We start from the raw sequence: 144,179 nt of genomic DNA, 5'->3' as shown, positions 1-144,179 counted from the left end.
CCAATACACATGTGCGACACAATTCGCACACGCGACCGCGCAGGTGTGGGAAAAGCGGTAGGAAAAGAAGAAGAAGAAGAAGAAGAAGAAGAAGAATGTTATTGGCTTACGCCCTACTAACTACTTTCATTATGGTTTACGGAGATGTCGAGGTGTCGGAAATGCTGTCCCGCGCGTGTTCTAATGAATGCCGGTAAATCTATCGATACAAGACTGGCGGTTTTGAGTTATTTGAAATACCATGAGATTGAGCCAGGACCGGACCCCTCACCTTCGGCTCAGTAAACCGGCGTTCCACCAACTGGGCCACTCAGACCATTTTTCAATTTCTCTTGTTCTGACTGTGTGAAATTACATTATTATTATTATTATTATTATTATTATTATTATTATTATTATTATTATTATTACCTCCTCCAGAGAGTGACCGATCCCACCGATACAATAAAACATATATTTCTTCATACCAGATGGAGCAGCTGTGCTTATTTATTTTTAAACTTATGCAACCTGCTAGAAATTAAATGTCTCTTAGTCGTATCTTACGCAAAATCCTACATCAATTTTATGTATCTGTAGCTTGTTATAGCCTTCTCCCTGCAATGTGAATTCCATACAAGAGGCAATAAGTGAGGCACATTTCATAAACACTGCACTCTTTTGGTATGTAGAGCGGAATCCAATACCCTAATCAAGCTTACGAAATGTTGCTGTACTCTACAAACCATATCACCGCTCTAGCTGCCACTAGAGGAATGCATAGTTGATTGGTCCAAAAGGCCATTTTTATGTTGATAGGGAAGGGCAGTCGCGGTATCGTCATTATCTTATAATCTAAGACACGTAAATGCTGTACGGCAGATGAGATAGATTACGCCATGTAATTACTACCATTAGATCCTTCAATAAACCGGGCCATAAGGCCATAAGGCTGTAACCTGTCAATAATTTTTTGAAGCGAGAACTTTCACTCTTCTTATGAATACAGAGTAATGCTTATATGTTTGAAGTAACTGCGTGGACTTAACCGTATATATACCAGGTATCTCGGAGCAGTGGGTGTTCAAGCCATCTTTCACTCGCACCTTCTTATTTTCATTTCGTACTCGGATGGGCATCCTTTACGAAGACTTGGCTTTTCTGTAGTCTCAGGTGTCCTAATAACGAAGTTATAACACATAATGTAAACACAACAAATATCGCCACGTAAACACCGACTACGGAAAAACGCATTATGAATATCACTCTCATTACTATATTAGACTCAGTCAACCACGTAATACTCAACGCGTAGGGAATGGTTGCAACTATGTGAGCATAAGAGAGACATGATTTTTCACTATGCATTCGAGTGATGAGTTCATGGATATAAAATTACTCCACGGAGAAGGAAGACTAATGCATGGGAAGCATGACGCTTTTACCAAGACTGATTTCCTACGACCAACTGCGGATACATTTCCAAGAGCTGAAGGACGTCTCAATGGAACGATGGGAATTGGAAGGGGAACTACCTGTTCGGGGCACTCCTGTGACTTGCTTACAAGCCATTCGCATAATTTGAACAAGCAAACATAGAAGGGTACGTCGAATGTAATATGTCATCAAAATTACCATGGATCTATGTTTTATGACTCTCACGGATTGAAATGAATGCATAAAAAGATTATGCTAGCACCGGGTTTGAACCTCCGAACAAATAATTCAGGGCCGGTCATTAACCACCGCTGCCACGGGGAAGTCTTGCGTGATTGTTCGTATACCGACACATTTCAGTGCAAACCTAGTTTTTGATCAGCACGGGGAGTTCCTTTTATATGCAAAACACAGTTCTATGCCTTCATTCATCCATAAATAACCTCCTTATTGTGGTTTATCAGCGACGAATACAAGCCATGTACCCACACGATAGCTTAGTTTCAGATGACAGGGGAGATGTTTCCACGTTAGGTTACAAACAGCGGGTTGTATAAGCCCGAATAAATAGGGCAGCTGATCCATCCGGTGTATAGTTTTTAAAAATTCATTAGTCCCAATACATTTAAGTTGTAATATCTTAGGAAATTGTGAAATACAGTTCTCACTCTGTTTTTATGAAAACAGAGATAGAACAGGACATAAGATTAATATCTCGAACCTTACTTTATATATTATTTTTAAGTAGACTAAATGCGTCTTGGATAAGAAGTCGTGCATTCTTCATAAAGTTCTTTTGTATTGTTATCGCATAAAGTCCGGTAGTTAAGAGCAAAGTTTTCGTGTTAATTGCTGCTCACTGGCTGGATCACAGAAAGCATGCGAGAACGATAAATGTACAACACGTTTGTAGTTTCATAAAATAACTTTAGAACTTTGTTTTATGGTTGGCAGACTGGTTGCAGTCTTATTTACTAGGTCACGTTTAAGTTAAAGAAATGTTACACAGTATGAATAGTGTGCAAGCCAGAGTCGTCCATAAAAGCATATGGGAAACAATCCTTAAAAGTAATTTGTTCATTTTCTAATTTAGATTGAACTTACTAGTTCATTTATTTAGTTACTTATGTACATAGTCGGTCGTACCCAGGTACCAGCTGAATTGTCCGACTCGTTCGCTGAATGGTCAGCGTACTGGCCTTCGGTTCAGAGGGTCCCGGGTTCGATTCCCGGCCGGGTCGGGGATTTTAACCTTAATTGGTTAATTCCAATGGCTCGGGGACTGGGTGTGTGCTCGGGGCTGGGTGTGTGTGGCGTATTCAACATTATAAATCATCCTAGGTAGGGCCCTCATCTTCACAGACATGCAGGTCGCCTAATAGGCCGTCTACTAGAAAAAGACCTGCACCAGACCTCTCCGGAGGCCATACGCCATTATTACAAGCTGAATGCATCAATACTTCTGACTAGCGTCTCTTACTTGCAATATTCTTTCGAAAAAAATATAGAATGAGTTACAAAAGTGGCTGGCAGGGGCTGTTGTTATGACGTTGAGGTGGGAAGTGTGTGTGTGTGTGTAACAGAGCGAGCGGTGGAATCGCATTACTGCAAACACGAACGGGCGCAATTGCGGTCGGTGCAGCAATACAAGGGAAATCGTTCCATTCCAGTCTGGGCCTTAATATCCCTAACAAACGTTCTGGACTGGGCATTTTTAAGGATCTTTAAAATATTATATCTCTGTACCTGTAGGAGATATTGACATGATTCTTTTTTCTTTGTGCTTGTTTGAGCATCTAATTTTCAAAAGCGCTCTTTGTATCATGTCAACTATCACTTGAGATTTTAAAATTGTTTATATATTATACCATGTTTTGCGAATGGAGGAAAGGTCTGACGGATAACGAAGCAAGTACATTTTTCTGAAATACAGTAATATTTACCCTATTTCGCTAATATAAAATGTACATTGCAATTACAAAACAACAACGATAATAAGTACGATATAAAAATAATAATTTTTCAATAATAATAATAGTAGGGCCTAATAATTACAATAACGAAAATGGGTGCTCTTACGAAATTTTATTTTAATTGATAAATATTGTTAAAAGTTAGTCAAATGTAAAAATATTGTTCCACTTACCACAAAAAACTACTCAGAAAGATAAAATACAGTCTTCTAAACAGACAACTTTACGAATATGTAGACAATCTTACGTATTCACGCAAATATGAAATACGCGGGAACATGAGCTAGGCCGTAAAACGAACTCCAATCATAATGAAATGCAAAAAGTTGTTTCGAATTCATATGTCAATAATATGTTTATTTGCGCATAAACTTATAATATATCATAAAATATCGAAAATATCACTTTCGTCAAGCACATGTTTGCCGCGAGAAGAGCTTACTGAGTGATAACATCTACTGATGCATGCTGTTCAAATATATCGTAAATTCTCTGACTTGAGACATATAATACTACCATCTGCTTAAATACTCTCGTAACTAATACATTAGGAAACACGATGTAACCACCAGAATGCGTGCATAGCTCGTTGTCGATTTTTAGCGAATTGTCAAACCTTACTACGGGCTATGCCCACAGCGCGTCCTGAACGTAATTTCGGCCGCTGCAAGCTCGCAGTTAGACCGGAAAGAGTTAAGTTGAGCAATGACATTATTCCGAAGTACGTGTATTAACCATGAAAGAGATACGTGAGCGTATTAATTAAAGAATATCAACCCACAAAACTCTATATCTGCGTGGGAAAACTTATTGCCAAGGGGGAATGGAAAAGTGTTTTGTGTCAAGTTGCTTCAGCATAATACCAATATAGTTGGTCCGTTATTGGACATTATACATTTTCCAGTTAAATTAAATAAATAAAAGTAAACCCCCGTTTAACTGTATTTTATAAGAAAGTATTTTTGTCGTCTCTGTTGTCCTCCATTCTCCAGTACCAGTCCTAGGATCTCTTTGAGAATTATTCTGACTTCCAGTTTTTCAAGGAGCACTTTTGGGTTTGTAAGAACAATATTTGTAAAGATATACTCGATTTATCTCTATTGTATTATTCGGACAATTTTTAAATTCCATCCATATAGTAATGAGCAGGTTTGATACGAATTGTTGCGGGAAGAATTACGAAGAAGATTCACTGAATATGATAAATCTTATTCTTGTTCCGAATAGGCCTACTTGGAACCACACTTGTTCAACTGTCGATCTTTGGTCTTTGCCCAGTATTGTCGCATCTTCTCCTGGTGCAGTGTAGCTCCTTTCATTCCTCCGACCCAGGCGATACCTTTCTTCTTCGGAGGTTTTTCATGAAAACCAAGTAGGCCTACTTTCTTCAGGATCTGTGACACAGCATGTCTGTTTTGTAAATCTGCCAGCGTCAGTTCATTTCTCAGTCTCCCTCAGTTATGTGATACGGACTTTGTTTCGTCAGAAGCTAACAGCCGGTTGGTCAGTGTGTCGGGAGACGATCTTACCACATGACCATACAAAGCTACCTTCGTTTTTCCGGTACAGTCAAAGAGTAGTGGGAGTAGAGCTCTGAACTGTGACGTCTCTGGTGTCTCCCATCCTCCAATACTGGTCCTAGGATCACTGTGAGAATTGTTCTGACTTCCAGTTTTTCAACCAAGCCTTCTATACACTGACTGACAGTGACAATGCAACACCAAGGAGGAGTGGTTCGAAAGGGATGAAAGTTGGGGGAAAAACAGAGTCGGCACGGAAGAATAATTGATGTTTATTTCAAACCGATATGCAGGTTACACAATGCGCACGGCATCGACTCAGTAGGATGTAAGACCACCGCGAGCGGCGATGCACGCAGAAACACGTCGAGGTACAGAGTCAATAAGAGTGCGGATGGTGTCCTGAGGGATGGTTCTCCATTCTCTGTCAACCATTTGCCACAGTTGGTCGTCCGTACGAGGCTGGGGCAGAGTTTGCAAATGGCGTCCAATGAGATCCCACACGTGTTCGATTGGTGAGAGATCCGGAGAGTACGCTGGCCACGGAAGCATCTGTACACCTCGTAGAGCCTGTTGGGAGATGCGAGCAGTGTGTGGGCGCGCATTATCCTGCTGAAACAGAGCATTGGGCAGCCCCTGAAGGTACGGGAGTGCCACTGGCCGCAGCACATGCTGCACGTAGCGGTGGGCATTTAACGTGCCTTGAATACGCACTAGAGGTGACGTGGAATCATACGCAATAGCGCCCCAAACCATGACGCCGCGTTGTCTTGCGGTAGGGCGCTCTACAGTTACTGCCGGATTTGACCTTTCTCCACGCCGACGCCACACTCGTCTGCGGTGACTATCACTGACAGAACAGAAGCGTGCCTCATCGGAGAACACGACGTTCCGCCATTCCCTCATCCAAGTCGCTCTAGCCCGGCACCTTGCCAGGCGTGCACGTCTATGCTGTGGAGTCAATGGTAGTCTTCTGAGCGGTCGCCGGGAGTGCAGGCCTCCTTCAACCAATCGACGGGAAATTGTTCTGGTCGATATTGGAACAGCCAGGGTGTCTTGCACATGCTGAAGAATGGCGGTTGACGTGGCGTGCGGGGCTGCCACCGCTTGGCGGCGGATGCGCCGATCCTCGCGTGCTGACGTCACTCGGGCTGCGCCTGGACCCCTCGCACGTGCCACATGTCCCTGCGCCAACCATCTTCGCCACAGGCGCTGCACCGTGGACACATCCCTATGGGTATCGGCTGCGATTTGACGAAGCGACCAACCTGCCCTTCTCAGCCCGATCACCATACCCCCCGTAAAGTCGTCTGTCTGCTGGAAATGCCTCCGTTGACGGCGGCCTGGCATTCTTAGCTATACACGTGTCCTGTGGCACACGACAACACGTTCTACAATGACTGCCGGCTGAGAAATCACGGTACGAAGTGGGCCATTCGCCAACGCCGTGTCCCATTTATCGTTCGCTACGTGCGCAGCACAGCGGCGCATTTCACATCATGAGCATACCTCAGTGACGTCAGTCTACCCTGCAATTGGCATAAAGTTCTGACCACTCCTTCTTGGTGTTGCATTTGCTCTGTCAGTCAGTGTATTTAGAGGCAGACAATCTATGGCATGCAAGGGTTCCGGGAATATTACTCTTCTGCAGTGTTTCAGTTCCACTATTCAACTTTATTTGACTACTATACTTATGTTTAATTGAGAAGAATACTTTTTTCTACCGAGGTCGATAGCTGCAGTCGCTTAAGTACGGCCAGTATCCAGTATTCGGGAGATAGTAGGTTCGAACCCCACTATCGGCAGCCCTGAAGATGGTTTTCCGTAGTTTCCCATTTTCACACCAGGCGAATGCTGGGGCTGTACCTTGATTAAGGCCACAGCCGCTTCCTTCCCATTCCTAGGCCTTTCCTATCCCATCGTCGCCATAACACCTATCTGTGTCGGTGCGACGTAAAACAACTTGTAAAAAAGAAATTGTTGACACCTGTAGCTCCCGGTTCCCTGCGGATCATATTCCGATGACGCCGTTGTTTTTTTCTTCGGTAGATTTGAACTTCAGGTAGAGAAATTAAGCTCAGTAAGTGATATAAAACAAAGCAATCTTCGTACAGACCTTGAAGGTCCTTGGAGGAGTAGAATATAAAGGCTTCCACTATCCGTAACTTCAGCACTAACAATGGAATATTGAGGGTAGATGGGTCACGGAATTCTTTTCATGTTTCTAGTTCGTGAAAATGATCCCTCTATTATGAATGTCCCAAAGTCATTAGGCCAGATATCCAGGCATTCTCGAGGAAATCGGCATTGTGTAGTTCTGAGTGTCTTATAGGAACTGAACGTTAAGGTAGTGCTAAACGAGCGCGTAGCTCAGCGAGTATCGCCCGAGTCTATTAATTGAGCGAACGTTGGTTCAAGATCGGCTGCGTGGCCTTCCTATGTTTCAGTCTGCATTCATTGTAGGCAAGGTTACACTACCTGATCAAAAGTATCCGGACACCTGTACACCAATAATTATTATTAATTTTATTTTTTTGCTAGCTGCTTTACGTCGCACCGACACAGATAGGTTTTATGGCGACGATGGGACAGGGAAGGGCTAGGAGTGGTAAGGAAACGGCCGTGGCCTTAATTAAGGTACAGCCCCAGCATTTGCCTGGTGTGAAAATGGGAAACCATGGAAAACCATTTTCAGTGCTGCCGACAGTGGGGTTCGAACCTACTATCTCCCGAATACTGGATACTGGCCGCACTTAAGCGACTGCAGCTATCGAGCTCGGTGTGTACACCAATAAACAATCGTTGAAGGATGGAACACACTCCATGTTGTCCGGTGTCGAAATGTAAAACCTCTTTAGTTACACATTCGATGTTTACACAAAGAAATTAATTATAACTCAACAGTAAGACGCTCAATGGAGTTCCAAGTGGAAAGTCAAAACTGACATTCAAACATCTTAAAAGTCGTCAAAATGAAATGCTTTTGCACAGTTGCTGAGGTCATAGGATTATTAATATTATTATTGTTCCGAGGTATCTGTGGAACAGCAGGGGTGAAAGAAGGTGCTGGGATGAACAGGTCTCAACCTACGAAATTAAAGTTAATTTAAAATTTCACCAAGGTTATATTTTCTTTTTGAGATCAAGAAATAACAAGTACAACAGGAACTTAGTTATATAGCAACAAAATAAGAATGTACAATTACAGTTCTTCAGAGGTGCCATCTAGAAGAGAATGTTCACACTTCTTACTACAGAGCAAACAAATACACATCGAAACTGACATAGTTCAGAACACTTCAAAATTTACCGTAGGGACATCTTCTGAGAAACTTTAGAATTAACATGGTTGTTAAAGTTCAGGGTTCCTCCAGTAGAGGAGTTTCAACTGGCGCAATGTTTGAATTAGCGGCGCGGAGGTGTACCGCCCGGTACAATTATTATTGTTATTATTATTATTATTATTATTATTATTATTATTATTATTATTATTATTATTATTATTATTATTATTATTATTACGAGGGTGAGTCAAAAAATAAGTCGCAAAACTGAATTGAGGCAAAAATAATCAAAGTAACTTTCTGACATTTATTTCACTTTTCAACACATATTCACCATGTACATTTAGGCACTTATCCATCTCTTTACAAGTCCTTGAAAGCCAGCAGCAAAGAAGTCCTTTGGTTGCTGTCGCAGCTAACGTGTAACCTCATAGACTACGGCATCATCTGTTTCAAAATGACGCCCTCCCCCCCCCCCAATGATCTTTTGCGGCCCAAACAGATGAAAATCACTGGCGGCTAAGTCAGGACTGTACGGTGGATGTTCCAAGAGTTCCCCGCAGGACGACCAGGACGCTCCCCATCTCTGATGCTTTTCCTTCCATGGATAAACTTCTGGATCCAATTGAACACAGCTTTCCGTGAGAAACAATTTTCATCTAAGACGGGAAGCATTTCGCGATGCACTTCTTCTGTGGACAGTCCTTTGGCCCCAAAAAATCGCACAACTGCACGCTGTTCTTCTCGTGTACAGTCATGCAACACATGTGCCATCGTGCACTAACAGCCTCTGACTGAGTGCCTGTGAGATGTCGTACAACAAGCATACATATGCTACCATCTGCTGGCAAAACTTGCCCGCGTAATTTCAAATGGTATAAGGCACACTCATGTTTGCGACTTATTTATTGACTCACCCTCGTATTACATAAACCAGCTGCTCTTAGTGTTGAAATCTTTTAAGTTATTCTCCATCCAAGGAATTCTGAAAACTGATAGAAGTGTACGCAAGTCGTTGCAATATCTGGTAAATGTGATGGGTGAAAGAAGATATTCTTGCAAATTGTATACAATTTCCGTAGGAGGCCAAAGACAAGTTTCGCGTCACTTTTGTGAAATGAAGCGTTCCTCCTTCTTACTAATTCTCTTTTTTTATTTTTATTTTTCTTACAATTTGCTTTAGGTCACACCAACACAGATAGGTCTTATGGTTACGGTGGGATAGGAAAGATCTAGGGGTGGGAAACGTCCGTGGCTTTGAATAATGTATAGTCTCAGCATTTGTCTGGTGTGAAAGTGAGAAACCACGGAAAACCATCTTCAGTCCTCGCGACAGTGGTGGTGAAACCTACTATCTCCTGAATCCAAGTCACTAGTTCTGGTCCCCTCAGAATTTTATTATTAGGTTCGTTACGACCCCTGAGGATCACGAGTGACTTGTTCGGTACGTCTTCTTTCTTCCCAATACCTCTTCATTCTCTCACTCCTCCTCTTTCTCACGGCTTCCGTGATCTGAATCTGGATCCTGGTGTCTGTCCATCTGTGACCTTCCACGAGCTTTTTGTATTTGGACCTATCCTGTACTGTCATCAGTGGATATTTTTCCTTTATGCCAATAGTCTCCCAATCTTCTCTGACTTCCTTCATCCACTTATTTCCAGTTAAGCAGGTTGCATTCCATATCTTCTTCGTCAGCCTACTGTCATCCATCCTCATGAGATATCCAACAAATCCTAACCTTCTCTTTCTTATCACACTCGAGATTGGTTCTATACTCGCGTATAGTTCCTGCCTTGATCTGTGTACCCAAATTTCACCTTGCTTTTTGGTGCCCCATATATGTCTCAAGATTTTTCTTTCCTCCTTCTCCAATTGTATGCAAGCTCTCTTGCCTAATGTCAGCGTTTCAGTTGCATATAATGCAGCATTCCTGATGGTTATCATGTAGTGTCCCAGTTTGGCGTTCCTCGAGAGGTTCTTCTTTCCATATGTAGTCATGGCTACATATCGTAGTTTCAGCAGCAGTTGAGCTCTGTCTGTGGTACTTTTGTTGCTTTGTACTTTACCCGTGATGTTCTCACCTAGGTACCGGAAGCTGTCGACTCTCTCTACCACTTGGCCTTTTACATTCAGTACCTTCGTCTTGTTGTAGGCTATTTTCAGACCAACCTTTGCTGCAGTTTCTGCTAGATTTGCTAGTGCCAACTTTGCTTCTTCTTCCTTCTCATGTAACAACACCATATCATCTGCGAAGGCAAGGCAATCCACTATGACATTGTTTTTGATCTTATATCCAATATGTACACCTTCAATTCCCATGGTTCTATTCAACTGTCTCCACTGCTTCACCACTTCATCCAAAACTAGGTTAAATAATATTGGCGACAGCCCATCCCCTTGTCGGACTCCTGTCTTAATTTCAAAGCTGTCTGACAACATACTCCGGTATCTTACTCTAGCAGTTGTATCCTTCAATATTTCCCCCACCAATCCATGTGTCGTAGAATCCAATCCTCTGTCGCGTAGGATGTTCAGTTGTGTGTTCCTGTCTATTGAATCGTAGGCTTTTGCGAAGTCTACAAATGTAACTATTGTGTCTTTTCCTTTCCTGTGTCTGTGTTCTATGATTCTCTTTAGTCCAAAGCTCTGTTCTACGCAGTTTCTCCCTTTCCGGAAACCACCCTGGTATTCTCCTATGGTCGATTCAAGCTGTGCTTCCACTCTGTTCAGCAATAATCTCGAGAGTATCTTGTACCCAATATTTAGCAGTGAGATACCTCTGTAGTTATCCAGTATTCTTTTGTCTCCTGTCTTATGTACTGGTATAATTATGGCTTCTTTCCAGTCGCTAGGTATCTTCTTATTTATCCAGATGTCCATTATTATTCTGTACATGCTTTCTTCCATTGCAGGACCACCCCATTTGATCTCCTCGGCGCATATACCATCATTACCTGCCGCTTTGTTGTTCTTGAGATTCTTGATTGCCTTCACAACTTCTGTTTTGGTGGGTGCTCGTCCTTGGTTGATGTCTCTGCTATACTGTAGAGTAATGCTCCCTGTGGGTGCTTCTGTGTTCAGTAGATCTTTGAAATATCTTGCCATTTCTTCGCATACATCTTTTTCTCCTATTTTCAACTCGCCATCTTGTCCTTTCACAAAAGGTTCTCTCGCCTCATAACCCTTTATCCTGCTCTTCATCTCCTTAAAGAAGGATCGTGATTTGTTTTTTCTTAAACGCATGATCAGCTTCTTCCAGCCTCTCATTCCACCTTTTCCTTCTGGCATTCCTGATCGTCTTGGCAGCCATCTTTCTCGCTGTCTCCAAAGTTGACAGGTCCTCTTCCTTCTTGGTAGTCTGCCACCTTACCCACATCTTCCTCCTGTACTCTACCGCCTCTTCACATTCTTCTGTCCACCACTCATGCTTCCTTCCCTTGTTGTTAGTGGCCAGTCGTTTGGATTCTTCTCTAACTTTATCCATTAAGTTTTCCCATTTACTCTCCACTGTCAGGTTCTTCATGTACTGATCTTGGTTTTTGTTCAGCAGTTCTCTGTCGATTTGGTGTGAGTTTGTGTTCGTGTTTCTCCTAGTTCTGTTTGGTATCCATCTACATTTGATTTCAGTAAGATAGTGGTCAGACTCCATCCTGCTGTTTTTCCTGACTTTGGTGTTCATTGTTGTAACCAAGGTTGAAGTTTACAGAACACAACTTTATTTGCTTCACTTTATAATATTTACACAAATAACTGAAATTTATTTTGAAGCAAAAGGAATATTGAATCTTGAGAAAAGTTTGTCTTTATACAATATGTACAGGTTTGCAGTCTTTATATACACTTCTATCTTGAAAAGATAGTCTTTGTGAATTGACACGTTGATAGTCGAGAACTATCTGGCACACTAACATAAATGTTCATGAGAGTCCTTGTTTGTTGAAGTGCCTGAATTCCTAAAAAGCAAGTTCAATTGATTGAAGAAATTCCACCTAGCGAAACTAAGGGAGCTTGCATAAGTTAGGGAATGAAAATGGCTTGTAAAAGAATTACGGAAAATAGGCAGTGGAAACAGGTAAGGGAGCGGTGACCAGAGGTGAAACCTCGTACTGCCAGAAATTCAGTCCACCTGGTCGAAGCACATTTTCAAGAGGAGTAGCCTCCGTGCTCGACGTAGGGTGTATTCTGGAGCTGGACACCGGGGCAAGTGGGCAAGTGAGCAGGCCGGGAGCTCCTATTTATAGTACACTCGATGGTCAGGCACGCGCACTGAGGGCTGCGCGTCGAAGCTAGCAGAATGATACACAGGCGCGCGTGCAGCTGGCTGGCGGAACGAGAAGGGGGCGCCGGACATACAACACCCTCCCCTCCTAAATACGCCGGTACGGCGTGAAACGGCGGCGGCGCTGGCGGCGACTGCGATGCTGGGGCGGAGCTGCTGATATCTCTGTTGTATTGTCCGGAGCTGGAACTGGGCGGAGTGGCGCTGTCTCGTCCTGAAAGGAACCCATTGTTATTAAATGATCTAAAGCGCGTTCAGCAATAGATTTATCTAGTTTAGCAATAGCATCAATGGCTGGACAGGGGCGGTAGCGCAGACGTATCTGATCTTGATGGCGGCAGATACGTTTCTCCGTAGTCTGTATCTCGTAGAGACGATGACCCAAAGATCTGCAGATGACTCCAGGTATCCAGAGTGGGTTGGATTTGAATGTCCTGGTGTAGACCTTGTCGTTGAGGGAGAACTTCGTTGGTGAGGTCTTATGCTGGGCCTGAAGAGGCTGTAACAGAGAAAGTAAAGTTCTGTGAGGTCGTCCATGGAGCTTCTGTGCAGGAGTGATATTATCAGCGCCGGGTAGAGTTCTGTAGTTGTTTAAGAGTTGGAGCAAGGCTTGGTCTTTAGTTAAGCCTGAAGAGACAGCTTTCTTCATACTTCTTTTAAATGTTTGTACGAAGCGTTCAGCTTCACCATTAGATTGAGGGTGAAAAGGTGGTGCTAGGATATGACGAATGCCATTATGTGTACAAAAGTTCTGAAAAGCAGTAGCTGTAAATTGAGGTCCGTTGTCCGAAATGAGTACTTGCGGTAAACCTTCTGTAGTAAAGATTTTCTGGAGAGCACGAATGGTAGCTTCGGTTGTAGTAGTCGAATGCATATCCACTACATATGGAAAGTTTGACAGTGAATCGATGACTATTAACCACATGGAATTGAGGAAAGGACCTGCGAAATCGATGTGAACTCGTTCCCATGGAGTAGTAGCAGGAGGCCATGAAGCAAGATCAGAAGACGGGGCGTTCTGATTCGTTTGACATTGCTCACAATGACGTATTAGCTTTTCGATGGCGGCATCAATACCTGGCCAGTAGCAGTGTTGACGGGCGAGTTGCTTTGTTCTGGAGATACCCCAATGGCTTTGGTGTAATATTTCGAGAACTTGTTTTTGTAGGCTAAGTGGGATAACCACTCGGAAGATGGTGCCTGCTTCTAGTAGTACAACTCCGGCACGAGTCGTGAGACGATGCTGCATACGATGATAAGGTGCCAGGGGGGCAGGAAGTGTGCTCTGAAGAGGCCAACCGTTGCGGATGTAAGTACGTACAGTAGCAAGTGTACTGTCCTTATCCGTAGCTTTAGCTATGCAGGTAGCATCAATAGGAAAACTGGATACAGTATCTTCAAGTTCTATGTCCAACTGAAGACATTCAGAGTCTTGAGAATCGAAGGCAGTATCAGGACCAACGGGTAAGCGGGAGAGGGCATCAGCATTACAATGCTGGGATGTGGCTCGATATACAATCTGATAGGAATAATCAGAAAGGAACATGGACCATCTTTGAAGTTTTCTGAGGGAATTCTCTGGGATCTTATTACCAGGATGGAATAAGTGTACGAGAGGCTTATGATCGGTAATGATCAGGAAATGGTTGCCATAAAGATATTCATTGAAACGGCGAATACCAAAGATGATGGCTAAAGCTTCTTTCTCTATCTGTGATTATCGACGTTGATGGTCATTAAGTGTTTTCGAAGCGAAGGCGATGGGGCGTTCTTGTCCATGACGATCTTTCTGGGAGAGAACGGCACCGACACCATAGTCTGAAGCGTCAGTAGCTAGCGTGATGATCTTGTCGGGCTGAAAATGAGTGAGTTGTATAGCTTGAATTAAGGCGTTGTTGATTGTTTTCCAGGCCTGTTGGCATTGCGGAGTCCACTGAAACTTAACACCTTTTTTACGTAGAGCGTTTAATGGAGCTGCTACTGTAGCGAAGCGTGGAATGAACTTATTATAATAGTTCGCTTTGCCTATGAAGGACTGAAGCTGCTTGAGGTTCTGAGGTGCTGGCATGTTTACTATCGCGGAGACATTCTGTATACTAGGACGAATTCCATTCTTATCAAGTATATGTCCGAGGTAGTGAACTTGAGGCTGAAAGAAGGTACATTTAGCGAGATTCGCTCGTAGGCCATTGTCTTTCAATTTCTGGAGAAGAAGGCGGAGATTGGTTAGATGTTCCTGATGATCTTTTCCAGTAACAATAATATCATCCAGGTAGTTAGCACAACCGGGAATGGAGGCGGTGAGTTGAGCCAAATAGCGCTGAAAAATAGCCGCTGAGGATGAAATACCGAATGGGAGCCGCTGGAGCTGGAGCAGTCCGAGAGGAGTGTTGAGTGTGAGAAATTTCTTAGATTCTTCGTCTAAAAGTAGCTGGAGATATGCTTCTTTAAGATCAACTCGAGAGAAGAATTGTCCACCAGAGAGACGACGGAATAAGTCTTCTGGACGTGGAATAGGAAAGATATCGGTTTCGAGTTGTGCGTTGACTGTAGATCGAAAATCGCCACAAAGTCGAACATTACCATCAGGTTTCTTGATTACCACGAGTGGAGTAGCCCATTGACTAGAAGTAACTGGTACTACAATGCCAGTTTGTATCCATCCTTCTAATTCTTTCGTGACCTGGTCTTGAAGTGCTAGGGGTACTGGACGTGCTTTGAGGAAGCGAGGCTTAGCTCCGGATTTCAGCTGTATGTGAGCTGTATAGTCTTTTGCTGTTCCGAGCTGAGAGTCGAAGACTTCAGGAAACTGCGCTAAGAGAGCGGTAACGTCAGAAGTAGGATGCAATGTAGATACGACGTTAATGTTGTCATGTATCTGGAAACCAAATAAGTTAAATAGATCCATGCCCATAATGTTTGATGCAGTGTAGTTGTTAACTACGAGAAGAGGAATGGCCTTCTGAATTCCTTTATAACTAGCCTGAAGCTTAATTTGACCTTTGATGTCAATTTTCTTCTTGTTAAATGTCACGAGCTGGATGTCAGCTGGAGAGCATGAAGGTGAACCTAAGTCGTGGTAGGTAGTCAGGTTAATAATAGAGACAGGTGATCCAGTGTCTAATTGAAAATCGACAGATCGATCAGAGAATGATAGAGGAATGATGATTTTGTGAGAATCCTTTGTGGGAAGAATAAGATTGATCTGATCAACTTCCATGTCTTGGCGGGGCTGTAGATGCTTCCGGCGCGCTGCAGTAGTCTTAGCAGGGCGGAGCGAACTTTGACAGACAGTCTGAATGTGTCCAAGTTTATTACATCGTTCACAAGTAGCTTTGAAAAAACGACAGTCACGACGTTCATGATGCTTGAAACAACCTCGGCAGGAAGGCAGGAGTTTCGAGGTGCTTTTAGAATGGGGCTTCCGTGTAGCATTACGAGAGGGAACCTGGCGAGAATGCTTGGTGGAGAGCGCCTTATCCGTACGGTTCACTGTAGCAGAGGACTTGCGGGCCTGAGGTGAGACTTGTGCAACTTCGTGTGGAGAAGCTATGGCTGCGGCAGTCTTGGTAGTAAGCTCATAAACCGTAGCAATACGCTGGACGTCTTCTAAAGAAGGGTTACTCTGCTTGACAGCGTCAAAACGTATTTTGTCTTCAGGAGTATGTAAAATTATCATGTCCCGAATGAGAGAATCAGTGTAGGATGAACCACAACCGTCCTTGGAGCAGATGAACTGGCAGGGTTTAGCTAGACCACGCAATTCAGTTATCCATTCAGTATGTGTCTGATGGGGTTGCTTTCTGCTCTGAAAAAATTTATAGCGAGCAGCCACTATGTGAGGAGCTTTGGCATAGTGTTCCGTGAGACGGGCCAAGAGCTGCGTGAAGGGTACCTCAGATAAGTGTTCTTCTGGACTTAATTTACGTAGTAATTCACACGTAGCATTGCCAACCGAACTAAGAAATAGTGCGCGGCGGCGTTGATCATCTGTGACAGAATGGCAGATGAAATGCTGTTGCAAGCGGGCTAAATAAACTGACCATTCTTCCTTAGCCGGATCAAAAGCAGAGAACGGAGGAATAGCTGATGGCTGTGTAGAGACAGAAATAGCTTGAAGAGCCTGAATTAATGCTGCCTGTTGTTGTTGCATAAACTGTTGTTGTTGCTGCTGTAAGGCTTGGAAGACCGTAGCAAGTTGTTCCGCAGTAGCCATTGCGTGATGCGTGCAAGAAAGAGTAAGGGAAGCTGTGTGTCAGAAGGGGTTGGAGTGTCGTTGTTGTTTAGCACGTCGCCGTAGAGTTGACAACTGGGCCCGTTGAATTGTAGTGTTGGTTTCGTGTGTACCTCGTCACTATAGAGTTGGCAACTGGGGCCGAAGAATTGTAGTGTGTTGCTTTTTTACCTCGTCGCCATAGAGTTGTGTTGTAACCAAGGTTGAAGTTTACAGAACACAACTTTATTTGCTTCACTTTATAATATTTACACAAATAACTGAAATTTATTTTGAAGCAAAAGGAATATTGAATCTTGAGAAAAGTTTGTCTTTATACAATATGTACAGGTTTGCAGTCTTTATATACACTTCTATCTTGAAAAGATAGTCTTTGTGAATTGACACGTTGATAGTCGAGAACTATCTGGCACACTAACATAAATGTTCATGAGAGTCCTTGTTTGTTGAAGTGCCTGAATTCCTAAAAAGCAAGTTCAATTGATTGAAGAAATTCCACCTAGCGAAACTAAGGGAGCTTGCATAAGTTAGGGAATGAAAATGGCTTGTAAAAGAATTACGGAACATAGGCAGTGGAAACAGGTAAGGGAGCGGTGACCAGAGGTGAAACCTCGTACTGCCAGAAATTCAGTCCACCTGGTCGAAGCACATTTTCAAGAGGAGTAGCCTCCGTGCTCGACGTAGGGTGTATTCTGGAGCTGGACACCGGGGCAAGTGGGCAAGTGAGCAGGCCGGGAGCTCCTATTTATAGTACACTCGATGGTCAGGCACGCGCACTGAGGGCTGCGCGTCGAAGCTAGCAGAATGATACACAGGCGCGCGTGCAGCTGGCTGGCGGAACGAGAAGGGGGCGCCGGACATACAACATTCATGATCTCTGCATGGTTCTTGTCTCGGATCGCTACGTGGTCTATCTGCCTTTCACCAATTCTATTGCCCGGACTTACCCAGGTTGTCTTTTTACTCGCCTTGGCTTTGTAGTGTGTGGTCATGATTCTCATCTTGTGTCTTTTGCACAAGTTTGCAAGCCTTTCTCCATTCTTATTTGTTCTCTTGTGTGCAGGGTAGTCCCCTACAGGGCCTTTGAATCTCCTTTCAGTGCCTAGCTATGCATTGAAATCCCCCAGCAAGATCGTGACACCTCTCTTGCTTGCTTCCGTTACTACCTTATCCAGTGTGTTCCAGAAGTTCTCTGTCCCTGCCTTGTCTGTTTTGTTCTTATCATTTGTGGGGGCATGTGCATTGACAAGTGTATAAGTTTTATTGCCAATTTTCATCATCAAGTATGACAGTCTCTCATTCACACCCTTCCAGTCAATGACACTACTCAAGAAGCTTCGGTCTACTATAAACGCCGTACCAAACATAAACGGCTGTTGCTTCATCTTGATACTCGGTTTTCCCTTCAAAATTACATATCCTTCTGATTCCACCGTATCTTCATCTCTGAATCTCGTTTCCTGTAGAGCCAGTATGCCGATTCCATGTTCTCTCATTGCATCTAGGACTTGTTTCAGTTTCCCCACTCTGATCATGGTCTGTATGTTGATGGTTCCCAATTTAAAAGTTCTCTTGGGTATGATCTTTTGTGACCGGCGTATTGAGGATGTTGAGGTATTGGGGAGCTCCGACTCTCCCTCCGCACACGATACAGGTTCCCCAGAATCCGACAACCTGCTTGCGTCGACTGAGGTCGACGGGAGATTAACCCCCTGGGGTAAAGTAGTGATTATCATGTGCTCCATGGTTACTTCACAAGCCGAAGTATTAAGCTGGGCTACCGCAATATCGGTAGCGTTGTTACAACTGAGGTAATGAGCCCCAGAGGGCATTTTATACCTTCTGCGAGGATAATGTTCACCCTAGTTGGTCAGGGCTGGGAGTAGGCATTTCCTCCATACCCCCCCCCCGAATAGCTATGGTTTTCCCGCCAGCATTTATTTGTATAATTTCTCCAGATAGCTGCAGGTCATACATCTGATTTGGTCACGTGGTTACGTTGGTTCATGGAGCGTAGAAATTGCAACTTCTGTTCATTGTCATAACTCAGTACGATAATGGAGTTTGTAATAAATGCACCCCAGCTGACAGAGACACGCCGTTTAATTTCTCCATTTCTTGCAATTTCTAACAGTAAGACTTCGTATGTACACAAGTTAACAAACTCAGAACTTCCTTACATAAGTCGTCAAGACGAACGTTTGCCACAGAAGTCCTTAATGGACACTATCGATGAGGACAATTAAAATCCACAATCTGTTTCAAGTTTCAACCGGGTCAGAAATGGAATGAATGAAGCCCCCTTCTAGACGCGAGGATAGGAACTGTGCCGGCTGCCGAAGCCTGTCGCACTCCTCTTTGGCAATGATTAATGACTGATAGATGAAATTGTATTTGGTGATTTTTGCTGGAATGAAATATGACAGGAAATACCGGAGTACCGGGAGAAAATCTTGTCCCGCCTCCACTTTGTCCAGCACAAATCTCGCATGAAGTGAACGGGATCTGAACCACTGAACCCAGCTGTGAGAAGCTGACGCACTGCCGCCTGAGCCACGGTGGCTTTACCGTATCGAAGAGGAACTAAACTTTATTGACGATTTATCTCATAACTGCAATGAGCAATCCGGTTAAGAATATAAGGAATTTCAAGCAAGCATCTGTCTATCGCCACAATTTCATTACGTTCATTTCATCGCCATCTACGTGCACTTGATTTGGCATAAATTCATCAGAATTGCGCACTGAAACGTCTTTAATAATACACTTGACCACGGACTATTCATTAAAAAGGACGTAACTGTGTTGTTCTGATAAAGCAGACTGCCGAACATGTTGGGAGACTGTGACCCAAAGAGTTCTAATGCGAAATTACAGTACAACAGTATATTTCAGTGCTTGCATTTCTTTCTCTGTATTGGTTGTGAATACCTGCGTACTTGATTTGTTTTATATATTTAAGCAGTTATATAATCAAGGTTAATATCACTCATCCCTGGTTAAAAAAGGCAACTTTTTTCTGTACCGGGCGAGTTGGCCGTGCGGTTAGAAGCGTGCAGTTGTGAGCTCGTATTCGGGAGATAGTGGGTTCGAACTCCACTGTCGGTAGCCCTGAAAATGGTTTTCCGTGGTTTCCCATTTTCACACCAGGCAAATGCTGGGGCTGTACCTTAATTAAGGCCACGGCCGCTTCCTTCCCATTCCTAGGCCTTTCCTGTCCCATCGTCGCCATAAGACCTATCTGAGTCGGTGCGACGTAAAGCAACTAGCAAAAAACGTCATGTTTTTTTTAAATTTTTGCAATAACATACTAAGGTCAATGCTCTCTATCCTTTAACACTTACAAGATAAGTCATTTCGTAATAATATTGAAGAAATAGACAAATTTCACTTCCATATTATTCAAGTATACTAAACAGTCCCCGGTAAGAACCAGATAAGTTGAGTTATCTTGTAATTTTCTGAATATTGTCAAAAATGAGGCTTCAACCAGGTAAGACAGTTTGTCTTACGTTTAATAAATTTTCTGTGGTTATTGTTGACGTGAGCATTATTATCTTCTAGATGTATTAATGGCAGTGAATGTACACAGCTGCTTCTGTTCAAGAGAACTGTTAAGTCTTACTAGCTAACAGTAGGCTACACAAATGTGACTTACACGCTTTAATTTTGAATCGTCCACATAAAAATTTAATGCCTGCTCAATATAGGACGTCAGTTTCATTGGCCTATCAAAGCAGATACTTCATTTATTTTTTAAATTAAACAAAATCCAACCAAAATCCTTATTTTAAAAGTTGTTTCATACAGCGCAGAATGGTTTGACAGCACTTGGTGAATCGGTCATTCTGAAAACTACAGATTTTTGACTCATCTTCTTATTCCCTGGGATGAGTGATATAAGGAATGTTCTTCATCTTGTCAATAATTTCACGCGGGCGTAGCGCGATGGAATTTATCTGAATAAGATGAATCCACGAGTTGTGTTTGGTAACACAGTTTACTCAATGAAGTGTTGGTAATATTATTTAATTTAATTTTACGCATACCAATGTGATTACGTCACTCTGCTAACATTTTTGCAATTACAGCCATATTTCATTAATTCACTGTCTTGTAAGTACTACACATTAGGTTACAAATCGAAAAGATCATTGCGAATCACCTACGATAATTTCCAAACACTTACCTATCACCTGCGATAATCTCATTTCGATAAAATTTCAGCGAAGTCTTCCGTGATTAGTGATTAATCAGACGTAAATATAGTAATTTTAATTATCGTTTACTGAAATCTAACGTGGCACGTAGACCTACAAATTTCCGGCGACTCTTGAATGCAAAACGACATACTGTGTTAACTTGCTTCCTCCTCAACATAGGAGGATGTTCGAGCACAATACCTTGAAATCAGAGCTACTGTATGCAGGAGGACGGGGCAATCCCATAACCTGCTCTAAGAACAGAACACAGAGTCCTGTTACATTACATGCGTTTTGATTGTAATAGCACAATTAGCATTCATTACAGAACCCAAGAGAGCAGCTTCTTAATAAAACTGCCCTTAAAGAACTCTCTCTGCAAGTAGCCTACAGGTGTCAATAAAATCCCGTGTCATGCCAATCATGTGTGTCAATTATTACCTCTCTACCTCCAATATTCCATGAAGTATTGCCTCGTCAAATGTTAACGGACTTGTGGGTCATTCTGTATATACTGGAATAAGCATCTACACTTAGCATTCCTTGAATCTAACAGGATGAGGAAAAGTATTTTCTAATAGCACACAGTCATTTGTTTAAAGTAATGGAGTTCTATTATTGTATATTTTAAAGAAAATTAATAATAATAATAATAATAATAATAATAATTTTTCCGCGATTTCTGTGGTTCATAGAGGAATACGAAGCGCCTGGTTTGAATAGCCGTACAGGGGATTACTTAAAGCAACTTTTAGTATAACAAACTTGGAAAGTTTAATTCTTTCTTTTCTTAAAATTGAGTGATAGAACATTTAAAAGAATAACAAAGAACAATTGGAAAGGCTAACAACGAGCTCGTCAGCTCTAAAAATGCCTTGGACTTAGAAGTCCTAAATCAGGTACAAAACATATTGGAAGAAAGACCCAGTCGTTAAGTTGCATATCACATTGCTCCTGACAGGTACAATATAGTGAGGTACACTGCATAGGAGTCTAAGCTCCGAAATACAAGAGTCTAGTCTCGAACAGGCAACCAGTTGCTTTTGACACACTTAAATTACATTAGGCAACCCATAGGATGACCCCAGTTCAAAGTGTTCATACACAGTTGCCCCATGGTGGGCTTAACAATTGCAACGCTCCACAATAAGTCCAATTACAGTCTCGAAAGGGAACCACAATTAAAACACAGTTATCCTAAATAATAATGATGGGCATAATTACCCATACTACCGGGCCTTAAATATATAAAAAAAAAAAAGATTGTCCATAACAGGCCATCAACAAAAGGCAAGGAAGCGAAACACCAGCACTCCTCATAGCAATTTCTGGAAGAACAAGAACTTATGTGCGCTTAAGGCCCAGTGACCCAGAGGCTAATCCCGTACTACAAAGGATGACTAAAGGAGGAACATTTAAAGCCGAGAAAAGATTTTCAAAATTTAGAGGTTAAAAACATTAGTCACCCAATTCAAAAGTTGAAGGAGAGACGACTGAGGGTCACCACTCACGTTCCCTTACATTACATATTTCCCAGTAGAGGAAAGAGCTACAGTCGAAGACTCCGCATGAACGACCAAAATAACGAATTACATTCAGAAACGGCTGAAAGATTCCCCTCGAACTACCCGCAGGCACGATCACATGTTTAGGTAAATTCTGCCATTACCTTATATCACTGGATCTTCTTCAAGCAGGCCGCACTCCTGCCTCCCTAGCGCTCAGTGGCATCCGTCAAGTAGCACTCTCAAACATTGAAGCAATTCAGACCAGACGGCCCTACAGTGCTCTGCTTATATAGTTCGGTAACGGAAAGTTCCAGATTAAATTTAACTACATTATGCTGATAAGCTGAATTTCCATTCAAACCCCCGGGTTTGATTGGCTAGAGAACATATTTACAAGCCTATGATGGGTACATTACAATAGAGGAGGAACCAGCTGAAGTGTTCACAACTTCGGTACATTAAGAAATCCTCAAAAAAGGGTTTAACAACTCCCAAAATAAACATTTCTCTGTTAATTAGTTTGTGTCTAGTTATAAGGGTGCGCTAACAAATCTATGGTAGAGCCATCTAACCGTAGATGAAGAAAGTTTTGGACGGTTTTAAAGTTCAAGTCTGTTGGCATAGATGGCGTTAGAGAAGGTGCGCAATTTAAATAGCCGGGGAAGGTGTACCCCTGGTGCAATAAGGAGGAGTGGTTCGAAAGGGATGAAAGTTGGGGAAAAAACAGAGACGGCACGGATGAATAATTGATGTTTATTTCAAACCGATATGCAGGTTACACAATGCGCACGACATCGACTCAGTAGGATGTAGGACCACCGCGAGCGGCGATGCACGCAGAAACACGTCGAGGTACAGAGTCAATAAGAGTGCGGATGGTGTCCTGAGGGATGGTTCTCCATTCTCTGTCAACCATTTGCCACAGTTGGTCGTCCGTACGAGGCTGGGGCAGAGTTTGCAAACGGCGTCCAATGAGATCCCACACGTGTTCGATTGGTGAGAGATCCGGAGAGTACGCTGGCCACGGAAGTATCTGTACACCTCGTAGAGCCTGTTGGGAGATGCGAGCAGTGAGTGGGCGGGCATTATCCTGCTGAAACAGAGCATTGGGCAGCCCCTGAAGGTACGGGAGTGCCACCGGCCGCAGCACATGCTGCACGTAGCGGTGGGCATTTAACGTGCCTTGAATACGCACTAGAGGTGACGTGGAATCATACGCAATAGCGCCCCAAACCATGATGCCGCGTTGTCTAGCGGTAGGGCGCTCCACAGTTACTGCCCGATTTGACCTTTCTCCATGCCGACGCCACACTCGTCTGCGGTGACTATCACTGACAGAACAGAAGCGTGACTCATCGGAGAACACGACGTTCCGCCATTCCCTCATCCAAGTCGCTCTAGCCCGGCACCATGCCAGGCGTGCACGTCTATGCTGTGGAGTCAATGGTAGTCTTCTGAGCGGTCGCCGGGAGTGCAGGCCTCCTTCAACCAATCGACGGGAAATTGTTCTGGTCGATATTGGAACAGCCAGGGTGTCTTGCACATGCTGAAGAATGGCGGTTGACGTGGCGTGCGGGGCTGCGACCGCTTGGCGGCGGATGCGCCGATCCTCGCGTGCTGGTGCTGACGTCACTCGGGCTGCGCCTGGACCCCTCGCACGTGCCACATGTCCCTGCGCCAACCATCTTCGCCACAGGCGCTGCACCGTGGACACATCCCTATGGGTATCGACTGCGATTTGACGAAGCGACCAACCTGCCCTTCTCAGCCCGATCACCATACCCCTCGTAAAGTCTTCTGTCTGGAAATGCCTCCGTTGACGGCGGCCTGGCATTCTTAGCTATACACGTGTCCTGTGGCACACGACAACACGTTCTACAATGACTGTCGGCTGAGAAATCACGGCACGAAGTGGGCCATTCGCCAACGCCGTGTCCCATTTATCGTTCGCAACGTGCGCAGCACAGCGGCGCATTTCACATCATGAGCATACCTCAGTGACGTCAGTCTACCCTGCAATTGGCATAAAGTTCTGACCACTCCTTCTTGGTGTTGCATTTGTTCTGTCAGTCAGTGTAATAATAATAATAATAATAATAATAATAATAATTTCTACAGCAGCATTGGTGAGTAGACAATATCCATATTTTATCTCGTTTTTTGGTAGAGCGTAAACATTTTAATTTCCATCCTCTCAAATCCTTACTGCAGGGGCATGGTATCCGAGTGGTATTACCACAGGCTTCGCATTAAGGCGACCGTTTTTCGGATACCGGCCAATCCATATGGGATTTTTGAATTAAAAGTTACGTTCCTGTCGTTCAAATAAAACATAAAATTAGAGATCCCGTTGTTATAACGACTGTATTCACGTTAGCCCAATTGGTAGGTGAATAAAATGAAATGGTGTATAGCCTACCTCCTTATAATTGTGGCAATTAACTCTAATTCTCTATAACGATCTCGTAAATCTGTTTACGATGACAACGACAATATGATTTAAGTGAGCCGAAGTGATGACCCGGTCAGCTCCATGACATTACGAGTCGATTGATGCCGCGAATGCTCGACTCTGTTATGGTGTGAGGAACCGAAGGGAGGTTTACAACAATTCAGGAACAATCTGTTCTGAAATGTAGGCGGGATCAGTCGAGGATTCGCCATGCTGACCATGGGACAACATGCTATTACGGATACTCCGTTGTTTGCTATTTTCACACAAGAAAAATGTTCGGGCTGTACCGTACTGAATGCCACGGTTGCTTCTTTCTCACTCCTAGCTCTTTGCTATCCCATCGTTGCCATAAGACCTATCTGTGTCGGTGCGACGCAAAGCAAGTTATAAAAATGAAATGAGTGGGTGTGCTCCTTGTTGCTTCGTTGGAGTAATCAATCCCTTGAGCAGTTTCTAGTTTCTGTCTGTTAACATGCGTTGTTCTGTTGAAAGAATCTCAGCCCAGGAAATTCGTCTGCGACGTTATGAAATATAGCACTCCCTGAATCCCTGTTATATTGTCAGGCTTACTCACTGACTTGTGATAATTTTGACCAAAATCAAGCATGAAATTCTCTGCTATCTACGATAGGTACTATTTGACTTACATTCATTTTTTTATTCCTTGCGACCCCACCAATGCCTCTCTATTTTGACTTAGTTAAGTACAACTTAGGAGTAAGTAAAGCTGATATTGATGTGACGTTAAAAACAGTAACCAGAAACGTCAATTTATCAGCTTCCTCGACGACGAAGGAACAATCCAGCAGGTTACTTTCTTGAGTGACGTAAACAATCTTACCACTATTATTTATGGACCAGGAAGATTGGTCCAAGAACTGTATGATGTAGTACGACTCGTTCGAGCTAACTAAAATCTCTTTATCCAAGACTTGAAGGGGGAAATAATGAATTTTCTCAAACTTCATTCGTTCATTCGGTATATTAAGAAATCCTCAAAAAAAGGGTTTACCAACTCCCAAAATGAACATTTCTCTGTTAATTAGTTTGTGTCTAGTTATGAGGGTGCGCTAACAAATCGATGGTAGAGCCATCTAACCGTAGATGAAGAAAGTTTTGGAGGTTTGAAAGTTCAAGTCTGTTGGCATAGATGGCCGTAGAGAAGGTGCGCAGTTTAAATAGCCGGGGAAGGTGTACCCCTTATAGCGAAGATTTCGAATTTTTTGGAGTTTAGAGCATGAACCTCTATTTTTTCTGTCATCTGTGGTTCCACATTTCAATTGCTTTGGTGCACCATTCTCCTATCGAGGATCAGTGAAAAAGGGTTTCATCACACAACCTGAAATATGTCCTCCAAATTGTGGAACTGCATGAATCGGTCATCAAGCTCTCCTTTCATTTGATACAAAAAGAATGACAAATTTCCGCAAGAAATCTGAGTTGACAATACTGAGGTTGACGTATGTGTGTACAAGTATGATTTCCAAAATGAGATTTGTGAAAAACATTTTCAGATCCAGAATATCGAATGAATAATTGAGATCCTGCTTATTCATTGCTAGAATTTCGTACACTCCAGACAATGAATAGATTTTAGAAAATAAGACATGCCATTTCGCTTACTGATAAGGCTGTGTGGGTGAATTGTACATTTGAACCGTACATATCGTCTTTGGAATTAAAATATCATTGATCTAAAATTTTGATTATATGTGAACGTAATGAAGGGGCTGCCTGGCCGAGGCGGTAAAGGCGCGCTTGGTTCACCGGGCAGTACGTGGGTTCGATTCCCCGTCCAGAAGTCGAAGAGTTTCAAAAACGAACCTTTAACTTCTGAAGGTGCACAAGGTCCTGAAGTTCACTCAGTCTGCACTATAAATGAGTACCAGGTTAATTCTTTGGGGCAAGGGTGGCTGGGCGTAGAGCTAACCACTCTACCTCATCAGGTGCCGAGGTTACGGATAATGGAAGCCTTTGACTTCCACCCGTCCAAGGGCCTTCACGGCCTGTACGGAGATGACTTTGCTTTGTGAATGTATTGAATGTAAACACTTCACGGGTTGAAATGTTAAAAATGCATGTAAATACACTGCGAACTGATTTCCAACATGAAATTTGTGAAAACATTTTCAGATCCAGAATAACTAAGGAATACTTTAGAACCTGTTTAAAAATGTTCAAACTTGGTACACTCCAGACTTTGAAAGGATTTCCGAAAACAGGACATGCCATTTCTCTCATTGATATGACTGGGTGCGTGAATTTAACTTTAAAACGTGTGTTTTGTATTTGAATTTAAAATATCATACCTGTCTTACCCAACTAAATATTTGGACCACAGAGCCACCTTTATTGCAATATCGACATCAATCCGGATCCCAGGGAAAAGTAATTGCAGACCCTTGTCCTCTGGTCGATCAGACTCAACATCAGGAGCAGTCTGTATTCAATTAGCGCCTTAGCGACGTTGCTATGACAACGACCGAGGAAAAGTATCACTCCTTCTTCTACTCACCAAATATATGCAAAGCTTGACTTAAGTTATACGCACTTCCACTCACTTTCTTGAATTTTACAGGCACTTAATAGCCATACACGACAGTCCCACGCTAAAACAATATTTTGTGTCGAGTAAGTGATTGACGGTTTGTTTATTGGATATATCAGTGTAAAATTAGACAAAATGCCTGTTTCTTACGGTCGACATGTTTGTTTGTTTGTTAGTGAGCAAGTGGCCGTGCGGTTAGGGGTGCGCATCTGTGAGCTTGCGTTCGGGAGATAGTCGGTTCAAACCCAACTCTCGGCAGCTCCGAAGATGGTTTTCCGTGGTTTCCGCTTTTCACACCAGCCAGATGCTGGGGCTGTACCTTAATTAAGGCCAAGGCTGCTTCCTTCCCACTCTTTGCCCTTTCCTTTCACATCGTCGCCCTGAGACCTATCTGTATCGGTGCGACGGAAAGCACATTGTAAAGAAAAATGTTTGTTTGTTTGTTTGTTTGTTTGTTTGTAACGAACTCTGGAGATTGACGCTTGAATATTTAGTTCATAAATATGTCCGGATATTTTACTGAATGCTGAGCTTCGTGGCGTTCGGTTCACAGCGTCTAGCGTTCGATTCCAGGCTCTAATGGAGGTTATAACGCGTTTCTGTGCTTGTGGGTTAAGTGCTCAGTTTGACTCAATAGTGTACACATCTCTTCATATATACCGCACACTACCAACCACTACAGAAAAACGCAGTAATGAATACATCCCTTCACATACAGTAGAAAGGGCATCCCGCCATAAAAGGGGACTAAATCTACACGTGGCCTAGCGTAGAGCTAACCACTCTACCCCAATTTGTGCCTAGGTTATGGATAGTGGAAGCCTTTACCTTCCATCCCTCCATGGGTCTTCATGGCCTGTACAGAGATGACTTTGGTTTGCTCTGCTTTGTAAATGTATTTGATGTAAACACTGGCTGGAATGTTAAAAATGCATTTAAGTACACTGCCGAACGATTTCCAACATGAAATTTGTGAAAAACCTTTTCATATCCAGAATTATTAAGGCATACTTGAGAGCCTGCTTAACCTTGTTAGAACTTCGTACACTGCAAACTTTGAAAGGATTGCCAAAAAAAAGACATGCCATTTCTCTCACTGAATGTAGTACAAATGATTGAAGAGTTGCCAACTGAGCTGAGTGACTTAGATCTAGGTGATACAAGAGCTCAAGTTGAAGCGGTGGTAGGCCTGATGTACGCCAGCCTCGTGTCAGTAGATTTACCGACACGAAAATGAACTCCTGCGGGGCAAACATTCCAGCACCTCGGAGTCCCCGAAAACCGTGTGAGTAGATAGTGAGACGTAAAGCAAATATCCTTCTTCTTTTTCTTATTCTTCTACCTGGTCACATTCCCAATTTGCTTGGTCGGCACTTGATATGTATTTGTCCCAGTTTTACGCCCGTGTGCCCTTCCTGACACGGCCCCAACCTGGAGGGATTTATCCACTCTTGCGTGCTTCTGTGGTAATTAGTAGTAGTAGTGTGTATTGTGTGCATATTAAAATGTGTATAAGGATGAACACAAACATTCACCTCGAATCATAGGAATTAACTATACGCAGTTAAATTCATCGGCCCAGTCGGGGATCGAATCTGGACCGAAGACCAGTACACTGACCATTCAGTTGTGAAGCAGGAAAGTGAAACAAAAATCGTTGCTATATTTATTATTTTACAAGTAGACGGCGTTAGATCATATTGGGGGCCGATGACCTTAGATCTTAGTACCCTTTAAACAACAAGCATCATCATCATCATAGATCATGTTGATTATATAACAATTAATTTTTTAAATAAATGCTATTTGTTCGGGGCGTCGACCTTTAGAGATCTTTTGCCCCTGAATTAAATATTAATCAGTAATGTATTATAGCGATTGATACATTCTTATAATGTAAACAAGACGTAGAGTTGCATAAATGTTGATATCGTGATCCTAGTCTGGGTATCTTCAGTTTCATTAGGAATCCATGGCATCGAACGGACAGTTTCCATTTCAAAATTTCCATACGCCTATGCATTTTAATTGGCATTGAAGCACGCTGCTTTTGTGAGAGGCCAGGGAGGACCTATAATTTGTATTTAAATCATTGGAAGTTATTCAATTATAACATAAATATATAGGCTATCTTATATTGATGGATTATCTTAATTTATTTAACTTTTATTATCTCGACTTACTTCTAAATATAAAGCGTATTTTGGTCATGATCGTACTGTCATATTATGTTGCATTATTCATGAATCTTGATTATAAGGGGTCGATGAATAACATCGTAGCAATTAAAGAGAAAATTTAATTATTTTTCTCAGCGCTAGACTTAATTAAAACAGTAATCTGCCTGTCCTATCTAGCTTACCAAGTTATTTTCTTAATAAGAATGTTCCCAAGATCTGTCACGCATCTCCTCAACAAAACAACGTTAATATCCTTCAGATCTTTTGCGATCACGAGCTCTTATTCAATAAGCATTGCAAGTACGAAATGCATTTGCTCGTTACATTATGAGATCGCATATCTTAATCATAATTTCAATCTCACAGATATAATTTCATAACTCGTCCGTTGCTAATTTTCTTTCCTCGTTTCCTGGCATTTCTCCCAATTATCTGGGCTTGGCGCTAACATGGATTAAATCCATTTATAAGCCCGGATGCTTTTTATGATGCACCGAGTGAGCTGGTCGTGTGGTTACGGTCGTGCAGCTGTCAGCTTGCATTCGGGAGATGGTGGGTTCGAATCCAAATGTCGGCAACCCCAAAGATGATTTTAGCTGGGTTCCCATTTTCGCAACAGGCAAACCTTTGAGCCATGGAGCTAGGTAGCAGTGACATAGGCAATTCACAAATACTGTATTGTGATCAGCTTCCTTGAATATAGTGATATGCAAATGCATATTTTAAGGGTTATTGACGTTATTGCATATTCCAAAAGTAAAAATATAAGTTTGAAATTAATGACAATTTCAATACTTTTCAACAAAAACACGTTTCGCCTGTGGTTTTTACATCCATATCGGTCTATCAAAATGTGAATTTCATGAATGCACATTTTTCTTTACTTTCAAATGCTTAGAATCTAGTGGCGCTCTCCTCCATGACTCGAAACTAGCTCAAACGTATTTTATTTTCCATTGAATTCCGCTTCAGGTGAAACTGCAGGGAAAGTTAAGTGCAAGTTAGAAAAAAAGTTAAATCCGAATGCAGGACTAAAGAAGATCCAGCCAGTTAACCAGTACACCCGAGGTACTAGGGCCTTTGCCTCCTAAGACGACTGTTGCCCACTCGCATGACTTTCAGATATTGTATGTCACGTGGTCTGCGTGACGACGCCCTTAGACGTATTTTTGGCTTTCGTGACCTGGTCTGCTACCTCTCACATCAGGCAGCTCGTCAATTGGTCTTACAAGGCTGAGTCAACGATGTTACAGCCCTTTTGGACTCAAATTCGTGGACGAACCGACAATCGAATCCATAATCTCCGGCTAAGAGACTGGCACGCTACCGCCATACCATAAAACGAGTTACTTACCTGCCAGAAAAATTTTCTAGTAAAGGAAATTTATAAAATGTAGGCAAGTGTTAATGTCAGTAAATCATACTTCCATTTCCATCTTAAGGTAAGTTGAGGATTTTAAACGATTATTACTAAAACCAAGCTATTCATAACTAAAAACACTTATGCAAGTTTACTTCGATAGCCGTTGACTAGTTACTGGCATGGAAATTTTATTATGAAAATAAATAGTACCTTCGAAGAGAAACATGCAAAGTTGTCCCGCTCTCAGTGATGCAATTCCTCTGGCATGTTCCAAGAAGCATGCCATAAAATTACGATAAATTTCTTTCAACTTCACGCTTTCTCCGTAGCTTGAAGTCATATGAGAGGTCTAGAGTGCTACATATTAAGCATTAATAAAACAATTATAGACTCTCTTAATCTTTAGAGACCGGTTGCGTAGCTCAGTTGATTGAAGCACGCTCTCATTTACAAGGCTGTGGTACCGAAAACCAGCCCTCTCGGTTGGTAACTAAGCCTCTTGCATGGAAGAGTCTTGTGTAAGTTTTCTCGTACGTTAAGGAATCACATTTCAGGGTTAAATTCCACCGTCGCTCCGGTGACTTTTCAACTTCTTTGGCAATAGAAGTGACGTTAAACACACATACACAGTATTCCCAAAAATGTGGGAAGTAATAGGGGGGATTGGATATGATACAGCCTGAAAAAACACAAAATCCACAGTTCTAGTCCTTCAGGAAAACAACTCAGTGTCGAAAACATCCTAGGGATATAAGCTACAAATTTTAAGTAAATAAAATGTAATAAAGTACAAGAAATATTCCTTAATTATTCCTATTAATTCTAATCCTTTTCTTAATCATCGTTATCCGGCCGATTAGATTAGCAGTTCGCCTTTTATACCACTTCGAGCGCTAATGTGAGTCAATGCAGAGTTTCACTTAAGCCCTTATAACTACATTCGGTGCACAAATTTTTCAAAATTAAATTTAAAAATCCTGAAGGTATTCAACCAAGGAACACATTACAGAAAGATTTACGTAAATATATTAATTTAGCTAGGATTTTAATCAAAACAAAAACGAGTAAAGACAGAGGCGATTTTAGTCTGTTTTTCCGGAAATGCATTTAGGCCGCAAGTGATTTTCGAAATGTGTTTCTTTTTTTAGTTTGATAGAGCTATTTAAGACTCGCAATTTGAAACCTTTTCGGGCCCTTTATCCCGTCAACTTTCGGCACAATTGTGGAAATTACTTAATTTGACGTTTTTCGTAGTATGGGGACTCCACTTTGTTTTCAACATTAAACTGTCCCTATGATCATATCCCCTACCGTTCGATCGTTTACGAATTACAAGATTTTCCAACTTTACATGGGAACTATTGGTATTACCCTTGTCTGCCACATCCCGTGCCGAGTAGCTGTCGCCATGCTGGTGTACCAACAGGGAAACGGCATTTTAAAGTCCATAAAATATCCATCATGCCTCTTAATGCACGCTTGAACACGCCACCCCTCTGATTGTAGGACACGTTCTATCACGTATTCGATGGCAACCTTTCAGTCAAGGTGAAAATTTGATAACCTGTATCGATGAGTAGTTTGCACTTTCGTGTAATTAATTGTAATTAATTGGGAGTAGGATTGAAAAGGAAGCAACATTTACCTATACATCAAATACTATCCTGGCATTCATCTCGCGTTGAAAAGGGAAAGCACAGCAGAGCACTTCTGGGATAGTAGAGAATGGTATTTTTACCCACTGTAATGCAAAAGTATGCTCTGTCTGACTCCTTGGCTCTATGGTCAGCATAGAGGCTTTCAATCAGTCAATACTGATCTGCATTTAGGGCAGTCGCCCAGGTGAAAGATCCCTTATCTGTTGTTTTCCTAGCCTTTTCTTAAATGATTTCAAAGAAATTGGAAATTTATCGAACATCTCCCTTGGTAAGTTATTCCAATTCCTGACTCCCCTTCCTATAAATGAATGCTTGCCCCAGTTTGTTCTCTTAAATTCCAACCTTATCTTCATATTGTGATCTTTCCTACTTTTAAAGACTCCACGCAAACTTATTCGTCTACTAATGTCATTCCACGCCATCTCTCCGCTGACAGCTTGGAACATACCACTTATAGTCGAGCAGCTCGTCTTCTTTCTCCCAATTCTACCCAGCCCAAACTTTGCAACATTTTTGTAACGCTACTCCTTTGTCGGAAATCACCCAGAACAAATCGAGCTGTTTTTCTTTGGATATTTTTACAGTTCTTGAATCAGATAATCCTGGTGAGGGTCAGATACACTGGAACCATACGCTAGCTGGGATCTTACCAGATATTTATATGCCTTCTCCTTTACATCCTTACTACAACCCTTAAACACCCTCATAACCATGTGCAGAGATCTGCACCCTTCATTTACAATCCCATTTATGTGGTTACCCCAATAATCTTTCCTTATATTAACACCTAGAAACTTACAATGATCCCCAAAGGGAACTTTCACCCCATCAACGCAGTAATTAAAACTGACCGGGCGAGTTGGCCGTGCGGTTAGGAGCGCGCGGCTCACGGCTGTGAGCTTGCATCCGGGAGATCGTAGGTTCGAATCCCACTATCGGCAGCCCTGAAGATGGTTTTCCGTGGTTTCCCATTTTCACACAAGGCAAATGCTGGGGCTGTACCTTAATTAAGGCCACGGCAGCTTCCTTCCAACACCTAGGCCTTTCCTATCCCATCGTCGCCATAAGACCTATCTGTGACGGTGCGACGTAAAGCAACTAGCAAAAAAAAAAATTAAAACTGACAGGACTTTTCCTATTTGTGAAACTCACAACCTAACTTTTAACCACGTTTATCAACATACTATTGCCTGCCGCCCATCTCACAACTTTATCGAGGTCGCGTTGCAGTTGCTCACAATCTTGTAATTTATTATTTACTAGCAAGATACCCGGGCTTCGCTACGGTATTATAATGAAATTTACACTATAATCGAATGCTTAACGTTTTGTATATAATCCGCCGAAATTCGCGATCTAACTCGTTTTCTGAGGGAATCCACCAAAATTCGTGATCTGACTCGTTTTCTGAGAGATTACGGCAAAGTTCCTCCCATATCTTTCTTTCCAGCAATCGATTTCGTACTTCTCGGGCTAGGTCCAGGTATTCCACCGGGCAAGTTGGGTCCCTAAATCTTAGTCATCTTTTCCTATGAGCATTTTAATATGGATCAAATCCTTGAGGAGATCCGGCGTGGTGTCGTCTTGGGTGCCTTGGCGGTAGTGAACCCGCGGCCGGACTGCAATCGTAGTCATTACCAGGCCAGGGCCCGTTTCCAGCCCGGTCCGCACATTTTGATGACGGTCCAGAACATTATTATTATTAAGATTATTATTATTATTATTATTATTATTATTATTATTATTATTGATGGTCTGGAACCCACAGCAAGATGCAAGACCGTTACTTGTCGGTAAATTACATCCTCTGCCGTTGACATTGCTGACAATGTGACCAGCACCATCGCCGCACGTAGGCAAGGGCGCAAGATTTCTGGCGACACAAATGATATACTTCCGTGAATTATTGACCTTATTATAGAGGTGAACAATTGCACGGTCAGTATCATTCATATCGTTTATTTCAAATGTGTTTAAATTTTTATTTACATACCAGGAGAATCTACTGTAATCTAACTTTATGTACTCCAAAGGAAAAGATGGTTCTTGAAAACGAACCCAGGAAAGATCAAAAATGATTAGTTTATGATCAGAATTACATTATGAACAGTAAAATCAATTGGTCTCAACTCCTTTCTGACCCTACTGCCGTTAAGTTGATTTATGTATGATTCCTTATATATAAAGGAGATCCAAATATCAATGTTCACATCTATTACCTTCATTTCTGAGATATAAGTATCGCCATAGAGAGAATTCACTTTTTTCACTTCCTTTCACACTCCCCCCTAGGGGAATTTCCCGTTAAAAATACAAGTAGTTAATAGTAGAGGATCTTTTAATACCAATTATCACGACTCTAACATCTTCAGTTTTGAGATATGTGTCCACATAAAGGAATTCAACTCCTTTTTACCCCCGCCTCCCAAAATGATTTCGGCCAAAAACGCTTTTTTCATTCTTTTTAAAGGAGACCCAAATATCAATTTTTACGTCTGTAACAACTTTACTTTTTATTAGATGTAAGTATCCTCACACAATTAATTCGATTATTTTTTCAATTTTTCAACCCCCCCCCCCCTTCATTGGATATTCCAAGAATACGTGTTTGTTTAATTTTAAAGGAGATTCCAAATACCAATTTTCACGTCTGCAAAATCTTTCGTTTTGGGGATAATAGTATCCTCATAGAAATAATTCAACTAATTTTTCAATTTCTCTACCCTTTAGGTGGACTTCCGAAAAAAAAAAAAAAACACGTATTCCTTCATTAAAGGAAATTTCAAATACCAAATTTCACGTCTGTAATATCTTCAGCTTTTGCGATATCAGTATCCTAATTAAAAGAATTCAACCCCATTTTTAGTCACTTTTACTCCTTCACCCAAGTGGTTTTTCAGAAAACAAAAAGTACATGTTTCTTTATTTTCAATAGAGATAAAAAATACTATTCTTTTTTACTTCGGTAACATGTTAAGTTTTTGAGATATACTGTAGAAATGCTCATTTTAAAATTTCACCCCCCTTTTTTTTTGCTATTTGCTTTACGCCGCACCGACACAGATATGTCTTATGGCGACGATGGGAGAGGAAAGGCCTAGGAATTGGAAGGAAGCGGCTGTGGCCTTAATTAAGGTACAGCCCCGACATTTGCCTGGTGTGAAAATGGGAAACCACGGAAAACCATCTTCAGGGCTGCCGACAGTGGGGCTTGAACCCACGATCTCCCGGATGCAAGCTTACCAGATACTGGCCGCACTTAAGCGACTGCAGCTATCGAGCACCATCACCCTCTTTTTAGTTCCCCTTAAGTGGAGTTTCCAAAAACAAATCACATATGTTTCTTTACATTTACAGAAGATTCCAAATACCAATTTTTACGTCTGTAATATTTTACGTTTCTGAGATATACTGTAGATATAGTCTTTCTAAAAATTCACCCCAATTTGTCACTCCTGTTTTCAATTTCACCACATTTTCACACTTTTTCACCCTTCCTTTTGGGATTTTCCGAAAACAAAAATACGTGTTTCTTTATTTTAAAGGAGATTCTAAATACCAAATTTTACATCTGTAAACTTTAAAAGTTTTGAGATTTAGGTACACTCATTTGAAAAATTCACCCCCTTTTCACCCCCATTAATTGGATTTTCCAAAAACAAAAATGCGTGTTTCTTTATTTTTAAAGGAGATTTCTTATAGGAGATTCTAAATACCAATTTTTACATCTGTTAACTTTTAAAGTTTTGAAATATACATACACTCTTCTTAAAATTTCACCTCTTTTTCACCCCCTTAGCGACGGAATATCCAAAAATACTCACTTAGCGAGCTCCTACATGTTAATATGAACGTATCCCCTAAATTTCATTCCTTTATGTCCAGTATTCTTGGCTCGGCGATGATGAATCAGTCAGTCAGGACAAGTTTTTTTTTATATATCAATGATTACTCTATACAGAATAGCATCATCCGCAAAAAGCCTTACCTCTGATTCCACTCCTTTACTCATATCATTTATATATATAAGTAAACATAAAAGTCCAATAATACTGCCTTGAGGAATTCCTCTCTTAATTATTACAGGGTTAGATAAAGCTTCGCCTACTCTAATTCTCTGAGATCTATTTTCTAGAAATATAGCAACCCATTCAGTCACTCTTTTGTCTAGTCCAGTTGCACTCATTTTAGCTAGTAGTCTCTTATGATCCACCCTATCAAATTCTTTAGACTGTTGGTCAATCGAGATACAGTCCATTTGACCTCCTGAATCCAAGATATATGCTATATCTTGCTGGAATCCTACAAGTTGACCTTCAGTGGAATAACCTTCCCTAAAACCGAACTGCCTTCTATCGAACCAGTTATTAATTTCGCAAACATGTCTAATATAATCAGAAAAAATGCCTTCCCAAAGCTTACATGCAACGCATGTCAAACTTACTGACCTGTAATTTTCAGCTTTGTGTCCATCACCCTTTCCTTTATGCACAGGGCCTACCATAGCAACTCTCCATTCATTTGGTATAGCTCCTTCGACCAAACAATAATCAAATAAGTACTTCAGATATGGTATTATATCCCAGCCCATTGTCTTTAGTACATCCCCAGAAATCTTATCAATTCCAGCCGCTTTTCTAGTTTTCAACTTTTCTATCTTCTTGTAAATTTCATTGTTATCATATGTAAAAATTAATACTTCTTTTGCATTAGTCTCCTCCTCTATCTGGACATTATACTTGTAACCAACAATCTTTACATACTGCTGACTGCATACTTCTGCCTTTTGATGATCCTCACATACACACTCCCCTTGTTCATTAATTGTTCCTGGAATGTCCTTCTTGGAACCTGTTTCTGCCTTTAAATACCTATACATACCCTCCCAATTTCACTAAAATTTGTATGACTGCCAATTAAGCTTGCCATCATGTTATACTTAGCTGACTTCTTTGCTAGATTCAATTTCCTAGTACGTTTCATCAGTTTCTCCTTACTTCCACAGCCATTTATAACTTCTTTCCGGTCTGCACCTCCTTCTTAGTCTGTTTTCGGTTCAGAGGGTCACAGGTTCAATTCCCGGCCAGGTCTGCGATTTTAATCGAGTGTGATTAATTCTTCTGGCACGGGGACTGGTTGTTTGTGTTTATCCCAACGCTCTCCTCTTCATATTCAGACAAAACACCACACTGTCAATGACCATAGATACACGCGTTAGTGATTGCATATCTCAACATACGGTTGGCGTCAGGAAGGGCATCCGGCCGTAAAACAGGGCTAAATCCACATGTGCGGCACAGTTCGCATCACCGACTCCACAGGTGTGAGGGAAAGCAATAGAAGAAGTAGTAGAAGAAAAAGGAGTGGAATTGCAAAAGTATTCTCTGATCTCAATGGTAAAACTGTTTCGTAGCTTCCTTTTCGTTCTCAGGGTAAGGGACTCGATCTTCACTTAAGACGGTTTGAGAGTGTTAAAATGAACAGTTCGTTGCCTTGGTTTTCTTAATGTTAAAGAACTGCCGTGGACCAAATTGCTAACGCCCTCGCTACTAGTTGTAAGCTATTTCCTGTTTCTAGCACTCAGCTATAAACTACTACAGAACGATATACGTTGTACTATGTATCACCGAGCAAGTTGGTCGTGGGGTTAGGGGAGCGCATCTGTGAGATTGCATTCGCGAGAGAGTGGATTCGAATCCCAGGCAAATGCTGCGGCTGTACCTTATTTAAGTCCAACGCCGCTTCCTTCCCAATCCTCACCCTTTCCTATTTCATCGTCATGAGACTTATTTGTGTCGGTGCGACGTAAAGTAACTTGTGAAGAAAAAAGAAGTACAGTACTACATATCCGCAAGAAAGCGAGATGATGTTATCCAATAATAGGAAATGTTTAAAACGTACGGGGAATTTGAACTTTGGAGACGTTTTTGGCCTGGGTGACGTTATTTAAGTGCCGGGTGATGAGTGGTCATGTTTGGAATATTAAGTGGCTATAAGACCACGTGAGTACATGGTGATATTTCAAGCTAGGCAGTAGCTGCCTATAACCCGTGGGGAGCTTGTATCTTTTATAGCCCCAGTGAATACGTCACTCCAATGACAGATATGATACATGCATGTATATTACACGTAATCACTTGTGCTTTCACATCCTCGCTGTCATTTCTGAACTACCTGCCATAAAATACTGGAGAACATTATTGGCACTGGTCTTCTATTCTGCTAGCTTTTGCTTTTGGCTATATTCCTCGCAGTATAGCGGGAATTAAGTAGAAAAATGAAATCATACTCTCGGCCCTCCTAGAAGAAAGTTATTGGAATTTTCCATTTCAGCTTCAAACATAGACCATTGCTACTTCCTTCCATTATTCTACTCTGGATTGATTATAAAAACGTATACATATAGGAGGGTAGTAGCCGAGTAACATCGTCACTGATTTCTCGCTAAGGTAGACATGGTTCGCATCCCGGTCAGTTTGTTGGGTTTTATATGAAAAGTCACCTGTATATGGTTCGAATTCCATGTAAAACTTAACAAAAATCACCTTGGTAGTCTTACGTTACTCTTGTTATTAAGATTGAAGTCACGGTGTCTCCAGTTCTGCATGAAATCCGTGCCTCTTCATTTCAGTAATAAATAAAGTTGAAAGCATCGTGGGTATGATCACCGGTGGTGGTGGTGATCAACTATAATTACGTAACATTGTATTGGACATATTGACATAATAATAATAATAATAATAATAATAATAATAATAATAATAATAATAATAATAATAATGTCGTATATCCTCAGCTATCGATTTATTTCCCCACATTTAGGTTGTCTGCTTGTCAATTTAATAATTCTTGTTTACTCCGTCAATTTATAGAGAATCCGTTACGTAACTTAATGCTGAGCTTTAATTATTTTTACCACCTAATCTCCGAATATGACATCAGAGATTGTTTTACGTGCTGACTTCGTACACAACATTGGATGCCGAGGAGACTTTAATATTATTATTATTATTATTATTATTATTATTATTATTATTATTATTATTATTATCTTCAAAGATCCTTTTTTGGATTTGAAGCCGCAATCTCGGTATCTTGATGTCGACAGTACGAGTCATAATGGGCATTAGAGTAAGGAAAAATTAGAGCACTTTACAGGGGTCAGTGTGGGATGAGTAGGGTTCAGCTGCACTGACGATAGCCTATTTAACTATCGAAATATCAACCACATGTCTTGAAACGACGTATCATTTCTATACTAATGTGAAACGTTATTTAACGCATCAAGGTGGGCTGCGATTGTACTCTGATGAGGATTAGACTTTCGAATTCTTCACAGACTATACAATATCCCTTGAATACATGACAATGATTCAGCAATTTAGCTACCAAGTTGATTATTGTCGCGCGTTATGACAACATTCCAGAGACTACCAACAGAAGAAACCAATTTGATGTTTCATCAGCTTTGCTATCGGCAGCTTATACACGACGGCAATATTCAACTTAATCGTTTCCTACATAAAATTCCAGATTCCTTTTTCTTGAGTGTTCAAGGTACCTCTTTGGATTATTATCAGGAGTTCCTTGGGCACCTTGCTGTATGGCACAAAATTCTTTGTTTATCTGATCTTATCAACTACTAAAATCTTAAGCTCTAATGCACCATCTCGAAAGCATTAGCACTAATCAATCCCTTCGTTAACTTGAAACGATTCTTAACATGAATAATTCTACATAGTAACAAGACGGTCCAGGTTCTAGTCCCGACCAATGCATGTGGAATTTTTGAAATGAAAAGTCGTTGCACTGCAGTGTCTGGTTCCACGCAAAACTGTAAGTCCTCTTGCATGTGCACACTCGCATGGATTAGAGAAAAACGTAACTTTATTTTCCTTCTTTTACCATATTATTTTTCACACACGCTGGTGGGTTTGAGGGTTTTAACTGCGTCCCACATGTGAACTTGGCCCCGTTTTATGGCCGGATGCACTTCCTCACAGCAACTCTTTACGGAGAGATGTATTCACTATTGTCTGTTTCTGTGGTGGCTGTTTGATTGCTACGCATTGAGTGTGTATCAAGAGGTGTACAGTAATTGAAACACAAGCACCCAGTCCATGAATCAGAATAATAAACAGACTCAGCTAAAATTCCCTACCCGGTCAGGAATCGAAGTGAACAGAGAGCCGCGATGACGACCATTCAGACAACGACATGGAGAGAAAATTGTAACTTTCACTGATTTAAATTAATGACTTGTGGACACATAACTGTAAAAACCAGTTTCCGACTCATTCCAGACATACCAGCAAGACATTAAATACCGGACAAGCAATAGAGCTTATCATTAAGGATTAACGTTTCAATGTTAATACTGTAACTGAAAATCGATAATTCACAAAGCTTAAATATATACATATACTGCCTATAATACCCGTCGTCAGGTCCAAATTCATTAATATATCTGTTATCATAACTGGTACGATGAAATATATATGACCAGGCTCGATAGCTGCAGTCGCTTAAGTGTGGCCAGTATCCAGTATTCGGGAGATAGTAGGTTCGAACCCCACTGTCGGCAGCCCTGAAAATGGTTTTCCGTGGTTTCCCATTTTCACTCCAGGCAAATGTTGGGGCTGTACCTTAATTAAGCCCACGGCCGCTTCCTTCCCACTCCTAGCCCTTTCCTGTCCCATTGTCGCCGTAAGACCTATCTGTGTCGGTGCGACGTAAAACAACTAGCAAAAAAAGAAAAAGAAATATATATGACATAAATGATCAGTGTAAATCATATAGCATGCGCAAAGTTATCTAACTCCCCAGCTACTTTCCGCCAATATTCAGACAGGCTGTTTTACTCGGGACGCAGCAGTAATCCCATCTATCGGAGATGAGTGGCAGCAGAAGGGACAGATTAACCATTGTTGATCAGTTTTATTCTTCAAGTGATCGTTTCTTTACGATTTTTATAATCATCTTCACAATTTTCCTTGCCGATATGGATAGATGTCCACGTGGTTTTTACAACTTAAGAGCATCATGATAAAAACCGTGCCAGTTAATACCATTGGACAATATTTCAATGTTAGTAATGCTCGGCGTTGATATGGACTAAGCAACAAACGTTTAAATTCAGAACTTCTGTTATCACAGTCGGAACGGTAAAATTGTATAAAACATAAATGATTGGACATTTTATTCAGTATAGATTTAATATGTAATAATTTTCGATAGGATCAATAACATATTTAAACATGAAATTTTAGGCACCTTCCCATAAACTGCCATTTTATTCATCGTAAATATATTTATGGCCTAGAATGTAGTACCTTATTTCCTGCTACCGATTTTAATAAAATTCTGTTCACCCATTTTCCCGCGGTTCGGTGTTGATATGTACTTAGCAACAAAAATCGAAATTCATGAATATCTCTGCTATCATAACCGATACGATGAAATATACAAGACATGAATGATGAGAAATGTATATAACTTTCGTTATGTAGTATTTATCGATAGGACCACTAATAACATATGTACTTGAGAATTAATTTTAGGCCTTCCTCCTAAACTACTCAGCGTGAATAGAATTAGCCTAGATTGTAGTGCCTCATTTTTCCCGACTTTAGATACAGATTTTCATCAAATTCTCTTCAGCCATTTTCTTGTGATGCGCGTAAAGACAGACAGACGGACGGACAGACGGATAGACGGACGGACAGATAGACAGACAGACAATTAAAAAGTGCATTTCCTTGTTATTGTGGACACGAGCGATACAGAAATACCATTCTTTTTAAATTCTGAACAATTTACAGACAAAACTGTTATATAAATCACGAATAGTATTTCCTAGACCAGGGATGGCGAACCTTTTCTAACTAGTGTGCCATTTTAGGTCTGGATTATTATTCTCAACTTCTACTGTGCCACTTGTTATTTTCGTTTGTAATAGATACAACCCCCGCCCCCACTCACCACCGCCACCACCGACTTCCATCCCTAATTCCAAATTATGTTTCATAATATGTTATTACATATATATAGTCCGGCTCCGTGGCTGAATGGTTAGGGTGCTGGCCTTTGTCACAGGGATTCCAGGTTCGATTCCCAGCAGGGTCGGGAATTTTAACCATCATTGGTTAATTTCCGTGGCACGAGAGCTGGGTGTATCTGTTGTCTTCATCATCATTTCACCCTCATCACGACGCGCAGGTCGCCTACGGGAGTCTAATCAAAAGACCTGCACCTGGTGAACCGAACCCGTCCTGGGATCTCCCGGCACTAAAAGCCATACGCCATTTCATTTTTACATATATATATATATTGTAAAATACCAAATACATGCGATTGCATGTTTCATGGTCGTATTTTGCGAATACCGCAAAAATACTTAGTAGCTTTGTAATTTATCTTAGGTTCATAACTTGTCTTCACAACGTTCTTTGTAGAAAATAGCTGCTTGCAGGCGTATGGTGACCCAAACAAAGTAGGCTAAATAGCGCTGTAGCAAGATTCTTCATGATCGAAAACTTTTGTGGGAGGCTGTTCCACTGTTCATGTATTAAGTTCTCTGGCTTCTGGAGAGAGTATTCTCCATCAACAGCACACTCGATTTTCACTAACGCTCCATAAAGTTGTACGAAATTTTTCACCCATATATGCTTGCTTAAAATTCAGTAAACTCCATTTCTAAACTGTCAATATAACCACTCAAAAGAAGAAAAAGAAATACTCATTTGTGCAATATGAGGTTTTGAAATAAAATACGATAATTTCTCCAAATTTCGAAATTGGGATAATTTATTAGCAATTATTTGTCTTACAAAATTCACAACAATAAAATGTTACTCACTAAGAATAATTACGCGATGCTGGCATTTACACACAAGCCAAACTTCACTAATTCACTGATGTGGGTGAGCGAATGGCTCGTCGGCCGTATCTATCATTTATTTCACTTGACTTCCGGACCTATCAGTGTTGTAGTGTTGCCGTAATGCACGTTCGAATGGAATAGAATTTAGATTTTCGGTATTTATTTCTTAAACCTGAAACACTATGACTGTACGATGCATGAGATATGTATAGTCTATAGTACAAAACGTACATAAAAATTTTAATATGTGCATGTGGTGTGCCACCGAAATCATGTTCGCGTGTCACCTAACGACACGCGTGGCATAGGTTCGCCATCCCTGTCCTAGACCATCTTTTTTTTTTGCTAGTTGTTTTACGTCGCACCGACACAGATAGGTCTTACGGCGACGATGAGATAGGAAAGGGCTAGGAGTGGGAAGGAAGCGGCCGTGGCCTTAATTAAGGTACAGCCCCAGCATTTGCCTGGTGTGAAAATGGGAAACCACGGAAAACCATTTTCAGGGCTGCCGACAGTGGGATTCGAACCTACTATCTCCCGAATACTGGATACTGGCCGCACTTAAGTGACTGCAGCTATCAAGCTCGGTAGTATGACAGGTATGGCCGGGTCTGTTTATATTCCACTCTTTCTGTCCGAGTCAAATGTGTCCCTTCAGGCAATTCCCTTGTTAGCCGAAGAAACATACTGCTAACAACAAAAAATCTGATTGATTGATTGATTGATTGATTGATTGATTGATTGATTGATTGATTGATTGATTGATTGATTGATTGATTGATTGATTGATTGATTGATTGATTGTCATAAAGATCTAAAGATCTAAAGATTTAAAAACAACTAACGCAATGATCAGTCAAAAGAGTAAAAAAGAACACCACTATTTCGTGCCGAAACAAATGCAGTTGAAGTTCATAAGCAGGTCTAGTGCGATCCTATTATGCTGCATTCACATATGAAGACGTATGAAGATGCTGTATTTGAGATCGATCATCATCATCATCATCTGTTTACCCTCCAGGTTCGGCTTTTCCCTCGGACTCAGCGAGGGATCCCACCTCTACCGCCTCATGGGCAGTGTCCTGGAGCTTCAGACTCTTGGTCGGGGGATACAACTGGGGAGTATGACCAGTACCTCGCCCAGGCATCCTCACCTGTTATGGTGAACAGGGGCCTTGTAGGGGGATGGGAAGATTGGAAGGGATAGACAAGGAAGAGGGAAGGAAGCGGCCGTGGCCTTAAGTTAGGTACCATCCCGGCATTCGCCTGGAGGTGAAGTGGGAAACCACGGAAAACCACTTCGAGGATGGCTGAGGTGGAAATCGAACCCACCTCTACTGAGTTGACCTCCCGAGGCTGAGTGGACCCCGTTCCAGCCCTCGTACCACTTTTCAAATTTCGTGGCAGAGCCGGGAATCGAACCCGGACCTCCGGGGGTGGCAGCTAATCACGCTAACCACTACACAACAGAGGCGGACATTTGAGATCGATAACGAGTTAAAAGATTTGTGCTAATATGCAGCAACTATACATAACTGCATATCACAAGTTCAATTTCATAACGAGTTATCCTTATGATCTTTATGTCTTAATTTTTGCACTGCTTTGCTAATTGGATGATGATGACACTTCATATGTGTTGAAATCGGTCCCAGATGAAGGGGTTGTAACTTCTATTTGGTTCAACTTAACAACGGAGTATTGAAAGGTGGATCCTTCCTTCTATTTAATATTGTATATTTCTCTATTCAATACGAAACAATCATGATTTTTTTTTTTTCCAATTTTTGCACCAGACAAATTCTACAAAGGCCACGGCATCTTCCTATCTCATCATCGTCATAAGACCTCCTTGTGTCGGTGCGACGTAAAACAAATAGTAAAGAAAGAAGGCAAAACTGAAATATAATAATAATAATAATAATAATAATAATAATAATAATAATAATAATAATAATAATAATAATAATAATAATAATAATAATAATTTAATTTTTAATTTCGTGTGGCTATTTCTAGCCGAGTGCAGCCCTTGTAAGGCAGACCCCCCGATGAGGGTGGGCGGCATCTGCCATGTGTAGGTAACTACGTGTTATTGTGGTGAAGGATAGTGTTATGTGTGGTGTGTGAGTTACAGGGATGTTGAGGACAGCAGAAACGCCCAGCCCCCGGGCCACTAGAATCAACCAATGAAGGTTAAAATCCCCGACCCGGCCGGGAATCGAACCCGGGACCCTCTGAACCGAAGGTCAGTATGCTGACCATTCAGCCAACGAGTCGGACAATAATAATAATAATAATAATGATACTAATAATAATAACAATAATAATAAGTAGTAGTAGTAGTTTATTGCTCATACAAATACCTTGGTATATTCTTCCGTTGGAAAGAAAAAGTAAAACGGAGAGGGAATGGAATTTAGTGGTCTACGACAACCAAAATAATGAATGTAGTTAAAGCTATAAACTACAGGCTAACAAATTATTATAATTATGTCGACTTCAGAAGTTCAGCCAGTATTCAATATTGGCTGGAACCCATCTGAACTTAGCGGCATTTCAGTGTCTTCAAATTCAGCTCCGTATGTTTAGGATCTAGCATGTTAAAGAACTATTCTGCAGTAACCATAGAGTCTGTTAAAACCATGAACAGTTACAACAAATAAAATTATTTACTATCTATATACATAAAATAAGAGTTTTGTCTGTGCATTGCTTAGAATTTGAAAAGAATGGTATTTCTGTATCGGTCATGTCCATAGTAACAAGGAAATGCACTTTTTTCTTTTCCGTAATGTCTGTCTGTCTGTCTGTCTGTCTGTCTGTCTGTCTGTCTGTCTGTCTGTCTGTCTGTCTGTCTGTCTGTCTGTCTGTCTGTCTGTCTGTCTGTACACGCATCACGAGAAAACGGCTGAAGAGAATTTAATGAAAATTGGTATGTGAAGTCGGGGGGTGGTCTACAATCTAGGCTATAAATCATTTTACGTTGAGTGAAATGGTAGTTTAGGGGAAGGCCTAAAATTTAATTCTGAAATATTTATGTTATTAGTCGTCCTATCGATAAATACTACATAACTGAAGTTATATAGAATTCAATTTCCGATAATTTATGTCATACATTGTTACAGTACCGGCTTTGATAACACAGATATTCATGAATTTGCATTTTTGTTGCCAAGTCCATATCAATGCCGAGCCACGAGAAAATGGTTTAACAGAATTTAATGAAAGTCGGTATATTGAGTCAGAGAATAAGAAACTACAGTCTAAGTTATAAACAATTGTATTCGCCCTGTATGAAATTGTAGTTTAGGGGAAGGCGGCTAAAATTTACTTTTTAAATACCGGTACCTATGTTATTGGTCCTATCAAAAAGTACCTACTACATAACAAAAGTTATTGAGAATACAAATTCCGACCATTTATGTTTTATTCAATTTTACCGTATCGACTATGATAAGAGTGGTATTTCAGAGTCGGAAGAAAACTAAATATGAAGGCCTACAATATTGAAAGTGCGTAACATTGATCAACAATAACATTATATTGACCATTGTTTGTGGTGATGTTCTTTCTCTTATGCTGCCGCTCAACTCCGATAGATGGGATTACTGATGTGTACCGGGTATAATAGCCTGACTGAATATTGGCGGGAAAGAGGTGGGGAGTTAGAAAACTTTCGTCTGTCGCATGTCATTTCTCTGGTTCATACATTTTCTGATACTGCTGGTACGTAACACACTGGTTCATCATAGTATACCAGCTATTCGATCCCTACTCTGACGTGCTGTTTTGAATGAGCAGTGTGCACTCTTAAGGCAGAGGGTCACTTAGTAGTAGTATTATGACCTGGTCAAGAATTACAACTGAGGCATATTCCAAATTATAGCACCACAGTTTACTAAATAACTCAAAATTCAACTCTGAAAAGAGCCGTTTCTTAAAAAAGAGCTTTTTCCACTTCACTTTTATTAAATTCTACATTCATTTTATTCCATATTAGCAGTGCAGAGGGGGTTTCTCCTCTGGCTTGGAGGAAATAATTGCTTCCAAGTCAGATAGATATTTCCACCGCCAGTGCAGTGAATTGAGATTTTCCGACTCATCGGGTACTCCTAGGAAACAGATTAGGATAAAGGGCAAAATTTATGCCCTGGGACTCTTCATTATTCGACCCCCCCCCCCCGCCCACGAAGAAAGACTAAGAGTGTTCACGGTTAATCGCTGTCTGCGGCCTGGTCATTTCAGCTCTGCAACTTTGGACTGTTAGATCGGCAACGTTGTACTGTTCGTTAAAAGTGAGAAAATGAGTGGTTTTTTCATTTGATCAAATATTTGCTTTACTCGAGCCATTCCTACTGACGTCATTGTAATGACCTATATTCATTTCATTTTGGAAAACCACTAAAACAGTCTTTCTGAGGATGTAAAAAGGCAGGTGGAGAGTGAGTGTCTGCCATTATAATGCAATTCCCCAACCTGATTGTGACTGATGGTAGGCAAGTGGGCTTACCATTACAATGAAAACTCTCTAATGCAGTCTTTATATGAGAAAAGACGTTTGGATTTCTCCGTCACGTTTCTAGGGTAACGTTATGAGCTATGCAATTCAATACAATCTTGCTGACAACGTGTACTCTACCTAACCTACAATTCTGTATACAGTGTAGAGTTCCGTAGCGAAGCACGGGTACATCAGCTAGTCTGTTTATAAAGTCGTTCTGACTTTGATAGAATTTCAGCGACGCTAGGCTAGGAATAGGCTAGGATTGGCAACATAGTGACCGTTGCCTGTGTTGGGGTATTGCCCCGTCATTTGCTTGGTTTTTATTCGTGTGAGAAGCATTTAAATTATTGAAGTTAGTATGGTAATAATGCATAATATTTACATGATACATGAACAATATAACATTGAATTGACTGTTCGTTTACACTTTTGGCGCTCAGAAGTTAACAACATCGATTGCATTTGGTATAGCACAAATCAGGTCTTCCAGAGTACATGATGTTGGACACTGACTACACTGAAGCAGGTGGGAGGACGTCTGCACTTCGCCACATTCACACAGCAGCGACTCCGTACGGAAATCCGATTTCATTAGGTTATTCTTGCATTTAGTAACACCTGACCGTAATCTATTGAGCGATCTCCATGAGCTCCATTTCTCTGTGTATCGAGCGGGAAGTTTTTCACTGGGTATGAGCCATCCCTCAGGGCTGTTAAACCTTGCACGCCAGAGATCAGTTCGGGAATGCTGTGGTGTTCCGATAAGAGCCTCTGTTGTTCTGAGGAAGCTGTTCCTTGACTTTAGTCATGGGGTTTGAGAAGTTTGCACCTTGTACATCTCACGTTTTTCCGATACCCCTCTACGGATGTCAGGAGGTGCAACACCAGCCCGCTTGTCAAGCAGATGACTAGATCGAGACCACACTGGGTTTGCATATTCCCCGGGAGAGTAACAGAGTGCAAGGGAAGATGTCCTTACAGTGGTAGGGTTAGCTCCCCATGTTGTTTCTGGTTGCAACTTTTTGTTTTGTTTGGTATTCAGGCAATGCCTCCTGTAAGTTAGAGAACGATCGAGAGAGATTCCTAGATATTTTGGAGTTGTGCAGTGTTCTAGTGTAATTCCTTCCCAGGTAATAGTAAGGGTTCTTGCAACCTGTCTCTTTTTTAAGCCGGACAGCGCAAGTCTGAGTTTTACTGGGATCTGGTCTCGGGTGGTTCTCCCTGTTACAGTCAAACAATTCTGTCCATGCCTCAGTAAGTGTCTGTTCAACATTTTCAAAATAATGAGCTTGGGCAAGTATGGTACAATCATCTGCATAGATGAAACTCTGGGTTCCCTCAGGTAATGGTTGATCGTTGAACAGCGCTGGAGCAAGCAAACTGCCCTGGGGTAATCCGTTCGTGTGTCATCTCCATCTGCTTGTTTGTCCTTGATATTCAACAAAGAATCTTCTATTTGCAAGGATATTCCTTATGAAGCAAGTTAGTTGATAATCCTTCTTAGCATTATAAAGTTTCATAAGAAGTAGTCTGTGATTTATTGTATGATAAGCATTTGTGAGCTCAAGATGCGATTTTCTAGGTGTAAAATGGGAAACCATAAAAAATTATATTCAGGGCTGCTGTTAGTGGTGTCTGAACCCATCACATCCCGAATGCAATACACGATCACAACTGCGTAGCCAACTCGTTCGGCATTAGTACTATTGCAGTGCAATTTGATATTGCAGGCGGTCGTGGAAGGCTACAATGCCGTCACAGCGGTGAAATGTGTATGGGGCCACAAGCGAGCAAACAAACCGGCGAGCTGATGAAGCTTTCTATAATGAAGCTCCTTAGAACGAGCTCGAAAGTGACTAACAATTGAGAAGGTGCCCAGAAAAGACTACGGATGTCGAAACTCCGAGAATCTTCCAGGAGCCTACATAAAGAGCGGAGCATGCAATAGCGCATCAATCTTCAGTCAATCGCGAATGAACATGAGCTTGTTACGAGTCGATCGCGAGTCAGTGCGTCTGCGAAGATTAAGACGGTCTTGTTTTTTAAAAATTTTGGCTTTCAGTCATAACGACCATTTAGCCAGCTACAATTTTGTACGTTTCTGATTATTTATTAATTATGAATTGACAATGTTTTGTATGTTTCTGATTATTAATATTATGAATCGACTTTGATGTATTGAACTTACACATTTAAGACGAACACAAACACCCAGCCCCCAAGCTGGAGAAATTAACCAGACAAAGTTAAAATCCTCGAACCGGACGGGAATGGAGCCCGGGAACCCAGTGACGAAAGGCCAGCACGCTAACCATTTAGTCATGGAGCCGCTCTAACATACGGCGGTCTTGATTACGTGAAGTGTGAAGAGTTGCGAAGTGAACTGCTCTTGGAACGACTCTGCGCTGTGAGAGGCCGTGTGGAACAGCGGGAGTTCGACGTGTTCGATTTCGATCGTGAGTTCAAGCTGTGCTGAGTATAAAACTCAAACCCATGTGAACTTGTAAATAATTGTAAATAGTAGTCCAATAAATTAAAACGGTAGTGAACCACCCTACCACTCCGAATAGGTACCCTGATAACTTGCCTCAATATAATAACGAAAAATGCTCAGCCTATTTTCAGTCATTCGACCGGGTCAGGAAGGGAGAGAGGGTGAAGCCCGCATCTAGCGGCGAAGATAGGAGCTATGCGGGTTGCCGAAGCTGTCGCATTCCTCTGGGGCAATGATAAGTGAGTGGCAGATGAAATGAAATGATATTGGAGAGTGTTACTGGAATGAAAGGTGACAAAGAAAACCTAATTACCCTGCCTGTGCCTGTCCCACCTCTGCTCGTCCAGCACAAATCTCACATGGAGTGACCGGGATTTTAACCAGGGAACCCAACGGTGGGAGGACGTCGCGCTACAGCCTGAGCCACGGAGGCACCACAGTATAATAATAATAATAATAATAATAATAATAATAATAATAATAATAATAATAATAATAATAATAATAATAATAATAATCATAATAATAAAAATATACGCGAGTGAAACACTGGATCTCCACAGGAAAACAGTACTCGAAGACATCCTGAAAGAGGGACGTAAAATCATCAGAAAAATTCTCGGCCCAGAACTAATTGAAGAAGGATACTGACTGCAATCTCGTACAAAAACCGAGGAGCTCTCAAACCTTGCGGCCGACATCAGGAAAAGACGCCTGAAATTTTGCGGACACATCAAACGCCTTCCAGAAAACAGACTGACAAGAATCTTACTTGAGGCAACAGAAAACATCAAAACAAATAGGTGGACAACGGAAATCCGCCAAGACCTGGAAAAATCAGGAATCAAAGTGGCCGACATCGCTGACCGAACCTAACACAGAACGAAAATCATCAAGTGGGAAGTAGAGTCAGAGAGAAACCACAAGAAGAAGACAGGAGCTAAGTGGACAGAAGAACGAAGAACCACGATGAGAGAAAAATTGAAGGCTGCCTGGCAAAGAAGGAAATGCACAACTTCTAAGTGAACTTTGCGTGATCAGTTTTCTGATCTTTTTCGCATCTAATAATAATAATAATAATAATAATAATAATAATAATAATAATAATAATAATAATAATAATAATAATAAAACAGAATTTCTGACAAACATCAGAGAAGCACCCAACTTCATTTCTTTGGGGGACAAAATAATACACAAGGCCAACTCATTCAAATATCTTGGAGAGTGGATAACCCCAAATGTTAATGAGGATCTTGCAATGAAGAGTAGATGCACTAAATTAGAAAGAGCTTATCATCTTTGTAAGAACATATACAAGTCTAAATTCCTCTCCTTGAATCTTAAACTTAGACACTACAACACCGTAGTAAGACCATCTGTACTGTACGCCTCAGAATGCCTAAACATGACCCGGAAAGGACAACTCAGAAAACTAGAACTGAAAGAGCGAAAGATCCTCAGAAGGATTATGGGTACCATTAAAGAAGGAGATGGCTACAGAATCAGGCACAACAAGGAACTGTACAGTAAAATAGAGAGCATTACAACAGCTATGAGGAAGAGAAGACTAATCTTCTATGGTCATGTAGTCAGGATGGACAGCCAGAGACTCACTTCAAGAATCTTCAACACTGTATCTAGAGGGAAAGCAACAAATGCCAAATGGACGAATTTAGTACGGAAAGACCTACAATACCTAAACATTGATCACATTGACATTTACAACCGAGATAAATTCAGAAAGTTAGTCAAGACATCTGACTCTCTCCAGTCACTAACAACTAAATCACTGCGTCCAGGAGTAGGAGTGAAATGGACTCAAGAAAGAAAAGACATCCATAGCGCTAGAATGAAAGAATACTGGGCTAAGAGGAAGAAAAGAGCTCACCAGAGTTAAGAACCACGTGGTCCATCGTAGGCCTAAACGAATAATAATAATAATAATAATAATAATAATAATAATAATAATAATAATAATAATAATAATATATTAAAGCTGGAAGAATTGCAAATATTCCTAAAGAATATCGTTTAAAAGAAGCGCTAGAAAAAGCAATTCATGAATGGAATTTCACTAAAATATACGTATATCATTTCACTGATGTCGCAGTTATTTAGGAGCAGTGTCAGCTAGAATACGAAATACCGGGCGAGTTGGCCGTGCGGGTAGGGGTGCTCAGCTGTAAGCTTGCATCTGGGAGATAATGGGCTCGAGCCCCACTGCCAGCAGCCCTAAAGATGGTTTTCCGCGGTTTCCCATTTTCACGCCAGACAGTTGCTTGGGTTGTACCTTAATTAAAGCCACGGTCGAATCCTTCCCACTCCTAGGCCTTTTCTATTCCATCGTCGCCATAAGACATATCTGTGTCGGTGCGACGTAAAGCAACTTGTAATAGTAATAAAATAATACGAAATAATGAGAAACATGTTGGAAAGTTTATTCAGTTACCTACCACCAATGATATAGCTATATTGTCTCAAAGGACGGCCCTAAACGGTGTGTACTGATTGTCGGTCTGTTAATTTGGCATTATGAGGAGCATTACGTGCTCTACCTACGAAAACATAACTTGATGTGTTGTTTATAATGGTCAAACGACACGATAGTTGATGTACTTCAGGAAATTAATATGAATTATTTTAGTGTGTAACTTGTGCTCAACTTTATACAATGCTTACCGCCATTTTACCAAGAAAACTTGGTTACTCTCCAGGTTCGGTTTTTCCCTCGGACTTAGCGAGGGATCCCACCTCTACCGCCTCAAGGGCAGTGTCCTGGAGCTTCAGACTCTTGGTCGGGGGATACAACTGGGGAGTATGACCAGTACCTCGCCCAGGCGGCCTCACCTGCTATGCTGAACAGGGGCTTTGTGGAGGGATGGGAAGATTGGAATGGATAGACAAGGAAGAGGGAAGGAAGCGGCCGTGGCCTTAAGTTAGGTACCATCTCGGCATTCGCCTGGAGGAGAAGTGGGAAACCACGGAAAACCACTTCCAGGATGTCTGAGGTGGGAATCAAACCCACCTCTACTCAGTTGACCTCCCGAGGCTGAGTGGACCCCGTTCAAGCCCTCGTACCACTTTTCAAATTTCGTGGCAGAGCCGGGAATCGAACCCGGGCCTCCGGTGGTGGCAGCTAATCACGCTAACCACTAAACCACGGAGGCGGACAGAAAACTTGGTTCTTGAATATTAACAACGTTCTAGATGTGTTCCAGACCACGAACCCTGCAATATAGCTGTGGAAAAAGCACATCATACCCTCATTCTTTTTGTTATGTATCTCGGCCCTCTTCTTCTGTAGCATACACAACAGCAATCTTTACGATCCCAGAGAGGATGTCTAAACTAAGCTTACGTTATAAACCTCCTTGCGTTTGTTCTCCTTTAAAGTGACAGGAATTGCATGTTTACCGTTGGATAGCGGCGCGCTGCCAGAGTGAAGTTGAGCTGGGAGGCTGAGGACGTGGGTGACAGCTGATTGAAGACGCCTGAACAGCGTAGGCTTGTTCGGTTAATTGCGCTTTCTGCTACCTATGTGCTTCCCGTAGCCAAGTACTGGTCCTGACAGCAAAGTCTATTAGAATGACAGGGAAGTTACATACCCACCATGGCAAGAAATGATGTCTCGTTTAACGTAATGTTCCTGACGGACGTGTGTGTCTGGGTCTGCCGTGCCTATGACTCATATCGTATACCAATCACTTCATTCCAACGTAACTAACATTTAAACAATAATATTACTTAACATTTCGGAATTTTACTCCACACAGTTTTTTCAGTGAAGCCTCCGTGGCTCAGGCGGCACCGCGTCGGCCTCTCACCGCTGGGTTCTGTGGTTCAAATCCCGGTCACTTCATGTGAGATTTGTGCTGGCTTTTCTCTGGGTACTCCGGTTTTCCCTGTCATCTTTCATTTCATTTCATTTCATTTCATTTCATTTCATCTGTCAGTCATTAATCATTTGCCCCAGAGGAGTGCGACAGGCAGACAGACAGAAATAACAATCTTTCCGGATGATATTATATTCCTGCGAGTCTTGCAACTGTGTCCGAATTCATATATCTCTACTCAACTAAAACTTTTACAAAGAACAAGTGTGGAATCGTAATGGTGAAGAAGGCAATGTCGCAGCTTAATCCTATTTGGAAAAATCATTCAGTTTCTAAGGTGGAAGCATGTACTTGCTAAAACGAGCTAAATATTCTTTATGTCTAAATTTGCTGGTTGAAAACCATTCCTAAAATTGAATTACTTAAGCAGTTCTGAAAAGACCTTTCCGCATTTCTTGAAAACTCCCTCCGTTTTCTAGTCTCTTGTAAGTAGCCCGTGGCTACAATCTCGCACAGCATGCGGTATTCAAAACGGGGAAGCAATGTACTGTAGTTGTGAATGTAAAGAATCAGTGCAGAATACCAAGTCAAAATTCCTTGATTGTTGGAGGAAGAGTTACCAATTAGACAATAATAATAATAATAATAATAATAATAATAATAATAATAATAATAATAATAATAATAATAATAATAATAATAATAATAACTGGATGATGAAGTAAGTAAATGTTGACATACCATAATTTGCAGTGAAAAAATAGTGAATATTTTGAAAAAGATATTCTTGAAAATATTCTTGATAAATTATTTCATCCAAAGAAATCACTTAAATATTCAATGATTCTTAGTATTTCTAGTGCAAATCCCGTAAGCTGAAAAATATTTGAAAATGTCAGCTAATTATTAATAATCAAACGAAACCCCATGGAGCAACAGCCCCGAAGGGCCATGGCCTAACAAGCGACCGTCAATCAGCCCAAAGATCTACAGTTTACGCGGTCTCATGTGGTCAGCACGACGACTGGCCGTTATTCTTGGCTTTCTATACCGGGTCTGCCATCTTACTGACAGTTAACTCCTCAATTGTAATCACGTAGGCTGAGTGGACCTCGAACCAGCCCTCAGATGCAGGTAAAAAAACCTGACCTGGCCGGGAATCGAACCCGGAGCCTCCGGTAAGAGGCAGGCACACTACCCCTACACCGCGGGGCCGGAATGTTAACTAATTACTATGTTCTTTTAATTTTTGACTATTCTTTCATAAATAATTATAGATGAATTTAAGCTTGCAAATTTTTGTTTAAATAGCAAACAATTTTATTTTTGCTATAAGAATTTAAATTTTAATAAATTCATACTAGTGACATGTATAAGTTGACTTTAGAAACTACTACTTCAAGGAAATGGCACATCGAGATGTGCGAGTTACGATGTAGTATTTAAAAAATGAAAATGAAAACCTACAACCTGTTTTCCAGTCAATAACCGGGTCAGTGATGTAATGAATGAAGCAGATATAGGCTATTGGTACGATGGGGTCGCCACTCCCAAAGTGATTTATTAATGAGTGATGGATGCTATCTTTGTCCAGCACAAATCTCACATGGAGTGACCGGGATTTGATCCACGGTATCCAGCGGTGAGACGCCGACGCGCTGCCGTCTGAGCCGCGGAGGCTCTCTATTTAATATCAGGTATTAATAATATTGAGCCTAATACGAATTGAAAAGAAATTTATTTTTTAAGAAGCTTGATTTAGAAAATTATTCTACTAAATTACAGACGTTTGTATCACTTATGGGATTTTCCATGGTAAAAATTCTTGTTTCCAGTGTTAATTTGTGATGAAGTTTCTTGATGTAAATTAATTGCTTTAGTCTAGTGGTTCTCAAACTGTGTATTCGCGTATCCATAGGGGTACGCCTTAGAATTTAAGTGCGGTATGCCAGCAGTCTTCAGGGAAAAGAATGAAGAAAAATTGAAATATGGAAATAAATAAGAAGAAGGTTAAATATGTATATATGGAGCCACGCTTCGCTTGAATGTTTCATCTGTACTACGAGACATCAGAGGATAGTGTCAAGCACACCCATCCTATTGAAATTTTGATGGTTCGCAATGTCTGAATTCCAGAATTATGATCTAATTATTTTCATTCTTATTTATTAATGTGATACTGAGGCTAAAATTTAGCGTTTTGTTAAACTTTCATACAAACAGGGTATCTTGTGTTGCTTTATTGTCATTGTATTGTACTCGATACAGACACAAACTCTTACATTTCATGTGATGTGTTATAAAATTTATTTCATTTAACAATCTCGTCTTCTTTACGATGTGTAGTTAAAAATCGTCAAAAATCAATTAAAAAGCCTTAATAATTAGCCAGGAACTTAAAACTATCGTTTAGAGATTTTTCGTGGGGGTACATTGAACTTTCAGACGGGAGTGAGGTATACAATCTCATAATAGTTTGAGAACCTCTGGTTTACACGATTTTGTAGCTCTTAGTAGGTATAGCCAGACGGTGTACGTGATAGTCACGCAGATTTCGTGTTGATCACCAATCCGTAAACTGATCTAACATGTGCTCACTTCCTGCATGGCGATGAAGAGTGAGAAGAGTATATTTTCCGCCGACTCCCGAGGCGTGATGAAGAAGCACCACGCATGCGGAAACACCTCAGCCTATTCTGTATATCCTTCCCGGTCTAGCGGGGGCAAAGATCAACTCCACAGGTCATTACTTACCGCCTCGCCGCTGTGTGGAGGGGAGAAAACATCTTGGAGAAAGCTGGGAGGGACCGGGACGTTCAGCAGAAAACTTGTCATTGAAGATACTTCCTCTTCCCTATAATCCTATAGAGCAACACTTTATGATGGTGGAAAGACATCTTTACAAAGACGTCTGATTTATAACAGCCGGTAACATATATGCATTCTCAGTCATATAACCGACTTCAATTAAGGAAGTATGGAAGAGGAAAGTAGTGAAATATTTTCTTATGAAGGTGATTACATAATTGACATAAGGCTGCGAATCAGGATTACAGAGATTGTGTATTATTAGTTAAGAATGCTTATTTATATTCCCGCATAAAACAACTCTCTAATACATTTTACTTTATGCAGCACGTGCTAAACTGAAAACTTCAGCGGTCGAATCCAGTAAAATTGTTTGCGTACGTTGTAAATGCAATTTTTTTGGTAAAAGTTCTCCAAATTATATTAAAATTTAATACTTTTGAAAGTAAAAGAAAATGTCATATTATGTCTATTTTCATCATATTCGATGCGCTTTTAAAATGAAGCACGTGTCTGTGCAACGATACATGGCATTCGGTTTAATGTTCAAATGTATTTGTTGTTTTATGATGCCGTATTATGTTCAAAATAATAATGTTATTGGTTTTTCATCCCACTAACTACTTTTCCGGTTTTCGAGTACGCTAAGCTGTCTTAATTTCGTCTACCAGAAGTTCTTGTACATTCTAGTAAGTCTACTGGCATGAGGCTGTTTCTCTCTGAGCACCACAATCACAGTGTGGGCAGCACACCTTGTTCCACTGCAGTGAGTCAGCACAAACACACATTGGCTAGTCCGAATTCTGTTCTGCTTGGACCAAACCTCTCAGGTCAGATGAAACCCAAGTACTTGCATGGCGATAGATGACATGTTACGGAATTTTGAACGAATGGATGACTTCCAGTCAGATGACCTTTGTGTTCCTTTATGAAACAATAACATCTCCGTTACCAGACACTTTGAAATTTTATTAAATAACTCATTTCGCAACGCGTTTCGGAGTCTGTGCTCTACCTTCAGGCGGTGAAATGGAGACGAACATTGTTATTATTCTGAAATACAGCTGTTTCCATAGAGTTTTATATTATTACATTTAAGAGTAGCAGCTAAATATGCTGTATTACATCTGTGTCGAGTCAACTATAAGTGTATATCCTTTTAGAAATATAGTTTTTGCCAAAGTTGAAGATTTTTAAAATATAAATTTTCTAATTTATCATTGAGCATGAGCTGTGGAACTAAAATGTCCGGTGTTTATAAAATGTTTACTTTTTCTCTTTTTTATGTTTATATAAAATATCTGTGTATCTGGTACTTCATGTTCTGTCGGTTTATCCAACGTAAAAACTCACACAGAGAATTTACAGGTGAGTTTACATACACCAAAAAGCAAAAGTCATCTGCACACAGGCCATGAAGGCCCTAGGAAGGGTGGAAGGTATTAGCTTCCGCTATCCCTAACCTCGGCACTTGGTGGGGCAGATTGGTTAACTGTATGCCCGGCCGCCTTTGCTCCCAGGAATTAACCTGGTACTCATTTCTGCTGTAGGCTGAGTGAACCTGAGAGCCATGTGCACCTCCCGAAGTTGAAATTTCGTTTCTTAAATTTATAACTTACTGACGGGGGTTATATACACAAATCTGCTTTAATTTATCTGGTGTATTGACTGAGTGTGGTAGAATCAGGTCCAGTTCCTTTGTGGTAAGAAACTGAAGACTACTGTAGCCTATATTTTGCTTCTTGTTCCTACTGTAGCATTTCGGATCTCGGCTTAGTACTGAATGCAAATGTACCCGAATCATATAAATTTGTTTCTGACACTACAGGTACTTCGTCTCAGCTACTAGTTTCTGGACTGTGCAAATAGGTCGGTGGCTTGACCGGAGCCTGGTAGAATGTAAGTCAACAAGATTGGTATATACCGAGTTCAAAGTGATGAGAACGGTACATAGTCCATACAATACCTACTTTACATGACTCACTGGAAGTCATAAAGACCTGGCTGTGACTTACATAGAAGGAAATAATCATAACGCACTACAGATTTCCTGCTTCTTGGCAATGGCCGCATCCGCAAGCTTGGTATAATTCGGTATAATTCTCAAGTGCTGCTAATTAGAATGTGATTAGCTCTGATCAGGTTACTGCACTTACAAGACACCTATGGCTGACACCTACGAATACCTCTGAAAACATAATTAATGTAATATAATTTAACCCACACTGTCAATATTTTTATCCAAACCAATATGCTCCTTCTTGCTACCATGTGCGATTTAGTGGATTTTAAGACATTGTTTGCTTATGACCAGCGAAGTCTGTTCATAAGGCATGATTAGGTTAATGCAGTAGTCGAAGTAAGACAAGCAACTTTGATTATTGGCTGACATTTTATTGTTTGTAAGATCACCTTCCTGAGGGTAAGTCAAATACAGGAAACCGAAATTTATGGCTGATCTGTAACTAGACCTAGGCATCAATATTTTAGATTCTAAAAAGCAAGTAAGTAATTTTTTCTGCAGATATCGTGCTCACAGCCATAGAATCTGAACCACAGGGACATTAATCTTTCTCTAGCATACAGTTATCGACTCGTTAGGGATTAGACCTCAAATCCACAAGGTTACTAGTCGGGCATATAGATCAAACACAAGGTAAAATGAAAGAGGTAATTTTCAAGCTGTTTGTTGAAACGAGTGCGCACACATCGGTGATAGAGGTTAGGGTACACTGAACATTAAATCATGATGGTCAAAAAGCCTGATAGTTACCAGAAAATTGAGTGAGTTGGCCACGCGGGTAGTGCCGCGTAGCTGTGAGCTTGCATTCGCGCAATAGTGGGTTGGATGGTATTCCGTGGTTTCCCATTTTCACACCAGGCAAATGCTTGTACTTGCTCCGCCGAAAACCCTTCGATGTGCTGGTGCGACGTTAAACAAATAGAAAAAAAGCCACAAACTTTTATCAGAAACTATTTATTCTACAATGACAATACTTTGCTACTTGCTTTACGTCGCACCGATACAGATATGTCTTATGGCGACGATGGGACAGGGAAGGGCTGGGAGTGGGAAGGAAGCGGCCGTGGCCTTAATTAAGGTACAGCCCCATTTGCCTGGTGTGAAAATAGGAAACCACGGAAAAAACTTCTTCAGGGCTGTCGACAATGGGGTTAGAACCCACTATCTCCCGAATACTGGATACTGGCCGCACCCAAGTCACTGCAGCTATCGAGATCGGTACAATGACAATAAAGTATAATAATTCATTTAAGTTCGTTTCAGATAGTTGTGATCTGCCATTACATTTACCGTCCCTCACTTTTCCCTCTCGTAAGTAATCCTTCTTTCTCCGACTATACATGCTCGTTCCTCTTGCAAGAGTACCCCTTTCGTCCTCAGGTTTTTCTTGGGTCAGATTATCTACCACTTCAGTATCGTTCTGAACTCTGTTTCATATATACCCGTCTGGATCCTATATACTGACGGACTTGCACGACACATGCGACTTACATCCTTGTATTCTCTTGGAAAATAACGATATAATTGATTATGATTTCTGGTTCTATTCTTCTGACATTTCCGTAGAAAATCATTCTCCTTTCCTTTCGTGGTGGATGTATTTATTTTCTTGAGACTCCGAATTTGGTTTCAGGTGGAATGTAAATTTGTTTGATGATACTTTAAAATATAATATAATATAATATAATATAATATAATATAATATAATATAATATAATATAATATAATATAATATAATATAATATAATATAATATTAACCATGCTTCTGTTATGAATTAGCTTTGTGCAATATAAAAGTGATACGTACTCGCTCCAATGTTCATACACAGTATTAGACCACAGCCGCCTCTGTGGTATAGTGGTTAGTGTAATTATCTGTCACCCCCGTGGGCCCGGGTTCGATTCCCGGCTCTGACACGAAATTTGAAAAGTGGTACGACGGCTGGAACGGGGTCCATTTAGACTCAGGAGGTCAACTGAGTAGAGGTGGGTTCGATTCCCACCTCATCCATCCTGGAAGTTGTTTTTCCATGGTTTCCCACTTCTCCTCAAAGCAAATGCTGGGTTGGTACCTAACTTAAAGCAACGGCCGCTTCCTGACCTCTTCCTTGTCTATCGTTTCCAATCTTCCCATCCCCTACCAAGCCCCTGTTCAGCATAGCAAGTGAGGCCACCTGGGCGGGTTACTAGTCATCCTCCCCAGTTGTATCTCCAACCCAGAGTCTGAAGCTCCAGGACACTGCCCTTGAGGCGATAGATGTGGGATCCCTCGCTGAGTCCGAGGGAAAAACAGACCCTGGAGGGTAAACATAAGAAGAAGAAGAAGTAGACCAGAATAAATAATAATAATAATAATAATAATAATAATAATAATAATAATTTTACGTCGTACTAACTAATCTTACGGTTTTCGGAGACATCTAGTCGCGGAATTTTGTCGCTCATGAGTTTTTATACTTTATTTCTTTCTTTCTTAATCTGTTCACGCTCCAGGGTTGGTTTCTCCCTCGGACTTAGCAAGGGATCCCACCTCTACCACCTCAAGGCCAGTGTCCTGGAGCGTGAGACTTTGGATCGGGGAGATAAACTAGGGAGGAGGATCAGTACCTCGCCCAGGCGGCCTCATCTGCTATGCTGAATGGGGGCCTTACGTGGGGATGGGAAGATCGGAAGGGATAGACAATGAAAAGGGAAGGGATCGGCCATGGACTTAAGTTAGGTTCCATCCCGGCATAGGCCTATGCCTAGAGAAGTGGGAAACAATGAAAAACCACTTCGAGGATGGCTGAGGTGGGAATCGAACCCACCTCTACTCAGTTGAGTGGACCACATTCCAGCCCTCATACCAGTTTTCAAATTTCATGACAGAGCCAGGAATCGAACCCGGGCCTCCGGGAGCGGCAGCTAATCACGCTAACCACTACACCACGGGGGCGAACAATTTTTTATACACGCCTGGAAATCTAGTGACATGAGGCTGGTGTATCTGAGTACCTTCTAATGCCACCAGACTGACCAGGCATTGAACCCACCAACTTAGACTCAAGTCTACCGTCCGAGCTACTCAGAATGAGTTGCTTATAACCTGCAACACTTTCATCACAGTGAAAATGAAATGTTCCAACTAGTTTCCTTTTCCGTCGCCAGGGTCTCAATAACTATTTGGGTGGTCTTACTGGTATCAGAGTGATGTAACAGTTGTAACAGGCAAGTGAGAGTCTATTCATAAAATAGTTAAAGAACTGTTTTCAAAAATAATATTCTTACATTTAAAAACTTTTGCGAGCAAAGAGTGCTCTTATTTCGTATTCACGGCATGTCTCCCTGGTTTGAACTTTCTTCCCAATTCATCCTTCTTTACCTCCTCGCCTGTTATTTGAGTCCGTGGAGGTCTATTGCTTTAAATGATTGCTCCGTCTAAGCTGTGCATTCTCCAGCATGTCACGAACTCGTTCTCATTTAACAGGCTTCGTTTGTTCGGTTTAATTCTGTGCCAAGTTCCGCAATTGCGAATAAATACAACCAGTTACATAGCATATCAATGAAGAAACTAGAACTCCCTAAAATCTGAACGCATTATTGATTTCATAATGAGTTGTTTCTCAGATCACAATACTACTATTGGTTGGATGAATATGACGTAAATATTAGTTATGGAATGGACTCCTTCTTCCATCTAAATGAATCTAGAGGTCTATTTCCCCTTCAAGGTATTTTTTTTTTTTTGCTAGGGGCTTTACGTCGCACCGACACAGATAGGTCTTATGGCGACGATGGGAGAGGAAAGGCCTAGGAGTTGGAAGGAAGCGGCCGTGGCCTTAATTAAGGTACAGCCCCAGCATTTGCCTGGTGTGAAAATGGGAAACCACGGAAAACCCTCTTCAGGGCTGCCGATAGTGGGATTCGAACCTACTATCTCCCGGATGCAAGCTCACAGCCGCGCGCCTCTACGAGCTCGGCCAACTCGCCCGGTCTTCAAGGTATTTAAAGGCAGGAAGAAGATGAATGAGATATGCGGTCTGAGCCCGAATCTGTTTACCTTCCAGGGTTGGCTTTTCCCTCGGATTCAGCGAGTGATCCCACCTCTACTGCCTCAAGGGCAGTGTCTTGGAGCGTGAGTACCCGGGCATCTAGGGGTGGCAGCTAATCACACTAACCACTGCACCACTGAGGCGGGGTATGTTTGTCATAATAACCTAAATTAGTGTGGTGCAGGGTGAAGGTGTGTGTGGTATGCGATTTGGAGGAATCTTGGGCACAGCACGAACACCCAGTCCCCAAGCCAATGAAACTGACTGCTTAAGATGAAAATCCCGCGATTTGCCCAGGAACCGAATCCAGTGCCTTGAGGATCGACAGCTACCACTCAGCCAACGGCAGAAACTACATTATGACAAAGATTGTTATCATACATTACATTTTGATTGCGAACATCGTTTATACGAAATATAGTGGATCGGAGAGAAAAAGAAAATCAGTAATATTAGAAAGGAAGCTCCCCTAAGCGCATTGTTATTCGAAGCCCAAATCTTAGTTTTACTAGGTATCTACGAAAGCGGGATAATGTAAATCCTGCTTGGCACCGTGTTAAGTCTTCTGAATTCTCTAGGTAACGAAAAGGTCACCCGAGATATCGCTCCAATCGATTTTTGATCGCGAATGTCGATCACGTCACGTTTTAGGTCCGTAAACATTAAAGCTATAGCGAAAGCGGGAGGATTTTACGAGCTGCAAACGTGAGCAGCATGATGTGCATCAACAAGATCCTGTTTTAAAGGTATTTGGCATAGTGCGTCAGCTTTGCTAGTGAACTCTATAGTAAAATGCAAAAGGAATGTGGGATATCATTCCTAGCGGTAATGAAACTTAATGTTCCGCAAAATTTTAACACATGTAGGTATTTTTCCAAAATTTGGTCGATTTAACTCGAAGAGAAATAATGTGAAGTCTGTAATTACTGGAACAGTAACCAAACTTTCACTCAAAAGGGACAGTACATAATACACTAGTAAAAAATGTTTGCATATTGCAAGATTTTATATTTCTGAACACGTCCGGTAAATTATGTTGCATTTATTTGTTTTACATGAGCTTTGGAACGCGTTACATTTGTTTTTCTGATAATGTGCTCATACATGCTCTGCTTAGTAAAGATTCTGATCAGTTGAGAAGTTAGGCTGATGAAGTGCAGTTGAAAAGAGAGTGATAAATACTATTTTACCGTGTAATTTACTGCACCACAGTAACAGCAATGCCACAGCACGTGATTTCAGCAAAAGATATAATTCGAATAGTGACTTTAATGCAACATGCTACAGTGACACAAGGCGATGTAGCTCAAGTGATGCGATGAAATCAAAGTGACGTTTCCAGACTGTGGCGGAAATTCCAACAGGCACAATCCATAGCTTTAAGCCTAGGACAGGTCGACCACGCCAAACAACCACTGCTCAAGAGCGATAAATCCGTATTTCCGCGAGGAGACAACCTAGAAGCATAGCAACCACCTTACGGAGGGAACTTTGAGTGGCTACAGGAGTCATTGTCAACACAAACTGTTTGAAATCGACTCCACAACGTAGGACTGCGTTCTCCAAGGCCATTAAGTGGACCACGCCTCGAGTATCGCCGCAGACGTTAGCGTGTAGAATGGATAAGGAGATATTTTACAGATGAGATACGCATTTCGTTGCATCCAGATTACAAAAGTATTCATGTCTGGAGGGCAAATGATCAACGTTTAAATGAAGCTTTCAATGCTGAACGCCATCAGCAAGGTGGTGGTTCAGCACTCTTCTGGGGAGGGATAATGATGGGCCGCCGCACACCACTAGATAATATCCAAGGCAATATGACGACACAAAAATTCGAGGAGAACATCCTTGAACCCATTGTTTGTGGATTTACAGCTGGCAATGGAGCAGATTTCACTTTAATGGACGACAATGATCGTGCCCACCACGCACATTCTGTGAACAGGTTCTTTGAGAGACATGGTATTCAAAGGTTGGTCTGGTCACCAATTTCCAACCGTCCCCAACCACCTTGAGCCCTACAAGTCCTTATCTCTCCTGCCATAGAGGAATGTAACAATCTTCCGGAACATGTGCTAGATACCCTGTTATACACCGCCTCCGAGAATGTCGCAGGGCACACTTACTCATTACACAGAAAATTGACTTTAATTGTGGTTTAAGGATTACGTGAGTTTTTGTTTACATTGCTGTTTGACGAAATATTTTTTGCACGTTAGATACTGTGCTATCATTATGTTTGTTTGTACTATACACTATTATAGGATAAACAACGTTATATTGGACGGCGTAGGGAAGTGGCGACTCCATCGCCCACTGCAGTCAGCCCCCCCCCCCCCCGAGTATTGGCGGGTAAACCATAGCTAGTAGGGTTGGGAGGAAGTGACAACCCAAAACCGTGAACATCTTCGGTCACAATGGGATAATGTGGAAAGTGACGGGATACTACCACATTATATTTCCCAGGAAACACATGGCATGGCTCTTTGTGTAAATGATTCCAGAAGTAAAACTTCTCCTCAATCGGATCTCCGGGAGGGGATAACAATGAGACAAACCAAAGGTAAGTTGAAGGAAGATGAGAAAGGAAGGTCAAACCAGGTTAGGAAGAAGGAAGAGAAGATAAGGTTTGGAACAAGGAATGTCCTCAGACTGCTACAAGGTGGCAAGCTGGAAAATGCGAAACAGGAGATGAAGAAAAATCGACTGGACGCCTTAAGAATGTGTGAAGTAAGATGGAGATGCTGTGGCTAGGAAGTAAATGGAGACTACAGGTTGTTTTATTCAGGAAATGAAACTGGTGGTAGTAATGGCGTAGCAATTATGGTAGGAGAACGATTCTAGAATAAAGAATTGAAGGTGGACTATATAGTTGATATATTGATGATGATTACATTAAAGGGTGACAGGAAGTATGCTGTTCTAATACAAGTTTACATGCCAACAAACCAACACAAGAATGAGGAAGTAGAAGAGTACTATGAAAAGATTGAATAACTTATGGTAGAAAAAAGTGAGAAAGGGTAAACCAAGAGCAAATTTTGATCTAGAAATTCTAAAGTGAAAAGGTAAAAACATATTTATGTCAAAATTGAATAGAGGTTCTAATAAAGTGCAGATGAGATATGTAAGAGTATGAGAGAAAACCTCACAAATTCTGCAGAAGAAGTAGTTGGGAAAAGGACATCTGCAAGTATAAGGAAAGAATGAGTCACAAATGCAATGCTGAGCAAGATGGAGGAAAGAAGGAAATGGAAGAATGTAGGATCAGAGGAAGGGAAGCGAATGTACAGGAAACTGAACAAAGAATTAAGGAGAGAAACAGCTCATGTAAGGAAGACATGGATGAAAGAGAGATGTGAGGAGTTAGAGAAACTAGAAAAGGAAGGGAACTAGGAAATGATGTATAAATTAGCTTCAAAACTGGTATTTGTAGTGCACCCAATACCGACAAAAGGGTGCAGTAGGGAGGAAAAGAAGGACCAGTATGGAAATAGAAATAAATGATGGCACATTGGTGTATAAACCTGAAGAAGTAAGGGAAAGGTGGAACTAGTATGTAGAGTGCCTATATGAGTATGATCAAAGAACAAACGATATAGAAATAGAACATGAGACAAGAGTAATAGAAGATGAAAGAAGATACAGCATTTAGAAAGGGGAGGTAAAAAAAGCTCAGAAAGAAATGAAGAATCGTAAACCAAGTGGGATTGATGGATTACCGATAGAGCTTTTTATGTCTCTTGGAAATAAAGGAGTGAAAGAGCTAACATTTCTCTGTAATAAGTTATATGAAAGCGGCGAATGGCCAGATGATTTTCTTTCAGTAGTAATGGTACCGACTGTAAAGAAAAAGAATTCAAAGAAATGTGAAGATTTTAGAACCATCAGTCTGATCACAAATGCAGCCAAAGTATTACTGAGAGTACTGAGCAGAAGACTTCATGAAAGGCTAGACAACTGTATCTCTGAGGAACAGTATGGCTTCATGAGAGGTTAAGGAACAAGGGATGCATCTGAACTATTAAGAACATTAGGTGAGAGAAACATTGAAAGAGGAAGAGAAATGTATATATATATGTAATATATATGACCTTGAAAAAGCTTTTGACAGAGTACAGTGGAAAAATTAATGGACCTTCTAAGCAGGAACGGAGTCGACTTGAATGAAAGAAGGTTGTTTAAGAATCTGATCAGCAGAAGATAGGGGTGCAAATAGGGAATGAGATGACAGAGGAAACCACAATTGGAAGGGGAGTAAGACAAGGCTGCTGTCTCTTCCCCATACATTTTAACATCTCTTTGGAAGAGATTATCCAGAAATGCATGAATGGAAAAGGAGGAGTGAAGTTTGGTGGTAGGAGAATAGAATGTATTCAATTTACTAATGACATGGTCCTACTGGCAGAGAGTGAACGAGCTCTGATGGCGATGCTAACAGATCTAAATGCTGTCTGTGAAGAATTTGGAATGAGAATGAATAAGAAAAAGACAAAATGTATGGTGGTAAGCACAAGAAAAGTGAAGATAACCATAAAGTTAGGGCAGGAAATAATAGAACAGGTGGATGCTTTCAAACACTTGGGAAGTGTAATAACAGAGGGCATGAGGTGCAATCGAGGGGTGAAAACTTATATTGCGACTGCGAATGAAGTATTTAATGAGAAGAGTAGACTTTTGGGAGGGGGGGGGGGGAGGGCATGGATAGAGACTTGAGGAAGTGATTCGTGAAGTGCTTTGTATGAAACGTGGCAATGTATGGAGCTGAGACATAGACATTGATAAAAGAGGACGAAAGTTGACTGGAAGCATTTGAGATGTGGATTTGGAGGAGAATGGAAATTATACAATGGATAGAAAAAGTAAAGAATGAAGAAGTCTTAAGAAGAGTTGGGATAGAGAGAAATATATTAAAAGTAATCAAGAAGCCAAAGCACTGTTAGATTAGTCATTGGATGAGGAGAAATTGCTTGCTAGTAGATGCTATAGAAGGAACGGTAAATGGAACACTGATGACGATGATTGTATTTGGTCCTTAAATACAGAATCTTGAAATATGCAAAACGTTTTTGACCAGTGTATTAAGTACAAATGGATTAAAATCTCATTCTCGCAGAGCGAATTTCTGTGATTTACTACTGGAAATACCGGTATCAGGCATTGGCATCTACAGTAATATAAAAACCTAAAGCCACTTCTTCTCCACTCCATTGTATTACTAGTCAGCCAGAGTGACTAAGACTCCAGAGTGCTTGTCTTCTGTACCCAAGTTGACAGGTTCGATGATAATAATAATAATAATAATAATAATAATAATAATAATAATAAAATAATAATTTTATTATTATTATTATTATTATTATTATTATTATTATTATTATTATTATGATTAGTAGTAGTAGTAGTATTTCAGCACTAAATTCATAACCGTGCAGGTTACTAGAAAGCTTCCCTAGTGCTACGTACACGTAGATATTGACCACGCTATTTCAACTCTTTCTTTTTTCTTTTGTTAGTAGTTTAACGTCACACGAACACATCGAAGGTTTTCGGCGACGCAAGGATGGGAAAGGGATATGATTTTGAAGGTAGTAGTCATGGGCTTAATTAAGGAATGAGCAAGGTTGAGTAGCTCAGACGGGTAAGGCACTGGCTTTCTGAGCCCAAGTTGGCAGGTTCGATCCTGGCTCATTGCGGTGGTATTTGAAGGTGTTCAAATACGTCAATCCTGTGTCGGTAGATTTAGTGGCACGTAAAAGAACTCCAGCGGGTCAAAATTCAGGAACGTAGGCGTCTTCGAAAACCGTAAAAGTATTTAGGCCTAGTGGGACGTAAAACCAATAACATTATTAATGAAGGGAAAGCTTGCTTGCCTGGTCAGAGAGTGGGAAGACGCGGGAAACGTTCTTTAAAGCGGCCGATCATCGGTGGAATTCGGCGCACCTTTTCCCGACTGTAAGCTCAGATTTACGTAACCCGCACTATGGAGTCAACTATCTCGATCCTTACTTTCTTACAAGAAGCAGCAGAATTGTCAACACTAAGAAAATATATTTATTTTCGGATTGTGATTGTGGAGTAGGATTGTCACTGGCTTTTAATCAAAGCGGGCGTGGTTCGAATCCTGATCAAATGAAGTGAAATTTTAAAACTTATAGTCACGTTTCTATAGTTCGTACTCCGCGAAAAACTGCAGTTTTCGCGGCTATGATCACTGTATCAAGATTAAAGTCAAAATACAACTTAGGTTTTATTCCATTTTCGTAACAACGAAGACCGAGGCATCTTTGTAGTTAAGACGGTTGGATGTCGCCGCTGCGTGGTGGAATTAAACCAGCGTGACTGCATATGTTTATACACTTGTGTCCAAAAGTTAAGCATAAGTTACGAATAAGCAGGGCAACAGGAAATAGACCGTGAATCGCACGACATATGCACCTACCAACCGTACGTATTCGCTCTGTATAGGAAAGGAGTGTTCCCTACTTTGACTAGCGGCGTAACCGTAAGATAAACACAGCCAGTGCCTGCGCCCCATATTCCCTCAGTCGTGTTTGCACAGTTATAGTGTGCGGAGTGTAGCCTCGTGGTGAACGTGACAACATAATTCCACAACGACGTCATTTGGACCCCGTTTTGCAGGGTAGAATACTCGGCCGCCTGGAAGCAAGCCAGACGCAGATCGAAGTCGCCCTATTCTTGAATGTGCCACAAAGTGTAATTTCGAGGCTTTGGAGACGATTTCGAGACACAGGAGATGTTAGGCGTAGGTAATTGTTTTAGTCTTTACATTCCGAAGAAATGTACTCCTTTGAGCATCTGGATTAGGCTATTTATTCTAGAGCCTTCTTGCAGGTACGGGATTGCTTTTAAATTCGTGGGTCAGAAGCTACCGTCTAGCCCGCTAAGCTACTGCGGCACACCTCTATTCTATACATTCTGCACAATCCCCACGTACCATAAACTTCAGTACTAGGAAGGCGTCTCATTCCGCCTGATGAAACGATGTAATTAATAATGCGCTTAAAGAGATTCGCTTTGAGGTGGTACTTATAAAAATGCTCTTTGCTACTAAATGACAGACAGCTCATATTATCTGCGAGTTAGCTTGGTGCTTAGTTGGATATTTCATTCTTAAATCCTCTAAGCCACCCATGTGGAAGTATACTGAAGATACATGCGATTATATAAATTTTACCGTAAGCGTCGTGTAGAATCAATGAATTGCTTTACGCAAGTAACGCACGCTCCGTGAATATTAACTGCAAAGCCCACACGAGGCAAGGGAGCAGAACGAATCTGCGATGCCGACAAGTAAGACAGCACTAGGCCATGGCAGCGTCATACAGACTCTCGTGAAATCAAAGTCCAAATGAGGAAAAGTTCACTAAATAATAATAATAATAATAATAATAATAATAATAATAATAATAATAATAATAATAATAATAATAATAATAATAATAATAATAATAATAATGTTATTTGCATTACGTCCCACTTACTACTTTTAACGATTTTCGGAGACGCCGAGGTGTCGGAATTTAGTCCCGCAGGAGTTCTATTACGTGCCAGTAGATCGTGCGACACGAGGCTAACGTATTTGAGCACCTAAAAGCCATACACTAAATGAATAAATGGATGGTGCATAATGAACAATAAAATTTTCCGACGAACGAGAATACAATTTCATTAACAGGGCAATGGTTAAACTGAACCCAGACCTTACAGCATTACCTGACTGGAATTGATGTGATTATTTACTTCTGAAGATGCGGAGTAAAATCTTTGGGAAACGTCACATTTTCTCGTTTCACACGGCATAAACCAATATAATATTATATTCTTATTCTTATTCATCCTGGCCTTTCTTTCAATCGTTACTTACTTCCCAGTGCTAGCCCCGTCTTATGCCACAGTTGCCATAAAATCCCTCTGTGTCAAATGACGTGAAACAAATAACAAAGACATTTGATGGATGTTTGGCTCAGTTTTACTGGTGGATGCCTTTCCTAACTACAAACCTATGTGGAGGGATGTATTCACTATTGTGTGTTTCTGGAGTAGTTGGTAATGTAGTGCTTAGTGTAGAGCCAGAGTATTAACCGCATGAAGTTAAAATCCGCGACCCAGTCAGAAATCGAAATTGGCCCTTCTGAACAGAAGGCCAATACGCTGACCATTCAGCCAGAGAGCCAAGCACAAATACCTATCATGCCTAAATATTCATCCTGCTGGCATTGATTTTCATACATCGACCTTAATGGGCCGTCGATTATTCATAGACATTTGAGGGAGTATGAAATCGGCAATACCTTGTCATTAACTTCCAGCAAGTAAAACAACTCCTGCAGGATGATATACAGACAGCCTGTCGTCTGATACGTCTGTTTTTAGATGGAACGGATTATAAATAAAAAATATCATTATGAATTGGTTTCCAGTAGAAAGGAGCTTTGGAGCCGATGACCTGCGATGTTAGGCCCCTTAAAACAACAAGCATAATCATAATCATCATCATCATCATCATCAAAAAGTAGCTTAACCAAGCGAGTTAGCGGTGCGGTTCGGGACACGCTGCTGTAAGCTTGCATTCGGGACGCTTCCCATTCCTGTTACCTTCAATATCTTCCCCAAATTTACCAATCACCCTTTCGTATCCTTCAGTTCTATTTCCAGTCTCACCATCGGCTGTCCTGAGAATAGTTTCCTGTGTTTTCCATTTTCACTTCCAGGCAAGTGCCAGGACGGTTCCTATTCATATTCCACAGCCGATTTCTTCCATCTCTTTATCCAATTTCATTCACGGACATTCATTGCATCTTCATTAGTTCTTCAACTTAAGTTGACGTCAGGAAAGGCACAATGCCGTGAAAACGTGCCATATAACTTCACTTCACCTCATCCCCGATCCGCTGTCACGATACAGGACGATTAAGGGGTATACATAGATATTATTAATACTATTATTATTATTATTACTATTATTATTATTATTATTATTATTATTATTATTATTATTATTATTTATATCGATGCTTTCACGGTCCTTAATTATAGACATGACAATACAGCTTTGAGCTTTTGCCGTGTCAAAAAAAAACGAAGTGAAATTCTTCACGTTTGACAGATTACTTCGCTCCGCGTCTTCAGAAGAAAATCTCATCTGTTATTTATGTTTAATCTTCATTGGATTTTTTTTACCTAATAATTATTTGTCCGACTCCTTGGCTGAATGGTCATCATTGAGGCGTATTGTTGAAAGAGCCCGGGTTCGATTCCCGGTCGGGCCGGGGATTTAATCGCGTCTAATTAATTCTTATGGCTCGGGGACTGGGTGTTTGTGTTTGAGTTTGTCTCAACACTATGCTCTTCAAATTCAGATAACACTCTGCACTACTAACCACCACAGAAACACACAATAGTAATTACATCATCCTTCCACACAGGGTTGCGTCAGGAAGGGCATCTGACCGTAAAAGAGAGCCAAATCCACACGTGCTACCCCACAGGAGTGGGAAAAGCAGTGAAAGAATAAGAATATTTTACTATATAAGTATTTGTTCCATCTGATGTCTTTGTTTCTTATTTCGCGCCGCACATACGTATTGAACAAGAAAGCTAAAATGGCGTCGTCACTTTCCACTCGGAAGTCTAGCGCACAGTGAGACACCTGGTGACGAACGAGAATACCGCAGTACCACTTACAGTAGACAGACAGTAAAGAATTCTTAAATTCAAACCGTTCTTAAGAGAGGTCTTCCTCGTGAACAGACCAGATTTTCTTCTCCGAAGTGCGCCTCCTTTTTTACATGATGGTCTGTCCTGAAACCTCTTTTGTATGATTATTCTTCTGAGAGGTGCTAGGTTTGTGATGTCGTTTTCAGTTACTCCCAGTTTCGGCATTTATTATTATTATTATTATTATTATTATTATTATTATTATTATTATTATTATTATTATTATTGCTTTTAGGATGATTTATATAAAATTGCGCACAAGTTGTGCATATTAGGACACATTATTTAATACAGAGGTCTATGATTGATTTCACACGGTTTTTGCACGTCAGTACGTGATATCAGTCACAATGTTTTCCGCAGAGTTCGCATATGCACATCGAGTCCAGGTCGTGGTATGTCTTCTTCCTGCAGGTTACGAGATGGTAGCCGTGGACTGCCATGGAATTTACAAAGTGCCTCAGCTCTTGGTTTGTGCCAGTCCATGCTCTGTTTTTAAGATGATTTAGGAAACTAGCTTAATATAAATAACCACTGCTTGTAGCAGCTTCTCGGAGACATACATTGGAAGAAGGTAACAGGATGTCATGCAACGTTTGAATTCTGGTTTAAAGAGATAATGTAGCGAATGAGACACTTCTCTACCAGCAGATCCACTCAGGATCTATGTCGTCGTTGAGAACTCGTGACGCTGGAACAAGTCATGATATTGTATTTCTGAAGTTTCACTTTGACCCTCTAAAGTTCATAGCAAATTTGTAGAAGATCGTAGGTGCTCATCTCGATACAACTTTCACTTCCTCACGAATGTAATTTTCTTCTGAATATAAGTTGTAGTTCCATGAGTCACGTCAGAGAGGGAAGACATGTGCATTTCTGTTACCCAATGGAGAAGAATTGCTGTTTTCCTCATTCACACTTTCATTTCCTATCTGAGGCACAAAAAAAGTACACTCTTCCGTGGGAATTATCCTTTACAATTTATAATATGTAACACTCATGAAGAAATGTCCGACTTGTTGGCTGAATGGTCAGCGTACTGGCCTTCGGTTCAGAGGGTCCCGGGTTCGATTCCCGGCCGGGTCGGGGATTTTAACCTTCATTGGTTAACTCCATTGGCCCGGGGGATGGATGTCTGTGTTGTACCCAACATCCCTGCAACTCACACACATCACACATAACACTAACCTCCACCACAATAACACGCAGTTACCTACACATGGTAGATGCCGCCCACCCTCATCGGAGGGTCTGCCTTACAAGGGCTGCACTCGGCTAGAAATAGCCACACGAAATTATATATACATGAAGAAATCACAACAGCTATAAAAATCACACACGCGTGTCCTTAAAATTAGATGTGGACAAATGTTGAAGCGTTGTTCTTTGAAGATTTTTTTAAAAGCAAATCTTGTAACAAAATGCGTACTGTAGTACCATTTATATAAAAACACCAAAAAAATTTTACTTGTTAACATTTTAGGTATATCTGTAAAGGTATTTTTCTCTTAGCGTTACGCTTCATTTAACAGGGCGAACATCCTGCATTGGTACTATACAAGTCACTCTTTCAGTGATAAACTCGTTTATCGGTACATAATGAAGTGTGTTTGCCTCTAAAACTTTGTGTATTATTGTAGGTAAGTCGTACACATCTCAACACACATTTCACTATGTAAAAACCGGAAACATGAAAGGATAACACATGGTTAGAGCCCGGATAGGCCTTGATCTACTAAGCAGCCGCTGATCAGTCTAGAGACCTGAATATTACGTCAGAACGATACATTTTCTCGGTAGTTATTGTTGGGTTTCTAGACAGGGACCGGTATCCCACCGCCAGATAGCTCCTCAATTGTTCTGACATAGGCTGATTGGACCTTGAACCAGTTATCAGATCCAGGTAAAAATTCTTTACCCGGTCAGTAACAGAACCCGCTGTCTCAGGGTAATAGGCGGCCTTACTACCACCGCTCCCACTTCAAATGACGTTAATATTTAGGTACGTTTGAGAATTTATAATATAAGAAATTTATTTTAACTCAATCAATTCAATACAGTACAAGATATTAACACATTAGTTGAACATCGTTAAAAATCGTTGAGACATGTTTCGCCCCTTCTGTGGGGCATCATCAGTCATATCAAATACCTCAAAATTCTACCAGACGTCTGGTTGGAAATTATGAAAATATGTTGCATGAGTGAATACATTAAAAAACATTTACAAGATCTTATCATTAACAAAATATCAAATTAATTAAAAATGTTACACCAGTGAACACGTTGGTGAATTATCACTCGAAACAAGGCCGTCATATGTACAGTATTGACAATAATGGTAGTTAAAGTCTTATTTGATGCTAAGTTCGAAGACAATTTAAAATTTATATACAAATGTTGAGAATGAATGCAGAATACATATAATTACAATTTATTGTACGCGTATATTACATTGTAAAATAATGTGGAAAAGCATTCCAAATTTGTATAAATTTCCATGAAAAGAAAGAAAAACATTTTTTTTGGGACCTCAATATTACGGTCCTGGTGCAGTCTAATCAGAGATGGCTTCAAGATGTGAAATTTTGTGTGTGATTTGTGACCAGCTCATGTAAAAATGTTGCATTACGTCGTAATTCAACTTGGATGTTTATGTTGACTAATTATATTTTAGACTCAAACAAAATAGTTCGTCGAAAATATCCATGGGCTAATCACCTCCGTTGGATACTCTCTATGAAGACGGAGTGCCTAGTGCATGTGAACAACAGTTGATATTTGATTCAAAACTAACCGTATTGAACCTTTGAGAATGTCATGCCGGCTCGACAAGGGTACCTATATTGTTGCGACATGTGAAAATACAGTGGAAGTTTATTAGATATTGATCTAGAGGATGAGTTGAATCACTTTATACATAGACACTTATTTAATGCATGTTTTATATATTTAGATCTTGATCCAGAGGATGAGAGACTTATTTGATTCATGTTTTATATATTTCCTCATTCCATTCTTATATTTTTCAACCAACCTCGGCTTGAAAAAGTACACGAAGGACCATTCCTCCATCATTGACAATTGCTAATGTCACGAAGGAGGCATATTCTCTACCGGGCGAGAACTTTTTTTGCTAGGGGCTTTACGTCGCACCGACACAGAGAGGTCTTATGGCGACGATGGGATAGGAAAGGCTTAGGAGTTGGAAGGAAGCGGCCGTGGCCTTAATTAAGGTACAGCCCCAGCATTTGCCTGGTGTGAAAATGGGAAACCACGGAAAACCATTTTCAGGGCTGCCGATAGTGGGATTTGAACCTACTATCTCCCGGATGCAAGCTCACAGCCGCGCGCCTCTACGCGCACGGCCAACTCGCCCGGTGGGCGAGAACTAAAGAAGATAATGATTAATAATATTGAAGTCATTGATCTTACGTCCCATTAATTACTTTTACGGTTTTCAGAGACGCCAAAGTGTCATAATTTTGTCCTGTGGGAGTTGTCTCACGTGCCGATTAATCTAGCGATGCGAGGTACCTTCAAACACCACAGGACTGAGCCGGGTGCGAACTTGCCAACTTGGGCTCAGAAAGCCGGCACTCGACCGTCTGAGTCAGGTACGAAAATATAATAATGACGATGATGATAATGACAAGGAAACTCGCCCTAAATTAAAGAAAAAAGATTATCAGGTGACCTCGGCAACTACGACTAAACAGGGCATAGTGAGGACCACATACAATTATTTATTAATCATCCAAAATACATAGAGAGTAATTGAAGGTGCCTATAATATAGCCATATGATGTATTATATTATTTTTAATAAATATTTGCTGAGGTCTATACAGAGTAAACTAGCTCATCTACTCTCCAGTCTAACAGGTCTATATCATCGGACTGTTTAGAGAAATTAGTGAACTATGCTATTACGTTAGGTTGCATTATCTCTTTTTCAATAGTTGCGCTGTAATGGATGCAATCATTTCTTGCCTTCCTTTTGTGGAACGGAGATGTGTTCGCAGGTCACGAGGAGTGAGTCTCAACTCTTAACCGTAAACTTCAAATTAGTAGACATGTTGGTTAAATATCAGGTGTATATTACATGGCTACCGCTTAAGTTGCACCTGAAGAACTGAAGCGTCCGAGCGTCCAACTCCTCGGCTGATCGGTCAGTGTACTGGCCTTCGGCTCAGAGGGCCCCGGGTTCGATTCCTGACCGGGGATTTTAACTGCGATTGGATAATAATTCTTCTAGCTCAGGGCTGGGAGTTTGTGTTAGTCTTGATTCACATTAGATCACACTACCCACCACAACAGGAACACGTAATAGTGAATTCGTCCTTTCACGTATCGTTGGCGTCAGGACAAATCCACACAAATGCTTACCGCAATATATTGAGGAAAAGGCCAGGCAGATTATTTATTAACAAGTTAAGCAATAATTATAGATACTTGAAAATACGTTGTTTCCACGTGTTACACATGATAGTTTTGATATTCATATCAAGCAATACTGGAACACATAATTCGCAAAATATTGCCATTGACGCCAAGGTCAGATGTGACAGTTGAGTGTCACTGACACTCGTTTCTCAACAAAGAAACCAATATGTCACCTTCCGTGGAACTCTTGATATGTCCTCGTGTGATTTTTTCAGTATTTTCGGTTAACTTAAATGAGCGTTGTGTGAGAGATGTTTCTTATCAGACGAAACTGTGAATGATCTAGAAATCAATTATTTTCTTATGGAGAAGAGTGATTGGTCGCTTGGTGTTGCGTTAGGACGAAGTCCGAACCCTCTCAGGGTTTATTGATAGGAGCAACCATAGATGAATCTAGTCATATAGGGTAGTTCGTTTTTAGGTCACTGTTCCTAGTTAATTCAATTTACATCTCTTGGCAACGAACGTATTTGGATTCGCGCCACCTTAACTTTCCTTATGATACTGTGAATCTTCATTTCGAAAATTATTTGCTCACTAAATGGAAGATACTTGAACTGAAGAGTAAAATCTTTCTTCATATCTCAGAATCGACATTTCTAGTATTCTCTCACTTTTCAATATCTTACGACTTCTACCTATAGAAGTGAAAACGATAGGACTTACAATTCACTTGATTAAGGCCCTAAAAAATGCCTGTAAAGTACTCAGAGTTCCGTCAAAGTGCGTCGTAGCCCTGCATAAATGCCCGACATCCCCTCTAATGTTCGTTAAGTCCTTACACACCCTATTTTGAATGTTTCATCATAATTTTCATAGGGACTTCCTTAACTATGAACAACTTTGTACCAAGAAGTAATCTATGTTTGTTAGCAGAGATACCTCTAATATTGTACCCTTTACCAATATTACAGTGATAGAGTATCTGTCTCCGGATCACAAACTTCCCGGGTTCAAACCCGGCAGAGGTACTCGGATTTTGAAGGATAGAATAAAGACTATTAGACATTCCGTGTCGTAGAATGTCGATGTAAAAGATCTCTGGCGACACTTTCGGTGTTTACCAGACTAAACTAATTGAAACTTAGCCTACTGACTTTTAAAAATTCCAGGCACAAAATGATTCTGACTTGGTCTATTTTTGAAAACCTGTCTGCTCCCTGGATAAGGGAGCATAGCCTATAATGGTGAAAGAATTATGAAATCGGGTTCAGTAGTTCCCGTTTTAACCCATATATAATATTGAACTCTCAATTTTTTTCTTCCTCTTTATAATATTAGTGTAGATTTTAAGTGCACAACTTAGATGGTCTGTTGACAGACACTGGGGCAGTAATGAAACTATTGTAGTCATGCGGAAGATGAAAACGTTACAGATTTCTAATTAGCGAAGCATTTCAGAACGTCTTACAGCTAGAACTCTAAGATAAGTGGGATTTAACCAAACAATAATCTACCCTCAAGGTAATTAATTAATCTACAGTAACTACAGGGTATTCCATCGTGTAGATATAACAATAGGAATAATACGTTTTACAGGCACACTCCACTTCTTGTTAGACGCCAAACTGATCACTTAAATCCCGTAACAAAAACTGTTCACTAATGTTTCAGAATATCTATACAAATGAAGTTATAATCTTGTCTGTACGCTCCAAACTTTAGCCTCATATTTCGTATTCATCTCGAATACTGGTATACAGAGGTGAAAACTTGATTCAATTCAAAGTCTGTCTGTCTGTCTGTCTAATCATTGCAGCAAAACAGCTCGCTAAAATATCTCGAAACTCGGTATTGCACCCTTGAAAATGGGTTATTTTTGTATGGGAAGAATATTTTATTACTTGGGTGGAACCATGCATAAAATTATCATCCAGCAAGGTGATTTCAACTCTGCATTGTCTGCTAGCCAGCAGGAAAACAGATTTTCCCCGTGCCGTGTGTGCGAGTCTGGTTTTTTTTGTGCCTTGTTGAAGACATCAGAAGGGTGGCACGTGGACAGGAACTCGACCAGTTTAAAAGCGATCAATACTTTGAGATTTTGACGTCATGATATTTAACCAATTGGACCGCAAGGTTAGCCTGATCGCAAAATCTCAGCCAATAAAAATTAATTAACAAACACACCTACGTCTTGAAGAAATAAATACCCATGTACTTGGGGAAATCTTTCCCTTTGCTCATTTGCATTCGCTCAGTGCTCATTTGGTCTTTGCTCATTTGCATTCTGTTCTGCTCAGTTGCTCAGTTGTCTACGGGAATAATTGGTCGAGCACATGTGCTATTGGAAACGACGTATCCGACGTGGAACATTTCCAGCATTTATTTGATGGAAAGACGATAAATTTTCTGCTTCTGAGGAAATTTTACGACATAGAAATATCGGAAACGCCGCAGTTCAGATTTCTTTAACTTTATAAATCTGAAGAAAATTTTTAAAGTAGGTAAAAACTGTGCCATCTTGAAGAATCGAGTGTGTGTTGTGTACTTTTTCTAAGACAGATCTTTTAGTTTCAGCTTTCACCAGAAGACGCAAGATCCCCAGCAATCCTGAAATATCTCGGAAGAATGGAACTTCAGCATTACGACGGAGTTTGTAATTGTCCTAAGTCCTCGCCTGCTGCAGTCATGTATCATTAAAATGTGAGGCATAATTCAGCCCGGGAGAGAATAACATCGGAGATGGATTTTGGTTAAATATTCACTGATCATCAACCGAGTCCAGAAGCCAAGTCTACTACAGCTAAGATTTTAAATTATACTTTTCTCTATTTTCTGTTGTAATCATTATGTAGACGTAGTCCTTGCTTGAATATTTGAAATCATTTCTAATAGTCTTTGTAGTTAGGAATTTCACTCTTCTTTCACTGGTGTTGGTAGATTTGATGTGTGTGAGAGTGTAATTGGGACCTATAATTTGTTCTATTTGAGTGAGTGCTTCGTGACATGTTCTCACTGTCCCATGATAAGTCTAGGAAAGTGTCAAAATATTTGACCCACGCGATAATAGTTATTAATTTAGAAAATAATGGTGGAATAAATTTTGAATTATTTGGGACAGAATATCGACGTGTTCTATGAATTTAGGATTTTTCCTTGATGTTTGTGGTTTACCATAGATTCGAGATAGAATAGAGTCATCTATGATTTCATTAAACCATAGTCTGCGATGACGCGACCGCGCGCGTATAATAATAATAATAATAATAATAATAATAATAATAATAATAATAATAATAATAATAATAATAATAATTGACATTATTACGGTCTAATAGAATGTTTAAAGGTCATGAGTGTAATTTTTACTGTGCTTATAAGTGATTAATGTGTGCTATATTGAAGTAGATGTTGGCCTGGAATATTGGTCGTGGTTTGAATGTCCACAAATTGTGCATTTACTGTTATTGGTATTTTTGAGACTTGTAAATGGATCTTAAGATAGGATTTTATTTGTGTGACCATTACATGAGTCAGTTAAGGAAGAGAGTATGTCTTTGAACATAATTTCTTCTTATGCAGCACATGTTGATCAATAATTTGTGATAATAAGAGATTAAAAATAACGCAGTCGTGACTCATAGACCGTATGCGCGAATGTTTATTTATCTGTGACTGTAGGCAGTTCTATGGAATTTTTAGTGACGATTTCTACTGTAAAATTATCCTGGAACATCGTTGTGGAATTTATTTCATTGGAAAAGTGATAATACTATCACAATCACACGTCAGACGATCGAAATGGTAGCCCTTGTCTGATATTGTCATCGAGAGAAGCTCTCATATTTCAAATAAAATTCAAAACTAAAAATCAAGAGATAGGATTCGATAAATTTGTTTAATAATATTACCGTGGACCAAAGCTTGAATGTGAGATGGATGAATGACTGATTTTGTTTATAATTGTGATTTCCATGGTTATATTTCGTCATGTTATGTGTACGCTGAGCGCGTAAAGTCTCGATCTTTTTGTTGTTTTGTGGCGAGCATATTTGGCTCAATTATGAATCTTTAAGTGATTTTATGACGGAATAAGATAGATTAGGATCTTTGCTTCGAGGGAAAATACTTAAGCAAGGATCGCGTCAATGAACTAAGCTCACAAAATGTAAAATGTTTAACGCTACAATGCGAGAAATTTAAGTCTTTATTGTGAGTTGTGCACAACACTAGGACAATTGACATAAAAATAAGAGTTAAATGAGTTGGATATTGGATTTCAAAATAATTTTATTATATAATTTGAAGCTTAAATAATTAATTGAAATAATATTTAATTAATAGAAATGAGTTATTGGATTTTTCGTGTGAGGTAGAGTTTTGACTCACGGTTAAATGAATCGCAGAGTATTGTCAATTTAAATTATAATTCAAAAAGAAAGATATAATTCAGAATTTTGATATTTTGAGATAGGATTTTCTCAAGTAATAATTTATTTAATTTCTTAGGACGATGTATTAAGACTTAATTTCGTATTTTTACAGAATGAAATTTTACGGAGAACTGCGGATGCATTCCAGCAGGGAAGAGATAAATGATTTATTTCAAGATTTTGGAAAATATTTATTGAATCTGGAAAGTGCTAATATTTTATTTAATAAATGTTAAAACCCATTTCTTTTTAGTGTTTTCATTTGTCGTCAGTCCTTAGATTGTCCCTGTCCCCTATAATTTAGCGTCGCCTGTAAGCGAACGTTCCGCCTCTGGGAACTTTTGCTTACCGGCTGAGCTGCCCGGCAAAATGGGGGCAGGTAGTACAAATTTGGCGCCCGTAACGTGCTTGGCCCGAATTTCATCGACGACGCCAATCTAAGGACTCGATCTTGTAGTCCAAAATTTGGACATAAGCAAGATGCGGCGACAATAGGATTTTCGGGTTATTTGATAACATTTATTAGCCCAGATCTCTGTGGCAGAGTGCACTTTAGTTAAAGTTAGGAAGGGCCATGTTGAATGATTGAAACAAAATCTTGGAGATTAGGAAAATTTCATATTTTTTTATGCGACTGCATTTGCGCAACATTTCGGATTTTAATAGTTAAATATTATTGAAATGATATACAAATCTTCCCCTAAGGAGGTGAGCTTAATTCATTAGTGGACGTGGAACTGGACTCTGGTTTACACTCTGATGTTATTCTCCCCGAGGTCTGAACTGCCGTTTCTTGAAAAGTTTGTTATTATGGATGAATGGCGTGCATTTTTGGAGAATGCGTTAGGAAGTTTGAAAGATAGCTTTAAGCAGGACCTGAAGGATCTTAGTGAAAATCAGGAGCGATTGAAACAGGATCTTAGTGAAAATCAGGAGCGATTGAAACAGGACCTTAGTGAAAATCAGGCTAAATTTGAGCTTAGACTGACTGAGAACAGTGATAAATTAAAACAGGAACTTAGCGATGAATTAAGTGAAAATAGTGCTAAATTAAAACAGGAGTTAACACAGGAACTTAGTGCTGAATTAAGTGAGAATAATGAAAAACTGAAATTAGAACTGAACGAGGGACAGGATAAATTTAAATCCGATCTTAAAAGTGCATTGGAAGAAATACAGAATAGGACGGACGAAAACATTAATAAACTGCACATGGATGTGAAATTCTTTAATGGGAAAATAGCATCCATTCAAAGTGAACTTGTAGCAGTCAAACAGTACTTCTCAGACTTTAAAGGTGAAATACAGGCGGGTATTACAAGTTCGTTAGCTGATATGTCGAACGAAGTTAGTGAGAGACTCGCTAAAGTCCAGACAGACGTACTACAGGGGCTTGATAAATACAAAAATGAGGTGGAGAAAAACTTTGAGAATATTGAGGAGAAAATTGTGGATAATGCAGAGGACCTTACAGCGACTAAGGCAGCATGGAGTGAAAAGTTTACCGGCCTTTGCGAAACTTTGAAACAGGTGGAAAAGGGAGTCATAGCAGAAATAAAATTTTCCCAAGTAACCACGTCAGAAAGGCTAGAATATTTCTATGAGACTATCGAAGAGACACAGACAGGTCTTAAAGAAATAAAGACGAAAGTGGACAAGGAAATTAGCGAAGTAAAAGCTGAGTCCGAAGCATCGAAGCGTGAACTTCAGGACGGAATTAAGGAACTTGTTGAAGAGCTTAAGATAATCAAACTTCAGGGCGAGAGTCATAATATTGTCACTTCAACATTATTGGAAAGGCAAGGTCAATTGGAGAAGCGGATGTCTGGTGAAGTCCCGTCTTCAACTCCAAAAGTAGATAATAGGATGGACATGGCTAATCCCATAAATAACACCAATCCTTACATAAATCAGGACAGTAGTGGGATACATTCAGCAAATATTTCAGGTCAGACTCAAATTGTTAATATTATTAAACTTCATGAGGAACAGCCAAAGAAGTTCAATAATGTTAAAGGCGTTACTCCTAAAAGCTTCATTCGTGAACTTCAGGAATACTTCAGAGATAATAAGATACCTCCTGAACGCCAACTAAGGGTGACTGAACGCTATTTGGAGAATTCAGTATTAACATGGTATGAAGCGTTCAAGTATTCATTTGAAGATTTTGAAGGGTTTAAGAAAGCATTTTTGGAGAGATATTGGAATAGTGACCTACAGCATAATTTGAAAACAGAACTCTACGCTAAGAGGTACGCTTCTTCTACGCCCACACGCTACGCTGATTATTTTTTGGCTCAATTACGTAAACTAAAGGAGCTTGATATGCCACCCTCAGAAGTTGAAGTAGTCCGTGTAATAATAAGGCAACTTCCAGCGGACATTCAACGTATAATGATTGCTTCGAACGCGCAGACCGCAATTCAGGCTGAAGCCGTGCTTCGTCAGCTCGATTTAACTTCGAGAGAACAACCACGACGTAATCTAGGTCAAGAGCAACAGGTGTTGCAAGCTACAGTCGTCCGAGCCGACAGTGGAGCTTCGTTCAACCAAGGGAGACTTAGCGGTCGAACTACAAAGGAAATGTCACCGAGAGACCGTTCTCCAAGGTCAGGACACAAAAGTGACGAGGAGAGAGATTATTACCGAAGGAATGTACGACGCAGACCCTATGAAAATATTCGAGGAAGGTGGAGAAGAAATAGTGAAACTAACTATACGGGAGGAAGAAAAAGAAACTGGAGGCAAGAAGAGAGAGAGAAATACATCCAGGAATTACGCAAAGAAAATCAGGAGAAATCCAAGTGGCGTCACGCGATTCAGGACCAGGACGTGAACCCAGATATAGTAGGAGCAGAAAGCTTAGAATACCAAAGAGCTAAGCAAGAAGAGAATCGTCAGCGCTATGAAAAGGAAGATTATAGCCAAGGGGCTATTAAAAAAAACATCCATCCAACTAGAAAATGATAGTACGAATCCTAACTCTTGTAATTCAGTGGTCCCGAAGGAATGGATTGTAGTTCAGATTGATTCATGGGTTACTAAATCTGATGATTTGTTAGAAGAAAATCTTGAGACTAGTAGAAATAATGCAAGGACATTACCAATAATATTATTCTATTTGTGGCGTGAGAGTTAAATGCTTAGTTGACACCGGCTCAACTATTAGTGTAATATCAACATCATTTATGAATGACTTGAGAGAAAGGCATGAAATACCCATCATTCCAGTCTCACATGTTAAAATTAAAGGAATTATCCCTGAGAAGATTGTAACTTCCAAGCAGCAGACATTTCTCGATGTGGAAATCGGAAACACCAAGTTCCCTAATATATTTTTGGCTATGACAAATATCAAATTTAATATCATTCTTGTAATGGATTTTCTTACGTCATACCACGCAGACATTAGTTTGGACTCCAACCAAATAGTATTTCGTCTGGAGGAATTTTCAGAAATTGCAGTCATGAATCCTGTTGATGTAACCGACCAAGAGGTGTTCCACATAAATTGCGCCTTAACATCGAGGGAGAAAGAAGACCACGAGGCCTTAGAAGAAATTCATCAGGTTCTGGATGATATCATTGAAGAGGGCGAAAATAGAACACATCCCTTGGATCTTATAAATCAGAAGGTGAATTCAGCTCAGGGAACTGATAAGGAAAAGGAACAACTTCGAAATTTATTATTAAAATATAAGAACTTGTTTGATGACAAACCGGGACAAATTCCAGATTTTAAATATTCATTGGTGGCAACTGACTGGACTCCTTTCAAGAAGAAGCCATACCCGATCCCGGAGAAATTCCATTCTAGAGTGGAAAAATTAATCGAAGGCATGGAGAAAGATGGGATTATAATGAAAGCTAGTACACCTTTTCTTAGTTCGTTGGTCATCGTAAGCAAGCCAGATGGATCTCTTCGTTTGTGTTTAGACGCTCGGGAGATAAACCGGAAGTTGATCCCTGAAAGAGACCAGGCACCTGCTATTAAGGAAGTTCTAAGGAAATTTCGAGGGATGAATCTCTTTACGTCAGTCGACTTCACTTCTTCATATTATCACATTCTCCTGGAGGAAAAATCTAGACTCCTAACTGGATTCATGTTCAACCAACAGACCTACGTCTTCCGAAAACTGCCCTTTGGCATATGTAATGCAGGAAGCGCTCTTATTCGAGCGTTGGATCGATGTCTTACGGAGGAAGTAAAGAGCTTCACGACTAAGTACATTGACGACTTACTTTTGGCCAGTGAAACCTTCGAAGATCACTTATCTAAACTGGAGAAATTGCTGGAGAATCTTTCTAGAACGGGATTCCACATAAATCTAGCCAAGTCAAAATTCTGTCAGGCTGAAATTTTATTTTTAGGACATATAATAGATGGTGAAGGAATCAGACCTAACCCGGTCAAGATTGAAGCCATAAGTAAATTTCCAAGGCCCTTAAGAGTAAAACATGTAAGGCAATTTTTAGGGATGGCCAACTTTTTCGCCAACCATTGCCCTAATTTTACGCAGACTGTCGCACCTTTACAGGATATGCTAAAAGAGGGGAACAGATGGAAATGGAATGATGAATGTGAGACAGCATTTAATAAGACCAAGGAAATGCTGATACAACACGTCAAATTGGGATATCCAGACTTTGGAAAACCGTTCATATTACAAACAGACGCATCAGGTATTGGAATTGGAGCTGTGTTATTCCAAGAAAATAAGGAAGACCCTGAAAGGAGAATTTATCTTGCCTTCGTCAGCAGAAAATTGAGAAATCACGAAAAGCACTATACGGTTACTGAATTGGAGATGTTGTCAATAGTTTATGCCCTCAAATACTGGCAGAAGATAATATATGGTTATCAAATTATTATCAGGACAGATCACAAAGCTTTGACTTTCATGTTGAAAACTACCATGGCATCCGAACGAATATTCAGGTGGACGATGTTTGTCCAGCAATTTGACATCAAACTGGAGCACTGTACTGGAAAAAGCAATTTGTTAGCTGACTGTTTCAGTCGTAACCCGAATGCCGATACTGAGGAAATACATCAGATTGAATTAGTTCCAGAGGACCACGAATTTTTAAGAAAATTACGTTATATTCGCCAAGCCCAGAAAAGAGACAAAGATTTAAGAAACATCATAGACTTTTTGGAGAAGAGAATCAAACCTGGAGAACCTAATTACAGAAGATGTAAGAGGAAAGCTTCACGTTACCAATATTTGGATGGAATATTATTTAAATTCATTGATTCTGCAAAATCTGAACTTAGAGTTGTGGTGCCTCCAAAATTACAGGAATCTCTTATCTGGCATACGCACAGAATAACAGGTCATGGTGGTATTGACAAGACGGTTGCCACTATTCAAGAGAAATTCACTTGGGAGAAACTTCGAACCATTGTTCGTAATGTAGTCCGCACTTGTGATACTTGTCAGCGAGTGAAACCTAGCTCTCATCTGCTTCAGCACAGTCCTATTCCCATATTACCTACAGGGCCTAAACAGTTATTTGCAATGGACCTATTTGGACCAGTCCCGATCTCTAGGAGGGGAAACCGACATGTAATAGTCACTATCGACGTATTTTCTAAATATATTGCCTTGTATCCTATCCAAAAGGCGAATTCAAAATCTGTAATCCGTCGGATAATCCGCAATCTGATACCTCATATGGGCAAGCCAAAGGCCATATTGACTGATCACGGATCACAGTTTACCTCCGCTGAATTTCGTCAAGCTATGGAACAATTGGGCATTAAGCATATATTGAATTCTGTCCGCCATCCATCGAGCAATCCAGCTGAAAGAGTAATGCAGGAACTGTCAAAATTCTGCCGTATTTTCTGCGGAAATACACATTGGTTATGGGTAGATGTGTTACCAATTATGATGGAATGCTTAAATAACACTATACACGAGGCAACATCTCAGATTCCAGTTGTTCTTCATTTTGACAGACGACCTTACCGACCTTGGGATAGTATCATTCAATGCCCAGGAAATGTAAAACCTACCCTGGAGGAGAATATTGAGAAGGCAGCTAAATCTCTGAAGGAACAGGCTGAGAGAAGGCAAAGACGTGTCAGAAACAAGAAGTTTCGTCGTCCATTAAAATTACATGAGCTTGTGTTACTCAAGAAACCAGCTTCCTCAGAAACCACAAGTAAATTTTATGCCAAGTTTGCACCGTTATTTATTGGGCCGTACAAAATTATTAAAGTCTATGGGAACAATGCCTATCGCATACAAAGTCTTGATCAATCATATGAAGGAGTTCATAATGGTTCAAATCTGAAGAGTTATAACTGTCCTAAACAATCTGCTATAAATCAAATAAACGTCATCTTTGAAGAAGAAACGTCCTGGAACGAAGATGAGGATCCAATCTACCTTCATGCTTCAACGCAGGTCGATATGACGGAAGAAGTATGCAAAGAGTGTCAGGAGTTACAAGATTCTGCCATGAGTAAATTACGCTTGCTTTGTGCTGCGCTGGAACTAGACAATAGTAGGCTACGTGCTGGAACGTTATCTGGAGCAATTACGGAATAGTGTAACACATAACTGTACTTCAAAATTTTCAAGGGACATGTTAATTATATTTCCAGATAATAATGATTTAATCTGCCCATCAAATCATTTTTTCAGCCACGGGAGAATATGCACCCTTGAAAATGGGTTATTTTTTGTATGGGAAGAATATTTTATTACTTGGGTGGAACCATGCATAAAATTATCATCCAGCAAGGTGATTTCAACTCTGCATTGTCTGCTAGCCAGCAGGAAAACAGGTTTTCCCCGTGCCGTGTGTGCGAGTCTGGTTTTTTTGTGCCTTGTTGAAGACATCAGAAGGGTGGCACGTGGACAGGAACTCGACCAGATTAAAAGCGATCAATACTTTGAGATTTTGACGTCATGATATTTAACCAATTGGACCGCAAGGTTAGCCTGATCGCAAAATCTCAGCCAATAAAAATTAATTAACAAACACACCTACGTCTTGAAGAAATAAATACCCATGTACTTGGGGAAATCTTTCTCTTTGCTCATTTGCATTCGCTCAGTGCTCATTTGGTCTTTGCTCATTTGCATTCTGTTCTGCTCAGTTGCTCAGTTGTCTACGGGAATAATTGGTCGAGCGCATGTGCTATTGGAAACGGCGTATCCGACGTGGAACATTTCCAGCATTTATTTGATGGAAAGACGATAAATTTTCTGCTTCTGAGGAAATTTTACGACATAGAAATTTCGGAAACGCCGCAGTTCAGATTTCTTTAACTTTATAAATCTGAAGAAAATTTTTAAAGTAGGTAAAAACTGTGCCATCTTGAAGAATCGAGTGTGTGTTGTGTACTTTTTCTAAGACAGATCTTTTAGTTTCAGCTTTCACCAGAAGACGCAAGATCCCCAGCAATCCTGAAATATCTCGGAAGAATGGAACTTCAGCATTACGACGGAGTTTGTAATTGTCCTAAGTCCTCGCCTGCTGCAGTCATGTATCATTAAAATGTGAGGCATAATTCAGCCCGGGAGAGAATAACATCGGAGATGGATTTTGGTTAAATATTCACTGATCATCAACCGAGTCCAGAAGCCAAGTCTACTACAGCTAAGATTTTAAATTATACTTTTCTCTATTTTCTGTTGTAATCATTATGTAGACGTAGTCCTTGCTTGAATATTTGAAATCATTTCTAATAGTCTTTGTAGTTAGGAATTTCACTCTTCTTTCACTGGTGTTGGTAGATTTGATGTGTGTGAGAGTGTAATTGGGACCTATAATTTGTTCTATTTGAGTGAGTGCTTCGTGACATGTTCTCACTGTCCCATGATAAGTCTAGGAAAGTGTCAAAATATTTGACCCACGCGATAATAGTTATTAATTTAGAAAATAATGGTGGAATAAATTTTGAATTATTTGGGACAGAATATCGACGTGTTCTATGAATTTAGGATTTTTCCTTGATGTTTGTGGTTTACCATAGATTCGAGATAGAATAGAGTCATCTATGATTTCATTAAACCATAGTCTGCGATGACGCGACCGCGCGCGTATAATAATAATAATAATAATAATAATAATAATAATAATAATAATAATAATAATAATAATAATAATAATAATTGACATTATTACGGTCTAATAGAATGTTTAAAGGTCATGAGTGTAATTTTTACTGTGCTTATAAGTGATTAATGTGTGCTATATTGAAGTAGATGTTGGCCTGGAATATTGGTCGTGGTTTGAATGTCCACAAATTGTGCATTTACTGTTATTGGTATTTTTGAGACTTGTAAATGGATCTTAAGATAGGATTTTATTTGTGTGACCATTACATGAGTCAGTTAAGGAAGAGAGTATGTCTTTGAACATAATTTCTTCTTATGCAGCACATGTTGATCAATAATTTGTGATAATAAGAGATTAAAAATAACGCAGTCGTGACTCATAGACCGTATGCGCGAATGTTTATTTATCTGTGACTGTAGGCAGTTCTATGGAATTTTTAGTGACGATTTCTACTGTAAAATTATCCTGGAACATCGTTGTGGAATTTATTTCATTGGAAAAGTGATAATACTATCACAATCACACGTCAGACGATCGAAATGGTAGCCCTTGTCTGATATTGTCATCGAGAGAAGCTCTCATATTTCAAATAAAATTCAAAACTAAAAATCAAGAGATAGGATTCGATAAATTTGTTTAATAATATTACCGTGGACCAAAGCTTGAATGTGAGATGGATGAATGACTGATTTTGTTTATAATTGTGATTTCCATGGTTATATTTCGTCATGTTATGTGTACGCTGAGCGCGTAAAGTCTCGATCTTTTTGTTGTTTTGTGGCGAGCATATTTGGCTCAATTATGAATCTTTAAGTGATTTTATGACGGAATAAGATAGATTAGGATCTTTGCTTCGAGGGAAAATACTTAAGCAAGGATCGCGTCAATGAACTAAGCTCACAAAATGTAAAATGTTTAACGCTACAATGCGAGAAATTTGAGTCTTTATTGTGAGTTGTGCACAACACTAGGACAATTGACATAAAAATAAGAGTTAAATGAGTTGGATATTGGATTTCAAAATAATTTTATTATATAATTTGAAGCTTAAATAATTAATTGAAATAATATTTAATTAATAGAAATGAGTTATTGGATTTTTCGTGTGAGGTAGAGTTTTGACTCACGGTTAAATGAATCGCAGAGTATTGTCAATTTAAATTATAATTCAAAAAGAAAGATATAATTCAGAATTTTGATATTTTGAGATAGGATTTTCTTAAATAATAATTTATTTAATTTCTTAGGACGATTTATTAAGACTTAATTTCGTATTTTTACAGAATGAAATTTTACGGAGAACTGCGGATGCATTCCAGCAGGGAAGAGATAAATGATTTATTTCAAGATTTTGGAAAATATTTATTGAATCTGGAAAGTGCTAATATTTTATTTAATAAATGTTAAAACCCATTTCTTTTTAGTGTTTTCATTTGTCGTCAGTCCTTAGATTGTCCCTGTCCCCTATAATTTAGCGTCGCCTGTAAGCGAACGTTCCGCCTCTGGGAACTTTTGCTTACCGGCTGAGCTGCCCGGCAAAACGGGGGCAGTATTTAATTTCAGAAATATCTGGACACTGCTTTAGACTATATATTACTTAGTATGCAGTGGCGTAGAAATGTGTTTGCAATTTGCTTTCGTCGCACCGACACAGATAGGTCTTATGGCGACGATGGGGTAGGAAAGAGCTAGGTAAGGAAGTGACCATGGCCTTAATTAAGATACAGCCCCAAAATTTGCTTAATATGAAAATGGGAAAACCACGGAAAACCATCTTTAGCACTGCCAACAGTGTAGTTCGTACCCATTATCTCCCGAATGCAAGATAACAGCTGCGCGACCCTAATCGAACGGCCACTTCCTCGGTACAGTGGCGCAGCAATATCAACTGCAAATAACTCTGAATGTCAAATTTCTCTGTTAATGTTAGTGGTGTCGGTAAGCATTACAGACTGTGAAAAATATAATTTCTTATGATTTATGCAGTTTTACCTTACGAATAATTATAACAGGGATATAATTTCTTATGATTTATACAGTTTTACCTTACGAAAAATTATAACAGGGATATTCGCGATTTATATAATTTCACGAACTTCAAAGATTCTCAGTACTTTTTCCCTATAAAAAATCTGTACATAACAAAATTTATAGATACTAATATTTTCGACCATTCAAGTCCCATAATTTTTTACCGCGCGGGCTACGTTAACAGAGATATTAAGGAATTTTGATGTTATTGCAAACTCTGTCAACTCTATCACACAATACCCTAAGCCTAGCAACTTATCAATAGAGGCATTATGTTTTCGCGTTCATTTTTGTACGATTTCGCAAAACGGAAACTATTTCCCCGTTATTTCGCGAAATTGGGCTTCCCTCATGACTTGAATTTCACTTTTAAAACATTTTCTAAAATTAATCCTGTTTTATTCGTTTCATTTGTGAGTTATTTTTCTGAAATAGAAAAAATGTTGTTGATCATTCATTATACCTTAATTATAATCCTAACCCAGATTTGAATAAGAAATTACCATTTCATCCTAAATGGCCGTAACATTAATCCATTTCCTAAAATATTTAAACTATCAGGTAGCCCTATTTCTGTCGAATTGAGAAACTTATTTTGTCTTCCATTTCCCTTCACATACGTATTATTGGAAATATGTTTCAAGCTCGTTATTTTCCATGAATTTCGCTGCAGTTTCGAACTGATCGAAAGTGTGGTGCCCAGAATTGGAAGTAGCCAGTGTATCACTCTCAGACAGGAATTAGAAGTGAAAAATATGCCACTGAATCTCATAAATATGCTTAATGAAACAGTATAATTAATGAATTTCAAAAATCAAGACCCATGAATTCTCTGAATCACTGTTCTCTGCGAAGAAATGGGAAGACAATTTAAGACTTTGTTACTTCACACTGAAGTAAGGTGATTGTAATAAGGCTAAGTTTTCGTTCGACATTTCCCCCCTAAGGAATGAAGTTAAGTTGTTTCTCTGTGACTTCGCATTTAATCCGTCATCAATACAATGTGATCCTGAGTAGCTACAACGTTTGGCATATCTCTCTGTTATATTCTCAGGCCACAATTCATTGAACTTATCTCTGCAAAGTTTACGAGTAGTTGTACTTTCAACTCGTGATAAAACTGAAGTTAAGAAGAATCCGATTTCGGGAGTCTTGTGTGAGGAAGAAAATTACTGAGTGCTTGATACTTTGTGTGGATCTGGAACCACTCTCTCTTTGGAGTTCGCGTCAGAAATCACAGAATATCTATAAAAACTATGAACCTCATTCCATGAATATTTTCCTGTTCAGAATTACAATATGAAGTGGCTTCTAAATTAGTTCACAATCTCAGTAAATGATACGGGTCTTCCAATCAGAGGAATAGAACAGCTTATTGAAATATCAGTTGACTGAAATCTGAACGAAACTTTCAGGCCATCGACGTTATTGGAATTTTGGGTAAATGTTAAAAGTGAATATCAGGGAATTACAAAGCGAGCTACAACATACAGTGTCGCTAAGACCAAGCAAAGAGGTAGACTCAATCCTGAAACAGACATGCGAGTCCAGTTATCCAACATCACACCTGACTTCGAAAAACTCAAGTTTAGAAGACAGACGCATCCATCTCATTAGAAACGATTTTAGATATTGAACTTTTAAAAGTCCTATTAGTTTGAACAACGAACTTTCCAATATTTCTAGCGGGTACTTCTGAGAATGTCTTTTTTACAGTTGTTAATTTCAAAGCATGCATCAATGTTGCAAAATTTAATTTGAAATATCATGGATTCAAATAGCATAACTTACAGTACATTTTCAAATAAATATATTAGATTTTAAGTATGAAATAAATGAATTAATTTACATGAATTCTTAACTAACTTACTTTCAAAATGTTTAAAACAAGTACGTATAAAGTACTTACTTGAAGATGATAACGTTTTCATTTACTTCTAGAAGGAACGGCGGTGTGACAAACATTTATGGTCTCCGCAGGAGAGCCCATACTTTCTGTAGGGTTCCGTGCGATGAAATAGTGTTATAACCACTGGTCGACAGTGTGCAGAGGGTGAGGGGAAACGATTATCACTTGGTAATATTACAAGAGCTCTTATTTTTCGAAAGGAATATAACGAAAATCTGTAAGCTAAGGAATGTTAAAAAATAATCCTATCTATACTTTAGCTGTCATTGTATAAGGAAAAGTACTTTATCTAGAAGTCAAGACCAAGCGAGTTGGCCGTCCGGTTAATACCTTCTGTATAGTAGAATTCCAACTGAGAGGTTTTGGTATATTCAATAGAGATATTTACAGTATAAGTTGAACATAGATTTGTTCATGTGGAGAAACGTCAGTTTAGTTTTCAAAATTGCATGTATTAAAAATTGCCACAATTATTAACGGATATTCAAGAATGTTAACTTGATTCGACGATTGGACATTTTCATACAAATGTAAAGTAAAAATTATTATATCCTCATTAATTGGTTAGTCGTTTGTAAGACGAAAGAATACCATAGCGAAATAAAAAGTGACATATTTCACGTTATAAATTACTGGCGTTAGGAATGAACATGTGTTAGGCCTATTTGGACATTGCTAAGAGCTAAATTAAATATAATCGTTACTTACTGTCAGTAGAAACCAGTCATGTAGGGACAGTACTCACCTAGAAAGAGAAGAAACATAATTAATGTTGGAAATGGACTTTGAGAATGGCTTTTGTAGTAAATTCAGAATTACCCTAGGTTCAGATTCTTGACCCAAGACGTCAATACCAGTTCAAGCTATTTTATGTAAGTTAAAATTACAACTTTCTTTGTGACTGATTTCAATAGTGACGGTTTCACTTAAATATTCAACCGGAAAAACATAGGAAAAGGTTTTGGACAAGCTACTAAGGAGGAAAGTTTACTGGATAATAGATTTTGTGGTGATCGGATCATTGGTGGTCAAAACATCCTCTCCAATGTCTTCTGGACATAGAGTAGGTGTAAACCGCTAGGTGGCCTGCAGCAATTCTTCAGGGTGAGTAATGAATATAATTTCGTCATCGTCGTTGTAAGTTCTCGATATATTCGAGTCCTGCAAAATATACTCGGTTATACAGGCATCATCCCGACACGAAACAAGCTCTGCCTCCAAATTATTGCACTGCTCTCTCCAGGGATAATGCTAGGAATATATATATATGCCTATATATGTGTGTGTGTAGAGAGTATTTTTAGCGTTGCGCAGTCAAGAGTAGAGAATGTTATAGAAAAATGCTGGATAACTGTACTTCTGTTGCATTAACGAATCAGTAGGTGGATTCAGTAGCTTAGTATGTTCTTCGTTGTTCCCTGGTGTACAGTAAAAATATATACAGTATATCCGTAAGAAATGCGCCTCAACTCCAGTGCACTCACTTATTGGAGAAACCCCTCCAAAAAATTATTCAGTTATCATTTGGTTATATTCTGTTATTTTCTTCAAATCTTGTCTCGAATAGAGAAACCCCTCCAAAAAATTATTCAGTTATCATTTGGTTATATTCTGTTATTTTCTTCAAATCTTGTCTCGAATACCCGAAACGCCTCTTTGGTACGAAAATACCTGTTTTAATTCCACACTGTTAACAACTATCAAAATACTGTTTTTAATATTTGGCTATGTCTATATCAAGAAATTATCTTTCCTCCTCTTCGGTTAATCATTCTTGTTGAGATTGAGATCATAATCATTACTGGAGTTACGAAGGTAATTTAGTATTCGAGAACATCGCTGTTCAAAAAATGTTTAATTTTATTAAAATTACTTACATGCGTTGTATTGCTCCCTTTCATCACTGGGTGCAATGTACAAAGCAGTCTCCATACAGACAATGGCGTTTCTTGGAGGAGTGAGAAGTAAAAGCTTCCACTACACCTAACTTCGGCGCTAAGTGAAATGGATTGGCTGGATCTACACCTAGCCACCTTTGACCCCAGAAAATGATATTGTACTAATTTGGTGTACTTATTTTAAAATATGTTATATATTAGCAGAATTAGTAATGAACAAGTCAAATATTTTCAAGAATCGAATACAATATCGAGATGGAAGTGGCATGGTTGGTTTAGCCGGATGGACGTTGGTTCGATTTTCCTTCAAAAACTAGAAATGAGGTTTTCATTTCTGAAGAGGCGTATGGTCCTGTTTTTGAGGAATTATACGTCGATTAAGAGGGATTCAAATTGTTGACGATGTCATCCTCAATTGAGAAGCTGGCAGACCCATCTGTCTCATTGTAAATCGCAGACATAGTTTTTAGTTTTTGTATACTGAAACTACACCCTCCATTTGCCAATGCTATAAATGTAGTCTGTAAGTACAGAAAAGTAATTTATTAAGGGGACTCAACTAATGGAAATAAATGTTCCCATAAAATATCAACTTTGCATTAGGAATACTGTTTTTCATTATTTTGGCGCCCAGCTCACCGAGTTGCTGGTTATTCCCTGTGCCGCGTCTGGGCGAGTGGTTAATTCAATAACCTCTAGACCCTTACAGCTTCAGTACTGGGAATAGCGTGATAGCTTCTTATACAGCAGTAATTGATGGGTTTGGTGTCTTTCATGGCTTCTGTATTAAGTGCTGGAGAGCGTATTTTCGTGTGCTACAGATTTTTAAATGCAGTTTGCACCGCAGTTTTGAAGATTTATGAGGCTGAATTGCAGAGAGTGAACCGCACACGCTACAACGCTTGTCTACTGGCTGAAGGAAAGAATTTTCAACACTTACAGTCTTAGTAAAAAATTCTTATACAGTTGTTTAACGCTTGTATAGTTAAACATTGAATTAACGCCGTATAAACTTTGAATATTTATCTCGCTAATAAATATGGCATAGGCGTTGTATTACTATAATGCACGTATACACTGGTTCCAAGCCATAGGAATCTCTTTCTGCAGTTCCCTGGTTTATTTCTTCACATTTACCGCCTTTAAAATCGCTTTTGCTTGTTGTCTAGGAGCAAAACCTTTCAAGAAGCTGCGTGGTAACACGAATAGAATAGAATAGAATAGAATAGAATAGAATAGAATAGAATAGAATAGAATAGAATAGAATAGAATAGAATATAATGTTCGAATAAACAAGAACAGAACAGTAATATATGTATTTCAGTGGTATATTATTCTCACTAGTAACAACAATTACTACCCTTATTCCGCGCTCATGTCCTTAGTACTGTGAGAACATGAAGTTCGCACCATATAGAGCCACCTCTAGGATCTTTCATTAATTTTTTCTGTGGTAATAATGACAATTCGAGCAAACTCTTTCGTAAATATATATTTAATTTTAAAACTTTCGTCTAGGATAAATGGGTTACTCCGTCTCTTGAAGTGTTTTATTTTACGACCATGTCCACCCTCCATAACTTCTAAATGTTCTATACCTTATGTGTTACAATTTTTTTTTCAAGTTGCTTTACTTCGCACCGACACAGATAGGTCTTATGGCGACGATGGGACAGGGAAGGGCCAGGAGTGGGAAGGAAGCGGCCGTGGCCTTAATTAAGGTACAGCCCCAGCATTTGCCTGGTGTGAAAATGGGAAACAACGGAAAACCATTTTCAAGGCTGCCGACAGTGGGGTTCGAACCTACTATCTCCCGAATACTGGATACTGGCCGCACTTAAGTGACTGCAGCTATCGAGCTCGGTTGTATTACAAGTATCGTGGAGATCATCCATTCATTCAATGTGTACTTAATGAATAAGTCGGATAATTTAGCACGATTATATTACTGAAGACAGTACATAGCAATAAAGTAAACTGATTACTCGAAGTTTCTTTTTCGTCACTCGCTGCTATACAAGGGTTATACAAGTGTCCTTGTCTGTATAAGCAATTAAGTGAATAACTATAACAGATATATACGCAGGAGGCTTATACACCGTTTATTAGTAACAAATTGCATATAAACGGTGTATATTTTTTTTTTGGCTAGGGGCTTTACGTGGCACCGACACAGATAAGTCTTATGGCGACGATGGGATAGGAAGGGCCTAGGAGTTGGATGGAAGCGGCCGTGGCCTTAATTAAGGTACAGCCCCAGCATTTGCCTGGAGTGAAAATGGAAAACCATTTTCAGGGCTGCCGATAGTGGGATTCGAACCTACTAACTCCCGGATGCAAGCTCACAGCCGCGCGCCTCTACGCGCACGGCCAACTCGCCCGGTAAACGGTGTGTAAACCTAATGTAAAAGTTACACACCGTTTGTTAGTAAGACTGTTAATGTAATGGGGCATGTTTTTTAATTTATCTACCCGTTTATTCAATCTGATTATTAATTCATCGAAGTTGATGGGTTTCTTACGAGGGTACGAGGACGGTGTAACGGCGAACGCGCTCTCGATCACTAACACGAGACATGCAGGAAGGATGCCAACCCTTTCAGGACTCACCCTGTACAACAATATCACTTTATATAGTCAGTGTGGAAATATGGTATAGTGATGATGAACAATAATATCAATAATGATAGCTTTATGTCCCGTTCACTAGTTGTACGGTTTCTGGAGAGGCCGAGGACGACTGGACTTAATACAATGCTGTGAGATTGGCAGCAGACAATGGTATGAATGTGAATGGCATGAAAAGTCAAGTTGTGTTTCACCAAGAGGATTTATGGGGTGATAGTACCTCATGGGGAATGCTGTAAGTATATAGGTGTAAACGTAAGGGATAATCCTCATTGGGGATATCATATTAACGAGGTTTTTAAGAAAGGTTACATACTTCTTCCTATGATTATGAGAGTATTAGTGGTTGTAGTAAGTATGTAAATGAGAGGGCATATACGTCTCTGGCAGGACCGTAGATAGAATATGGTTGCGGCGTATGGGGTCGTTACCGGGACTAGTTGATACAAGAACTAGAAACAATTCGAAGGAAAGCAGCACGGTTTGTTCTGGGTGATTTCCGACAAAGGATTAGTGTTACTAAAATGTTGCAAACTTTGGGCTGGGAAGACTTGGGAGTAAAGAGAAGAGATGCTCGACTATGTAGTATGTTTCAAGCTGTCAGTGGAGAGCTGGCGTGGAATGATATAAGTAGACGAATAAGCTTGAGTGGAGCTTTTACAAGTAGGGAAGATCAAAATATGAAGATAAAGCTGGAATTCAAGAGGACAAATTGGAACAAATATTCATTTATAGGACAAGCAGTAAGGGAATGGAATAAATTATCAAGGGAAATGGTCGATACATTCTTTGAAAATAGTTAAGAAAGAGCTAGGTGAAAAACTGACACAGAATCTGTCACCTGGGTGACAGCCCTAAATGAAGATGATTGATTGATTGATAGATTGATTGATTGCTTGCTTGCTTGCTTGCTTGCTTGATTGATTGATTGATTGATTGATTGATTGATTGATTGATTGATTGATTGATTGATTGATTGATTGATTGATTGAAATGCCTGAGTTTTATCCCGCAGGTGTTCATTTACGTTCTAATAAATGTACCGACGTGAGGCTAGCGTATTTGAGCATCTTAAAAAATTCTCAGGGTGCCGGCTTGATGTTCGTTATGAAATCAGATTTCTCAATGGAGTTCTGGAATCTCACCTTCTTTGCTTGTGTCCTATGCAGATTAATTTGTTTTGTGTCTCAAACTATTCTAGGGAATCGGAAAAGATTTTGAGGACATCTCCAAATGTTAAACAATCAATTACAAGGTTTGGGTTCCGTGACCGAGTCTGACCCCCCTTTTTTGGGTTCTTCGTAATCATTTATTCGTGCCACTCGTTGATGACTTTCTTGAAGACACAGTTAAAGAGCAGAGGTGAAAGCCCATCTCCTTGCTTAACTCCCGTCTTGAACTCAGTCACCTGAAATATCTTCCCTAAACTTTACTTTAGATGTGGTGTCGCTGAGGGTTTGTCGGATGATCGCTCATTTTTTATTGTCTAAGTCAAATTATTTTAGGATTTGGGTTAGGTTGGAACTATCAATTGAATCATAGTTCACCACAAACTTCTTGTTCCCGAGCTTCAGATAAGAATGGATCGAATTCAGGTTCAAAATGTGCTTGGCGCACTAGCAACCTTTCTTTGAAACCACGTTGGTAATTATTATTGTTATTAATCACTCTAAATTGTTAGATGAACTAAATCTCATGGATGTAGAGAGAATGTGGGAGAGCAGAGGGGGTTGTGTTTTCCACAGATTGCAGTAAAATGAAATATCTGCTGGGTTATGCCATATCCCGTAAATCTAAAGCCATAAAGTTTATGGACAGTTTCATCGAATTGTTTTATAGTGGAGTTATTATTAGGACACAATATTACATGCTATAGATACACACATAAAATATGTTATGCATCACCAGACAAACAAAAGTTCCAATGCATTTACAACAACAATCCTTTCACTATGCTGGTCGTAGTTGCTTACCCCCTGCCCTATTTCAATCAACTCCTACATTTGCCCTGTTTGATTTTGTGTTGTTATCAGTGTCCAGTATTCGGGAGATTGTGGGTTGGAACCCCACTGTCGGTAGTCCTGAAGATGGCTTTCCGTGGTTTCCCAACTTTCACACCAGGCAAATGCTGGGGATCTTATTAAGGCCACGGCGCTTCATTTCCACTCCTAGCCTTTTCCTGTCCTATCGGCGCCATAAGACCTATCTGTGTCGATGAGACGTAAAGCATTTTTTTTTTTAAAGTGTTGTAACTGTGTAGTTGCCTGAACAAAATCCTGCTCTTTCTGCCAGCGTACTTCACAGAAACAAACTAAATCTAATTGTAGTCTATCCAAGTCCCGTTTCAAATTCTCTTACCTACCACAACGATTCAAACTTCTAATATTCCACGCTCCGACTCGCAGAATGTCAGTATCCATCTTTCTGATGATCGCTCCCACTCATTTAGTCCCCACCCGGAGATCCGAATGGGGGACTATTTAACCTCCGGAATATCTTACCAGGGGAGAAGCCGTTAGAAGTACCTCATTTATTCAGAGAGAACTGCGTGTCCTCGGGAGTTAGTTACGGCTGCGTTTCCCGTTGCTTTCAGCTGTTTAGCAATATTAACATTAGTTCTAATTGCATTTAGAATCAGTGCAGGTCCTGCAACCTGGTATCTTCAAGATGTCCACCTCCACGATGTAACTGTTAGCGTTTGAAAGGTACATGAGTGTCACCTCCATTGGGGGTGCATCTGAAAAGAACTGCACCTCCTCGGGACGAGGACAAGAATGTACTTTATTTCCGAGATAAGAATTTCAAGATGTTCTTTCCGACCAGAAAATAGGATGTAAAGAAGTACAGCATATACAATTACGATCCTAAAGTGCTGTTTGTATAGGGGCCGATGACCTTCGATGTTAGGCCCCTTAAAACAACAACAATCATCATCATCATCATCATCATCATCATCATCATCATCAGTGCTGTTTAATGAACCAGACCTGACATTGTTGAAGCTATTAAGATCAAGAGCTGGCAAGACATACACTACGAGGCAATAATAATAGGATATAGCGGGCGAGTTGGCCGTGCGCGTAGAGGCGCGCGGCTGTGATCTTGCATCCGGGAGATAGTAGGTTCGAATCCCACTATCGGCAGCCCTGAAGATGGTTTTCCGTGGTTTCCCATTTTCACACCAGGCAAATGCTGGGGCTGTACCTTAATTAAGGCCACGGCCGCTTCCTTCCAACTCCTAGGCCTTTCCTATCCCATCGTCGCCGTAAGACCTATCTGTATCGGTGCGACGTAAAACCCCTAGCAAATAAATAAATAAATAATAGGATAATGAAGAAGATAATACGTTGCCAGAAGTTCGGTAAACCAAAGCTGAGTGGTTGAAATGTGTTCGTGTGGGCAAAATTTGGAAGAGAATGGCACTGGACAGGAAATATGCCCACAAACGGCTGTCATGATGTTTTTTTTTTTTTTTTTTTTTTTTTTTTTGCTAGGGGCTTTACGTCGCGCCGACACAGATAGGTCTTATGGCGACGATGGGATAGGGAAGGCCTAGGAGTTGGAAGGAAGCGGCCGTGGCCTTAATTAAGGTACAGCCCCAGCATTTGCCTGGTGTGAAAATGGGAAACCACGGAAAACCACTTTCAGGGCTGCCGATAGTGGGATTCGAACCTACTATCTCCCGGATGCAAGCTCACAGCCGCGCGCCTCTACGCGCACGGCCAACTCGCCCGGTTGTCATGATGTTGATGATGATGATGATGAAGAAAGCTACGAGCCACTCTGTACCTTGCAAAGTTATCAAATATACATTATCTTCATCATTCAAGGACCATTTATTTGTTCGGTGGAATTGCCATAGCATTGAATGGCTGTAAAGGTTATTTAATTTTTATTGCAATTGAGAAAATATGATATGGACAGGAATTAAATGTAATATTTATGGATCCATTACTTATTGGAGACCTTTTTAAAATAAGTGACGATTTTCGCTTGGCCGAAAAAACAATTGCATTTCAAAGTAGGATCGGAAACTTAAATTTACTTTCCCAAAATAACATGCGGCGGTGGATAAGTTCAATCCACTTAGCGAGATGATAGACCGACACTGGTAAGAGGTATTCCAAAAAGATGATTCAGTTTGTATTATTACTGACTGTAAAATCAGGTCGATAAGAGATATCTTTCTCTCCGCAGCTTCAAATAAGATCTAAGGTTTTCTTCGGCAGTGACATATATAGATTAAATTAAAATTAACTCTTGGCCCATACAGGCTTCTTAACAAGAAATTCTGCGAATAAGCTATTCTTACTCGCTGTCGACCGTGATTCACATCACACTGAAAATATTCACAACACTCATATGGTCTATGAAGTGAAACGAATCCCCATCATATTGATCATCCCTCTCTCATCTACGGTTCACATTGTTTATATGGGTACAAGCCAGCGAGAATTAACCACTGGCTCTTTTGTATTGCCATCACGTTTGACAAGGCATAATTATCAATAGTTACTACTGGATATGAAATGTTGCCAATGACTCTGATTGACGTACTCCTGTACAATGTTTGTTCAAACTACAATACATCGAGACCTATATCGGCTTGGTTACATTTAGTTGAATAATAATAATCAGTATCGTCATGCCGGTTGAGTTCTACGTTCAAATGAGCTATCAAATGGTCAAAATTGTGTTGATGTTTCAAGACATACTTTATTTTCTTGTGTGAAAATCGCCTCTCCATCTTGGTTGTTGTAGAGAAAAATTGGTAAAGAGAATGCAAGGGAGATTTTTACTTTTTTATAAGTTTCTCTTAAGTCGCACCGACAGAGATAGGTCTTTTTTTTTTGCTAGTTGTTTTACGTCGCACCGACACAGATAGGTCTTACGGCGACGATGGGACAGGAAAGGGCTAGGAGTGGGAAGGAAGCGGCCGTGGCCTTAATTAAGGTACAGCCCCAGCATTTGCCTGGTGTGAAAATGGGAAACCACGGAAAACCATCTTCAGGGCTGCCGATAGTGGGATTCGAACCTACTATCTCCCGGATGCAAGCTCACAGCCGCGTGCCTCTACGCGCACTGCCAACTCGCCCGGTGAGATAGGTCTTAAGGCGACGATGGGACAGGAAAGGTCTAGGAGTGGGAAGGAAGTATCCGTAGCCCCAGCCCTACCATTTTCCTGGCGCGAAAACGGGAAACCACAGAAAACCATCTCCAGGGCTGCCGACAGTGGGTTTCGAATCCACTATCTCCCGAATACCGGATACTGGCCGCACTTAACAGACTGCAGCTATCGAGCTCGCTGATTTAGAAATAGAACCAGAGTTTAAGGAAAGAAAATAAAATCTTTAAATATTTGTTGATGATATTATTCTGTTGCTTGATTCTGACAATGTCAGACTACTTGCATGAAAGGACCTGCGGTTTAGAGGCCCCGGGTTCTATTTACGGCCGGACCATTGTAACTGCGCATTGTTAACTCATCTGTCTCGGGGACTGGATGTTCCTTTCTGTCTTAAATTTTCGTTATCAACACACTACCAACTACCACACATACACGTGATAGTAAATCCGTCCATTCATATAGGGGAGTCAGGAAGGGCATCTTTAGAGTGGACCGAATCCTCGGAGTTAAACCTAAGCACTAACTGGTGCAGAAAGGAAGGAAATGACAAACTTTGTAAATATATAACTGTGAACCCTGTTCACTAACTGGTGCAGAAAGGAAGGAAATGACAAACTTTGACAAACTGTGAACCCTTTTCACTAACTTGTGCAGAAAGGAAGGAAATGACAAACTTTGTCAATATATAACTGTAAACACTATTCACTAACTGGTGCAGAAAGGAAGGAAATGACAAACTTTGTCAATATATAACTGTGAACCCTATTCACTAACTGGTGCAGAAAGGAAGGAAATGACAAACTTTGGCAAACTTGTGAACCCTAAGCACTAACTGGTGCAGAAAGGAAGGCTATAACCACCTATGGCAGTGTATAACTGTGAACCCTAAGCACTAACTTGTGTAGAAAGAAAGTAAATGACGACCTATGGCTGTGTATAACTGTGAACCCTAAGCAGTAACTGGTGCCGGAGGGAAGTAATTGACAACATTTAATAATGCCTACAGTAACTGTGAAACATGAGCATGAACTGGTGCGGGAAGGAAGAAAATGAGAATCGGTGTGGTTAGCTCAAAGTTCCAATCACCAATCCGGTTCAAGAATGTCAGGAACTTCAACCAATGAACAGCTATCACAGCATTTCTATATTTTTTGTGGTAATACTTACATTTTATCGCACCTAAGCGCACATGCTTTTTTGTAAATCCATCAGAATAGTGCAATGAAACATTTTCAGTAACATTTGACCGTAGACCGCAAAATAAATAGGAGGTAACTGGGTTCTCTCTCGAATCCGAGAGGCGATATTCTCCGAGACTGAGGCCCAAAGACTTTAACTGCAAAAGAGGGCAGTATATCTCCGTACTGAAAGTTTTGTTCTCTGTATAGGTTATATATACCTATGTATTTCATTTGTTTTATATAATTTTATATCCATAAAATACTGAATAGTCAATATGAATAAAGCCCGAGCTCCATATCTTCTGCAGATAAATTCGGGATTTTCGTCATACTGTATTAGTAGAGAATGTTGAAAGTAAATGAGTAGAGAGATAGTGAACAGAGCTGGTGAGGAAAATCTGTTTGGTGAAATAGGACCAGAATTCAATTGATTAAGGGCACATCGTGAAGTGTGAGAAGTAAAATGGTGCGAGGAGGCCTGTGCACGGATATGACCAACAGACCTGGGATGCAATAGCAAGGCAGAGATGAAGGGGATAGTTTATCACTGGCGCTGCATCAAAAGACAATGGACTGCTACTCCTAACAATTACAATATGAAAATAACAGTGCCCTGCTAAGGTGTTCTAAGCCAGAAGTCAGATGAGATGCTCAATGATTTATTTACCAGAAAATTATTCTTTATTTATTTATAGAGATTATATTGTATACATTATTGTCCATTACTTTGCTGCCTAAATAACAGAATCTATGAACTTTCCGAACAACTTTACTAATGCTGGGACTGCACCTTAATTAAGGCCATGGCCGTTAACTTCCCTTTCCCATACTTCCGTCGCCGAAAGCCTTCGATATACTAGTGCTACATGAAAACACTAGCAACAAAAAGGATATTACTGACCGTTATGAGGTGGGAATTCCTGTTTGACGTGATTTTGTTATATCTTAGAATCTATCTTTACACACTTTGTATTTGAGTTTCGTTCGTTGAGGTCATGTTCTGAGATTTTACAATGAATCCACTAACAAAATATAGATTGCCTAGGGATCAGAAAGTGAGGACATAATCATTTATACCACTCAGTCAGTTGCCGGAAAAGCAAACTACACAGACGATAGGTACAAAACTTAACAACGCAATGTTTCGTTCTACTTCATGAGAAAGGAGCAAAATGCCCGGCAAATGTGCAAAATAAACTGGAAAAATAGTTTTTCGGTAGGAAGGGAAACGAAGTGAGCAGAACTGTACGAATTTACTGTCTAGTGAATCTTAACCAACATTTTAGATATGATTACATCGCATTTATATATTTAACTAGCAGAAGTACCCGTTCTTCGTACGGGTTATCAGAAACTAGCTTTAGTTACTCATACTATAGGTGTGAACGACTTCATTAGATATTTATATCACTGGTGAATTTGCTTACGTACGTAGAAATTATTTGTCATGTTAGGAATTATAGTGTATCTTCTTCTTCTTTTCTTCATGAGGGCCTCTAAATATTAGTCGACCTCTAAGATCTTATGCTACCATGTTTTTCCTTCATTCCCACCTAGATATACCTGCTTCCTTCACAAAGCTGCAGGTTTAGTATAAGTATACTTCCGCTAGATAGGACCACAAATATAAATATTGTTGAATGTATTTGTTTGATCCGACAATTCGTAACTATTACAAATGATCAAGGAAATACGCGATGCAGAAAAGAAACTGCCATAATTATCGAGAATTATAATTCTCAGGGCTTGTCACTCACGTCGCATATCATATAATGAATCTGAGTATAAATGTTGAGAAATGTTTTCAAGTCATGGGCGCACCATCCTGACAATTGTGTACAGTATATACGTCGTTTTCATGGTTACAATGATCGTAAAAGTGGACCAAAATATCGGCACTTATAACATCAGTGATCCTACTACTCCATGATTTGATAAACTATAGGTAACAGACTCCGCAAAATGCTGAAACCTAAGCCAGTACGTAAAAACGGAGGCCCGTCGGCAACCGCTGGTCGCTGTACTACGGATATCTCCGGGGCTATTATTTTTATACTTCACTCCCTTTCCATCCCCGCCCAAAAGAGTGCTATGAGCGTCTTACAAAACAGTTTACTTTTTCCAGATAGTAAGTCATATGTGTATCAATTTTGGTTGGTAGCTATGCCCAAACGTACATGCATAATCTAGCTTCTGTAGAACCCTGGAGCTGACGTTGCCATGGTTACGGCTTTTCGTTTCTTTATCCGATTCCTAGAGCAGGGGTAGTGTGGTTCCAAAATCTCCGTAACGGTTGGTATAAGGGCCTTAAAACATGGTTTTTGGGGCCCGAAGGGTTTACCGAGTTCTGTTCTTTGCGTCAAAGGGGCTTAAAAGGAGCTTTGTTTCGTCTTTGAACGACAAATTCGATTTCGCCTACATTAGCCTAGCCGGCCGCGTGGTGTAGGGGTAGCGTGCCTGCCTCTCACCCGGAGGTCCCGGGTTCGATTCCCGTCCAGGTCAGGGATTTTTACCTGGACCTGAGGGCTGGTTCGAGGTCCACTCAAACTACGTGATTAGAATTGAGGAGCTATCTGACGGTGAGATAGCGGCCCCGGTCTAGAAAGCCAAGAATAACGGCCGAGAGTATTCGTCGTGCTGACCACACGACACCTCGTAATCTGCAGGTCTTCGGGCTGAGCAGCGGTCGCTTGGTGGGCCAAGGCCCTTCATGGGCTGTAGTGCCATGGGGTTTGGTTTGGTTTGGTTTGGTTTGGTTTGGTTTTCTATATTGGCCTATTATTTTAATATTTTTATATCTCCCCCGTCGCCCCAGTCGAATTGTCTTGAAAATAAAATACAGCCCATGTTACTCATTGTCAATGTAGCTTTCTATAGGTGAAGTAATTTTTAAAATTGGTTCAGTAGTTTTTGAGTCTATTCGTTACAAACAAATATACAAATGTTTCCTCTTTGTAATATTAGTATAGAAGTATAGATTACATCCCTACACATACGGTTGCCGTCAGAAGGGGCATCCAGCCCTAAAACAGGGTCAAATCCACATGTGCGACACAGTTCGCACCCGCAACCCCACAGGTGTGGGTAAAGCGATAGAAGAAGAAGATATTCATATTAAAAATTCACCCCCTTTTTATTCTTTTCACCCTCTTAAGTGGATATTCCAAAAAGAGCGTATTCATTTTTAAAGGAGATTCCAAGTACCAATTTTAAAATCTGTAACATCTTCCTTTTTTTAGATATATGTATCCTCATATAAATAATTCAACTCCTTCCTCACTTCTTTTCCCCTCCTCGCCCCCTCTTAAGTGGATTTTCTGAAAGCGAATATTTGTGTTCTTTTATTTTTAAAGGGGATTCCAAATATCAATTTTCATGTCTGTAATATGTTAGGATTTTGTGATTTATTGTAGATAATTTCGCTGCTGTAGAATCCTGGAGCTGACGTTGCCATGGTTACGGGAGTTCATTACTTTATCCGAGTCCTAGAGCAGGGGTAGTGTGGTGCCAATATCTCCGTAACGGTTGGTTTTAGGGCCTTAAAACATGGTTTTCGGGCCCGTAGGGCTTACCTAGTTTTGTTCTTTACTTCAAGAGGATTACATTGAGCTTTGTCTCATCATTATACGACAAATTCGATATCTTGCCTATATTAGCCCATTATTTTGATATCTCCCCCCGTGCCCCCCACCTCGAATTGTTTCGAAAATAAAATACAGCCCATGTTACTCACTGGCAATGTAGCTTTCTATAGGTGAAGTAATTTTTAAAATCGGTTCAGTAGTTTTTGAGCCTATTCGTTACAAACAAACAAATTGTTCCTCTTTATAATATCAGTATAGAAAAAAACCATGGCGCAACAGCCCCGGAGGACCATGGCCTTCCAAGCGACCGCTACTCAACCCGAAGGTCTGAAGATTACGAGGTGTCGTGTGGTCAGCACGACGGATCCTCTCGGCCGTTATTCTTGGCTTTCTAGACCGGGGCCGCATCTCACCGTCAGATAGCTCCTCAATTGTAATTGTGTAGGTAGAGTGGACCTCGAACTAGCCCTGACCTGGCCGGGAGTCGAACCTGTCACCTCTGGGTAAGAGGCAGGCACGCTACCCCTAGACCGCGGGGCCGGCTCGCGTGTATATATTAAGACAAACATATTGTTTACGAAGATAATTAAACTTAAAACCATGGGGAAAAATCGATATGAGGTCGTTAAAATATGAAAAGCCACAGCTTTAGTATCATATAAGAACTGTCAAATTAAAAGGTAGAAAGGATTGTAACATCATTCATCATTATCATCATCATCATCATCATCATCATCATGCCCGGCTACATAGCTAAATGGTTAGCCTGCTGATCTTTGGTTCACAGGTCCTGGGTTCGATTCCCGGCCGGGTGGGAGACTTTTACTTTCATAAGTTAACTCCTATGGCTCGGGTGCTGGGTATTTGTGCCGTCTTCAGCCTTATAATTCATCTTAGGTAGGACCTCATCCTCACAGACACGAAGGTCGCCTATCGCGGCGTCAAACCGTAAAACTGCACCAAGCCTCTACGGAGGCCACTCGCAATTAAATTTATCATCATCACCACGAACGGGGTTTGGGTGTCACCTTTAGTCAGAACCAAGTACCTGTTATTGTGGTAACTGCCCAATAGTTCTTTGTAGTATGGGGCCTAATTATGTAGCTAACTCTGTGGGATTTGACTGGCATAATTGCCCCGGAACCGATCAAATGACAGCGCGGTTTGGGTTACGTATCTATCAGCTTTCATTCGGGAGATGGTGGGCTGCAACCGCACTGTCGGCAGCACTAAAGATGGTTTTCCGTGGTTTGCCATGTTGTCACCAGAGAAATGCCAGGGTTGTACGGTAATTAATTCCACGGTCACTTCCTTCTCACTCCTACACCTTTCCTATCCCATCGTCGCCATAAGACCTATCTGTGTTGGTGCGACGTAAAGCAAATTGTAATGTATGTGCCTCGGAACCCTAAACATGTGTTCTTCCAGCAAAATCCCAGAAGAGGCGTAAAATAATCGGGTAAAGTAATCAGGATAGCCACGGTTAGGACTGTGATTCGAATGGTCCAGTCTTATCGAGAAATGAACTTAAACTCTACGTCTACGTACGAGAGAGAGTATAAATGATAAAGAACATATCTCCAAATATCAGAATACAATTTACCTACTAAAACCAGACACTCCTTATACAATTCTACAGGGCAAGTTGGCCATGCAGTTAGAGGCGCGCGGCTGTGAGATTGCATCCGGGAGATAGTGGGTTCGAATCCCACTGTCGGCAGCCCTGAACATGGTTTTCTGTGGTTTCCCGTTTTCACACCAGGCATATGCTGGGGATGTACCTTAATTAAAGCCACGACCACTTCCTTCCAACTTCTAGGCCTTTCCTATCCTATCGTCGTTATAAGACCTATCTGTGTAGGTGCGACGTAAAGCCACTAGCAAAAAGAAATAAATATACAATTCTAATTATATGTCTAACAGAAGAATTACTTACATATGTCGAAACTACTTTTGCATATTTCTTAGTTTCAATTGTTTTAGAACTATTTGGCTCAGTTTTGACACTATGTTGTAGTGAATACTTTTATAAAGGAAACGCTATTTTTAGATGTTGTAAAGGAAGATATATTGGGTGAGCTCACAAAGTGAAGTTATTCCAGCGCATGAATGGGGAAAGTTTGATAAAAGTGGCTTCTGGCAGGGGAATACAAACGATGGGACTTCCATTATTTACAAAGGGTACGGCAATAAAGTTTTATTTTGTTGTGCGGTGCATATTTCCTTGTATGTAGAGGTTATTGTTTATGGACCGTTGTTATCATCCTACTCCATTCCGGTTGGTACATGGCATAGAAAGGAAAGGAAGCATCACATTGAATACTCTTGCGTAATTTAACTTCAAGTTAGAGATAACAGATTGCAGTAAGAGATTTACCTACAAAATACTCTTTAGTTTATTTGACAAAATTCTCTTTACATTTATATCCATATGATGTGGTTTGATCATATGTACCATCGCATGCTATTCGTAAAAATTTCCTGGAATAACCGATCATACTAAGATCATTCTAAAGATCTGCTTTTTCCGAATGTATGAGATTCAAATCGTTCTTATGGTTTTTCTTCATCTTCCTTACAATTATTGTAGCTTCTTAGTTTTAAGTCGTTGGGTATTGGTAAAGTGCAAGCTGCAAGTTCCTAATTTCTTCCTTTTTTGGTACTTAAAAGGATATCATTGTTTTGTATCAGTGAATCGTTCTAATTGATTAAACAAATACTGACTTACATTATAGACCACAATGTATCTATATAAATATATTCTTTCGAACATTTAACTGAATATAACCTAAATGTCAAAACTTACTCCTATAATAGGTATTATTATTATTATTAATTATTTTATTATTAGCACAAACTACAGTGATGCATCTGTAAAGAATGAACAAGGCTGTATCAATGCAGTTTTTCTCCACACCATAGTGAACAGTGACCAGCAGCAATTTTCTTCAGATCTGTATACTGCAATTTTCGTAGCCTATATTCTACTGTAAAATCAGAAATATCCACCATTTAAGAGAAGTAAAGAAAGCCATGTCCTTGAGAATACACCTGGGAAAGTAGCTTCTGTCAGCGAAGAATCTGATAGGGTACTGGAATGAAATCCAGGCTTGGAAGAGATAGTATAAGTAGTTAATATGTTACAAGGTGAACCAAGCAAGTATCTGTCGGTTTGTATTCGGGAGATAGTTGGTTCGAACAATACTTTCGACAGCCCTTAAGATTGTATTCCGTGGTTTCCCATTTTTACACCAGGAAAATGCTTGGGCTGTACTTTAATCGAGGCCACGAGCACTTCTTTCCTATTCCTAGCCCATCGTCACCGTAAGACCTATCTGTGTCGGTGCGACGTAAAAGAAAACATTTACGAGGTGAGGTAGGTGAAGCAGTAGACTTGAAACCAAAACTTCACTGAAGTTATAATGATTGTTACCTAAAAATATTGAAAAGTTGTTACTTGTAAATTCTTTCCTTAGTCAATGAATGTTCTATTCAATTATTTTTTCATGCCTATTCGGTTGCCTATTTTACACAACGGGGGCTATTTACGTGCCTATTTTAGCTACTTTTAGCGCCTATATTCGTGCATGTTTTAAGACTTTAGTGCCTGTAAATCCTGATCCTAGTTATTTGATTTGACTTGACCGGAACATCCAAGCGTCCCGGCCAAACGAGACGTCTGGTCACCTTATCAGACACTCCATTTAAAGCAAAAATGATACTCAGTTCTTATGATTATGGGGCCGATGACCTTCGATGTTAGGCCCCTTTAAACAACAAGCATCATCATCATCTTATGATTATTTAAAATTATTCTAATTTAAAACAGTTGTTTCCAGCTTGCCAATGTTAATAGCTTTAACATAAAGACATTTTATGTACTACAGCATGAATTCATACTGTTGATATTATTAATTCTGATCCCGAGATGACTGACAGGTCTGTCGCAGTTGTTCGCAAATCTGCCATGTCGGAGTTTTATTATTGTCATGCACCTGGCTTTTAATAAACGAAGCTTCATTCACAGTTTAAAAATGTTACAGTTCCCAATGGAATTTAAAAGGAGTGACAGTTGGTAAAAGTTGGTAAATGTGATGTGTTTGTAGGCTATTCATCGGGTGTATTTCCATTGAAAAGGAAGCTTTTTAGTCCTTTACCAAGTTTTGTACAATGAAAGTATGAATGAAGCCAAAGCTCGCCAAACTTTTGCAGGCAGAACACGTGCACCGTGTTTAAAAAATCAGATATTCTATAAAAGCGCAACTGAATTTCACAACAGGAATGATCTATTTATGAAAGAGTGATTGTAACCGACCGAAATATGTCATTACGGACTCTGAAATGGGAAAGTATTTCACCACTTTTAAGGGAATCATACATCTACTATTCAGCTGATGGTTGTCAGGTCAGCCAATAAGTTATTTGAATTCGAGTGCATTGCCTAAATACGCAGTAAATTGGATGGTTGGAAGTCTTAGAAAGAAGTCAGACTGAGCAGCGCAGACGGCGGGGAGCGATTGCTTTCTGAATTGAAGTTTGCAAGTGTTTTTTTTTTTTTTTTTTTTTTTTTTTTTGCCAGTTGCTTTACGTCGCACCGACACAGGTCTTATGGCGACGATGGGATAGGAAAGGCCTAGGAGTTGGAAGGAAGCGGCCGTGGTCTTAATTAAGGAACAGCCTCAGCATTTGACTGGTGTGAAAATGGGAAACCACGGAAAACCATACTCAGGGCTGCCGACAGTGGGATTCGAACCCACAATCTCCCGGATGCAAGCTCACAGCCGCGTGTCCCTAACCACATGGTCAACTGGCGCGTGTTTGAAAGTGTGATGCAGGCTCAGTCGCGAGGTATATTTAGGTATAAGTCAGCCTCATATCCGTGGATTTACCAGCACGTGAAAGAACTCATACGGAACAAAATTCCAGCAGGTCGACTTCTCCAAAAATCGCAAAAGTTAGTTAGTGGGACATAAAATCAATACCTTTTATTATTATTATTATTATTATTATTATTATTATTATTATTATTATTATTATTATTATTATTATTATTATTTCTGGTGTGGGTTACTGTAGTCACTTCTAAGTTCGTGAACCATGGGCAACGGCTGAGTAGCCTAATAAGTGGTCCTGAGAGCCGGTGAACCAGTTGCTATGGAGTAGGATTTGGCATCTCGGACATGTTCTGAGTTATGGTTCTCTTTGTGCTTAGACTGCACTGTTTGACCCGGCGCGTTAGAGGACAGATTCTCACGGGGACTGGGACAATGTGTAAGTAGGGTAGCGTCCTGCTTCATAGAAATTTGTTATGAGCGCGCCAGAGCGTGTTAAGGAAGCCTCGGACCCATGGGGTTAACGGAGTCCCACTTCCATTTGGCAGGCGAGGGAGTGATTGACAAAGCTTGGTGATCGCAATGGAATTCGTTGAGAAGCTATCGTTATTAAAGGGACTTATGGAAGAAAGAATGTAGAACTGCCCAGGTCAGCAAGGATGTGTTAGGTGCCAATGATATTTGGTTTAAAGAAGACACCGAAGAAGAGGTACTAGGATATAAAATGTTCTTAACAGGTGTTTAAAACAGAAGGAAGAGTGTGGGGTAGGAAATTTCATCACGAATACTATTGCACGTAAATGAGCGAATAATGTGGGTATATTTCGCAATTCGAGGAATTAGGACGGGAATTGTCTCAATGTATTCACCATGTGAGGATGCAGATAAGAAGGAAGTTTACATGTTTAATGGAGGATAGGACACGGCTAATGGGCGATTTCAATGCGTGAGTTGGAAATAGACTTGAAGGATATGAGAAGGTGATGGGTAAATGTGGGGTAAATAGGGAAGTTAATAGGAATGGGAAGCGTTTACTGGTCTTCCGTGCTAGTGTGTGATCAGAATTACGAATACTGTACTTTCCTCAAGTATAAGGCTATAAGAATATTTTACGTTAACAAGCTGCCCTCACTTAATCATTTCACCAAGATGTTCGCTTGGGAATATATATCAGGCATCAGATTCCTAATAACTATATCATAACAGACTTTCAATTCAGGAAAGACACCACTATCTGATCCGTAGTGAACTATCTCTAGGCCTACAATAGAGAAAGTAAAATCAGTCTGTAGACGAATAAGGTAGAACACTTCCAGGGCGAGGAAGTTAGACAGAAGTGCATGAATATGTTTAGTTAAAAGTTTCATACAACAAATAACGAACAAGTTATAGATATAGAAAGAGAATAGATGGAATACAGGGATTTTGTACTGGTAACAGCAAGGAAATGTCTATGAAACACTGGATGTAAAGATGAGAAAAACCGAACATCTCCATTGAATGAAGTGAGGCCATTTGTAATCGTAAAAAGAGTGTGTATTGGAAATGGCTCCAAACAGATGAAAGAAACAGAGCGAAACAAATAATTGTTGAACCCAAGACGAAGTAATGGGAAGATTTCGGTATTTAACTGGAAAGCCTCGGTCAAACGGCAGGGAAACCTTTCTGCAGAGTAATAAAGAAAGCAAGGGAGAGAAATAGGGAATGAATAATGTTTTGAGTAAATCAGGTGAACTCGTAGGAGATTACAGGGAAGCACTGGACGGGTGGAAGGAATATTGTGAAAATCTCAACATGAAAATAATTATTCTTGTTGACGTTGCGAATCACCGAGCTCATGGGGAGAAAGACAATTACGTCAATGAAATTACGCTGGAAGTGGAAAAGATGGCAAATAAATTCAATTGTCATAAGGTAGCGGGAATAGATTAAATAGACATGAAATGGTGAAATGTAAATGCATACAAAAAATTCAAGGAAACCTTTCGAAAGCCTGCAGTCTAACATCTTGGGTTTTGAAAATAGGTGCAGTGAGTATGATATGAAGATCAGACTTTCCAAGACTAAAGTGTTGTCAGGAGGAAAAAGAAACCTAATAGCACTGAATATCAAGTAGGGAATATAAAATGGAACTGGAAGACCATTTAGGCTAAAGTATTCAGGATATGTACTCTCCCAGGACGGTAGTATACCGTAGTGAGTGAGATTGAATCAAGTTGCAGAAATATAATGCAGTAAGCTCTCGGACCAAACATTCTTTACACCTATTTTTTCCAGACCAACGTTTCTGTACGGATTGAAAGTTGGGTGGACTCAGGATATATTTTCAGAAGACGGAAGTGACAGACATGAAAGTAGTGAGAATTATCGCTCATATAAATAGGAGGGAACATTGGCAGGAGGATGCTCGGAATGAAGAGATCAAGGCTAACTTGTAAGTTAGGAACGAACTCGATGGATGAAGCAGTACGTATGAACGGGCTCCGGTGTTGGAGCCACGTGAGGCGAATGGGGGGACACTCTGTATAATTTAAGTAATGCAAAGTAGCCTATAATTTCCGTATTTTGTTTATTTTATCATGCGAGGAATAATAACAGTGATATTCGCGATAATAATAATAATAATCATCGTAATAATAGGTCTAATCATGTATGGCCTCCGGTGAGGCCTAGTGCAGGTCTTTCGAAGTGACGCCTATAGGCAACATTGGTGTCTGTGATTGATCATGTCTTACTTAAGATGAATTTTAATGTTGAAGACGGCACACACACCCAGTACTCGAGCCCAGATCCGGACGGGAATCTAATCCGGGACCCCTCGCACAAATAACTGGAGCTGCACATATAGGGCCTACGTGATTATTACACTATTCTATATAAGTCGTATCTAAGATAGATGAAGAAAATCAAATTTCTAATCCTTTGTAGCCTATACATTTAACAGTACAAGCTCTGGAAATTGGCACGAATTTAGATTTTTGTGCCAAGTCCATCAACTGATATACTGTTCAGTCGTCATGGCTGAGTCAATTGGCGATGATGGTGGTAATTATTTTCAATCATTTAAAAACTGTAGGGTTATCAGTTCCTATTGAGCCGGGATATAATGAAAAACTCAAAATTAGAAGGAAAGTATAAAATGCTCGATGACTGAAGAAAAGGGCTCATAAAATGGATAGGGGATTCCCCAATATCCTCAAGCCGAAAGGAAGAAAATTGTTATGCTGTAAAATGTTTCAAGCCTACAAAACTGATAAATGGTAATATTATACTGATTGCTCTTAATTGAAGTGTGTTCTGTTTTTTCAGTTGCCACTCAACTCTGCTAACCGGGCGAGTTGGCCGTGCGGTTAGGAGCGCGCAGCTGTGAGCTCGCATCCGGGAGATAGTGGGTTCGAACCCCACTGTCGGTAGCCCTGAAGATGGTTTTCCGTGGTTTCCCATTTTCACACCAGGCAAATGCTGGGGCTGTTCCTTAATTAAGGCCACGGCCGCTTCCTTCCCATTCCTAGGCCTTTCCTGTCCCATCGTCGCCATAAGACCTATCTGTGTCGGTGCGACGTAAAGCAACTAGCAACTCTGCTAGATGATAGTGCTGTACAAGCACACCGTCCATGACGGGTTACAACATCTAGTTACGAAATATGTGCAGAATATATTGCAGCAGAAGGACATGGTTGTTAACAACCTCAACAACAAATAATAACCGTAACAGAGATGTTCTATATATCGGTAATCATTTTGCCGGTTCGGACATATGCTGTTACTATTCCTAAAGCTACAAATTCCAGTTCCACTAATCACTTCTGAGCACTGTGGCTAGACGGAATTCTGTTCGTCTTTGCTCCGCCAGCCGAGTGAGCCCAGTGACTCCGGCATTTCTCGCGGCTCTCTTCTTCGTGACTTCCAGTAAGCTGTGGCCAGGTGCGTGGGCGCGGGTCGTAACCTTAGAATCTCCCCAGACCGCTTCCACTCATGACCGTACTTTACTTGCTTGCTGGATAAGCTATTGAAAATTGACTTCGTGCTAGTGGAATCAATCAAAATATGACGTTGAATGATGTTCTGCATATATAATGAAAGCCCCTTTTTCCAATTTGGACGTAAATGAACCGCTTTCCTCTTCCTGACTAAAGGTTTTATACGTCCATTTTAGGGCCTAGAGAATGAATGTGGCAGTCAACAGGCTTGTGTACTGTATTATATCGTGCCAAACTGGTCACTGGTCAACCTTCCGTTACCATGATAGCGGGTTTGATCCCAGCTGAGGTCGGAGTAATTTAAAAGTGTTTGTAATTACAACTTCATGCCATTGGCTTGTAGCACGTTAGACCCACTGTCGGCAGCCGTGGAGATGATCGTCCCTGGTATCTTATTTTCTCACCAGGAAAATGCTGGAGTTTTACTTTCATTAAGGCCATAGTAATTTCCTTCCCAGTCCTAGCCCTGTCGTGTACCCATTGTCGCCATAAGACCTGTCTGAGTCGGTGCGAAGTAACAAATAGCAGAAAAGAAAAATGAAATCTTGGTCTGGAATCATTAATTCAGTCAAGTTTCGTATCACTTCACTTTATATCGTGATGTGCAAACTACTGCATTTTGTGAATAAAAGTAGGTTCACAATTATTATCTAAGAAAGCAAGATCATAAACAACGCCAGTTTGACAAATAAGAATTGCCAGGAAGATCATTTGGAAGTTAGGTGTTCGGAGTGTCTACCGTGAGTTTGCATTCAGTCTTTAAGATGTAACTAATCCCTTCTAAGAGTAACAGTATGCAGAGTGGGAGTATTCTGCAGCCCATGTGTGGGTACTGTGAAGAGAATAACTAGTTCCCTGATTGTACCGTGCCATTAAATTTATAGAAACAGAGCTCGATAGCTGCAGTCGCTTAAGTGCGGCCAGTATCCAGTATTCGGGAGATAGTAGGTTCGAACCCCACTGTCGGCAGCCCTGAAGATGGTTTTCCGTGGTTTCCCATTTTCACACCAAGCAAATGCTGGGGCTGTACCTTAATTAAGGCCACGGCCGCTACCTTCCCACTCCTAGCCCTTTCCTGTCCTATCGTCGCCATAAGACCTATCTGTGTCGGTGCGACGTAAAGCAACTAGCAAAAAAAAAAAAAGAATTATAGAAATGTACGGTATATACTCTCTGAATCTGTCTGCTCTCATTTCCTAATGGATACAGTACTTTTGCATCCATCTCTTGGCACAAGCCAGAGCAAAGTTTAGCTTCCGCGGAAGTCCCAGTGTTACCCATGGCTGTGACAATATAGAAGCTGCTGATGTGGAAGCTGCTGGGGTGTGAGTATTGTTGAGTAATGCCACTCAGGGCACAACCAGTGCATCTGACTGTTATGAAAGGTGTTGCTCAAACGGTCAGTCTTGCTGCAACAGCACTTTCTGGACCAGTGGGAAAAGCAACGGCAAACTACCTCACTTCTCAACTTGCCTAGTACGCCTCATGGTGCTACCACTATTTCTTGCAGTTTCCTTATAACCGTATAACCTTTGGTGGTACTACAAACTAAAAACCCTCTGTATATGGCACGACCTAGTAGTAACATAGCATCACATACAAAGTTCATTCGAAAATGCGTAAAATCATTCAAAAACTATTGAGATAACGCAATGTGCACCGTACGTTTTGGAACCAACGTGATGACAAGTATGCTACATGCATGCTGGTTTATGAGACGGCTTACAACTGTTGGTCCGCAAATTGAACAAAATCTCGGAAATTAAAACACATTCGGTATAAATTCCCAATAAGTACTGGTTTTGTACCCCTGTGAATTAACCTCATGACAGCTCGACAAGATCGGTGTCAGACACATTATAGAATCCCAATGTGAGTTCACGTTCCTGTGTTATTAGAAGCCTGTGTTGAATGAAATTCTAGGCAGTGAAGTTCCTCAACTCTTTATATTTTAAAAGGAAGGAAGGCTGTGCAGTAAACTTCTCTTGACGGAAGATTAAGACGAGACACCATCTCTGTAGACATGACAAAGCTTTAGGCTTCAGGCTTAGTTCCGACGTTTCCATTACTAGAACTTCTACCTCTTGATGAGCTTGCGATACACCGTAAAGGATTGTTATCAGTAAAATATGTTTATTTTACACGACAAGTTATTAATCTCTCTCTTGAGGGAGAGAAAGCATCGCTAAGCTCACAGTTCACGCAAGACATTTCGAAGATTTAGCATACACATCAGCTGGTAAGTTCAACAGATTGAAGAAAGTGATGTCATGTCTAGTGGACAGCTGCCACTCACTATAAATGCTGTATTCGCCATATGTTTAGACTCGTGGTGTGCTTCGTACCAACGAAGCCATTACACATCTCAACCAATGTGAAACATTTGGTTCACCCAGTATTTTGAAACAAAATATCCGCTTCTGTGGTGTAGTGGTTAGTGTGATTAGCTACCATCCCCGGAGGCTCGGGTTCAATACGCGGCTCTGCCATGAAATCTGAGAAGTGTTACGACTACTGGAACGGCGTCCACTCAGTCCCGAGAAGTCAACTTGGACCCCCTGTGGGCGGGGACGTAGACGAAGAATACACCCACAGTAACCCCTGTCTGTCGTAAGAGGCAACTAAAAGGGGTCCTAGGGGCTCTGAACTTGTAAGCGTGGGTTGGCGACCACGGGGCCCTTACCTGAGTCCTGGCATTGCTTCCACTTACTTGTGCCAGGCTTCTCACTTTCATCTATCCTGTCCGACCCCCCTTGGTCAACTCTTGTTCTTTTCTGACCCCGGCGGTATTAGAGCATTCGAGGCCTAAGGAGTCTTTCATTTTCACGCTCTTTGTGGCCCTTGTATTTCTTTGTCCGATACTTCTTTCTTCTCTATCTCTCTCCCTCCCTCTCTCTCTTCCCTCTCTCTCTCTCTCCACAACCTGTGGGTGGGGACACAGACGAAAACTACACCCATGGTATCCCCTGCCTGTCGTAAGAGGCGACTAAAAGGTGCGATCAAGGGATGATGAAATTAGATCCATGAGAATAATTGTGATTAGCACCATTACGTGCGAAACACCGTGGGTCGACGTTACTTGCGACTAGTACCACCATGTGAAGAAAACCGTGGGTCTTCGTTATATAGGGGCAGTGCCATTATGTGAGGAACCTATGGGTCTGAGTGTTGCTTATGATAGAGGCCATCATGTGTATTCAACTGGTCGGTTCCCCTGTGTTCAGAATGGGTCTGTGTTACCTATGAGTAGTTCCACTTTATGAGAAACACCATGGGTTTATGTTGCCTGTGATTAGTACATCTATGTGAGAAACACCACGGGTTAGGCTGAACCCTACGGTAAGTACCACTTGGTCTGCGTTGCCTAAGAGTAGTACCATTATGTGAGGAACACCATGGGCTAGTTTTACCTGTGGACGTTGTCATAATATGCGACACACCGTGAGTCTGCATTACCTATGATTAGTACCACTATATGAGGATCACCATGGGTCTGCGTTGCTTGCGAGTTGTGCCCCTATGTGCGAAATACCATAGGTTTGTGTTAACTGCGAGTGGTGCCATAGTGTGTGATATACCATGGATCTACATTACGTGTGATTAGTACCACCATGCGAGAAACACCATGAGTCTACGTCATCTGTGATTAATACCACTGTAGGAAGAACACCACGTCCCACTAACTACTCTAAAGGTTTTCGGAGACGCCGAGGTGCTGGAGTTTAGTGCCACCGGAGTTATTTTAAGTGTCAATAAATCTATCGGTACGAGGCTAGCGTATTTGTACACCTTCACAGTATATACACCAGACTGAGAAAGAATTGAAACTTGCTAAGTTGGGGTCAGAAGACTAGCGCCTCAACCGTCTGAGCCACGCAGCCTGGCACGAAAGGAGTTTCCCTTGGTTGCTTTCTTAAAGAGAGGAAAAAAGATAATTTCTATTAGAAGAAGAAGGGGGTATTTTTAGTCATAGGTGTGATAGTAATCTTGCATTAAAATATTCTTCATAAATAAAATAAAATAAAATAAAATAAAAAAATAAAATAAAATCAAAAGGCAGGATTTTTTTGGTATACAGTGTGATTCAGCAACCCCTTACAATATCGTTTTCTGCAGCCCAACTAAAGTGCACATGGTTATAGGGGTGCTATCCCCTGCAGGCGTACTCTGCAGTATGGTACTAATGTTCAGTGAGCACTATAAGAGCCCATAAGCATCAAGAAGTAGTAGAAAAAGAAGAATAAGAAGAATAAGAAGAATGTTCAGTGAGCACATTTTGCATACGATTCTGAACCCTAGCGAAATGTTATACCATCCGTTCGCAAAACAAGACGCCTTGAAATGATGTAGGCCTACCAACGTCCTTTTTTTTTTTTTTTTTTTTTTTGCTAGTTGCTTTATGTCGCACCGACACAGATAGGTCTTATGGCGACGATGGGAGAGGGAAGGGCTAGGAGTGGGAAGGAAGATGCCATGGCCTTAATTAAGGTGCAGCCCCAGCATTTGCCTGGTGTGAAAATGGGAAACCACGGAAAACCATCTTCAGGGCTGCCGACAGTGGGGTTCGAACCTACTATCTCCCGAATACTGGATACTGGCCGCACTTAAGCGACTACAGCTATCGAACTCGGTCAATGTCCTTTTACCATGTAACTATGTTAATGTGTCGTCCCTCATGACCGGGTGTAACTTAGGGGGGAATCAATGCATAAAAATAGGTAACAGTGCAGTAGTCCGACTCTGTGGTGTAGTGGTTTGTGTGTTTAGCTGCCATCCCCGGAGGCCTTCCAATCATCCCATCCCCCACCAAGGCCCCTGTTCAGAATAGCAGGTGAGGCCGCCTGGGCGAGGTACTGGTCATCCTCCCCACTTGTATCCCCGACCCAATGTCTCACGCTCCAGGACACTGCCCTTGAGGCGGTAGAGGTGTGATCACTCACTGAGTCCGAGCGAAAACCAACTCTGGAGGGTAAGCAGATTAAGAAGAAGAAGAAGAGTGCAGTAACTAATGTCTTAAACACCGAAGCGGATGGCGTAGGTACTCTGCTCTCGACGTACTACCAGCATGTTTCAAGCAGGGTAGCGTAATGGATGTGGTTGGTCGTTCGCCTAGCAATCGACGGAATGTGCCAGATACGGTTCGAATCCTGCATCGTTCAAATATATTTGCATCGGTATGATGTTTGAATACGTAAACACAGGCCCACGTTTGCCACATTCAAACAGTAGAATGATGCTGTTATTCATCTCGTGCCCTGCGCATACTCCGCTGGTTAAGGCCTGAATGTACTGTAATATCAGGTGTCATTAAGCATGCTTTCCACAGAGGAATACGTTGACATGGTCCTCAATTTATGGGGAAGCAAGACAAAACGCGTGCGAGGCACAACGTCTGTACCAGGAACGGTATCCCGACAGGCGACACTCGGCGGCTACGACATTCCGCCATGTTAAAAGATGCCTAAGGACAACAGGCGTGATTTCCAACCATCCACAAGTTCGCGATAGACCAGTTACATCGGGTGAAAGAGAAGAGGCCGTTCTGGAGGCAGCTCGTAACAACCCACACATCCGTACGAGGGCGATTGCACGACAGGTGAACACCAGCCAGCCGTTCGTCTGGCGAATACTGCACGAACATAAATATCACCCATACCATCTTGAGCTACACCAAGAGCTCCATGGGCGGGATTTCGAAGCTCTAATGGAGTTCTGTCGGTGGCTGTTAGGCAGGCTGGACAATGATGCAGAAGTCGTATCGCATATCTTGTTCCTGGACGAATCGCGTTTCCAATATAATGGGAACGTCAATCGCCACAGCATGCACTATTGAAGTCCGGACATTCCTCACTGGGTGAGATAGGTGGCCCATCAAGTACGATGGGGAGTGAATATTTGGTATGGGGTCTTGGGGTTTCACCTGATTGGACCTTATTTATTTGAGGGCCATTGGACGGGCCCACGCTACCTGCATTTTCTGCGTCATGAACTCCCACTGCTGCTGGAGGATGTGCCCTTGCACGATCGTTTGACGATGTGGTTGCAACAGGATGGAGCTCCACCACATTCGACTTTGCCCGTTCGTAACCATCTGAACGAGGAACTGCCAGGGAAATGGATAGGACGAGTAGGCCCTGTTTCTTGGCCCGCCAGATCACCGGATTTAGCGCCGTTAGACTTCTTCTTGTGGGGACATTTGAAAAACGTCGTTTTCACTCAAGTCCCGGAAAACCCCGACCAGCTCTGGCAACTCATCACGGAGCCTGCCGAGCAATTACACCTGGAATGCTTCAGCGCGCAGGAAGATCTATTGGACACCGGATCCGAATGTGCATAAGCCAAAACGGTCATCATATCGAGCATTTGCTGCAATAAAACATTGCTAGGGCAGTTGTGTTCCTATTATTTCCGCTCTTGTATGTGTTCGGCCTGCCAACTAATCGGCCCTTCTTCTTTCTTAATCTGCTTACCCTCCAGGGTTGGTTTTTCCTCGGACTCAGCGAGGGATCTCACCTGCTATGCTGAAGAGGGGCCTTCGTGGAGAATGGGAAGATTGGAAGGGATAGACAAGGAAGAGGGAAGGAAGCGGCCGTGGTCTTAAGTTAGGTACCATCCCGGCATTTGCCTAGAAGAGAAGTGGGAAACCACGGAAAACCACTTCCAGGATGGCTGAGGTGGGAATCGAACCCACCTCTACTCAGTTGACCTCCCAAGGCTGAGTGGACCCCGTTCCAGCCCTCGTACCACTTTTAAAATTTCGAGGGCAGAGCTGCGAATCGAACCCGGACCTATGGGGGGGCAGCTAAACACACTAACCATTACACCACAGAGGCGGACGTCGGCTCTCCTTACGGGCACAAACAAATTCATTCACACACGATTTGCATGAAAGCGGGTATTGAACTTACATTGCGGACGGTACCTATTAAACAAATATTTCGAAAATTTGTAATCTTCGCCCCGGACTCGAACCTCCCGCCAGACATGCAAGCTCGCACCGCAACGTCCTTACCAACTACACTACGGTTTCGTACGGCTCACAGGGCAGCTTATAGCAATTATGAGGTTTATTGCGGTCACAATATCAATTTAGTGTTTCGTCGGCTTGTCAGGTTCATATGATCTAGAAGGCACACGCATGTCTTCTAGTGTTTAATACGAGTATAACATTGCTGCGTCCTATTATGGTGAAACGGTAAATACCAAGATATGTGGTCATGTTATCTGAGCATACCAGCAGGGCAGATGTCTTCAGGACGGAATGAATATTGTGGGTTACATAAAACGACATTGGAAGGGGCGGCTGAATCACGCTATATAATAGAATCATAACATTCTCATAGGATGTTTGAGATCAAAGCAAACCTTAAAAAAGACATTTTAGTTATTAATATGCATTACGTAGTCTACATGTAGAATATTGGGATATTTATATTGAGTCTTTCATGTTGCATTTTAATCAAATATTAAAATTAATTCAAGATACAAATATGTGCGCAGTCCTAAGACTGTGTAATCTGCTTAGCTGAATTCTTCTGACCGTTCTCTAGCGTAAGAGGCTTAATTCTGGCACAATATTCCGTACTTTGAGAGTATTCTTGAGATCTAATTCTTTTCCATTTGCTCAGTGGACACTGTTTGCTACCAGATTTGTCGTTCCCTCAATCTGGAGTGGCCAGAAAACAATCCTTTCACGTTGACCGCACGATGCTTTCTTCAATGCGATGTCAAGGACCACCTTCTTTCCGATGAATTCTGGGCTGTCACTAAATGTTTCACAACCTCGTAATCAGAAGAAGAAATGTAAGTAAGAAACGACTTGAACCTAGGATAAAAATGGGTGTAATAAGAACAAACTTTGATGAATACTTGGCGGCTTTCCTTTATAAATGGTAAACCGAGACACCGTACAGGAGTCAGTGGAGAACGTGAGTTGTAAACTTAGATTTTAATCACCGAGCGAGTTGGCCTCGCGGTTAGGTGAACGTATCTGTGAGTTTGCAGTCGGGAGACATTGGGTTTGAGTCCCACTGTCTCAGCGCAAAAGATGGTTTTCCGTGGATTCCCATTTTCACACTAGGGAAATGATGGGGCTGTATCTTATTTAAGGCCATGGGCGCTTCCTTCCCACTTCTAGCCCTTTCCTATCCCATTGTCGCCATAAGATATATCTGTGTCAATGCGACGTAAAATAAAACATAAAAAGTAATGTAATCTAAGCATGTCAGAGAGGTACGTAGCACTTGGATTCGTTCATATTTTAATAGAAATGAGTAAAGTGTTATCCAACTAAACGATGAAGACCTGTGAGAAGATAACTTTTACTTTATAAAGAAACTGAGAGTCAAAGTTTATTTTTAAATTATACATCGCAGTAACCAGGAGATCTGAATAAATTTAAACGAGTAGAGCACGGTATCGCGATATATGCCGAAAGTTTTCACCGCGGTAGGTTTTAGAAGTATTCTGGAAGTCGGAATATTTGGAACGTCAATTCTCAATTTATTTTATAGAAATGAAGTATCGCTGGAATTTGTTGCAAAAGCAACTGACCAATTTTTGTGAAGGGAACCTATTGTAGCCAGTCTTAATATCGTCTTGTACATTATGATAAATTGATACGGGACATGGTAAATTAGATCGTCATGATGATTCCTGTGGCCACTGTTTCCGAACTGAATTAATCTACATAGATAAACGTCTTTTCTGTTTTTCATTCGGCTGGATTCATATTGGATTGCGTGCCATCACCCAACTAGCCCTTGTCTACAAGTCGCTTCAGATCGGGATATCCGTAGGTCATTGGTAGACTCTGGCATGAATAGGCATTCTTGCAGCTCGTACACGCATGCACAGAAATGGTGTCCCGATATAAACAAAGCATGGCCTCCCCGCACCTTTTCGCTTTACGCACTTCTTCAGGTAGACAGCCCTCTAAAAGACTGTTAACCGGGCGAGTTGGCCGTGCGCGTAGAGGCGCGCGGCTGTGAGCTTGCATCCGGGAGATAGTAGGTTCGAATCCCACTATCGGCAGCCCTGAAGATGGTTTTCCGTGGTTTCCCATTTTCACACCAGGCAAATGCTGGGGCTGTACCTTAATTAAGGCCACGGCCGCTTCCTTCCAACTCCTAGGCCTTTCCTATCCCATCGTCGCCATAAGACCTATCTGTGTCGGTGCGACGTAAAGCCCCTAGCAAAAAAAAGACTGTTGTGATTGAAATGGGTACAGTGGCGGATGTATAGCAATACACACACTGCGCCTTCAGTAGGCTACTACACGTTCACTCCCTTCCCCTCCTCTCTGTACAGGAGTGGCCTTCAACATCACTCCTTTACTCCCTCCCCTCCCTTTTAGTACTGAAGTGGGGCAGTGTTGATTGTTTACGTTGGGACACTATTTCTGTGCACGGGTGTACCAGCTCGCTTCTGCCGAGATAACTCGCGTATCGGACGAGCAGCGCGGCGGTTTGTCTGATCTCGTAGTTAATTCAACCCTAAGCGAGGAACGTAGTCTCCAAGTTGGGATAGAGCGACAAGGTAGTGCGCTACGTTTGATTAGCCTGAAGTCTGAACCATGCCTATTATAGTACTACGATGCTAATAGTGCAATGCGCATCCAGATTTACAGATTTACAGATTCTTGATGCAAACAATATCAGCCGACGGTTGTGCCAGCCGCGAGGACGTAAAATGCCTATTCAGTACTCCAGGTTTCGCGATGTTGGCATGTAAAATACACTCACTGTGTAAGAAAGCAAAGAAGCAAAGTCGTCTCCATACAGGCTATGAAGGTCCTGGGAGGGATGGAAGGTAAAGGCTTCCACTATTCGTAACCTCGGCACCTGGTGGGGTGGAGTGGTTAGCTCTACGTCCGACCGCTTTTGCCCCCAAGAATTTACCTGATACTTCCGGTGTAGGCTGAGTGAAGCTCAGAGCCATGAGCACCCCTGAGTGGAAATCTAGTTCCTTAAACTCTTCGACTTCCTGACGGGGAATCAAACCCACCTAATCAACAATACATCGCCATTTTGAGTTCCGGTTTTTCTGTTATCAGGTAGAGTAACGGGACGTCAAAATTGACACGCAGTTATCTGAAATCAAAATGCCTGCTGTTTTCGGCCGATGACCTAGACGTTAGGCGCCTTTAAACAACAAGCAACAAAATGCCTATAATCAGTAGCTTAGGCCATTGTATTATTATTATTTATTTTATTTAGGATCGTTTCAACCTCCTATGGGTTACGATTACACAACGTCCTTGATTGCTGATGTTCTTTTCTTTTACGACAATACTCCTTCGTTCTCTGGTTCGCTTTTGCTCGTTCTTCATCCGAGAACTCCCTCCTGGTTCTCTTGGGTTTCTCTACGAACAGATCTGTCCCTCTGCACTTTTCCTTCTGAACACTGTTCTGTTTGTATTATCTCCCTCCTCCGTGCCACAATTTTCAATATCCTGATGTTCTTTTCCTGGAGGATGAGGATCTTATTTGCCAGGCGTTCCGGTCCCATTCTTCTCAATTATCCTTAGAATGTCAGTCGCCTTTTTATTATCAAGATTGAAATGTTTTCGAATTTTTCATACAGCTCTTGATTTTATCTCAACCGGAAAGTAAACTCATTTCCTGTTGCCTTCTTGGGTCCCAGAATTTTCCTCAGAAATTCAGATTTCACCACGGTATTATAGTGTCTGTGTTTGGCTTCATAAAAGAGGGTTTGGACTTAAAATGTTTCCTGGCATAGTCTGAGTGCAATCTCCATCCTTGTTCGGAGTCAAAATCTCTCCTAGATATTTGAATTTGTGGACTCTCTTTATGTCACCATACTTGGTCTGCATTGTCCATGTGGGTTCTTTGGGATCTATGTTCATGTACTTAGTTTCTCAAAGGATATTTGAAGTCCTTCCTTTTCTGCTGTTTCTTGCAAAACCTCTATCTGTGTAGTGGCAATCTCTAGATTTTCAGTAAAGAACACCAAGTCGTCTGCAAATGGAAGACATTCAAATTTAAGTCCAGCCTTTTTGTGTCCTATCTTGATTCCATTCGGGCTATTTTTCTGAATATTTCTTTTCGCCATTTCCTTATCACCTTCTCCAAGACACAGTTGAAAAGGACCAGGGAGAGGCCACCTCCTTGCCTCACACCTGTCTTGATTTCTTGTAGCTCTCCAAGAAATTTTACTTTCCTTATCACCTTCTCCAAGACACAGTTGAAAAGGACCAGGGAGAGGCCACCTCCTTGCCTCACACCTGTCTTGATTTCTGGTAGCTCTCCAAGAAATTTTACTTGTGACCGGGTGTTTGTTAATACTTGTTGTATTACATTAGTTGTTTTGTCATCAATTTCCCCAACTCTTGATCTATGTGATTCTCTATTCTATTCTGGAGCGCTTTAGACAATACTAGCGAATGTACCCGTGCTTCGCTACGGTATTCTACATTGTATTCGAATATCGAAGTAAATAGTGTACATGCAGTAAATAAGATAGTTTTAAAATTGCATGTCTCTTAGCGTTATCCGAGAAAGAGCATGGGGAGGTCCCCGTACGTTTCCAATGTAAAGTGTTTGTTACGGATTTGTGATATAACGGCAGGCTCACTTGCCTACTGGCATTCACAATCAGGTTGGGAAGTTTACATTATAATTGCAGGCCCCATTGCCTACTATGCGGACAGAATCGATTTGGGGAGTTTTCGTTAAAATGGCAGCCCCCCTTTCCTACCTCCAGACAGATTACAGTTTTTATTATAATGGCAGGCAATTACCCTACTATCACTCGAAATTGAGTTGTGCAGTTATCATTATAATGACAGGCCCCTTTTCCTACTGCCAGCCAGCGTACTGCCAGTCACACCAAGTTGGTGAGTTTCCATCAAAATAGCAGGCCACTATGCCTAATGCCAGTCACATTTTAGATGAGTACATTTCTTTATAATGGCGGGCACCCTTGCCTACTGCCAAACACAATCGGGTAGGGGAGTTTTAAACAAAACTGCATGCTCACTTACCTTTTACAATTCAAATCGAGAAGGGAACTATTCATTACAATTGTAGGCCTTCCTTACTAATGACAGTTACACAGGAGTTGGAGAAGGAACCCTTTCCTACTGCCAGTCAAAGTCGGTGTGGGGAGTACTGATTACAATAGCAGACCGACCCTTTCTCGATCGCTAAATCGACATCAGTGAATATATATAGATCGACATACGAAAGTATATGCGTGTTTACAATATTGAAGACCTTCATTTACAGATTAACTGCTACTAAACGTACGTCATATCGACAAAGGATTATACCATAAGACACGCCGGATTTAGTGGCCTAAATGGCTGGTCCAATGATATGTCATCTATTCTTGGGTCAGATTTAGAAACGTGGAACAGGGTAAAGGTTTTGTAAGATCATCTCACATTACATTACTTTTCGGATAATAATGTGACAGCTACATACGTAGCATTTGGCTCACATATGGCTACTGAGTGGGCCAATTTTCGTGAAGAGTTTGATGATTCTGTATTTCATATAAGTAATTGAAAGTATGAATAATGCTTGTGAAAATTCCAAATTGACTTAACATCGATTAATAGAGAAAAATCAAACGTAAAAGGGATACAGATACGGCATAAAGTCATAAGACCAAGGTTGTAGATCATTCCAAATTGAACGGAGATTGTGCAATCCGTTACGTGATAGGAATTTCCGAAGGTCTGCACCATCATTAAAATTGCCTGCATATTTCGATATTCTTCGGGGATAAAAAATGAAAAATTTAATGATATAGGATTTTTCATTCGTTACAGGCTAAAACGTATAATTTTGTCAAATTTCAATTATCTTCTTATTCTTCTGGCAGATTATGCCACAATGTGGATTTTGGGCGAGGCGGGTAAAAATTAGGACTTTCAGGAAATCAAAAATTATGGAGATTGTTATTATTACCCCTTAAACGGAAAGCTGTACGAAAATTTCGCCAAAATAGTCAGTGTAGAGGTACACAGTCGTTACGATTTGATTTATATAGATAAGGAATCTGCTCCATGTAAAACACCTTTTGGGCTATGTCCGCTGGACTTAACCTGCAAAAGTGACCATTCATGATATCTCCCTTATTAATCCTCCTGACGAAAAAATGCACATGAAAAAAAAGGTTTAGAGGTGGAATTCCATCAGGTTTGGTCGATTTCCAGTCAGGTTGGTCTTGTTCTGTATATATTGTGGAAGAGTAAAATCACCATTTCGGTTCCTTATAAACCGCCAGTCCATTCCGGAACATGAAATGTTATTTACGTTTAAAACCTACCTTTGGACAGGTGGATGCTAAATATAAATTTTGTTTCGAATGTCTTCAGTAGTTTTCAAGTTGTAAGGAATACGCTTTACACGCACCCGCTCGTGAGTTAAGTCCGATGGGACTTGTACAGAAAAACGGTCCTTTAATGATATCTCCCTTATTGATCCTCGTATCGAAATGATGCACATGAGAAAAAAAGGTTTAGACATTAATTTCTACCAAGGTAGGTAGACTTCCATAAACTTTTGTTGTGTATATTTTTTGGAAGTGCAAAATCACTGTTTCGGTTTCGTATAAACCCCCAGTTAGTTCAGGGATTTAGAAACAATATTTGCCCTGAAACCTATCAAGGACAGGTGTATTCTAAATACGAATCTTGGTGGAAATGCATCCAGTAGTTTCTAGCATTCACGTACATACGGCGTAATTAAGGAAGAAAATAATACAGTTAAGAATGCTGAAACTAATAGAAAATGGATTATAACTGAGGACAGCCGGATAACGACAAATAAATAAATGCCGTGAGTTATGGATATAATAAAGCGCTAACAGAGGAGAAATTTAGGTTCAGTGATTCTTAGGTAAACAAATATGAAGATGACTAATGGTGTTATTACTTAATCTATTCGAGGGCGGTTATAACCTCCAACGATATTCCGCTAATATCCCGCAGATGAGTCGATTGATGCCTCTCTTGCCATCTACCCAAGGAACAACCACGAATTTAAAAGCATGATGAGGAAAATGGCAATACGTTACTTCCCTACTGGCATGCAGTCAGAGACGTTGCCATGGTAACCTGTAGGTTCGTTGTCGGTCTGTCGGTCACTAAATGCAGAGCATGATACCAGCAGAAAATTGTAAATTTCTCCGTCATGTGAAGAGTAAGGTAAATTATGAACATAACGAAAGTTGTTTATAATGAAGAGACGTTTCACGTACGGTAAACGAAGTTTACAGAAAATCAATAGTATAAGAGAAAATAGAGGAAAACCACTGTGGTTTTCCTATAAACACCCCGTCTATTCAAAGATTTTAAAATTATATGCATATCGGAACCTTTCCTGGGATGAGTATACTCTAAATATGAAGTTTGGCTGAGATCTATCCAGCCGTTTCGACGTGATGGTGGGAAAACCACTCTGGTTTTCCTATAAACCCCCCGTCTATTCAAGGATTTTAAAATGACATGCATATCTAAACCTTCCCCGGGATTAGTATACTCTAAATACAATGTTTGGTTGAGATCCATCCAGCCGTTTCGACGTGATGGTGGAAAAACCATTCTGATTTTCCTATAAACCCCCCATATATTCAAATATTTTAAAATGATATGCATATGGAAAACTTCCCCGCGATGAGTATCCTCTAAATATGAAGTTTGGTTGAGATCTATCCAGCCGTTTCGACGTGATGGTGGAAAAACCATTCTGGTTTTCCTATAAACCCCCTGTCTATTCAAGGATTTTAAAATGATATGCATATCAAAACCTTCTCCGGGATGAGTATACCCTAAATATGAAGTTTGGTTGAGATCTATCCAGCCGTTTCGACGTGATGGTGGGACAGACAGACAGACAAACAGAAACAATTTTATTTATATAGATTTTTACACTCGTTCTTCACCCCCTTTCCATCCCCGCCCAAAGGAGTCCTATGAGTGCCTTACACAACAGTATATTTTTTTCCCAGATATTAAGTCTTATTTGTACCTATTTTGGTTGACAGCTATGCCCAAACGTACATGCATAATCTCACTGCTCTAGAATCCTGGAGCTGACGTTGCCATGGTTACGGCAGTTCATTTCTTTATCCGATTCCTAGAGCAGGGGTAGTGTGGTGCCAATATCTCCGTAACGGTTGGTTTTAGGGCCTTAAAACATGGTTTTCGGGCCCGTAGGGCTTACCGAGTTTTGTTCTTTGCGTCAAGAGGATTAAATTGAGCTTTGTCTCGTCCTTATACGACAAATTCGATATTTTGCCTATCTATATAAATAAAATTGTTTCTGTTTGTCTGTTTGTCTGTCTGTTTGTCTGTTCCACCATCACGTCGAAACGGCTGGATAGATCTCAACCAAACTTCATATTTAGAGTATACTGACCCCGGGGAAGGTTTCGATATGCATATCATTTTAAAATCTTTGAAAAGACGGGGGTTTTATAGGAAAAACGGTTTTCCTCCATTTTCTCTTATACTATTATAGGCAAAATATCGAATTTGTCGTATAAGGACGAGACAAAGCTCAATTTAATGCTCTTGACGCAAAGAACAAAACTCGGTAAGCCCTACGGGCCCGAAAACCATGTTTTAAGGCCCTAAAACCAACCGTTACGGAGATATTGGCACCACACTACCCCTGCTCTAGGAATCGGATAAAGAAATGAACTGCCGTAACCATGGCAACGTCAGCTCCAGGATTCTAGAGCAGTGAGATTATGCATGTACGTTTGGGCATAGCTGTCAACCAAAATAGGTACAAATAAGACTTAATATCTGGGAAAAAAAATATACTGTTGTGTAAGGCACTCATAGGACTCCTTTGGGCGGGGATGGAAAGGGGGTGAAGAACGAGTGTAAAAATCTTACTATATATAGAAATGGAAGTGTGTGTGTAAATGACACATCTCCAACTAAACCACTGGATCAATTTCAACCAAACTTGGTACACGAATCACTTACTATCGGGAGACGATCACTGTGGGGGGTAAGCCATCCCTAGCGCCCTTAAGGGAGAGGGTCAGGGGGGTGGTAGTTACAATAATAATCGAGAATAGTGTCGAATTCATAGTTTTCGGGGTCGCTGAGTTGAAAAGTGATACTCTAGAATTTTTTTAAAATCCAGCCCCCTTTTAGGTTGGGAGCAAAGGGTGGGGGGGTGGGGTGAGATATAGAAATAATTAAAAACAGTTTCGAATCCATTGATTTCAGGGTCTCTGAGATGAATAGTATTACTCCGGATTTTTTGCAAATCCAAGTGGGGAGCGAAGGGGGTGAGATATAAAATTAATCGAAAAACTACATATAAAAATATTATCTTCTTCTTCTTACTATATATAAAAATTGATGTATGTGTGTGCGTGGGTGTGTGGGTGTGGGTGTGTGGGTGTGGGTGTGTATATGACACATCTCCTCCTAAACCACTGGAGCAATTTCACCAAACATGGTACACTTATCAATTAGTATCAGGAGACAAACCGCGTGAGGGTAAGACACCCCTAGCACCCTTTTGGCAGGGGGCGAGGGGAGTGGTATAAAAATAATCTTATAAATAAAGTTGTTCGTTTCTGTTTGTCTGTTTGTTTGTTTGTTTGTTTGTTTGTTTGGCTTAAGTGCGGCCAATATCCAGTATTCGGGAGATAGTAGGTTCGAACCCCACTGTCGGCAGCTCTGAAAATGGTTTTCCGTGGTTTCCCATTTTCACACCAGGCAAATGCTGGGGCTGTACCTTAATTAAGGCCACGGCCGCTTCCTTCCAACTCCTAGGCCTTTCCTACCCCATCGTCGCCATAAGACCTATCTGTGTCGGCGCGACGTAAAGCCCCTAGCAAAAAAAAAAAAATAAAAAGAATAAAAATGTTTGTTTGTTCCACCATCACGTCGAAAGGGCTGGATAGATCTCAACCAAACTTCATATTTAGAGTATACTCACCCCGGGGAAGGTTTCGATATGCATATCATTTTAAAATCTTTGAAAAGACGGGGGTCTATAGGAAAACCACAACGGTCTTCCTCCATTTTCTCTTATACTATTGATTTTCTGCAAACTCTGTGGACCGTATGTGAAAGGTCTCTTCATCACAAACAACTTTCGTTGTGTTCATAATTTACCTTACTCTTCAAATGACGGAGAAATTTACTATTTTCTGCCGATACCATGCTCGGCATTGAGGGACCGACAGAGCGATAACGAATATATGGGTTACCATGGCAACGTCTCTGACTGCTTGCCAGCAGGGAAGTAACGTATTGTCAATTTCCTCATCATTCCTTTAAATTCGTGGTTGTTCCTTGGGTAGAAAGCAAGAGAGTCGTCAATCGGCCATTCTGCGGGATATTGGCGGAATATCATTGGAGGTTATAACCGTCCTCGAATAGCATAAGTAATAACACAAATATTCATCTTCTTATCTGATTACCTAAGAATCCCTGCGCCTAAATTTCTCTCCGATTACCGCTTTCTTATATCCATAACTCACTCCGGCATAATTTATTGAGGAGCATTTGATTTTCCAATACATTCACTTGGTATTTATATATTTGTCGTCATCCGGATGTCCTCTGTTATAATCTATTTTCTATTAATTTCAACTTACTAAACTGTATTACTTTCTTCCTTAATTACCACGTATGTATGCGAGTGCTAATCCCGAATGCTGTACACTCTTTCCTTTGAGGAAATATTCTAAGCTATGCAAATGTATAACTTCTGGCCCAGGAAAATTCCGAAATATGGATGCAATTTTAACGGCGGTGCAGACCTTCGTTTCGGGGTAATTGGTGGCTAATCAGTAAGTCGTATCAAAAGTCACAAAGCAAATTGCGTTTCATTTTGGAGAGATCTACAACTTTTGTCCTGTGACTTTTCGTCGTATTTCTATCCCTAATACATTAAACACAAGTTGATTTTGTACTTTTACACGTATATGTTATCATTTGGCACACTTATAGGAAAGGTAGAATCATGACATTCGGCACGCACATTGACATGACCATTGGCAATGTTATAGCCAAATTTTATGATTCTAGCTGTCACATGAGAATCAAAAATATAAAGTAGCATTCAAAAACTGTACAAGATTTCACCCCATTCAATGACTCTAACTCAATCTAACCCATAAATAAAGGAGATACGAGAAGATGTCATAGGACCAACCATGTAGAGCACTGAAAGGGGCGTCTGATGGTGAAGTCCGTTTGTAGATACGTCGTACAGTTGCAAAGCAGTAACTATCGAAATAAAGGTCTACACTTCTAGAGTATGTCTGTACATTGACAATTTTGGCGAAATTTCCGTACAGTTATCCGTTTCAGGTGTAATAATGACCATCTGCATATATTCTGTTTTGGTGTCTGTCTGTTTGTTTGTTTGTCTGTTTGTCTAAAACTTGGAAACTACTGGATATATTTCCACCAAACTTGATATTTAGAATCCATCTGTCCTTTGGTAGGTTTTAGGGCAAGTATTGTTTCTGAATCCCTGAATTGACTGGGGGATTATACGAAACCGAAACCGTCATTTTGCAACCAAACTTAATGTAAATTTAGCTGCCGTAATGGAAATTAATTTCTAGGCCTTTTTCCTCATGTGCATCATTTCAATACGAGGATTAATAAGGGAGATATCATTAACGGACCGTTTTCCGGTACAAGTCCCACCGGACTTAACTCAAGAGCGGGTGCGTGTAAAGCGTATGTTTTACAACTTGAAAACTACTGAAGATATTTGAGTCAAACTTTATATTAACATCCACCTGTCCAACGGTAGGTGTTAATCGTCAATAACATTTCATGTTCCCGGAATGGACTGGCGGTTTATAGGGAACCGAAATGGTGATTTTACTCTTCCAGAATATATACAGTACAAGACCAACCTGACTGGAAATCGACCAAACATGATGGAATTCCATCTCTAAAACTTTTTTTCATGTGCATTTTTTCGACAGGAGGATTAATAAGGGAGATATCATAAACGGTCCGTTTTTCCGGTTAAGTCCAGCGGATATAGCCCAAAAGGTGTTGTACGTGGAGCAGGTTCCTTATTTATCTATGTAAATAAAATCGTAACTACTGTGTGCCTGTACATAGACTATTTTGTCGAAATTTTCGTACAGCTACACGCTTAAGGGGTAATAATGATCATCTGCATATTTTTTGGTTTAGTATCTTGAAAGTTCTACTTTTTACAATTCTCACTGAAAACCCAGATTGCGGCATAATCTGCCAGTCGAGAAAGAAAACTGAAATTTGGCAAAATTTTACGACTTAGCCTGTAACGGGCGGAAAACTTCCAAGAGCTTTAAATTTTTCCCTTTCTATCCCGAAGAATATCGAAATATGGAGGCAATTTTAATGATGGTGCAGACCTTCGGGAAGTATCATCACATAACGGATGGCACAATCCCCGTTCAATTTGGAGTGATCTACAACTTTGGTCGTACGACTTTTTGTCGTATTTATATCCATTTTACGTTTGACTTTTCTCTATTTCTCGATCTTAAGTAAAGTAGTACTTTTCACATACATAATTCATACCTTCCATCACTTAGAGGAAAGATAGAATCATCATACTCTACACGAAAATTGGTCCACCCAGTAGCCATATGTGAGCCAAATGCTATGTATGTAGCTGTCACTTAATTATCCGAAAAGCAATGCAATGTGAGATAATCTTACACAAATTTTACCCAAGTTTCTAACTCAATCTGACCCATGAATAGATGAGATATCATATGACCAGCAATTTAGGCCGCTAAATCCGGCGTCTTATGGTACAATCTTTTCTCGATATGATGTACCGTTTAGAAGCAGTTAATCTGTAAATGAAGGTCTGCAATATTGTAAACAAGCACATACTTTCGTATGTCGAACTATATATATTCATTGATGTCGATTTTGTAGCGATCGAGAAAGGGTGTGTCTGCTATTGTAATCAGTACTCCGCACACCGACTATGACTGGCAGTAGGAATGGAGTCCTTCTCCAATTCCTGTGTAACTGGCATTAATGAGGCAGGCCTACCATTGTAATGAATAATTCACTTCTCGATTTGACTTTCAGAAGGCAAGGGAGCATGCAGCATACAGTCTTTGGCTGTAGGCAAGCGTTCCCGCAGTTATAAACAGATGTACCCATCTAAAATGTGACTGGCATTAGGCATACTGGCCTGCTATTTTGATGGAAACTCATCAACTTGGTGTGACTGGCAGGAAGCTGGCTGGCAGTTGGAAAAGGGGCCTATCATTATAATGATAACTGCACAACTCAATTTTGACTGGTTGTAGGGAAGTTTCCTGCCATTATAATAAAAACTCTTCAATTTGTAATATGTCTGGAGGTAGGAAAGGGGGCCTGCAATTGTAACGGAAACTCCCCAAATAGATTGTGACCGCGCAGTAGGCAATGGGGCCTGCAATTATAATGTAAACTTCCCAACTCGATTGTGAATCGCAGTAGGGAAGTGAGCCTGTCGTTATCATCACAAATCCGTAACAAGCACTTTACACTGGAAACAACGTATGGGGACCTCTGCATATTGTTTCTCGGATAACGCTAAGAGACATGCTATTTTAAAACAATCTTATTTACTGCATGTACAGTATTTACTTCAATATTCGTATACAATGCAGAATACCGTAGCGAAGCACGGGTACATTTGCTAGTAATAGTATAAGAGAAAATGGAGGAAAACCGTTTTTCCTATAAAACCCCCGTCTTTTCAAAGATTTTAAAATGATATGCATATCGAAACCTTCCCCGGGGTCAGTATACTCTAAATATGAAGTTTGGTTGAGATCTATCCAGCCGTTTCGACGTGATGGTGGAACAGACAAACAGACAGACAAACAGACAAACAGAAACAATTTTATTTATATAGATTTTGCATGCGACTAAGAGGAGTGGTATGCCTCTATAGTTGTTATAGTTTTGTCTCCTTTTTTATGTAGTGGATGAATGATAGCATCCTTCCATTCATCTGGTATCTTTTCAGTTTCCCAAATTGTTTGTAAGAGCATCACTAACTGTTCTAATACTTTGTCCCCTGAGTATTTTAGAAGTTCCGCCACGATTGAATCTTTGTTGTTGTTGAGGTTCTTGATGATTTATTTTATTTCCCCTTTGTCTAGTGGGGCTGAGTCGAAAAGTTTGATTTGGGGTTCTTGGAAGGACATCTCTTTCTTTGGAGGTTCACAGTTCAGTAATACTTTAAAGTATTTGGGCAAATGTTCACAATTTTGTTAGTTGTTCAGAATCATTTTACCGGAAACGTTTTTGAAGCAGATAGTGGGTGAAGAATATTTTCTAAGTTTGGATTTGATGGTCTTGTATTGTTCTTCTTAAAGTTTTCTTCAATATTCCGTAATTGGTCTCTTTCAAATTTTCGTTTCGCGTTACTGAAAACTTTGGCCGTCAATTTCCTTTGAGTTCTGAATCCATCAGAATTCACTTGGTGGAGTCCATATATTCCATGTCTCAGAACGTTTCTCTAGAGCAGCTTCATACTCATCATTCCACCATGGATGCTTTTTCCTTTTAGCGAGAAATATTGTATTTTGCAGCTTCTTGGATTTTTGAGCCATTTCATTCCATTTATATGTGTTCAATAAATCCATTTCTTTCTGGTAGTTTTCTATTATATCTTGGTTTATTTTCAGTTTTCAATTCCATATTTTTGTATCTTGAAAGTTTTCTTCTTGGTGTTGTTAGGAATGAATTTCATTTTGATGCTAGTCAGATAGTGGTCTGAATCGAAGTTTGCTTCTCGTTGTACTTTAACTTTCATTATTTATCTGGGATTATTGGTTGCAACATGGTCAATTTTGAACTCTCCTAGCAGAGGGTTGGGTGACCGCCATGACTTCATCTGCTTTAGGTTCCTCTTGAGCTGTGGGGACATTATTTTCATGTTGAGGGACTCACAGATATCTATTAATCTTTCACCGATCTTGTTTAGTCCCATGTTGAGCTGAGCATTTGCCTGTCACCTTTCTGTACTGCTTTTATTTCCCTAGTTGAGCATTAAAGTCTCGAATTAAATTCTATATCTGCCTGTCTGGAGTTCTGAATATTTCTTCTTCAAGTTGAGACCAGAACTCGTTTACCTTCTGGGGATTCTTTTTGTTGTCGTCATTAATAGGGGCATGAGCATTGAACACCGTATAGAGTTTGTTACCGCTTTTCAGGGTCAGTATAGACAGTCTTGGAGATGAAGATCTCAAATCCACGATGGATTCTACTATTGAGTGGTGAACAAAAAAGGCTGTACCAAGTATTACTATCGTGTTCTTGGTTTTCTCAGATTTCTTAACTTTAATGCCAGTTTCTCCCTTTAGTATCCTGAAGTTATCTGCTACTGCAATTGCATTTGATATGTACCTTGTTTTCTGGACGGCTAGTAGTTTTATCTGATATCTTTTAAGTACTTTTATTAGTTATTTTCTTCTTCTTCTTCTTCTTCTTCTTCTTATTTATTGCGGACGTACAATACGTCCATAGTTTCAGAACTGTACCTCGGCCCGTAAGCGTTACAAAGAAATGAAAGATTTAAAATCAAAATAATTTCTAGACGTCCCGTGCGATGCAGTATTCGATTTTCATTTTAAAGAACAAGGACTAGGGTACCTGACTCTGCCTCACTATGTCTGTTATCAGGTGATGCAATAGCCTCGCCATCTTGAGGTACAAAAGTCGCCTTGCTGCGCGATTAACAATCAGTAGTGTACATCTGGATTCCGGAGAATTAGCACATCGTGTAAACTGGTGGTGTTGATTATTGTTTTAAGAGGAACTACAACTTGGCAACCATCCCCCGTGGTGTAAAATCTCGTCTTATTCGTCTTATTCACTTCTACAAGTATACGTGAAAATCAAATCAAACAGTGAATAGTTGTGAAAATTGTGGTACAAAAAAGTGCAAAAAATATATTTGGTTAAATAGTTTGAAAATGATTGAAAGTGCATTTGAGAGGATAGAACGGATTTTCAGAATTCTAAGAAGTCCAAAGTCACCAAGACTGAGCCTCGAAAGGTTTACTGGGTACGTCTCAAAGTCGAATTGGCCGAACATCGAGAAGCAAGTTCGGCACTACAGGTGCCCCAGCCGAGCACATCGAATGCCCAAAAGTGGAAAATGATATAGAACTCATAGATGTGGATACTGATCACCTTGGTCTGACAGACTTTGACCTGAAGGTGAAAAAAGTGTTTATAATTAAGAAATATAAATATCAACAATAGAATGTGAGGCCCATCCAACGAGTTATGTCGAACTGACAACTTTATTACGAGGATTGGGGCAAAAGTCATGGCAACTATTTTTTCTTGTAGATATGTGAACGGATCACAAACGTATATGTGTCGTGTGGAAGTTCTGCAGGCATAGCGTGTATGCAGACCAACAGATGGCTCTGTGATAGCTGGTAGTAGCGCAGCGAGGGCTGTGAAATCAGTCAGTTGGTGAGTGTCGTGCGAGATGGACGTAACCCGTGTTGAGCAGCGCACTTACATCAAAATAGCCGTTTTCCGAGGGAGAAATGTGAAGGAATATCACAGTGAATTAGTGGAAGCCCTTGGGAATAATTCCCTATCATATCGTACAGTAGCACGTTGGATAGGAAAATCTCACCAAGGACGTGTGTCAACCAGTGATGAGCAACGTTCGCGACAACCTGTCAGTGTGCGGATCGACGTGGCACGTACCGTAATCGAGCAGCTCCTGGATGAAGACAGAAAATGGACGCTACTGGAGTTAGACAGGGCAAGTCGCATCGAGAAACGCACCGTCCGCAGGATATTGTGTAATGAGCTGCAACTGCGCAAAAACGCATCGCGGGGGGTACCGCATGCACTGACGAAAAGTTCAAAGGTGGGTGCGCTATGCAATATGCTCCTACCACCTTGCACACTTGCAACAGGACGGAGATCAATTCTTGTCACGAATAATCGCCATCGATGAATTTTGGGCCAGGGCATACGAACCAGAACTGAAACGTTAGTCCACGGAGTGGCGACATGCTGTATCACGGATTCTAATCAAATCCTTCTTTTCCATTACTAAATTCATTATTCTATACAATTGACCACGATGTATTCACAATGACAGCTAACCTCAAACTGAGCGCGCGAGTCAAGACAGCGCCACCTTATAACAGAGTATGCGTTTTACGTCACATATTTAGCGCACATTTTGCTTTACTTTGAAACTCTATTTCATGAAAACTTTTCAGAGTTCAATTTTTAAAATTTCTTCTTTGCCAACGGCCGTAGGCGTGTTGAAGAACCGGATCTCCGAAGTTAAGGAACATTGGGCGTGGTCAAGATTTGGATGGTTTGCCACACTCTATTGGTGGAGGTAAGGGAATGGAGGAGCGGAAAGGAACTGGCCCCGCTGTCGTACGTACGTAAACTGCGGCTCAGGCACACCTCTGCGGAGGTTCGATCCTGCCTTCGGGCAGAATACACCCTTACCTTTACTTTTGTTTTCCAACAGGTAACCTCCTCTTTTATCTGTAAATTGAGACATTAAATACAATCATAACTTAAATACTCTCCGCGGTATAGGCCTGCGCGTTCCACCCAAACACTAAAAGCGTCTTAAAACTTTTCTTTCCACGTACCCGTTGTCGAGAATCGTAAGTCTACTTTAAAAAAAATGACATTACTTTTCAAGTCAAGAGTTCGATCGATTGATCATCCGAAGCTCTGCATTGGATTATTAAATTACATATTTAATTTTCGCCACTACGGGAGACGTCCGTGGAGTGGAACAGGGAAAGCTCGCTTGTCGAAGTGAATTCTCTCGGAGAACTCTGCTTATACAGAGGGTGTTGAAATAAGAACGTAAGAAGTAGTCTAAAGGGTAAACGAATTATACAATTCTGGCTAAAAAAATGTTCAATCATATACCGTCTTCTTCATGTTCTGTAATAACAATCTTCATTCTTAATCTGTTTACCCTCGGACTCAGAGAGGATTCCCACATATATCGCCTCAAGGGCAGTGTCCTGGAGCGTCAGAAAACGGGTCAGGCGGCCTCAATTCATATTCTGAACAGGGGCCTTGTGGGGGGGGGGGTATGGGAAGATTGGAAGGAATAGGTAAGGAAGTGGGAAGGAAGCGACAGTGACCTGAAGTTAGGTACCATCGCGGCATTTGTCTGGAAGAGAAGTGTACGGAAAACTCCCTCGAGGATGGCTGAGGTGGGAATCGAATCCCTCTCTACTCAGTTGACCTCCCGAGGCTGAGTGAATCACGTTCCATCCCTCGTACCACTTTTCAAATTTCTTGGCAGAGCCGGGAATCGAACCCGGACCTCTGGGGGTGGCAGCTAATCACGCTAACCACTACACCACAGAGGCGGACGATTATTATTATTATTATTATTATTATTATTATTATACATAAATTTCTTCTTCCTTTTTATTTACATTTTGCAGGCCCCGAGATGTACATATCGAACCTGCATCTTACCTAAAGGCCCTGGGTTCTATTCCTGTCTTGTCCGAGGATTTTAATTCTGAACTGAGGTCTCGAATACCGGCTCCACGTTTTTAGGTTAGTGATCCTCTTACTCGTATGCCTAGCGCTCAATTTTCGGATAGGTCAGGGATCTTACTTGGATCTGAGGGCTGGATCGAAGTTCACTCAACCTACGTGAAAACAATTAGGAGCTATGTGACAATTACGGGTCAAAATATTTCATCGCGCTGACCGTGTGTCGTCTCGAAATCTGCAGACCATTGGACTGAGTAGTGGTCGCTTAGTAGTCGAAGGCCCTTCAAAGCTGTATCAACATGGAAAGGTAGTGTTTGAATGCTGAAACGGGGTTCACTCGGCCTCATGAGAGCAACTGAGGAGCTGTCTGACACAAGAGGCGGACCCGGTCAACAAAGTCAAGTAATGTAACTGATAGTATTGTCACGCTGACTACGTGAACTCCAGTGTCTATAGGCCATCTAACTCGGTAGCAATTGTCTTTCAAGGCAAGGCCCTAGGGGGATGTTGCACGGCGAGTTTCCTCATTATTCTTTTCTTTGCTTTTACAATATAAATATTCAGACATTAATATCCAGCTATTTCCTTCGTACAAAATTCATAATTTTTAAAATTTATTTTGCTCACTTTGCTCGTTCTTATTTTTTTTTTCATACGAATAATGGCTAAAATGTTTATTTAAACAGCACTTATCATTTTTCAGGAAGGAAACTTGTGTGTTAAAGGAAAGGAAGTTATATTATGCAGGTTTCAGAAAACAAACAAATTCGTATAATAAATAAAATAAATAAATAATGACTCAAGTTGTCGTTAATATACCGTGATGGAAATTATAATAATAATGACAATAATAATTAATAATAATAATAATAATAATGTTATTTCCCGGTAACTAATTTTACGGTTTACGGAGACACCAAGGAGCCAGAATTTTGTCCTACACGAATTTTGAATATGCCATTGAATCTACCACCAAGAGGCTGATGCATTTGAAACATATGTACGTATATGACAGACTAATTTGTTAACGATATTTGTTATGGTCCTAAATATTTTTTAAAAATTTATTTATTTTTTCTCAAATTAACATTCAATACGCCACTGATCTAACTGTATATTTGGAACTTAGAATCACCCTCATAAGTGTGGATACAACTCCAGTATACTCGGGAGTTGGTTGGCTTTTTTTTTTTCTGTGACCTTCCGGGCCCATGCAATAAAGCACGAAGGACTTGACTTTCTCGTGGTTCTCGGGGCGGCCGAAAGATCAATTCCAGCTATCAAGTTGTGAGAGAGAGTGAGAGAGAGATCTACCCTCCGTCGCGCTATCTGTCGGCTATCTCGCGGATTACTGTCATCGCGACCAAGCGGGGGGTACAATATATTCTAGACACGTACACAGGATCAGTAAACACTTCACTCCACAAATTAATCCTTCTCGTTCTGTAATTCTGATGAGTGCGAGCCATGTCGTTCACTAGCACCGAGCAAAATTGTGTTCCGTAGGCTACTTTAATTTGATGTGTGTTTAATCAGCTGACTCAATCGTTAGCAATGCAGAACAGAACTTGAATAGGGTAGAGGTACTAAATGGGAAGGAACCTAAGTTATTAATAATACTGTGACAGAAGAGAAACCTAAATCTCCTTACTCCACCAAGTAGGTAA

Source organism: Anabrus simplex, chromosome 1 (genome assembly GCF_040414725.1).
Source record: "Anabrus simplex isolate iqAnaSimp1 chromosome 1, ASM4041472v1, whole genome shotgun sequence".
NCBI classification, from domain to species: Eukaryota; Metazoa; Arthropoda; class Insecta; order Orthoptera; family Tettigoniidae; genus Anabrus; species Anabrus simplex.
Note: the sequence above shows the minus strand (reverse complement) of the source record.